This window comes from Notothenia rossii (assembly GCF_949606895.1).
Source record: "Notothenia rossii genome assembly, chromosome: 5".
In the NCBI taxonomy this organism is placed as follows: Eukaryota; Metazoa; Chordata; class Actinopteri; order Perciformes; family Nototheniidae; genus Notothenia; species Notothenia rossii.
The window spans coordinates 80,529,369-80,656,868 of NC_136903.1; the positions used below are offsets into that span (position 1 = coordinate 80,529,369).

At 40.4% G+C, this 127,500-nt stretch overlaps 6 protein-coding genes and 1 long non-coding RNA gene across 11 annotated transcripts; 2 read left to right on the forward strand and 5 right to left on the reverse strand.

The window, feature by feature from the left end:
• Positions 1 to 29,898: 29,898 nt before the first annotated feature.
• On the reverse strand, positions 29,899 to 31,469 carry LOC307041571. Its single transcript, XR_013808795.1, has 3 exons — positions 31,348 to 31,469; positions 30,821 to 30,907; positions 29,899 to 30,730 (listed from the first exon to the last, which is right to left on the reverse strand). It is a non-coding gene; the product is annotated as an uncharacterized lncRNA (long non-coding RNA).
• A 5,795-nt stretch (positions 31,470 to 37,264) lies between these two features.
• On the reverse strand, positions 37,265 to 48,786 carry LOC307040061 (rac GTPase-activating protein 1-like). 3 transcript variants are annotated; one of them, XM_079682594.1, is made up of 18 exons: positions 48,626 to 48,679; positions 48,335 to 48,398; positions 48,143 to 48,239; positions 47,432 to 47,634; positions 47,036 to 47,190; positions 46,045 to 46,114; positions 45,881 to 45,934; positions 45,611 to 45,688; positions 45,350 to 45,464; positions 45,110 to 45,261; positions 43,387 to 43,551; positions 43,208 to 43,303; positions 42,833 to 43,031; positions 42,588 to 42,693; positions 40,510 to 40,642; positions 40,059 to 40,170; positions 39,802 to 39,910; positions 37,265 to 38,792 (listed from the first exon to the last, which is right to left on the reverse strand). In XM_079682594.1, exons 3-18 carry the CDS (start codon positions 48,222 to 48,224, stop codon positions 38,717 to 38,719), a joined length of 1,905 nt encoding a protein of 634 aa, XP_079538720.1. In that variant the 5' UTR covers positions 48,225 to 48,239; positions 48,335 to 48,398; positions 48,626 to 48,679; the 3' UTR covers positions 37,265 to 38,716. The 3 variants fall into 3 exon arrangements, with proteins under 3 accessions (XP_079538720.1, XP_079538719.1, XP_079538718.1); XM_079682593.1 differs by lacking the exon at positions 48,335 to 48,398 and having other exon boundaries at positions 48,626 to 48,786; XM_079682592.1 differs by lacking the exon at positions 48,335 to 48,398 and having other exon boundaries at positions 48,143 to 48,242; positions 48,626 to 48,786.
• A 2,857-nt stretch (positions 48,787 to 51,643) lies between these two features.
• LOC307040343 (major intrinsically disordered Notch2-binding receptor 1-like) lies at positions 51,644 to 58,482 on the reverse strand. The gene is made up of 4 exons (XM_079683075.1): positions 57,715 to 58,482; positions 54,839 to 56,828; positions 54,097 to 54,312; positions 51,644 to 53,840 (listed from the first exon to the last, which is right to left on the reverse strand). Exons 2-4 carry the CDS (start codon positions 56,816 to 56,818, stop codon positions 53,646 to 53,648), a joined length of 2,391 nt encoding a protein of 796 aa, XP_079539201.1. The 5' UTR covers positions 56,819 to 56,828; positions 57,715 to 58,482; the 3' UTR covers positions 51,644 to 53,645.
• Positions 58,483 to 58,610: 128 nt separating this feature from the next.
• On the reverse strand, positions 58,611 to 66,111 carry evc (EvC ciliary complex subunit 1). Of its 2 annotated transcripts, none has more exons than XM_079683071.1 (20): positions 65,758 to 66,111; positions 65,405 to 65,518; positions 65,109 to 65,195; positions 64,561 to 64,787; positions 64,373 to 64,457; positions 64,111 to 64,209; positions 63,882 to 64,010; positions 63,634 to 63,795; positions 63,312 to 63,528; positions 62,257 to 62,405; positions 62,070 to 62,168; positions 61,775 to 61,987; positions 61,176 to 61,285; positions 60,808 to 61,009; positions 60,450 to 60,674; positions 60,197 to 60,332; positions 59,812 to 59,914; positions 59,584 to 59,710; positions 59,377 to 59,473; positions 58,611 to 59,304 (listed from the first exon to the last, which is right to left on the reverse strand). In XM_079683071.1, the coding sequence occupies exons 1-20, from the start codon at positions 65,800 to 65,802 to the stop codon at positions 59,159 to 59,161; spliced, it is 2,772 nt and encodes a 923-aa protein (XP_079539197.1). In that variant the 5' UTR covers positions 65,803 to 66,111; the 3' UTR covers positions 58,611 to 59,158. The 2 variants fall into 2 exon arrangements, with proteins under 2 accessions (XP_079539197.1, XP_079539196.1); XM_079683070.1 differs by having other exon boundaries at positions 65,623 to 66,111.
• Positions 66,112 to 66,373: 262 nt separating this feature from the next.
• LOC307040700 (limbin-like) lies at positions 66,374 to 83,158 on the forward strand. Of its 2 annotated transcripts, none has more exons than XM_079683817.1 (23): positions 66,374 to 66,902; positions 67,539 to 67,614; positions 68,062 to 68,243; positions 68,619 to 68,675; positions 69,846 to 70,023; positions 70,145 to 70,245; positions 70,393 to 70,458; positions 70,583 to 70,717; positions 71,011 to 71,150; positions 71,627 to 71,951; positions 73,179 to 73,418; positions 73,637 to 73,812; positions 74,147 to 74,306; positions 74,424 to 74,600; positions 74,714 to 75,027; positions 75,411 to 75,585; positions 77,176 to 77,319; positions 78,241 to 78,468; positions 78,610 to 78,833; positions 78,933 to 79,020; positions 79,173 to 79,348; positions 81,727 to 81,828; positions 82,065 to 83,158. In XM_079683817.1, the coding sequence occupies exons 1-23, from the start codon at positions 66,669 to 66,671 to the stop codon at positions 82,459 to 82,461; spliced, it is 4,095 nt and encodes a 1,364-aa protein (XP_079539943.1). In that variant the 5' UTR covers positions 66,374 to 66,668; the 3' UTR covers positions 82,462 to 83,158. The 2 variants fall into 2 exon arrangements, with proteins under 2 accessions (XP_079539943.1, XP_079539944.1); XM_079683818.1 differs by having other exon boundaries at positions 68,101 to 68,243.
• Positions 83,159 to 83,358: 200 nt separating this feature from the next.
• On the forward strand, positions 83,359 to 86,317 carry LOC307040701 (cytokine-like protein 1). Its single transcript, XM_079683819.1, has 4 exons — positions 83,359 to 83,629; positions 83,730 to 83,774; positions 84,519 to 84,665; positions 84,763 to 86,317. The coding sequence occupies exons 1-4, from the start codon at positions 83,483 to 83,485 to the stop codon at positions 84,862 to 84,864; spliced, it is 441 nt and encodes a 146-aa protein (XP_079539945.1). The 5' UTR covers positions 83,359 to 83,482; the 3' UTR covers positions 84,865 to 86,317.
• Positions 86,318 to 92,171: 5,854 nt separating this feature from the next.
• Positions 92,172 to 94,099, reverse strand: msx1a (muscle segment homeobox 1a). Its single transcript, XM_079685785.1, has 2 exons — positions 93,570 to 94,099; positions 92,172 to 93,401 (listed from the first exon to the last, which is right to left on the reverse strand). Exons 1-2 carry the CDS (start codon positions 93,994 to 93,996, stop codon positions 92,989 to 92,991), a joined length of 840 nt encoding a protein of 279 aa, XP_079541911.1. The 5' UTR covers positions 93,997 to 94,099; the 3' UTR covers positions 92,172 to 92,988.
• Between the last annotated feature and the right edge of the window lie 33,401 nt (positions 94,100 to 127,500).

Below are 127,500 nucleotides of genomic sequence, written 5' to 3' on the forward strand. Positions count from 1 at the left end.
ATGTCGTGTTACGTACCCATGTTGTGAACATTTCAAATGAGTCAATATTTACAAACAGCAGTTAAAGTTCTGCTTTGTTCGACCCATCCCTTCCCCCCGACCTTCACTACAGGGACTTTGTCGTATTTTATGCTACATCCCCTGACTTCCTGAGACGTCTTGGCTCACTTGGATTGTACACACAACATAGTGCTTTCTTTTTTGTAGGTATACAATCAGTGAATGAGAACAGGCTAACTTCACTTAACCAAATATACCAAAGTAGGTAAGACCTTTGCACAACTGTAACTCAAACTCCACATTACCATAATTGTTTTACTCCAAAACCCAGTTACTAAAGGACCGCTATATAACTTACTTACCAACCTAAATCTTAAATGACAGTACCTTCATTAGAGAACCACCTGGGGGATGTTATTGAGTTAAATTCGACTTAAGCATGCTGAGGGATACAGTATTTACCCTTGCAGACACAAACATATGAGCTCATACAGAGGTATTTAATTAGAAATGTGATGAGAATCTCTCGGTTTGTCCAGGAATTCTTAATACCAGCTTCTCTGGAATCAATGTGCTTAATAAATAGCAGCTTACAAAGCCTGACCTCAAGGTCTAAGCTGATGAGTGCATTTGTCTGAGTGAGGAAGCAGACAAAGGGAAAAGCTAATCTCACTATCATCATCAGCGCATGGAATCAGATAGAGGAAGCGACTGAGAGAGGCAGAGAGGGACAGAGGAAATGAAGAAAGAAGACCATGGGTATTTTGGTCATTATTTACTCCAACTCCAAATAATGAAAGAGAGATGAATGCTGCCATGGTAGAGTGACCATAGATAATGCATTTTCATTTCATGCCCAGTCATGTGGTCTGCAATATACTACAAAGACAGTGTTTGTCATTGTGAGGATAATGAAATCAACGCAGTAAATCCTAAGTAAATGTTCAAATGAAAATTGGCCATATCCCAGTTTCTCTTTAAAGGCTCTCCAAGGGAACATCATTGTTATTTGTTTGAAGATTGTCCAACAAATCTGATTCAGCCAAAAGCAGCAGTATCTCTGGGTGGATCATTTCCCTGAAGCATCATGATAGCATCATAAAGTTTTAACTTCACTAGCTCATAGTTTCAGATGATTTGCCTCTGTTCAGTTGTGTTCTTGTTACTGAACCTTACCCATAACAGACTTCAAATTAGTATATTGCAAACATGTCAGAGCTTTGTTTGATAACTCTGACAAATAAAAACTGTTGTGTGAAATGTTGACGCAGTGAACGCAGATGGGAGATGAAAAAGTCATTGCTTCCATGCAGAGAGAGACTCTGATGCCCTCATTTACAGTTTTCCGTCTATTTGCTAACAAGAAATGTTTTGTTTATCAGATAGCTCATATTGAGAGAACAGTAATATTCCTTGCTTTCTCTCAATCGGTTTTACTGCTCTGATATAAAATTGTGGAATTTAGAGTGTAAAGCGTTGGATATATGATATCGGTAGTTGGAGACCAAAACAAAGCTCAAATGTATGAGGATTTTGTGTCTGCTATAACCGTACAAAGTATACCATTAGAACAATGTGGTTTTTTCTTTTACTGTATTTTTGCATATTATTTTTTTTGTATTTGAATTTGAATATTATTAGTGTGTTAAAATATCCACCTTACGTGATCCACTTACAGGGTAGTGATACTGAAAATCTATTCAACAACAATGTCTAAAGCGTTGGATAATTCCCACAGGTGGAGGGTGGAGACCAAAACAAAGCTAAAATAAATGATGATTTGTGTCTGGAGGAAGCGTGAGTAGGAAACAATGTGCAAGTACACACTTAAAACAATGTGTTATGTTCTGATTATTTGCTCTTCAAACTCATAATATATGTAAATGTTACTGTATAATATATTTTGTAATTGAATTTAAGTAACTTTATTTTAAGTGGGCTAAAATACCCAACTTACGTGATCCATTTACAGGGTAGTGATACTGAAAATCTGTTTAACAGCAGCATTTGTATTGATGGACAGTAATGTAAACAGTTGTAAACAAGCAAAGGGACATTCAGAGCCAATGAGCCAACAAAGAGCGACAGCTTACTCGAGGTGAGGCGACAAGAATGCAGCATTTGCATTAAATCTTTCATTGAACAGACTACTGCTGTGAGCGGCAGGTGAAGTGCTCCATGCCTGCCAGATTCTCCACCTTATTATTTATGCCAGCATTAGAAAACTCTGACCTGGATCTCAAACTGAGAGATTTTATAATCCTCTCCAGATCACCCTCTCTACTCACATACATTTTAAGTTATTATGTATGTTCCCTATCCAATTGTTGAAGTAAATATGTATTTCCAACACCTGTCAGTTTACTTCCCCAGCCACCACTGCAGTTTCTGTTTTAATGCCAGCCCTTAGAAATGCCCTACATCTGCCCTCAGGTACTTCTGACACTCAGACCCCCCCTCGACCCCCCCTCCTCTGAGACCCATTCATCTGGGTGGGTAATCAAGTGTTTGCACAGGAATGACTTTTGTGATTGGGATGAATTTTGAAAGATAAATCAATTTTAAAAGTTTAATATTTAAGAGAAGAAAGAGCGCAAGGCGTCGTTGAATAATGCATTTGGTTATTTAGAGTTAGAGACCGAGGGAGAGTCTGGACTGGCTCCACGCCGGAGGATAGGAGAGCTCCAAAACAGTCCTCTAATGAAAAGGAGACATATTCCTCTGCCCTCGCTTTGAATTTCATAACTCTGAAATGTGCCTTGTTTCCTTGAGCGCATGCACTCTCACACACACACACACACACACACACACACACACACACACACACACACACACACACACACACACACACACACACACACACACACACGGACATTTCCATTGCACCTGACTTGTTCATTTATAAATAAGTAAACAACCTTATTTAAAGTTTGGTTTCTTTTGAGAAAGCAGTTTTTGGAATAAAATGTATACCACTATGTTCAACTATTGTTTAACTTAATAGTGTAATTTGGAGTCTATGTATTATGATTTGTTGAAAACATATAACTGCCTCTTATCCGTGATGTGAACTGATGAAATCCTCTATCCAATATGTTTCATAATATAATTGCTGCCAGGATTAAGTCCAGTATGGAAATGTTCTACTCGGTGAGCCAAGACACGCCAGAGTTTGTAACCTTTTTTAGGCAAAAAAAGGTTAGGGGAAGATCTTGGAGTTTCAACGCTAATAAAGAAAACATTTAGTGCATTTTGCTTCATGTCATTGTTGACTTTTTCAATATGTCCCTCACCCTAACCGAAACCTTCGCCATAAGAACATTTTCATCATGGTTTGGATGATAAGAGCTGCTTGAATTGCAAGATTGCATATTTAAAATGCATCATCACTGAATATTATTCAGACACATGTGGTATCAACATTTTACACCAGATAGTTTAATTAACGTTTCCTTATAGTGTTGATAAGAAACGTTATCTGGGCCTCTTTTGGGTGCTGTTTAAAATGGTTTCTGTCATATTTAAGCTGAAGTGTGTTCCTGTTAAGCAATCATTAAATGACAAATAAGTAAAGAGTAAGGCTAAGATATACTTTATTAATCCATGAGGGGAAATTCAAAAGGTTGCATCTAAACTTTCCCAATACTGCTTTAGATTATATCTGGATAATATACAAATTAATACACAAAAACGTGTATTCACACAGCGTCATTAAAAGAAAGTGAGGAGAAAAAAAACACAAAATGAAACAGAGAAGTATTACTGTAGCACGTTGCAAAGCTCTCCATCTCTCGAGCATATTGTCATGTGAGTAGAGCTCAGTTTTGTTTTACAGCATGTATCTCTCCTCTAATTTCTGTCCTTTACTTTATCTCCCACGTCTGATCCCGCTGTGCAATCAGATATGCAATTGTTACTGTTTCTTTAGACAAAAACATGTGTGAACGAAGGCGGCTGCTGAAGATGAGTCCCCTGAAAATTAAGCAATTGTGTTTTAATTGCTTTTCTTCTGCGGTAGCACCTATTTACTCCTCTCTCTTTAATTCATCCATCCCTCCCTATAACCACCAAGGAAGAATAGAGGCAAACAAATGAAAGCAGTGTACTTTGACCCTCTTTCCTCTGTCCTCTCCTCACTGCAACTAATGCAGTTTAATAGGTTTGATTCACCATGACATTATAGGCTCAGTCTGCATGTGTATGTGTCCATGGCACAATTTGTGTGGCAAAGATAAATCCACAGTGTTGTTAGCTCAGTTTCTGTGGGATCATTTATTTTAAACTCTGTGTCCTGTTGGTCTTTTTGAGCTGTCCAGTGGGCCTGGTTAAGCTAAAGCCTGTGGAAAATCAATACAAGCCTTTGGAAACCCTGCAGGGAAAATGTTGCAGTCTTGGGACAGAAAGGGAAAAATTGGAAAACAAGAATCATCTCTTAGGAAGTAGTGTGGGCAGACATAATGTATGTTACTCCGTGGTACTAAAATACAGCTGGTTATCTTTCAATAGGTTTCAAAAATAGATGTTGAAGTTGTAGGAATTTCTTATCTTCTTTTAATGCCGCACTTTTTGCTACTTTCATCAATCTTTGGAAGTAATTCGTGTTCAGAATAACTACTGAACAACAACACAGAGGCTGAAAGGGATTCGTTGTCATGCTCAAAGACATTTCAGCGGAGCAACTAATGGCAGTCGAAGGTTCTTAGTGCCTAGTCAGCCAGGTATTATAGACATAACAATTTCACACTGACTTCAATTAACGTGAATGAAATCCTTCTGATTAAACCGATTATTACACGGCAGTAGATGGGATAGGCTAATTTAAGTTATACTTAGATCATTTTTGTGTAATTGATATGTATCTATAAAGAGTGGTCCTTTGAAGAAGCATACAAACATTTTAGTTTTAACTTCACTGGTAATCAAAGCACAGTGCAAAGGTATTGTTTAATATCTCAGTCATTAAACTATATAATATGGTTTAGTTAAAGGTGGGGTGTGTAATTTTGGAGAAACCAGCTCGAGTGCGCTAGAATTTGAAACTACGCTGCCGAAAAACAGAGCCCCTCCTCCAACACACACGAACGTGCACATGACCAATGAGGGCACGAGATAAGTTTGTGCACAAATGGAAGGCAGACAGGCAGGTAGGCCATCCCGATTGATTTTTAGTATACTAACTTTCCATATATGTAGTGACTTTTAAACTCTTGCTCAGTGTAGAGCCCTGCTGCACTGTGTAGGTGTGCTTTTATTCCCTGTAGTTTACAACTGTCTCACCCAGACTCTTCTTGCAGCGTTAGATAGACATCACTTATATGTAAAATAATGGTTTGCATGCACTGTGAGAGACTGTCTGTCTGGTGTGTGTGTGTGTGTGTGTGTGTGTGTGTGTGTGTGTGTGTGTGTGTGTGTGTGTGTGTGTGTGTGTGTGTGTGTGTGTGTGTGTGTGTGTGTGTGTGTGTGTGTGTGTGTGTGTGTGTGTGTGTGTGTGTGTGTGTGTGTGTGTGTGTGCGTCAGTGTGTATTGCGGGTAGTACAGTGAAACCACACAGAGATTGCTCTTCTCTTAGCTCGACCGATCAGAAGCTCCCTTGTGGATGCTGCTAGATAAAGTGAAGAGGAGGATATATGGGAGTGGGAGTTAGACTGGCTGCCGATGGATTAGCAGCCATGTTTACATAGTGGCTGATTTTGTCTGCCCGGGAATGATTTATTAATACACAGGGAGATTATTATAGAGTGTTAGGTAGAAGTTATATAAAGAGAGAGAGAGAGGGAAACGAAGCTTAGGTGTGTAAGAGGCATAAGGAGAAAGCTCCGGTGATTACTAATCACAATGTCTGAGAGCCAGAGGACAGATGCGTACATTTCTTGATTCATGTGTAAGCCTGAGGAGTCTGCTCCTTGCTCTTCTGCAGCTGGAGACACAGGGGCCCCAGAGGAGGGGACTGGAAGAAGTCAACCCAGATCTGTCATAAATAGAGAATATTACCCAACAAGCAGGTGCAGAAGAGGGAGGACGGGGGAGGATAAAGGGAGCAAAGGAAGGTGCGCACAGGGCCTCATTCTGACTTCTGTCGACTGACTTCATTGTAAAAAGAGTGGGTGACGGGCTTCAAAAGCATGTCAGACAGAGAATCTAAGACATGTGGATGGTTAGATGGTTATTAGTAGGCTGCAAGGAAAGGAATGTGCAGTAAAAAACTTTTAAAACATGTTTAACAGATGAATGATCCAGAAGCATGTGTGGGACCATAACTCTAAACACTAAGACTCACATGGCATGACACAAACAGGGCCGTCCCTGGCCAATACAAGGCCCCACGCAAAGTTATATGATGAGGCGCTCGGTTGTTGGGTTAAATAATGAACTTGAACCTGAGTGAAAAGAGAGTATGTCATCTTTTGTATATCAACTTATTAGTCGGTGATACATTTCTGTTGTGTGTTCACAGCTTGTTTCTGTTGCCCCCAAGTGGCCATTCAAATCAGTGACTGCAGGTACATCACACTTTTCTTCATGTACCTGGGAGAATGTGCTAGAAATACTGCAAAGGTACATCATGTAAAAAGGAATCATGTGACATCTGTGCCACAGTAAAATTCAGTTGTGTCAGATTCATTGTTTGTAAATCTAATCTTTCCTCCCTAAAGCTAGAAAAATTCATGTATTCATGATGTCACATGAATGTATAATCAGGAATGTGTTTCTTAATTTGAAGAGACTTTGGTTAGGCTAAACACATTAATACAATCTGAATTTCCACCTAGATATAAACAATGATTCAAGTTGGGTTTTTTCCTATGGAGGTCTAGGAAAAAGATGTCATTGTCTACTCCCTTAAGTGTTTGAATGTTAGTTTTCCCGTTTATTTAGGGGAACCTCATCCCCTACACAACAACCATGGTGGTGTGGGACAGGCATGTATTAATAAGAGATGGTGGAAAGAAGATGAGCACACAGCGATCTTGTAATTATTTTGCCGGTGCTATTTATTTCTCTGAAGAATTATTTTTGTCACATGCTGATTGTACATCCTAGGGGACCACACGTGCATACACACAAAGGGCACCTGCATGTATTAGCATTATCCTCAATGATGTCTAATTTGTATATGTGCACTGCAAACAGTTTGCAATGTGCTGTTTATAACTCATTTCTGTCCATCCTCTGGTCTTGAAGGAGAAAGAAGAGGAGGGGAAAAGGGATTCTGGACAGATGGAGGGGAGTAATAAGGAAGAAGCATATACACTGGAGCCCTGTGCACTAACACCTGATATAGAATGTATTCCAGGCTCTACACACACACACACACAAACACACACACATATGAATCATTCTCAGTGGGGATCTCTTTATTATTAAAATGTCTAGTGGTGCCCTCTAGGCTCCATCACATCAGCTGGCAGCCTACACCCTCACATCCGGGATGCTATGACTAGTCCTCATTAGTTCTATAATATACCACACACACACACACACACACACACACACACACACACACACACACACACACACACACACACACACACACACACACACACACACACACACACACACACACACACACACACACACACACACACACACACACACACACACACACACACACACACACACACACACACACACACACACACCAACACACACCCTGGACAGTGTAAAAAAGCCTTTGCTCCGTTGGTGCCGTGTATCTCCTGCTGATTGATATGCTAAAACATACTGCTGCTAAAAGCTCACTGGCAGAACATTAATTACCTTCAAGAGACCAGCGTCCACTTTACACCTGGTATGGATCTGGCTGTTCTCTGGCATTAATGTACTCTAGCGGTTTCAAGTAATCTCTACATCCCGATGATGGCTCATTAATAAGATGTTCTTCTATGACATATCTTTCTGTTCCGGTTTTCTTCATGACAGAGATTTTATTGTGTTCCTTTATTTCCTAACCTGTATATGTAGTAGTAAAATAGAACATATTCAGCTGAGCATGTTTGCCAATGAATACTTAGCTCTAGTCACTGAAGTGTATGATACTGTACATCTAATTTGTCATTATCCTATTTTTTTCTTCAACAACTGCTAAGATTTCTTCATGATTCACCATTACCTTTAGGACATTTATGAATGAAATATTATTAACTCTTAGATTTGCAGCATTCCCTTCACTGAAATACAGTATGATTAAGAATTGAAGAGAACAGCTTTGGTTTAGGGTTTGAGACTTTATAAATCAGAAATTAATTTGTTGAATAGCAGTGAAGACACATTTACTTAATTTGTGTTGCTCTGGGATATAGCTTAGCTTAGCTCACAACCTGAAGAAAGATGGGAAACACCTAGCAAAACGCACAGACAAAAATCTGAGAAACATTCAAAGATCTACAATAATTTCTACTGCTGTATCTCAATTGTTAGCATCAGAAGAGACTATATTAAAGTATGGCATCAGATGCAGATCAGTTGGAATTGATTGCTTGATGTTTTTGATGCTATAATAAATCTTACTGACATGTTGGTGGCTTATAATATTCGGAAGAATATTAATCATTCCTTAAAACACAAATGCACGTCGTGTCATGTTCTCCCTAACTGCTCATTTTAAAAACACACACTTTACTCATATTTATCATCTTCAGCTGCACCTGGGGCGCTCTGTTGTTGCTGTGCATTTCAGCGGGCTCCAGTGCCAGCCTCCCTCTCACACCCCTTTTAGCAAATTAGACCGTTTAATTAGGAAAAGCTCATTTGTATCAAATCATTTACATGGTGCAGCCAGCCTTTGCCAGGATATTCTAATTGATTATTGTTGCCTGAGGTGCTGTTGGTGGTTGGATATGCCTGCGCGTGAGTGTGTATGCTTGTAAATGAGTAAATGACTTTGTGGTAATGATAAAAGGAAATAAACTTTATCCATGCGCTGATTGCCATAATCAAACAATGTAAAATCAGCCTACTTACAAAACCGTTTTTAATAGGTCTACTATTAAACTAGTATTTTCCTTGTGGCAAATATTGTAAGTATAATACTTCTAACCACTGCTTTTCCTGCTGTTCATTTTCCTTTTATTTTTACAAGTGATTGGACACCTCTCTGCTCTGAAGTGCCTCTCTGCCTATTTTTGTGGAGACATACTCACCTAAATCACCTTTGAAGGCACCGCCCACCAATAGGAAACATAGCTCCTTGAGTTCATTGTACCCTTTCATAAAGCTCCATTTTGAAATAAAGCCTTTCCATGGTCCCTCCAAAATGCTTCTGTTGAGCGGACCCCATTACGGAAAGGAGCAAACCTACTTCCCCGTTGCAGCTCACAAATGACCCTTTGATGACGCTGCCCTTTGACCCTTTTACAAAGCAGAGTGAACGAGGGAGAGCCAAGTGCGTGGGGGTTTGAAGGATACAGGATAAAGAACACACAAAAGAGACGACAAATTATGAGAATTCATCCAGTGGTGCAATGAACGGCCTTTCAGTGGCGAGTCCCTCTTTCTAGTCAGCAGCTGCTCAACAAAGAAGAGACATTAAATTATAACCAAATGGTTTCCATGGCACCCTGCATGCTTTCAAATGTCTTTTCGCTTTTATTGCATCTCTGATCTTTTTCAGGCAGCATCTTGATAATTACAGCCGGAGAGGAAGAGGAGTTCAAAGGTATCAGTAAAGGGGCAGAGCCAACTTGTTCCTATAAAAAAACAAATAACATAAATTGATGTGGTACACCATAACTTAACAATACCACAACATTTGCTAAGATGCTGAGTGATGGAGATATGCATTTATATATAAAACAGCTCTTGGAAGTCAAAGTTTCATGATTAGAAATCACATGAAAGTATTTACAGAGCTATATAAAGGTATATAATATAAGTTATTACCATAATATTAAGCTATTATCAAGAGCGAGTCAGGGTTACGACTCATTTAGCATACAGAATAGTGTCACCTCTAGCTCACTAATTATCTTTGTCACCACAAAGAGAATGATAAACATGGTTTGAACAGAGGAGGACCTCATGCTTATAATATGTAACTTCCTTTTATACCACATCATGTTTTTTCTTCTGAATATGTGTAAGCTTGACAAACAATATACAATATGATAATTAGTAACCTCCTTAAGAAGTTAGTATTTATTTTAACTGTTGGATGTGGCTGAGCTTATCACCTCTTAGCTATAGCTCCATATGTGACACTGACACAGGGGTGGTATTTATCATTTCGCCCCACTCAAGATAATTTAAAAATGTTACCAAATTATTAATATTTACCTATCTCAGATGGAAGACATTTAGCAACTTGAGAGACGAGAATGTAGTTGGCATCAACGTTTGTTTATCTGCAATCATATAAGGATATCTGTTCTTAGACACAAAAAGCCAAATTGTAAAACCGTTCCGACTATTTTTGCATCTTTATCCAAAATTCTACAGGCATCCAAAGCCCACTCAAACCAGAACACTTCCAATACCAAAATATTGCTCTGTTTTCTACAGATTCTGCATTCATATGCAGATATCTTAAGCCTAAATGTAATTTTAAAAAATGTGCATTTATTTGGCTTCATTGGATTCGGTCCACTCTTTTCTGCTAGCTTAAAGCTTCATTAGCCACAGCTTTGACAAAAAGACTAGGTTATGAAATATCTGAATATGCCTTTGATGGCTCTGTATAACTACTGTGGAAACACACTGTATGGGATTAGGACAACATTGGGTTCAGTTAATGTGTGTTTAGACCATGGAAGCTGATTGTATGCTGGGGGACAAGGAATAATTCCATATATCTCCCAGAAATTCGGAAAGATGACACCACAACCAATTTCATTCTGCCTCTGGACGTTCAGATTTACATGCTACAACAAACAAAACATATTTAGAAAAAGTAAGAATATTTCAGTCTGAAAATGGATGGTACAGTTTATTGCACTATCCTGTTAGTTGAGGCCTGAATGTCATTTAAAGTAGGGGGAAGAGTTATAGGGAGAAAGTCAACATTTTTTAGTCTCGTCGTTTTTGCACCCGACATCAAACTGAAAAATATGTCTTTGTGTGTGCACGTATGAGGAGGGGTGATACTGAGATCTCATAAAGAGATGACATGTCACATCACAAGGACTAACATGCTATGATCTACTAGGTTTAGGCCAAATTGACCCATCCATCAACAACAAGCAGCCAGGTGGTGCAGAGAGAGAAAGGGGGGAGGACAGGGAAGGAGAGAGAAAAAGAGACAGAGCCAAAAAACAAGACACAGAGATTGCCAAGTTCAAATCATGAATAAGAAAAATGTATGTGACTTTAGAAACATTTTATATAGTTTCAATTAATGTCGCCATTTTACAAACACGCCCTTGCATCCAGAGATCTAGAAATGAGCTCTTCTTTAGTTTTCTATTCTCAGAAACCCTGCTGTGAATCAAATTTAGCTCAACTATGACAAAACCAACGGGCTCCTCTTCTGTTTCGCTTTTGATCTGATTATCTGGACCAGAGACGGATGGAACAAAGCGCTTCTTCCCATCTCTGATGTATCCTTGTCTCGTGTTGTCCGAAAATGCCAGAGCCATGTGTCGACATATCCAGATATTCCCTTCTGTGATCCAAAGCAGATACATCTGTAGTCAGATCAGTGGGAGAGGGGGACTGTGGGTATACGGGGTTTGAGGTTCCTTTTTCTTTGGGTAATGAGTTGGCTGCAGATCAAGGGAATGTGGACAGAGCACAGTTGTTCAGGTTTTATGAAGACACAGAGCAGAAAAGGCTCGGTTCAAATAGTGAAACATCAGTAATGATGATGTGTGAAACATGTTGACTCATGATGTAAACACAACCTTTATTAGCCTCAATATCAAAGGCAATACAGGCTTCCTGATAAATAGGTTTCCACTAATTGAATTCTGTTGCAATGTGGTACATTTGAGAATGTTATCAAGAGACAAATTAGATCATTTAAAAACATTATTGTTCTATCTGCTGTGTTTATTTCGTACCCGCAAATGTAGTTATTTTTTCAACAATACATAATGATTTTATATAAAGATGCAAAATCAATCTGTTTTACAAGCGTTTTTACACCTTTATGTCTGGATAAATTACAAAATGTAAAATATAACTACGCTTTTATTATTTAGATTTACTTATGACATATTAGACTGCTACAGACAAATATGAATAAATGCAAATGAAAAAAAGCAACAATTATTGGAAACTGCTAATGTTGGGTTTGCTTGCTTTGGCTTCAGATAAAATCAGGTTACATTTCATGAAAACCAAGTGAAAGAGGAAATAATTTGTAAAAACATATACATATGTATTAATACCATATGTATTAATACCATATGTGCCGAAGCCAACATTTAATTGATCAATTCGACAAAAAACCTTCGAAATGTATAATACACAACAGATGGGATGAGCAAGTCTCGTGCACCCTGGCAACCCTGTTACTATGGACACGCCCCCAACACCATTGTTTAAGCCCTTTCAACACATCACTTTAAAAATAACAAGGCAGAGTTATCACTCCTATGCCTAAAAATAAACTCAAGGCTGTGATTCCAATTGCATGTAACAGTTACCAGCCTCTGTGTTAATACATACCTACCTAGCTAATGAGAGCAACTAAATCTGATTTACTATCTCATTATTATGATCAAGATGCCGAAATATATCTTTTGATCATTCTCTTTGGGCTTTTATATTGCAGGTTGTCATTTGTTTGGTCATTAAAAAAGCAATAACCAGTCAGGAGCAATGGTTTTCTGCAAACATAATAGCAATACATATCATTAATACCACTGTACAATAGTGGCAATCATAGAACAGGTCAGTAATTGAACTAATAAGCAGCCTCTCAAACCAACCTGCCTTCAGAGCACACAGTTATCAGCGGAAGGATTTCCAATAGAAGTTGCTCAAAGATCTTCCGGGTGACTATCCATACTGTGGCTGTCAGTGATGAGGTGAGATAAGAGGAGCTAACTGGCCAGATAATCAGGATTTCGTTTTTCCGCATTTCCTCTTCCACACTGCAGCAACCTACCTTTGGAGCTCAGCGGAGCAGACAACCTGCAGCTCAAAGGTTGGGAGAAGAGAGAAGAGAAAGTCAATACCTCTTAATGCCCTGGGAGCCCCCAGAGAAGTCTAGGAGAAAAAAAGCAACACAAATTAAAAGGGTAGATTATAAATCTCAAGAGGCTATGTGTACTGTGAGAAGTGGGAAGTGATCAACTAGTTAGCCTAATGTCATGTATGCTTTTCATATCCATCATAAACAATAGTTGCTTACATTACATCCTCCTCAACCTGCTTTCGGGGAACTGTCTGTTTTGCAGAAGCACTCTTGGACCATTTATTTTTTGTTCTTTTGTCTAGCCTCTATCTAAGCTATATGCCATGGTTCCTTAGGTGCAGAAAAGGCTGTTTTAAAGTAAGGATGGAAACAGAGGCATAGAGAAAAATCCATAAGCCTCTCTGTCTCTAATCCCATTCTCAGCTGAGGCATTATTTTCAAGAATAGCTGGCTTCAAGCGCCTCCTGAGCCTCAATGGTTTGGTACTCAAACATGCAACAGGTGTGCTTCCTCTCCCACTCCCTCCCTCGCTGCGTCTCTGTGCTCTGAGAGCGGTACAGGTGATACTCTCCTCATTGCCATTCAGCAGCCAGCCGTGTATGAAGGTCAATATTTTGAAGGAGGGCATGAGAGGAACAAGCCAATCAGAGGGGAGAGATGAGACGAAAGTGTGATTGACTGGCTTGTTGGGAGATCGGGTGGCCGGGGGGGTGAGGGCGCAAAAACGGAATATGCATACTCAATGAAATGAGATGAAAGGGCCCTGTTGCTACGGCAACCTACTGCCGTGGTGGAATACCGATAGGGGGTTTGGGTGAGGTTGGGTTAGGAGATCATTCACGTGTGTGTGTGTGTGTGTGTGTGTGTGTGTGTGTGTGTGTGTGTGTGTGTGTGTGTGTGTGTGTGTGTGTGTGTGTGTGTGTGTGTGTGTGTGTGTGTGTGTGTGTGTGTGTGTGTGTGTGTGTGTGTGTGTGTGTGTGTGTGTGTGTGTGTGTGTGTGTGTGTGTGTGTGTGTGTGTGTGCGTGGGTGGGTGGGTGGGTGGGTGTGTGTGTGTGGGACCTCTTCAAGTTTATTTGCAAACTCTTTGCTCCTGATGGTATACATCAAACATTTAGAACAATGATTTGTTTTAAAATCCTTATGTATCGCAGTTAAATATTTGGCATTCTTTGTTTTAAAAGCTACTTTCTTGTCAAATGATTTTAAATGAAGATGCTCATATGGTTCACAAGTCTTGTATCAGGCCGTCTCCAAAGACTGACCTGAGGGCTGTACAGATTGTCGTCTCACTGAGTCTGTTAAATAATTGTTCAGATTATAGGAATTGAGTTCTAATTTCCTTGATGCTCCAAGGGTCCTAGCCCCTTTAGCCAGCAAAGAAATACATATAGCAGTGATCAATGATGTATAATACACAGGGCCGTCTCTCCCTACAGGCCAATCATGCAGACTGCATGGGGCCTCATGTTGGCCAGGGATGGCCTTGATAATACAATTTATCATATAGAAAATCCCAAATGGTTTACGACTGATAAGGAAATTATACATTTCTTTGGCTTTATATCACATCCATTTCCAATGTCCTGGCACACTAACATCATATGTAGCCTACTGTATGAAAAGATAAGATCACCTGACACAGACATATATTATACTTATATGTGGTGGATAGATAACCTTGGTAGACTGCTTCCGTGTATGATGCAGAAAATATCATATCATATTGTGAAATCGTAAGCCTCATAACGGTCTTTGAAGGATCTTGGCTGCACATAATTTCATTTTGTTCAAATCGTTTTCAGTTTTGTTCCTTCAATCATGTTAAAAGCACTTATCAACTGATAACAGTAGCCTGGTCAGTAGTAAAGATAAATAACGGACAGAAAGAAGAGTGGAAGAGTATTGACTGCAACGAAACAGAAACAGTGATATTCAAAACATACACAAGTTATCTTTCCTGTAAGGCCATATGGAGAGAAGGCCTCCTCCACCTCCTCCTCCACGTCTCTTCCCCTCTTCCTCTCTGCCTCTCTCATTTATTTCAATTTGTCATGCTTTACTTTTCCCTTAAGAGAGCACGCTTGCTGGTGAGCGACCCCATATAGGCCGCGAAATTGTGTCTGCGCCTTGCCTGTAATGAAACATTTAGATGCAGGGGAGAGTGATGGTTGCGCATTAATACAAGTGGTGGTGTTGCCAATGCAAGCCTCGGCTCCAAGCAGCCGGCTCGGCTTGCCACTCCAATCAGCGCGGCGGTGAGAGATGTGTCGCCTGCTCGCCCCTCAAGTCAACACAGTTTTTCTTTTTTTTCTGAGGAGGGGTCAAGGGTTTGCCAGTGGTGCATGATGGTTTGGAGCGCTTAGTAACATCTGATGATGTGATAATGGCATTGTGAAATGAAGGTCCTGAACTAACATCAGTACAGGTCATAACATGGAGGATATTGCCTATACAGGAATGCTGTGCAAGATTGTAATGATGCTGACACCAACAGATAGAAACGATCGATTGGACTGAACCATTTTGTATACAACAAACACTTTTACACATTCATATAAAGGTGGAATACAAATTTGTGTCGTTTAAGAACCATTTCTTCATGGTAATGATATTCACTTCAGCTTAATGTTGAATTCCACATGTAATTCCAGAGTCTGTAATGTAATATTGTAAATGCGGTCATGTATATCCATATATATCCATCCTCAAAAATGTCCCTCCGAATTGCAGTTGAAAATATTTCCCTTGATAATATTTCCCTCTTAATTGGAGTTGAAAAATAAATAAAGTAATCATATTTGAGTAAAGTACACTAAAATGTGTTTTTAACTCACCTTACCTTTTGTATACCCCTATTGTTTCCGTCACTTATCATTATTATTAATGCAATCATGGCATAAGGAAATACAAAACACATTATAAAAAAAAGATGTGTAGCTATTCTATTTTTAAGCGCTGTGAAAAAATGTAATAATAAAAGTGTCACAAAGTGAATGCTGCTCACTGGAGGTTAATTAACCTCTGCCGTTCCCAGCTGTGTAGAGAAATAATACTCAAACCCCTCCATAGTCAACAGCACCACGTTGATGCTTACTATGCGATATTAGCTTTGTAGGTGCTATAAGCGTTAGCATTCATCTGAATGCATAAACCTGCTAAGGGGCTAACCCTTGCCTTGGGTTGCATGGTAAAAGAAAAGCAACAGCTTGCACCTACTTATGTATGAGTGCTGTACACATTTCGCCTTATGCAAATAGCATCTCTTATCTTGCTGTGTAGATCAATTGGAACAGCACCGCTTTTTCATCACATTTTATGAGAAATGTTTTACACAGTGTAGGCTAGCTTCAAGCAAGTAGAACCATTTCATATTCTAAGATGACCCTAAACTGTTATTCCACCTTGTTTTAACCATTAAAGCATCAAAGCATCAACAGCTACAATGCCATTCAAATTCATCAAATTTAAATGCAGATGTATTTGTCCACATTGTTATACAGTGCTGCCTTTTCATATAATGTCTGATTTGCGACATCGCCACCGTCCATTCAACATTTCTGGAACAGCAGAAGAATATCCAGTGAAGTTGACAGTTTCTTTCTTTCATTTTTTTATCCAGGGCTGGGGTTGGCTTCGGGCACACGGTCTTTCTTCATTACACGCATAGCTCCAATGAGACTTTGTACATTTTGAAAAGACAGATCTTTTATGTGCATGCATATGTGTGTCTCTCAGAATCTGGTTAAGGGTTTGACATTGTCGACAAGGAGAATACACTTGTGTTTTTGACAGATCAAAGGGTGGCATGTCTGGGTGAATTCTTACATTTCTTTGCTTTTGTAGCCAATAGGCAGGCTGAAACCGTGGTCTATTGAATGCTGATTTGCAAGAAAGTGCATTTTTGTATGTGTGACAGAGACAGAGGAAGAGACAGCCAAAGAAGGAGAATTCATCCACAGGATCCTCCAAAAAGCTAAGGTTTATATTCATTGTCCAGTTACATTTTTCCAACACCTTATACACAAAAACAACTATTATCAAAACAAGTAGACAATTCAGACATTCAACAGTGGATAAATCATTAGTGTCTGGTCTATTAGTTTTTCTCATAGGCGTCAAAAATACATGAATAATGGTGAGTTAACTATAGCCTAACAAATGAAGTCAAATCTATTAGTGGCATTTGCTCTCAAACAATACTTTAAGCTCAAATATAATCCTGTCAAGGCACAACAGTCAATAATTTAGCAGGTATTATCTTTACCTTGTTTTCCATCTTAATTTGGCATTTAAATATAAAAACATTGGTTTATTAGCACTGAGGTATAAGTAATCATAAAAAAAATTAAAAAAAGATCACAATGTTTTTTTACAGATCCTCCTGTACAGAACATAAGTATGAATGGCAATCCATCCAATATAGGTGAAGTCATTTCACACAAAAAAGTGCACTCAACAAAAAGTAAGGGGATCAGCAAATGCAGTTATTCATCCATTCCTTAGGGGATAATAAAGGTCTCAAAACCTCACGGCTATCCATTTGGTTATTGAGATATTGTACACCAAGGTGAGGGGCTGACTGACCGACTTTGCCCTAGAGCCACACTGCTAGGGATGTGCTAAAAAGCATGTACTGTATCTCTGAGAAAACATAGGCCAGACAATAACTCATGCTATGTATTAATGTTACACAGCATTATAGGCAGAACACACAATTTGTCACCCCTGGAGTTTGAGTCATGTGCCATATGAAAACAAGGCTATGCTCCAGTAAAAACATACTGAGTACGTGGACCACAAAATAGACTGTATTAATGAAGGGACGGCAAAACAATCTAATGAAGAGAAAAGGGAGAGACAGAGGTTAAACTGGCATTTGATTAAAGACCCAATAAATTAGTTTGTAAGATATTCATTCTTTCACATGATTAATGTCTCGACCGCCCGCCTATATGATCATCGCTTGTATCAGTGTCATGACCTCCAGCCATAGCATAACTTATGTGCTATAGGCTTATGCATTAGCCTTATAGGTTCCCAGAACCAATTAAAAAATGGCTCAAATATTCCCCAGTATTCCCATCCATTTGCACTGTGCAAGCAGCACGACAGACTTATGACATAACCGTCGTGGCTAATGTAATTAGTCTATAGTTATAAAAAGAAAGGCGGTAATGAATTGTTTAATTCTGGAGCGAGAATAATCCGTTTTCCTGCATAAAAGTTCCATTATCTCATTGTAATATATCCTCTCTGAGAGAAGTTGTTAGGAGCCTTGTAAGTGCAATATGATGGACAAATCCTGCATTAGCACATGAACGCGCAGTGTAGGGGCGGACTGGCCATTGGGAATACCGGGAGTTTCCCCGGTGGGCCGGAGGGCCAAAATAAATAAATAAAAGGATTTTTTTTTAAAAAGAAAAAATCTTTTTTATTTTGCCTAAATCCTACCGGCCCACATTTGTAAGTATTCCGGCCACTCCCTTTTTTTTGCTTACCTTAATCCCACCGGCCCACATTTGTAAGTGTTCCGGCCCAGCCCAGCCCAGCCTAGGGCCCCCTGGGCTGGGCTGGGCCGGGCCGTTTTGATAGGCTACCTTTGTTCTATCTATCAGTTTAAATTTCACACATCAGGCCCGTAGCAGCTGTCACTGCGCAGTGAACGATCAGGAGTGAGTGACTGAGAGACTGAGCTGGCAGTTGCTTACAGATGGATAAACAAGCTCCAAAGCGTAAAGGCGTTTTTTGTTTAGTTTGTGCATACAGTATAAGCTACAGTATTGTAGCGAGCCCTGGGTTCAGAGGGAGGGGCTTGCACAGGGGAGGGGAGGGGGGGATTGGCAGGGAAACAGGGTTCAGGGGGAGTGGCTGTACGGCTGTACCCGTAGGATAGAAAAGGGGGAAGTGACGTCTGACTCAGAGGTCACGCAGCTGTGGAGAAGAACGTGTTGCCCACATTCTGTTACTGATTTTAGGCTAGTTAGCTAGCAGGTTTATTGTTTGGGGTGCAGTCACTTTTGCCTCCACTTGCTGTTCAAATAAATGTTGAAAGAAAAAGTAAATCTGTTTAAAGTTCTGTTTTATATGGGTGTTGAAGAAGAATTGTACAGCGTCCGGGGAGCAATGGGAGTGAGGGGGAAGGGGGATGTCCGGTGCCTTTCTCAAGGGCACCACGGCAGGGCAGGAGGTGAACTGGGACCTCTCCAAGTAGAAGTCCACACTCCAAATGTAGGTCTGGTCGGGGACTTGAACCGGCGACGCTACGGCTCACAGTCCAAGCCCCTACTGACTGCCATAGATTTAGTCCCTAATTTTGCTCTCAAAGTGCACCAGATTGATGCATTTAACTTCAACATTTAAAAAAAAATCTTGCCGGGGGAGCTTGCCCCCGGACCCCCCGAGAGGAGGTGAGGTCCACCACCTGCCCACACCCCCTGTTAAATTGTCTCACCCACATTGAGGATGCTTCCTACGCCCATGTTTTATTCCATGTGTCAAGTCAGGCAAATTGGGTCAAAAATGTTATTGCATCAATGATCTGTTAACATTAAAATCACTAAATAAATGCTGTAACTATTTTGCTCTAGGCAACTCAAGGTCTCAGGTAATGTGATTACTATATGAATAATTGTCCAAAATAACATAAAATGCATAGGGTTTTTTCTTAAGTTACATACTTTCGTCGCCGGCCAGCCAATACATGCCGCGCATTAAGTGGGCCTGTCTGTCAATTAATCCCCGGGCCACTTTTTCCCCCCAGTCCGCCCCTGGCGCAGTGGTATTAACAGTCACACAAACAAGCATCCAAGCTAGGAGCATCGTAACCCCCTGTCCTGTTGCCCTGTCAGTCTGATCTCCCCCTCAGGCGATGAGCGGAGCCGAGGTGGTGGGACTCTGGGTGGGAGTGCCTCAGGTCTTTTACAGAATGGCCCATATAGTCCTCCTGCCCGCTGGAGGGTGAAATGAGCCCAGGTAGAGCATACTGAGCAGTGGCTGCTGTAGCGAGACCAGATAGAAGGCTCTTCCACCTTTAGCCCTCCTGCATGTTTTCCAGCTGATAAATTGCATATCTGGTCTGGGAGTGTGGAGCGGGGACGGTCTGTCGCATTTTTGAGTTGAGAGGCGCTCAGCTTGTGAGTGTGTAGGATGCTTTTGGTGGCTGTTGGGGGTGGCAGCTCAAATGTTACTGATTCACTCAAAGCTGATGTTTGCTTGGCTGTCCATGAGTAGCTCAAAATCAATCATCAATCAATAAAGTTATATACAGTACCTCACATTAAACACACTGTTTCCACTAAGGTAAGCTTTTTTTATGACCGGGTATCAGTCACAGATACTGGACTAATATTGTGCCGCGTCCACCGTGCAGCATTTAGTTGCGCTGGTAAATAGGCTCAAAGTATTAATAAATGTTCACTCCTGAAATTGAGACTACAGCACAACAAACTGTTATACTGTACCTAGTGTTGTTTAATAACCCAATGCATTGCCTCTCCCTATTGGCAAAAACCAACAACTTTCATCAGATTGATTTAGATGCAAATGGTGTACTCACACATGGTGGAAAATGACACTTGTTTCCTATTTTCTTATTTCCCCCCCTCCCCCCCACTGTGCACTGCTTTGCAAATTAAGTGGAGTGTTTGTGACAGCTTGATGCTGGCGGAAGCAACAGCAAGCAGAGTTTTGGATTGCAAATGTTCCCTGAGGGGGTCCGATCCGGTTTGATATACTTAATAAACTTCAAATCCGACAGCCTGGCAGAGGCAGCAAGCCGCTGCTTATTTCTTTCCCTTCCCACAGTGAGATATGGGGCCCTGTGGAAATGGGAATGGGGAAAGTTTAGACACTTTTCTAGAATGGATCAGCAAGGAAAGGTACGTGTGTGTTTGTGAACATTGTGTGTATGGCATCTTTTATCAAATAAGGAAGCATCTACAAAGGGGGACTAATATAAAAACCCTTATGAAAACGGATACGAAACTATGTGTTTTTCCTTAATGTCACACTGTAATGTTTACTATGTTCACCATTTTAGTTTGGGTTGTTAGCACGCAAAAATTGTATAATCATCCCAACACACCATTTGTCAGTTTACCATCCACCCACATTTGTGGTCTGTAATGAGATATCTTCAAAATGTAATGTACATAATATGTTCAACATCTGTGGTCCTGAGAGCATAAATAATGTTCTTGGTGACCTTCAGAGCTGACCACTTCACCTATACTACTTCACTTATGGATATGACATGATGTGGCATATAAATATCTGATAAAATATATATCAGTGAACAAATTATAAAACTCCCATTATCCAAGAAACTTTCTGGCTCCACACCTCCCCAGTTCTAAAAGCTATCAGCATGGCCCATTTGTAGAACAAGTTAAACATTTACCAGGAGGAAGGCGCCATAGCATAATCCTGCAACATCTCTCAGGAGTTCCTTTTAATCCTCCCCTAGTAAATTAAAGTGAGAAATTGAATTAGAAGCTTTTCTTGTCCCATAATACAGATTTAGAACAAAGTATCTGATAGAGAACAAATACGGTATCTTCTCTATTCTGACATATCCTCAGAAGTCTAATCTCTCACGAACATGCAGTGTTTGATGTCCAATTAACCAGAATGCACACAACTGAATATCCCATTTAAACCCCATTATCTAGACAAGGGAAATGCTCACAGCTACCTCAGAGGTTTCTGTCAAAATGTCCATGATCTGCAATTACAAAAATGCCAGATACGAGCAGACTAAAAGAAGAGATAAGGGAGAATGGTAAGGAGAGAACATAACGCTAGCAGTTATAGATTATCATATACAGGCCGAATGAACAACCAACTGTTTCTGTTCCAAAATGTAGCCATCTTGAATATAAGTCAAATATCAACTAAACCCATTTCATAACACATACAGTATTTTTGATGACTTTAGGCACAGCCAATAATTGGATGTACTTAAAATCACTATTGTATATGTACACTGAACAAAAATATAAATGCAACACTTTTGTTTTTGCTCCCATTTTTCATGAGATGAACTCAAAGATCTAAAAAAAATTCTATATACACAAAATAATAATTTCTCTCAAATATTGTTCACAAATCTGAAAAAATCTGTGATAGTGAGCACTTCTCCTTTGCCGAGATAATCCATCCCACCTCACAGGTGTGGCATATCAAGATGCTGATTAGACAGCATGATTATTGCACAGGTGTGCCTTAGGCTGGCCACGATAAAAGGCCAGTCTGAAAAGTGCAGCTTTGCTTTATTGGGGGGGTCTGGGGGGGTCCGAAAACCCTAGGGTTAAACCCTAACATGTCACCCATTGAGCATGTTTGGGATGCTCTGGATCGGCGTATACGACAGCGTGTTCCAGTTCCTGCCAATATCCAGCAACTTCGCACAGCCATTGAAGAGGAGTGGACCAACATTCCACAGGCCACAATCAACTACCTGATCAACTCTATGTGAAGGAGATGGGTGACATGTTAGGGTTAGGGTTTAACCCTAGGGTTTTCGGACCCCCCCAGACCCCCCCAATAAAGCAAAACTGCACGTTTCAGAGTGCCCTTTTATTGTGGCCAGCCTAAGGCACACCTGTGCAATAATCATGCTGTCTAATCAGCATCTTGATATGCCACACCTGTGAGGTGGGATGGATTATCTCGGCAAAGGAGAAGTGCTCACTATCACAGATTTTTTCAGATTTGTGAACAATATTTGAGAGAAATGGTTATTTTGTGTAAATAGAAAATGTTTTAGATCTTTGAGTTCATCTCATGAAAAAGGGGAGCAAAAACAAAAGTGTTGCATTTATATTTTTGTTCAGTGTATGTTACAAAGAAGATTTACAGCTGAGACGTACCCAGTAATATGCTTTCAACTTGTGCTGATCGGCATCAAACCCTCCAGTTTCAGTCAACCATTACATGGGTTATTTTTTTGTGTATTTCCACTTGTTCAGTCAATCTTTGCTGTCATTTGTCCAAAAACGCCTAAAAATTTCCCCCAAAAAACCCAGATGTTCCAGTTTCAAACAAGCCAGTGACCTTTCTGCTCAATGCTGCAGAGCCACTGCAGTGAAAATGTGTCTGAAGTCCAGGTGACGTGAGCCTGGTAATTGTGAACCTCTCTCCCCCTTCTCTCTGCTGCCGGATGTGAGGGGAACCAGCGAGCGTGTGCTGAGGTTGTGAGAAGCCCTACCATTCCCTCTAATAAGCCCCTGTGGGACCTGCACGAACACTGCTGCAAGTACACGCAAGCAGTCTGCAAAGTGAGAGCGCTAGCTACTTTAAGGGGGGTGGTGGGCGCTTAACAAGGCAAGTGTGAACATTCACGTTTATGGAATATGACCTAATATCGCACTCCGCTCTCTGACAGCCTGGTTATTGCTAGACACAGCGGGATTACTATAAAAATGTCAGGGTGAATTATGGTTTGTCGCTCAGTACAGCACAAAACGCTTCCTTGGCCTGTTGAGATTTTGTGACGATGTGTGTGATGTTAAGGTATCGGTAAAGATGCTGGTGTTGTACACAACTTCAGCTGCTGGAAATTATACGGGTACTTTATTCAATTACCAGGGAGCTTGACAGAGCTGCCCACAAATGACCATCAATGTCTGACTCTGCCTTGTTTACCCTGGTCTGAAAATGGTACATAATACATTTGAGAGTAACTTATTCATTAAAAGATTGCTTAGCTCAAATGAGTTTTCCTTGAAGTAGGCTATTATTAATGTGTAATCAATGCTTAGCCTATGTAGAGGAAACAAAAAGGTGATGGGATCATGCTCATCCCACCAACATAGTATACATTGATTACCGACCAAGAAAAACTGTAAAATAAATCTACCTAAAACATAGAAATGTTTTACCGTGTTATTTATCAAACTGTATTAGTTTAATAAAAGAACAGATTCATTTGTATGTTAGATAATAAAGTAACAGTAATTTGCATGTTGTGTAAAATTAAAAAGAGAGCACATGAGGAAATGTGGGCAGAATCAATGCTTGTGTTCTTTATAATGGCCGACAGAGTGCCCTTTAAATGATGAGCGATGGCAACTATTTTATTAATCTATTTTATGGTATCTTATAAAACAGCTTGGACTGCAATTGAGTGCTTTTGACTGTGATTCCCAAAACATAACATAGATTGTAGTGTCACTATTTAGTAGTAACTGCTTTTAGTAGTGAACAGAGCAGAAACAGAAGACAGTTATATAATGTTATTAGGTATAATATGAATTAGATAAAAGTCAGCTAGCTATAGTAACTTATTATATATATATTAAAAGTTTTAAAATTATACCTATACTGTCTGTGATGTGTGATTGCACCATCGGGAATGCTTGGAATTTCGCTGTACTCTGTGTAGTGACCATAAAAATAATCTAATCTAAAGTAACTGTTATGTACGACAAAAAGTATACTTCTCTGGTCTGAGGGGAGAAGAAAGCAAAGACATTATTTAGAGATTTACTGAGGTGCAATTTCGTTTTTCAGATTTATGTTGTGCAAGTGCCTTCCAACTTGATTTCTTCAACATGAGATTTCAAATTCACCCTGTCTGTTGACACACAAACCACTACAGCAGCTTGTTGTGGTCTCAAACCAAAGCACTCGATGAAGGCGAGCAGAATGTCAGCGGGTGCTGAAGATGGTGGTATGGGGGCCATCAGTGTAATACATTTTCTAGGAACTTTGGCCCCAGAGCTGCAGAGCCTCTTCCTTTCATTTTCTATCAGGTCCAAGGATCTCCCCCCTTGCAGCTTGTGGTTCTGCTGCGGGGGTCTCCAGCCTTATCTGTAGCCGAGTCTTATCTCTAGCTTGTCCCTGCAACCTGACTGTGGGAAGATTAGCTCTGAACCTCTTGTCAGCCCCTGATTTTTCCTTCAGTGAAGACAGAAAGGAGCCTAACATAAGCCAAGATTAAGCTGTTGCTGTGGGTTTGCTAACCACGTTTTTCTTGCAGTCCTTTAGAGCCGTGGTGGCCAGGGGTAAAGGTCAAACCTGTTTAGTTTAAGCCTTCACTTTTACAAGTAATTACACAGGAAAGACTGGAAATAAATTTAACTTGGGAGCAAATGTAATTCCTTATAGACCCCCCTATGGATTTCACTTGGAATTCCTTTCTCTTCAGCTGAAGCTTGGACCATCCCTAATGTATTTTTCATAAAGATTCCTAATGTCAGACTCTAATGAAAGTACAATACAGGGGAATGTGTTATGTTTAAAGCTTGAGGGTTACCACCAGTCGTACAGTAGATCTGGGTCAGTTGCTGTCTCTAGCTTTTACAAGGAGAGGGCTAAAAGCAGAAAGTGGGAGGCCCTGATGATTGGACCTTCTGGGAGAGATCACAAGCTCAGCCAATTAGCTGCAGACAGTCTGGCGTGAACTTTGACCCTGTCTTTTATATTTGTATTCAACAGGGATCTGAATTTGTTCATTAGGTATATTCTCTATTGTCTGGAGTTTACTATTACACAAGCATCAGAGGAAGAGCTTGTCTACAATTGGTCCAATTAATATATTGAATTTATCTTCAGCATTTTGACATGTATAAGAGAGAGAGAGAGAAGATGTGAAATAGGATGATATGAATATGAATTATCTTAGAAAGATATAAGTCCTGAAACTCTCTGACCTTTTGTAAACTTGTTGCCCTATGTGCGCCAACAATATTTGGGATTTTGTCATGTTGTGGTTTGTACAATTTTAAGCCTATAAAGGATATGTGATTTTCTATTAGGGAATAGTTTGCTAAGTCTTCACCAAAACTTTCACTTCAAAGGTTAACGGCCAGCCCTCATTTAAGATTAAACCCTGACAGAATTCAGCTGCTGCTGTTCATCAGCTCCCTTTTAATGGTAGTCTTTTTTTTGGAGGGATATTGTTGTGCATGTGTGTCAATTAAAAATCCTGAAAACCCAAAGCTGTCTGCCTCTTCTTTCACCAAGAAAAGAAAAATCAAAGTGCTACCCATCATAAACAACTGCTGGTGTTTAGTAAGTAAACATACTGAGGAGAAATCCAGTGCATTAAGCCTCCGCTTTCATTTTTAATTATCTCCATCCACCAAAATGTAGTTTCAGAATCTCTCAGTTGATTGGGTTGTGTTGTCTCTATGAAAAAAAGCATGTAGCACAAAAAGAGCACATTATGTAACGTGTAAGACTTCCTTTTTCTCTTGTATTTCCCTCTAAGACATAGTGCAATATGTTTTTGAAGGTTTAGCAAAATCCTGATCAATATGTATATGCTCTGAGTTGTGGCATTATGTTATCATACAAAGACAAATGACATGGAAGTGTTATCATCAGATATTCTTTCCGTTAGCTGGTCTATAATGATAAGAGCTGTCTCCTCTCCACAGCTAATCTTTATCACATATAGCTCCACTGTTTTTGAGTTTGCATTTTACATCTCAGATATGCAGCTTACGTGTTTGCGCAGCACATGTGTGGCTCTGCGTTTGCGTGTGAATGTACCGAGCGCATAAGGATGAACCTGTCATCACTATTTAAATTAGGTCTCTCATGCATCATTTCGAAATGCTTGACCATCTGCGGGCGTTCTCTCCACCCTCAGAGGGACTTGGATGGCATGGCAGTGGCTAACAGTGAGCCCTCTGTGTTTGCACAGGAACACAGTGTGAAATCTGTCATGGCCTCTGTTTATACTTCTGTGCTGCTTCGTGTCTCACCCTGCTGACGCGCGTGGGTCGCAGTCTGGAGAGGGCCTGATCCTCTGGCATGGAGGAGGTTTATTTTAAAGTGTGTAATGGTGTGCAAGCTTAGCCAGGTACCTCTCGGGAAATAAATGTTAACCGTGAGGAACTTCCTGGTTAAATAAAGGCTAAAAATCCACATTTTATTTACACAAACATGAAAATACAGAGGTTGGCTAACATAAGCTTCTTCTATAGTTCCTGAATCCCAACATAGATAATTTCCGAGCTAATTTAGTCATAGATTAAATGGAAAAAAAGTAATTCATCATTTAATATTAACTAGAAATTAGGAATGTTTTGAAAATGTATTTTTCACTATGCATTTGTATTTAGATGTACATTTGGTATACTGTTATTATTTTTCATGAGGCTTATTATCATGTTTTAATTTCAAGTATTGAAATCTGAACAGCTTATCCTGGTATTATATGTATTTTTCCCTATATTTTGCGTTACTGTTATTACTCTACAGTCCTCTGCAAATAGTTTTAGTATTGCATGTTCAAACTTTTACATCCTTCAATGGAAAGCTTGAAAATGTTTGTGTATCAAAGTCAAGCTAAGAAAAATACAAATAATTAAGAAGTAAATCAAACTTTTATCCCGTGTTCCCATTTAAGGTCACCAAACATTGAAGGCAGCTCTACACAAGTGGTTAAATCTGAGAGACAAGAGACAACTTTGGGATGATTGACACGCAACAGCTGGGGAGGAGGATAACACAAACCTGGAATACAGAGTGACATGCACACAGGTGTCAGTCACAACAGCTAATTAATACAAAGCCCTCAGTGTTAATGAGAAACGATGGGCTGCACCTCTCATTTCTGTCAGTTTACCTTTGACAAACTTATCAGCGAGAAAGACTCAGTGATCTCAAGGAAGTTTGTAGAAAGGAGAATTAATAGATTCAGAAAATACCTGTATACACATCCATCTTATACACATGAAGATTGACGTTGGAATAGTGTATAACGACATTTCGTGGCTACAAACCTCAAATTTGCAACATGAATTTAAATGTATATGCATGTTTAAAGCTTGGACAACGCAACCAAAGAACATACTGAAAGCTCCCAGGGGAATCATTGTATTGACTCGAAAGCTATTCTGCAATGCAGGAGGCCTTCGATATAAGAGAATAGCAAAACAAAAAGTTGTATTTTAAATGTTAGCACTGCCTTTCTGAATGTATGTATGGAGGGGGTCTTTTCAGGAAATGCTTGATCTATAGAAAAAGCTACACATATGATTAGTAGCGTGCAGGGTTGGGAAGGCTTTTTGAAATGTAAGAAGCTACAGATCACTAGTTACCCAGTTAAAATGTATGTGACAATTCTATTTTTCCCAAACAATTATTTTACTAGAGACTTAGACTTAGACATACTTTATTGTCATTTCAACAAGGCAAGGCAAGGCAAGTTTATTTATATAGCACTTTTCTGTACGCGACAATTCAAAGTGCTTACGGTTAAACAAGACACAGAGTGTACTATTAAAACGAAATTTCGTTGTACTGGCTTACAGGAACAGGACAATAAATACTATTGAAACCAAAATAAGATTTAAAAATATGAACTGAAACTAGGAAGTGTAAACCTGTATACTCAACACTCATTACAGTCAAACTGGATTTAAGAGTTGAACAACAGAGAGATCACATTCTACAGTTTAGCTTTTTTACCAAAAATAATATATTGGGATTTATCCACTTAATAATAGTAGATAATAATAATAATTAAGTATTTTTTTACTTTGTAATGACATTTCATGTGACTAGTTTATCCCCAATGCTGGTTGTGTAACAGACACTGTTCTACCGGGCCAGACGGGCGGTTAACCAGAATTGAGAAGACGTTGAGAGAGTCCAGTCCCCCACAAGGATATATCTTAAGCATTGTTTTGTCATTTTCGCTTCTCTCCTCTGTAGAAAAATATGTGACAGCAGCCAGGAACTATGGATGACTTTACACATAGAGCAGGGATTGAAGCATAAGCATTAAGCATTCACGTTAAGATGTGTTCGTTTCCACCTACGTATATGTTTAATATTAACAATCCTTTTAGCTTTGATTTGGTCTCCACCAACTTGTGAGGAACATTTCTGACTTTTTAGTTGCTACTATTCTGGTCAAAGGATTGAGGTATCAATACATATCAATATTGAGTGAAAAGGACCTCTTTAACATTCACAGTTATCCATCGTAAATTTAAAAACATTTACTGTAGCAGTTTCAAAGCCGGGGTCTTAAACCAGGAATTCACAACTCATGTACTGTAGGGCTACGGAGGGATAGCAGGCTCATGAAGTGGCATGTAACTTAACTTAACTTGAATTTCAATAACAACTTTTGAGTATAAAACATATTTTTATTCACATAGTAGTTTAGATTTACATTGAGGAGTTGTGACTGCTAGTTATCGCGTTCTTGGTTAGATTAAATGTTTCAAAATACAGCTGTTTCAATACCGTATATATATGATTCAAAGACACAATAATATAGTTGACTACTTAATGCATATAACATATAACTGTTATTCAAAATATAATAAGACTTTAGCCTAAAAAAGTGCTCTTGCAAATAATAACTTCAGTAGTGCATTAGGTTGTAAGTCACAGCTTGCTGGTTGTTTTAGTGCTTTTCTTTATAAAAGATTTTAAAAAAGATGAGCTATCAAAGCCTACTTGTTTAATCTAAGCAAATTATTTAAACAGCATTTGTATAGTAATGACTCAGTCTCAAGCATTTTGATCCATATAAGAGGTTTCCACTGAGGTCTATATTAAGACTTCTGCACTGGACCTCAAGTGTAACAACATCAATAACCATTGAAGGTTCCTGACTGGGTTGCAAAGGGGTGGAACATTTCCAGTACATTTCCGGAAAGTTTCCATGGGAAGTTAAGCTGGGGAATTTTGGAAATATTTGATGCAAAATTAAACAAAAAACATGACATTTCAACATATTTTCTTTATTTTTTTTTTATAAGTAGAAGTTTTACAAGTTTTAATTATTTTATTGAACAATTACTTTTTTCATTGAAGAACGAAAACAGGAATGTTGACTCAACCCCCCCAACCCCACTCATTAAAAAATAAACAAAAATGCACCCCCCATCCAAAGATCCCCACAAAGTCCCATTCAAAATGTTAAATGAAAAGAGCCCTTCTCCCTCCAAAAAGTCCCATTAAACATGCAAATCTTCCTTCAAGCAATCCTCTGCATTTTTGCTAAACCCTTTCAGTCAATGGGCTCTTCCTGGGCCTCATCAATATCACACTCTGAGTCTTCCTCTTCAGTGTCACTGTCCAGCCTTGTTGAGGATGGCTCTGTGTCAGGCTCAGAGAGCCTTAGGTTTGCCCGAATGCCAACCAGTTTTTCCACTCTCACATTTTTGAGCCTGTTGCGAACCTTTGTGTGGTCTCAATAGCCATGCAGTTAGCAGTGTGCTATGGCATGGATATTCAAGTGTACTTGAATGGCATCTGTTTGTTTTAGTCAAGATTATGCTAAAATATACTTTCCCCAACTATATTTAAGTTCCCTATGAAGGGCCAACCTTCAATTTTTAAAATTCCCAGTTTATTCCCATAAATTCCCGTTTATTCCCGTTAATTCCCGTTAATTCCCTCGGAAAGTTTCCATCTTTGAAAATACCCGGAAATTTGCAACCCTACTCCAAACCCAAGGTCATCATAGTCAGCTGTAGTTGTGTTTGTAGTCATTCCAGAACCCTCGTCGCTGAATGTGTTTCTCTCTCTGGCCTGTTTCTTCTTGAGAAGTTCTCCGAGCAGTTTCTTGTAGCAGGAATATAACTTGTTCTTTGAATGCAGTTGAGTTTGGTCAATCTGGCACACGTCTGCTATCATGGAGCTGTTGAAGGGAATCTGATCTGTGTCTTCTTTTGAATACACTGAAAGAGGAAAACAGAAATTGCATGATTGCTAAATCTTGTGTTGTGACATAAATTGCATTTGACTCAATGTAGTTGTCCATAACTTACAGGCGAGGCCCAGGGAGAGGTTGAGAGTGGCTTGTAGGATACACAGCACGGCTAAAGTTAGGATACCAATTCTGAGAAGTCTCCTTTCTGTTGGCGTCGAACCAACACACACACACACCCACACCCACACCCACACCCACCCACCCACACACACACACACACACACACACACACACACACACACACACACACACACACACACACACACACACACACACACACACACACACACACACACACACTTTAGTCACTCTGTAATTCGAGAGCATTACATTTTTATACAACTCTCTTTAAATATTGATCACCAAATATTGACCACCACCATCATGATTTAAGCGACACATCTGATTATTGTTTGCTGAGGTTTCGCCATTTTTATATAAAGTTCATCAAAACGGTAGGGTAGTTAGTGATCTTTTTTTTTAGAGAAAACACAATAAACAATCATTAGGCCCTATTAAACAATGCTGATTCGAAATGAATCTCTTATCCAATGATAAATGATTCTTAATTGACTGTGCTCCTACCTGCCGGCTCATAGGCACTGCTGTCTTTTTCAGTCCCCTGAAGATCATGCTGTATGGTATTGCATTCAGAAAGCTCCAACTCCTGCGCCATGGTCAACCACTGAGTGAAGCTTTGGGACTTCAAATCACCGCTCCTCTGACAGTGCCAAGGGATTATATACCGTCCGATATGTGATTACTCAGTAATGTGGTTTTCTCCCTTATTTAGAAAAAAGGAAGTTAGAAGTTTTTTTTAGAAAATATAGCCAAGAGTTAGGTCTCATAATGAGTCACCAGCTTAAAATAAGAGACGAATTACTGTACCCACATTTAATCACTCATCTTTCACTGTGTACCGAAACTAATTAGAGGTTTGGTTTACGGCATTTTTATAGAAATCATTCAAAGCCAGTGTGCACTTCCAAATTGTAAAAAACTGAAAAGGGAACCAATTTATAAAAGGTCTTAATCTAGGTCAGTGAAATCTTATAATTTAAAAAAGCCTATTGAAAGTTGATGCTGTATGTTTGTATTAGTTGTATTGACAGTAGAGTGCATTCTGTCTTTGTATTCATTTGATCATATTGCCACTGACACTGAGGAGAAGAAGCGCTCTGTGAACCAGCAGACCTGACATGCTTGCTCCATTGCTTGCTTAAAATATGGATTAATGGTGATTGCATTCATTAACTTGAACGTGTAAAAATAGAGCCCAGCTTTGACTTTATATTCCTAAAGTGTTGATTGCTAATATAAAAACAACAGGTGTTAGATTCGAATGTATAATTGGTGGGTTATATTTAGTGTGGCGTACTTTATGAGAACGCACTTGTTTCACACTAACGTTATGACAATAAATAATGGAGTGTTTTTATTTTTGTTTAAGCCTTTAAATTAATAGCCGCAGCTGGCTGAGGAACATTTAGTGACAGGTATCAAGTTACGCATGGAGGGTGTGATAGAAGGAGAATGCATAAGTTTGTAAAACGGCTGTCGACCTTACAGTTGAGATGAAATCACGATTGTGTGAATTAAATGTGCGATAAGGCTCCAACATATGCTGGTCCCTGTTCAGCTTTCATTTATGTATGAACTCTGATCTACCCAATTTAATGTTTTCCCTTGAGGTGAAATCCAAGCGAAGAAGATGTTAATACCTGTCGCCTGAGAAGACAGCGTAATCACCTTTTATATCAAATTAAAGCTTCAAAGGGGCAAATGATATAAATACTATATATATACTTTATAGCACTCTCAAATCCTAGCAACCACCGGGTACATGATAGAGTTGTGGAGATGGGTGATATTAATGGGTGTGTTCGGCTGGAGATGAGCTGCTTCATGACACCAAAGTGGATTATAGGGAGCAACAGTGCATTCTAGTGGCGTCGAGAAAATCCCACAGGAAAAATGTGGTTAATTTTCTCAGATTTATATATTTTTATGGGACTTTTATGACAAGTTTGAATGTTGAAACATTTTGTTTTAACTGATTAAATACTGCAAACGATCTAGGTGTGTAGCATGACCTGAGGCCTTTTTATTTAGATGTAAGGTGTTTAGATAATGCTTGTTTAAGGGTGCCTATTGCCTTTTTGCTGTGGGAACCATTATGAGATCAGCCCCAGATTATTAACACCAGTTCTAATGATGCTTCACCAATGCTGCTAAGGTTCAACATGAGCCAAATTGACAAAACCAATGGGTCGTTCCGGTGGTACGCTACAAGTGAAGTTCATGAAAAGAGACGACAGAAGAGATGAGATGTGGGGCTGTGTGGTTTACGTATATCCTATATGGTATGTATACAGTGTTTAATAGCTGAGTCCATCCATGCAGAAAAAAACAATCCCAAACTCTGAGGCAGAGGGCCGCACAAGCACACACACACACACACGCACACACACACACACACACACACACACACACACACACACACACACACACACACACACACACACACACACACACACACACACACACACACACACACACACACACACACACACACACACACACACACACACACAAAACACTTGCACACATGGTTGCTGCCCACACTCAGCCATTCATGCCCAGAGCCCCTCTCACACTATTCCATATCATGCACCCGTGCACACACATTCACAATCAATTACATGCATTCAGATGCACTCGTGCAGGAGGGCACACACACAAACACCCAGCTGCATGCATACAGGTATTTCATGTGTGAGCGTGTGTGTATCGGCATGTGAGTGTTCGGCTTTTGAAAACTATACATAAATCATCGAAGCAATGGCAGCAGTCAATGGTGTGTGTGTGTGTGTGTGTGTGTGTGTGTGTGTGTGTGTGTGTGTGTGTGTGTGTGTGTGTGTGTGTGTGTGTGTGTGTGTGTGTGTGTGTGTGTGTGTGTGTGTGTGTGTGTGTGTGTGTGTGTGTGTGTGTGTGTGTGTGTGTGTGTGTGTGTGTGTGTGTGTGTGTGCGTTTGCACGTGTGGATGGGTCCACTAGTGCCTCCAATGATGCCAAACAGGCCATGGTGCCACTATTCTGGCAGTGACACCATGATGATCTCTATTCTTCAGTAAATATTTTTTGCAAAGCTAGGCCAAAATAACTATTAAATGGATTTCCACAAAATGTGTACAAGCAATTGTGCGCCAAACAGGACGAAGTTTACCGTCTGGGTGTTACATTAAGATTCACGAAGACCACCATTAGCTTTTTTTGCATTACATCAACCAACAGTGTTCTGCGTACAGAGGCTTCAGACATGTGTGGCGGTTTTTTTCTTGTACAGGATGACCAAATAAGCCCATTATCCTTGTGAGGAAATGCTCCAGATGTGGCGTGTTGTTTCTCATTAGTGACATGCAGCTCACTCTTTTCCCTATTAAAAGAAATACTCTATCTTGGCCTTGTGTAGGACAGCTGGAGATGAGTACTCAGTTAAGTGGAAGAATAGAAATCAAAGCACTTGCCATCTTTTAGTGACGATTTGTCTAATTCTGGTATGTCCAAGGGAGGGGGGGGTTGGGTGGGTGAGAGATGAGCAGGGAGTTGGGGAATTAGGAGATGGTGTGTTTGTGGTGGGGGATGAGAAGAGAGACAGAGATAAAGTATGTGTTTGGACCAGCTGCACAGCAAATCTGTTTATTCTGCACAATTTGGCATCAAACACAACAGACTGCTGAGTGCCTGCTACTGCTTGTGGTGCCCCATTAAAAGGGAATTTATGGCTGCCTTTAGAGCAAGCCCGGATTACACATTTTCCTTCCTCCTCCCTCTTTCTTTCTCTTTCATTTGCTCTTCTTCTTTTTGCCGGCTGTGGTGATGGTAGTGGTGTGTGTTTTTTTACTTCTATTTCTAGCGGCAGCTGTCAGACAAGTCGTCAAAACAGCTCGTTACAGACCCAAACGGGCACGTATGGTTGGCATGCCCACCTTTACCTGTCAGCCATCTCTGCCATCTCCACTGTCACTCCACTGAGTGGTGCTCAGACATCAGATTGAAAAGAGCCTGCCCTGGTGGCATCCCATGGACTCAGTATACACAATAGTATACATGTAATATTGTATAACCCCCTCGGAGGCATTTTGTTGAGAGCTGTGTCATCGGAACAGGAAGACATGTCATCTATGTTGTGTGGGTATTTAGAGGACAGTTTAATGACACATCTTTGTCTCATTTCTTCCAAGATGACTGAAATAATCAAGTCCCTGCTTACGCTTTATAACATCATGAAGCTAACAGCTTTTACCCATTTAGTTTGCATTAATTTGTAGCCAGACTTTGAACTCGTGCTGTAAAGAGAGCGTGAACTCGGGCCCACATCTCTCTCCATAAATCTCCTCGGCCAATGATAAATTCATATTTAATGACCATGGCCATCGTCTGGGAACGAGGAGCATTCTTTCATTATTGCCTCTTTCCCCTGCTGCTTGGTCGAGATAATTGATTTCTCTGTGGTAACAAGGTATCGACCATGCATGGTAGCCGGCTAAGACGGCAGTTCGATTCAAAGGAGGGGTGGAAAGGGGAGAAATAATATAGAGGGGAAGAAGAGATGAGAGCAGGAGCATTGAAAGCCAACTAGCCGTGCAATTATTTGCAGTTAAAAAAAAAACTCCCTGGCTTTAGGTGGGTGTAGATTGGACAATGACTCTTGTCTTGTTTTAAGGGCTATTATAGGCCTAGCGCAAAACGCACAGGATATTTCAGTGTTGTATGTTTTAGTCACCAAATGGAAAGCATATTGATCACACAATCTGACAAATAATTCACTGAAAACAGTGTCAGAAACAAATCTGGAGGAGCACTTTTCAAGCACATGCTTAGCCTGCTAAAGAAGCAGTATATTGGTCCTCATGTTCATACATTTGAACTATTACACTTTGCTATATTCATTTTATGTACTGCCTCTTCTCGCTGCACATTTGGATGTGATTTCAAAAGCAAATCTGCATGATCTCTAACCTGATAATAGTGAAAAGGTTTAACAACGGCACAGTAGGAACATAGACATGACCCCAGCAAGTAACAGAATATGTAAAACACTGTGTTTCATGGAGCAAAATACATATACAGGAAAAGTTATATGCAAGACATGAGAGAAACATTGGTCTACCGGTTAACATGGCTTTTTTTCCCCTAACAAACGTATTGATTAGACGGGTGGATTTGGACTGGCAGTTATTGAGTTGACATCTTTGAGGTGCCGACATTATTGACCTGGAGCAGGCGGAGCTGCAGACGCCCACTACATGCTACACAGCGAGGGCTTGACACATACTGTATTTTCAATCAGTCAATAACTACGCTAAACCTTATGAATTGAATAATGTACAGATTGTATTTGGCTTGCAGAGATGGCAATACTTCTGTTTCTGGTTCTTTTTGGCGTCACTCTATAAATAGAGGAATTAAATAGTGCTGCTGCTGTTGTTGTGTGTTTACCAGCTTACATTTTAATTTATTTAAGAGCTCTTAATAGGACTAGTTACTCATTTGGCCCTCGTTGGTCCCACAGCAGAGTGGAGCTCTATCACTGCACACAGGGGCATGCTGGGATATGGAGCTGCAGAGACACACTGTACACAGCCAGCTGTTTGATGTCTACAACCGCCGAGCGTATGCTGCACCGTACAGCATAAATAAACACACAATCCCCCGATGAGAGGACAGATCGACACACAGGAGACCTTATTTCAGGCTAATGAACTATTAATGCTGATTTGAAATTCAAAAACAAATTCCGAGGGTCTTCTCTGCAGGCGTTCATAGCTCTTTGTGTGTGTGAGAGAGAGAGATAACAAACTCATTTGGATGAACTCTGCACACCATATTTTCATTTCTCCCCCAAACAGCTGGGCTCAGATCTCAAAGGGACTTGTGTGTTGTTGAAGCACTGTATTGAATGAGGCCATACAAAATGTATGTCAATGGGTTCAGCCTGGTTTAGCACTCTCAACAGTAAGTGTTAATGGAATAACTATAAGATGTATAAATGATCCCTGCTTTAATTCATAATAATGTTGGCCCTCATCGCCTGCCCACTCAGCCCAATAGATTATGGAAATGGCTGTAATGACTATTGGAACAATGAGCCAAATTGAATTATCATTCAGCGCCACATCGGCTTTGGAATTACTGAAGCTGCTCTTTTGTTTCTTCAGATGATTTTAAATTTTAAAAAAACATTACATTTCCACCAGGAAAATGAGTGTTAACATATAGGTTTAAGGCTGCACGCATTAGGCATTAACAGCATAGGCCTACTCACTTGTGTTAACCTGATATTGTGTAATGAGGGTCCACAACACAAATCCATATTCACGTGTTTTTTCATTTAATTGCAAAACAAAGCCTACATGTATGCCTCACATGCTCTAGGCGGGCCTCATTCAAGCAGAGTTCATTGGTGCACATGTATGAAGAACACACGCCAAGACAAAAGGACCAGTTGTTTGATGTTTTATTTTGAGCTCAGATGTGAACTTTTGTGTGATCTTATTTGAGCTAAGACATGTTTAACATTCATTGCACAAAATCTTTGGTGACAGTTACTGAATTAGTTCAACTATCTATTACTAAAAATGACATTAGAGACACCGTATAATGGCATCAAAGTGTACAAGAGTGTATAAAACATGCAGTATTACTGGAGTACAACCACAAACATTGCAAACTTCTTCCTTTTTAGGCAAATCATGATTATATTTGGTTTTAATGACTGAATACTGTGAATCTGGTTTCATCAACATAAATAGTTCTCTTCTAAATAACTCATACTTAATTAAGGATGTCATCATCACGCTGAAATCTGGAGCTTGTAAGAAGCGTGACCGTGAGAGCAGCACGCTAGGAACAAGTCAGAGGAAGTGTCACTTCCTGTAAGAAAACTACAGTGATTAAAATACTGATAGCGCATGCAAATTAGTTTTTAGATTAAAACATTTAAGAAGCACCAGATTTTAGTTTGTGATGACCACACAGATGTAATCTCAGACCTCTGTTTGTGAGAGAGAAAAATGTTGACTCAACTGAATAATTTACAGTTTTCCAATTATCTGCTGTTGTAATGAGTGTCAGTAACTCTTAACTTTTTTTTGCATAATATACAGTAGATCATTGGTTAGGGCTTGCCTATCAAAAGTGGTGCAACAGCAGCCTCTTGTGGCGTGTGTTTCCAGGTAGAAAACACATTTACTCGGATTGTTACACAGACTGTGCAAAATGCAACAATACTCCCATTCTGTATCAGTGTTAACATTGCAGTAGTGTTAACATTGCAGTAAAGTATATATATTGCCATGTTTGTTATACTTCATAGGACACAATCACATAAATATAAAACAAAATGTTAAAATCAAGAAAACAAAAAAAGGATATCAGTTCCAGGACAATGACAACCAATGCCAATACACAAAGAGACACTGGCCAATAATAAAATGTCTTTCCTCTTAATCCAATGCCACTGTTTTCTTCACGTTTGCTCGAGCCCCCGCCCCCCCCGTCACTGCGGTTACAACCACAGGTTCAAAGATGGCCGCACACAAGTGAATGCATAGCTTTGGAAATCAAACCAAAGAGTAAAACACAAAGCACAATCTGTGAATTGTTGATAACGGTCGCTTGGTCAAAGCCTTCAAACCTCGTACAATCATATAGATCTCCCACAGTTTTGGTATAAAAAATAAATCATTAGTAATCAAAGATATAAAAACATAGCTGTGCAGGAATCTTTTCAAAGAAGAAATCTGGTTATAAAGTCTGTTATAAAAGAGTTACATGCTAAAAATTACACAGTAGTTTTCCCACATGATTATGTGAACATTGGCTATATTCAGTTATTGCAGTAGGCATCCCAGAAGTACAATATGGGTGGTGTTTTTTTTTCTCCTTTAGCATTACTTCAGCTGTGGAGAGGCGAAGAAGTTGCCCTGGCGATGACTGGCAACTGACGCTTTGCTTTTGCTCCCAAATCTGAAAGATGAGGGGGACGTGGGTTAAGATGTCAAGCTTAGTGAAAGTCATTTTAACAATCGCAATGTGAAGACAAATGTTTTGAGGTTCAGTCTAAAACTGGAGCTTAATCTGACTGTAAATCATTTAACCAGATCTTTAAAACCTCTGTGTCAAACTGTTAACACAATGCCTTGGATTATTAAATGTATACGACATTTTGTCCCGTACATGCATTCATTAATTTAAAGCAGAATGCTAAATGACTATTAATAATTTAGTTTGGAATATTGTGAACATTATCTCGATTTTTTTTTTATATAAAGTTAATACCAATATTACAAGATCATTTTATTTATAATTCAAGCCAATCAATTGATGGCCCTGCACTTTTAGTACACAGGTGTTTTCACTTATGCCAAATTAGACCTCCAGGACATTTTGACTTGTCATAGTAGGGAAAGCACTGGTGCTACTAATAACATTAACGATAGCTCAGTTCAATAAAATGTCCAAGAGAAGCAGCAAAGGTAATACCAGGACCCTGAAACTGAAGCTGCCAAATTGAATTCCACTATCAGTCAGATTTTGTTATGTTCTTTTGTACAGGTCAAGGTGAAATGTGTAAAATATAAATTTCATGTGGAAGGAATTAAAATGTGTTTCACAAGCCCCTTTGAAATATAAAAACTGTAAATTACCTGTAACAGAGAGGGGAGAAATGTAATAAGTAATGGTGTGATTCCAAATGTTCTATTCATTTCAGCAAAAAATGTACATTCATAGTCATATTAGTGCCAATCATAGTTTTTACCATCCTCACATCAGAAAGTTAGTTATCCAAGGTCGACAAATGAATGACCAACTTGGACTTTCTCACTTAAAATAAAAAGGCAGCTAGATGATAATTAACAAAGTAATTGGTTACAGGCTTGCTTCGATTAGGCTAGGTGAAATTTGAAAAAGCTAGCCCTACTTTGTCTCTGATATCCATTAACAGACCCGAGTGAGAGAGAAGGAGTGAGCTTACATGGTGGTGCTGGAGAGGGTCTGCTTCATGCGCTGGGACAGCGAGCTGGAGGAGGGGGTTTTGGCCATCATCTGGTGCTCTGGAGTGGTCAATGGTCCCAATATGCTCACTGCAGAAACATTGAAGATCATTTGTCATCCAAAGATGATGAGTACAACTGCTCAAATAAAGTGTTCTACTCTTTAATGTGTAACATAAAACGTTTAAATTAAATAGAACACAATTTCTTATTTCTATCCACTTTTTCAATGATTTACCTTGGTGGTGGTCTGGAGTTTCAGTTTGGTGAGAGCTGCCGATGTCAGTATAATCAGGATAAGCAAACTGGCCCCAGTAGTCAGCTGGAATAGAGAACAGGCGCTCCATAACCTAGAAAGACAAAGTAAATCCAGTAAGTGTAGTCACAAACATTCTTAATCACATAAAATAACATTTCTACATAATAACACTGATCTTGAAGTAAACACAAACATCCATATATTTCACCATTGTGCTGCTGTATAAACAGTGGACTGTGGATGTCTCATTATTATTATTATTATTATTATTATTATTATTACATGTGCCCAGGGACACAACGACATGCTGACTGCAGTGGGGTTTGAACCTGTGCTCCCCTGATCCGAACACCAACGCACTATCCACTTAGCCACATGCCCCCCATGTAATGTAGTCAGAGCAGTTATTCTTTACTCTCGTTCACTTTACCCTTGGTTGTCTGCTTGTGTCATGCAGGATGGTCATTGGTTCTGGTTCGGGAACAGCATGGCCCACAAGAGTCGGGGCGAACACTCTGGCCAGGTTGTTCATATCCATCTTAGTATCCACACACTGGGAGACCCTTGGGGGAAAAAAAGGGTGAAGGGAAATGTCAGTCCTAACTGAAATGAAAGATGACCTGTACTGCAGAGATGTAGGAGGTTACAGAGCTAGGACTTTGCAAGAGACAATAAGAACATTCTATGGAACCATAATCTTTGACGAAAAAACGACATTGTTAATCATCAAGATATGCTTTAGACTCTTGGAATCACTGAGATTATTTTACCTTACATTTAGTTAAAGAACATATATTTTGTATTGCCCCACAATGTTGTTTTGTGAACATCCTTTTTAGTAAAAAACTAAATAAAGAAATCATATGATCCCCTGAATAAATAATAAAACAGGGCCCATTTTTCACCACAACAAGCTGGACAACATTTTGAAGCCACTTGTGAAAAAAGAACAAGATTATCCCTTTAATGGCAACTCACTATGATCAACATACTGTGGTCATTTTTAATCCTGAGACACTATAAGGTGCCGTTTACACGAGAACGCAAACGGTTGTATCCGACACTTTCCTCTTTTGTATAGCCCGTTCGTTCAGACGAGGCCGTAACGGAAACGCGGAAACGGACGCCGCAAACGATAACGGGTCCCAAGGTGGATAGTAGGGCTGTACCCGAATATCCGTTCGTTGGAGTACTATTCGGGTTTCAATTTCGTTATTCGGATATTCGTTTTTTCCCGTTTTTTTCCCAAATTGAATTTATTGAAATCTCCAATATCAACGTAAGAGCTTGTGCCTCTTCGGGGGGTGCTAACACTTAACCATACACGTTATCATTTACTTTCTCCATCATTATATGTAGATATTACTTTTCTCCGTTAATCTCCGTTACGTTGTTTCCAATGCAACACACCTTCCTGTCAACTGCACTAACTCTCCTTCAAAAATAAAAGCATGTCCATAAATAGGAAGCCAAGCCAAATTACACTAACCTGTTAAGCCCCGAGCCTGTTTTTCAGGTCTCAGGCTCGAAAATGACATTCCCAGAACAAATGACCATATCTTCCCTTCTAAAAGGGTTACATTTATAATCGTAAATTCAGATTGAACACATCAAAGAAATGTAAATTATTGTGTCCGTCCAAAAAAATTAATAATTACTTAGTGAAAACCACCCTTGAATGATGGGATGGTAGACTAAAAGCTTTAGGAATCCAAACTACAACATATAATAAGTACCCTGTATCAAGATTGATGCAAAACAAGTGAAATTTGACCTTTTTAGAGAGATTTAGCAAAAGAAACCCTTCTGGGGTCATTTGGGTGGATTTTCCATATCTCTGGCCCCCCTTGGTCGATTTTGATGATTGGCATCTCTTTCTAACCGTCAGAGACAATGGAGTCGAGGGGAACTCCCACATACTCCTTCTTGGTAATGTGTGAATATCCGGAGCCCGAAAAATGGTATTCGGGACAGCCCTAGTGGATAGATCTGCAAACGGAACGCTCTGGGGGGCCAAACGGCTCCGTGTGTACGCCCTATACGATAATCTCCTGCTAACGATGAAGCCATAGCCCCACCTCTCCTGCTCACTGCTGTAGCATGGTCAGTAGCTACTGTCAGTAGATACTGCTACTGACAATGCTGCAAAATCTATAGCTCGACCATGCTACAGATGTTAGCACAAAATCTACAGCTCCTCTACCACAACCATCAGCAACAAGAGGACATGGAGAACTACATGAAATACATGTTGCTAAATCCACCGCAGGGCATAAACAGAAGGGCAACCATGGCAACCATGCTCGGGGGTCTTCTTCGCTGCTTTTGGTGTATTTTGTGGCGAAAGTTCAGCGCCACTTACAGGCCCGTCATATGTACTACAGCGTCTCCAGCGCTCCCGAGCGGTCTCGTGTGAACGGAATACTTTTTTGATATCGTATTCGGTTCGTTTTCATTTCGTATGCGTCCCATCTCAGTTAAGTATTTCTAAAATGTAGAGAAAATTACTTCTGCAGATGGATCATCAGGCAGGCCAGAGTGTCTCGGTTGGGCTGTGGCAGCTCACTGATGGCCTGGAACAGCATGGCGAGACTGTTGCCATCATCCTGGATTTCTTCAAAATCAATAACACCAGTCATTTAGTATCAATATTGAAACATTTACTTAAAAAGGCATACAATTATGTAGAAATTCAGACCAATCAAGAGCACTGGGATACAGCAGTCTTCTTTCTACAAGCCTCTGAAACTCACCGGCTGCTTCCATGAAGACTTTGTTGAGGTGGAAGGTGAGCAGTGGCTCTGGGAGGTTTCTAAGGAAGTCTTTGAGGACACCTGTGATGACATTAATGTCTTCCACTTTGTGAAGCGGAGGCAGAGTCTTTCCTCTAATCAGCTTCTCCTTCAGCTCTTTCACATGGCGCTCTTGGCCGGAGATTCTGTAGAGGCCAACCTGGGGCAAAGGAAGAGATAAAAGAAACAAGCTCTCATTATCCGGCTTTCTGTGATACCGTACTGCTGAATGAGATTACTAATTAAGAGAGGAATTGTAATCGCGCGAGGGGAAAAGGATCAGAGCATAACACAGAGGTGACAAGTAAACAAGGACTGTAATATTGTCCGTCTCACCTCGTGTAGGCCTCTGTGTTCTATCTCCTTAATGCAGTAGATAACCAACGCTGGGATCTTCGGGGAGCAGGCTGGAGCAAAGTCAGCCAGGGTGCTCTGCACACAGAGTACATACGATGTATCTAAATATAATGCATTAGAAAATAGGAAAAAAATAGTGTAACATGCGTTTAATGTACCTCTGTGTTCTTGATCTGAGTGCTGACCGCTGTGGGGCTACAGGGCAGGGGGCAACTGTCACGACACTCTGGGTGGGCCACAAGCCGACAATCCTGGCAGCGCAGGTACATCTTCCCAAACTTTGTTTTTCTCCCACATGGTACGCACACCTCAGACTTGATCACCTTAGTGAGGGAAAAGTGACAAAGATGAGTATATACGTCAAGTAGTGATACTTAAACAAGGTAAAGAAGCTTGTACCGTTCATTTGTGTTAATTTCGTTGACTAAAACTATGACGAAATATGTTCGTCAACAACCTTTTTTTCAATGACTAAGTCGAGACGATGACGAGACGGCACCGACGTCAGTAAACAATAACTGTAACGATATCAACATGCAATATCGCTGACGAGACGAAAATGCAGCCTACTGAAAAATGACGAGACGAAAATGTAGTTTACTAAATAAAACTTTGCCAAAATCTCTCTTGACTTTCGTTGACGAAAAAGGAAGAGTGTTACGACCCCCTCCACTCCACTAGAGGTCTTTGTCTTTGTGTTCTGCTGGCTGGCTCTTGTTTGTGTTTCAGGTGATCAACCTGATGAGCCACAACTGGGCCGTCTACATAAAAGGCAAACACCAACCCATACTCTCACTCTTCTATTGGACACGGCCGCGTCTTTGTTTCTGCACATTTTCACACACACCCATACACACAATCATTACTGACAACTGACTTCCACGTTTAGGTTTCTTTGAAGACCTTTAGTTTTTGTGGTATTGTAAATAAATATGCTTTTTGTTACACTTTACTTGTCTGGTCTCCCATCTTTGTTGCAGCCTATGAGTCGGGCCGTAACAAAATATTATCAAAGATAACGTTACATCTCTGATAGTCAGTTTTTTTCCCCCAGCAGTTCCATTTCCGGTGCTGCGGCTTGGCACCAGTTGTGTGTCTGAATTACACCGGGCCAGCGGAACACTGACCTGTCAGGAAGACTCGGATCTAACTAACCTTATTTAACAGAAAGCAAAACGGCAACAACAGGGCTTGGGAGCAGTGGTCGCGTTAAACGAATATCGCCCCCCCGTCCCCGTCAGCCCGAGTGAGTGACGAGTAGTGTACAGACCCGTCGGGTAATAATGGATTTGGACTGTACATTTACGATCCCACCACTGCTTGGCAGAAAGAAACGAGGCGATATTTGGGCCCATTTTTGCTACAATGAGGTGGAGAAAAAAAGAAAATGCATTGCTTTATCAGAAGGAAAGCAGTGTGGCCATAACACAGGTAAAGCACCACAAACCTGACCACATGCTCTCTGCAGTCTGCAAAGCTGCACTCTTCATCATTCGACCTGTGTTTTCATCAAATTAACCAAACCAATAATTTGCTAAAACTTATTTAATAACAACATTATATCTTATCCTTTTTTCATCAAATAAGGATAAGATATAATCTTGTTATTAAATAAGTTTAACACAAATGACAAATTATTGTTTTTGGCTACACTAGTTTGACTGAAATGTTCAATATAATCTGATGACTAAAAGTTTTCATTAACAAAAAGTAGACTAAAATGCTCAGACTTTTAGTCGACTAAAACTAGACCAAATAAAAACAGGATGAAGGTGACTGAAACTAACAAGGACATTTGACACAGGACTAAGACTAAATTGAAAAATAGCTGAGAAAATTAACACTATTGTTAATAAAGACACAAAAAGTATACAGGCTTACGGTTTTTCCGATGAACTGGTGCTTCTTTCCTCCTCTGTTGTTAGTTCTGGGGGTTCGGAGCTTGGCGGTGTAATCTGAGACTGCTGTGCTGGGAGCCTCACTGGCCGTCTCTGATTGGTCAGTAGTGGTTGTGTCTCCCCATGCTGGAGCAACTGTAGGCGACATCTCATGTTAGTAAAGTCTCCAAAAGGTGTTGTAAAGGTCCCATAAAGTCAATACAAACATCTTAAATATTCTTACCGCTCTTTCTGCTGCGTGTCCAGTACGGCACGGTTTCAATAGTAGAGACCGCTTCTACAGCACCGCCATTTACCGGCACAGTGATGGTGGTTTTGGCAATTATAGACTCATTCATCTGAATTATAAAAAAATAAACAAACAAATCAAATATGTTTAATGCTCTGTCAAACCAAACTGGTGGAAATTAGAAGAGTTTGTTTAGAATAAAAGCTATTTGTGTTAGTGTTGTATGGTGCATTCAGCTGCAGGGGTCAGCAGTACCCTTTCTGATGTGCGTCCAGAGGAGCGAGGTTTCTTCAGTGCCTGTGGAGAAACCTCTAAGAGTTTTCTGGAGGAACGCTGTGGATTAAAATGTAGATAAACATTTAAAAACACCTTTTTATGTATTGGCTGATGAAAATAAGAATTATACAGCAAGACAATGCTGTGCTGATGTGTAGAAACATGTTTTAAAAGGTTTTGTCAAGATGACTTCATCGTTAATGCATGCAGGAGGCAGTTATTCAAAATGGGAGTAAGGAAATGACTCACTCGTTTCTGGCGCTTTCTCAGTCTCACAGTCTTCATCACAGAGGAATCCCAGTCCTAGAGGCAAAGAGGACAGATAGAACATGCTAGTTAAATAACTTAATCAACAATGTTGTCTTACTAACTGATCCTTAAAGTCAACAATCCAAGAAAGTGGGTGAATGTACCAGAGAGTCGTCTGTTTGGTCGTAGCTGATGTCTGACAGCAAAGAAGCTGATTCATCGATGGTAGTTAATCTGTAAAATAGATTTAAGTCAGAAATTATTCTTAAGAGATTTTATTGATGAACAAAAAAAAGTCCAGGAGTACAGTACACTTCATTTAAGTAAAAGTTCAAGAAAGGATGAGGCACTGAGGTTAGATGAACATCATTAATATTGTCTATGAGTACTGTCTGAGGATAATAATAATAATAATAATAATAATAAGGGATGCTCCGATCGCCAATTTCGGGGCCGATCGCCAGAATCAGTATCGGTTGATACCGATCGCCGATCCGATCGAGTGGGTGTGGGCTATGGGGATCTTCCATTTAAAGTGATGTTTAAAACTCAGCTAATGGGGCTCATTCACTGACGCTTCCACAAACAACAACCAACATAATTATTACATTCAAATATATTACATTATTCAAGTTTACATTAACTTAGGATAATAACACGGGAGAAATCTCTCTCTCTTCACACGCGTTGCATACCGCTATTTTATTGTCATTTCGGACACCTTCAAATACTGCCAGACTGGTGAAGTCATTTTGACGAGCTTGTTTTGCCGCGCAAAGAGAAAAGTGTCATGTATTTTCCGTCATGTGATCGGCTCTCCCGATCGGCATTTATAGAGAGCACCGATCGATCGGCAGAGAGTGAATATCGGCCAATATCGATTGGCTGCCGATTGATCGGAGCATCCCTAATAATAATATTAATACATTTTATTTATAAAAAGGCACCTTTCAAGGTCACCGTACAAGGTACACAAAACAAAAAAGACAATATAATCAATCAATAAAAACAGAGGACGTGTGATGTGATCAGGGTGGATATGCCAGTGCGAAGAGATATGTTTTGAGACGTGATTTGAAAATGGAGAGAGTCGGTACAGTGCACTGTTAATGCTGCTCCTCTGGCTGTTTTAGAACCAGAGGAGGAGGGACTGACCTTCGACTGGAGTTGAGGTTGGCTTTAGCAGCCTGTGCTGCCTGGGAGTGGGAACTGAGGAAGGCCAGGGCGGAGCGCTGCTCCTCACTCAGGTGGACACTGTTACCGTTGTTTTCTGATATCAGCAGCTCTCGGATCAGCTGTAGCTGACGTTCCTGTTACACCCACAAACAAACAGGAAATTAAAAAGAAACCAATTAATGTAGAGAAAAAGGTTCATTATTCCAACAAACAACCATTAGTTAAAATATGCATGCAGTGACCAGCAAGGTGAGCTTTACATAGCTGGTCACCGATGGCATTATCTGAAGAAAAGATTAAAGATTTTCCCTTTTCTAATTCTCCTATAAACAATTACATAGTTATATGAATTATAAGTATTGTGGTTGCACAAACCAGCTTCTCGTAGATTGCCTCAGCTTTCTGCCGCCGGCGGATCTCCACATCCACTTGGTTGCGGGCATGCTTCAGTTTGACCTCCAGGGCTCCCCTTTCCGTCTCTGTTTTAGCCAGCACCTCCTTAGTGGAAACCAGCTCGTCACCTGACCGCTGCCACTTCTTCCGGCACTCCTCAAAGTTTGATGCCATCTGGAGGAACTCTGAATAACACAACAGAAAAGGACATTGTGGTATTGCTGTCATGCACAATATACTTTTTTCCTCTGTTGCTGTTATGTGTTCAAGCTCTCTAAAAAACAATTTGGTTTGCAGTGGAAAATATGCAAATGACCTCGAAGCAGAGCACCAAAAGACAAAAGACAGTGGATTCTGCTGTAAAGTGACATTTATTTGTTGTTATTTCAAATGGAAATGAGTGGCATTATATGGACTATTGAAATGGAAATGATGACAACACCCCAATAGCCATTTCAACCCCCTTTTGTGTCAGGCACCATCAGTATCCACAGCTCTCTGTAGTAGAGGGTCTAGCCGCTTTTATTTACTAAAGCAGAAGCTCTTCGTACAGTACTGCAACTGCACCAAATACTAGCCTTCTAAAGTTTGCACCATGCTATAGCGGACCAGCCTTACTAGGCTCCATTGTGTTTCAATGACAGCATTCTTCAGAGGTGGCAAATACCAAAACAAAGTGTGGAAATAACTTACGTGGTTCAATGCCCTCATGCATGCTCTCCACCTGGGCTCTGAGGCTCTGGAACTGGTTGTTCAGGTTCACCACAGACTCCATCGTGTCTCTCTGCTGCTACTTAGGGAGTAGAAAGAAACAGGCATATGATAACTCCAGTTAATGCTAACCTATTTATGTTGTTGCTGTGTCAACCATTTAACGTTACTCACATTTCAGTAGTTTAAGATTCAAAAATGAGAAGTGAAACACTCCTACATTAGCTCTAGCCCTGTGCTAAAGAAAAACACATTGTTGTTGTTAGCTACTTATGTCGAAGCGTTCGCTGCCTATAACATAACCGGCACTGTATTCAAAACAACTATGCACTTCGCTCGATAAACGTTAACATTACTGCTGATGAACAGTAAGTAAGCTATAGGGCTGCTAACATTAACATAACAAGAGTGTGTTGACTTAGCTAACTATCGTCACGTTGGTCAAAACACAAAAAAGACACTTACCTGTGCGATTGTGTTTCTATGAGAGTATGGCTGACATATAATGTAAAAACGTCCGATGTTAAATGGTTTATTCCCTCTCCAGCCGCAGAGCCACACCTGTCTGATAAAGTTTGAACATTCTTTCAAGAGTTCAAAAATCAGCGCCGGTTTTCTTCTTCGTGGCCTGAGTTGGAGGAGGTTGGTGAGCTTTATCGCCCACAATGGTTTTAGAGGTGGTACTGCAGGGCGTAATGGCCATAAATGCAGCAGCGTCCTCTGGTTCCCAAACTCAAAGGATCCCCTGTGGGACTGAGGAATGTAGGATAGGGGTATAGGTAGCATTATTCACTAGATGTTAGCCTTATAAAATGGTGGGTTTTATGCATGGGGGACGATGGGGACATGTCCCCACCACTTTTTGAAATGGCCAATTTTGTAAAAAAAAAATCGTGCACAAAGAAATGTCCCTTGGAGTAGGGGGCCCTTTAGGCTGGCCAGGACAAAAAATCTCTCAAAACATGAAAACTCACTTATACATTTTTTTTAAACATAAAAAGTTCTGTGCCTTTGTTTATGTTTCTTTCATAAAGCATCATATCTTTGTACCCATTTAAAAATATAAAATAAAATATATTTTTCAACTTTCATATAGAAATGTTGTTTTAAAAGTCATGTATTTAATTCTTATGTTTTTTATAAAAAGATTTTTATCAAGTTAGTCTTGTATTTATTTATTCCTGTATTTATTTATTATTTCTGGTTTTTTTCACATTTATTTATTTTTGTTTTGTTTTTTCCTGTATTTATGCGTTTTTACTCCTGTCATGTTCTGTCCTCCATACATGCATGCTCGTTGTGTGCATAATGGTACAAATTCAATCCAAATCGCATCATAACAAGACCTTTAATTGGGCATTGTTTCAAAGACACATTGTTGGTCTAGACTCGGTTTATGCATTGGTTTTTCATGCAGGTGCTTGAGGTTCAACACCCTGGAGTGGGACATATTATTTTGTCTTCTATATGCTGATGTTAAATCTGGAGAAATCGTCCCCACCACTTTTTCTAACTGAGTGACGCCCATGGTTTTATGTGTTATTTTCATAATGCATTAGTTATATGCAGTGGTGTAAAGTAACCAAGTAGATCTACTCAAGTATTGCATTTAGATACAATTTTGAGGGACTTAATACTTCAATGATTTTACTTCTACCCCACTTCAATTAAGAGGTAAATCGTGTACTTTTACTACATGTATTTAATACTTTAGTTACTTTGCCGAATTGGATAAATGATGTCAAATATAATCAACAATTTAATAAGACTTAAGTTACACCCAGAGTCAAATGTAACATCTACCCTGCAGTGTACAAAGTAATTTAAGTTGGCTGCACCTTTACCAGCTTTGATTAATTAATAATTACATTCAAAAATATGATATATTATATTCTGAAATGGGCCAATATGCACGAGTACTTTTTCTTTTCGTACGTTTGGTAAGTAGGCTACATTTTGATGCTAATAATGTTGTACTTTTACTTGAGAAACATTTTGATTGCAGGACATGTACATTACACCCTGGGAGTTCTACTTTTACTCAAGTACAAGATCTGATTACTTCTTCCACCTCTGGTTAAAGGACATTATATAGGCCTATATTATTATGACAGACGACCTCAGGAGTCTTATCTTCCATTCACCCAAAGTTGTCTGTACAAGCATAAACGAATAATACAACATTTTGGTCAATTAGTAGTGTGAGTGTATTTAATATGTATAATTTATTAAACATTGATTTTGTCATTTGTTTTTCCAATTGTAATATCTCTTTTAACTGTCCAATTCATTATTAATTATTGAATGGATGGCAGCTTCCAGACTTCTAACATCCTCTTAGAGTAAGGAATAATGGGGTTCATACATTATGCAAAATGTTGCCTATAATGACCCAATCAATATTTCGAATCTACCATACAGAAAAACAACAATACTTTTAAATATCTGGATCAAACTCTGTATCAAATATGCTCTGGAGTTTGATAAGTCCTTTCTTTCAAATATCAGCTTCCAACTGTGCCTGGTAGCCCCATTGGTAATGTAAATAACCATAAATGACTGACCATAAATAGCCTTTTCTTTTGCACAAAAAATAAGCAAGTCAATTTTGCTAAAGGTTTGTGAGTCCAGTATCTGCTGTGTCCTGCTTCCAGTGCTTTGTATCACAAATATTCAATTTTCTATAGTGAAATTATGTGTGAAATCGTAAAATCCTTTGAAACAGCCAGTGTATTCTGGTTTGTGAGCTTGGCACACAGGATGTGCACAACATAATCATTAATCAGCCATGCATGGCATATCTGGGTGCAGCAGAAGCTCTACTGTGCAACATTAAATCAGGGTAACACACACCAACACACTAAATCAATTGCAAACCATTTACATGTATGTCTCCATAACACATCAGACTTTATAAACAACTCAACACTTTAACTGATTTGTGCGTACTTGTGTGTTTTTATGATGCATTGGCAGCCTGATTTAGCTTCACACTTGTCCCCAGCACATTGTGTGTTCTGAATGCTGCAGGTCCATTAGAGGTAGTTCGAGATAATAAGACCTGTCAGTCAATATGCGCTCTCCGTCTTACTCCATTATTCATCTCTATGTGTACATTTCCTCTAGTCACAGATAATTTAACTGCAAGGATTCTCCTTTTACATCAATCATCGTCTGTCCATTCTTAAACTGAGTTGACTTTTAAAGTTATTTGCATTCATCTGTATTTCAGCATCAACCATATACCAACCAGGATCTAAAAAAGGGAAGTAATTTGTCTTTGTATTTTCCCCCCAAAGTAAATTCCTCGTATGTGTAAACGTACTTGGTAATAAAACCGATTCTGATTTTGAATTCATATTGCAAGTCAGAGCAGTTGCTTTCATTGTTACATGTTTTACTTAATGTTTTTAAAGAACGTGTGTTTAGAACACAGAGCAAACATTCTATTTATCAGATCATACAACATATTGTAAAAGGCATGTCACCACTTTATTGAGTTTATTCAGACAGCATATAACTTGCACTGCAATACCTGTACATATATTCTTTCATTTACAAGCTGCTCTTAAGACAGAGTGTTTACCTGAATGATGAGTTCATAGCTGTCCTTCTAAAAGGTGTGTGGCGAATAAAACAACAAAATCAAATTTTACAAGGAGTGAAAAAAGTGTCAGGAGGCTCTAATGCACCAAAGTTTCAGAGGAAGCACCTGCGGAATGTGCTGACTGCAGGGTTAGGCCTCCTCAGTGGCACCATTGGAAAGGTAATGGATCCACAAACAGCCTCATGGGGGACACTTGGCAGATATACATCTATCTACTTAGGAGGATGCGTTGAAGCAGAACACACCCTCTTTACATCCTGTGTATGTGCGCACGAAGCAACATTAACTTTAAGCGTCTGTATACAGAAAAACAAACATTTGGATTTATGGCATTTTCCCCAACAATATGCATAGTTTCTGTCCACTTTGGTGCATAAATGGAAAAATAGCTTATCTATTGTTAAACAGAAACATAATCATCCATATCTGACCATGTAGAGGGAGTAGACACAAAACAATATAAACACCTAGAAAACGAAATGCAAATACATTAGCCCTGCAGTTAAAAAGTATTAAGACAGGGTCAGGGTTTGAATTTCACTATTTCGTTATTGACAAGGGTAGTAATATATAACACATATTGTAAAGTCAGTCTCTTAAATTGACCGCATTGTAATGCACATTGTATTAAAGGCTTATCTTCAAATTCAATCAATGCCATAAAACCTTACAAGCCTCACAAAGGTAGTTGTTATCAAGGACATATTGAATTTCATTAAATGTTTCCAGTGTGCATGTTTTGTTGTCAGCCCCCGACAGACTTCACAGTCTGGCACCAAAAGTCAATTTATATGTAATGTCTCTGAGTTAACAGGATGTTTTTACAAAATGGATTGTCACACCACTGGCAGGACTCAACATCTGTGAAAGGACACCGGATAAATCTGATGGTCCTAAGTGAGTCTGCAGGTATGTGGGGAGGCTTTGGCCAAGTGAGCATAGTGATAAGGTAATGTGCATAGATGCACTCCAAGCAACCCATCAATTGGATTACAAGTGTAATATCCCACTCAGAGTGTTTACTGGAAGAGGCTCCCTCTTTCCTTTTCTGCTTCAACAACAACAATACTTTTGTCTTCCATGTTTTGAAACCTGACACTTGATAAACACTCCAGCCCGAAAACATTCAAGAGTGGATAAAATAGCTTATATGTTATAGTTTGAAAAATGGCAGCGAACTCTATAAAAATAATATTTCTATTGATTTAAGCTTTTTAAAGCAGTATATTGTGTTGCTTCGTGAAAAGAAGCATCTAAACTGAAAAAAGTAAAACAGTTGTTTCAACAGAATCTGTTACTATTTATGAACTTTAGATGTAAAACTTACATTTTTATCTTAAGCTGAATTAAAAGAAACCTGAAAGTGGTGGTATTGTGATTTTTCAGAAAAGGGGTGGAAAAAGGTTGGAGAAAAAAGGAGAACAAAGATTGCATTGGCACAGTATCACTAGTCTTACCATTCCATCTCAGAGATATCATGACATTATTTTAAACATTCATCCTTAATTACTTTTTATTTGGAGCTACCTGAAACTATTGATAAAGAACAATTGTGGAATAAATGTCAGTATATGAGAGAAAAAACATGGCATGGGCGATTACTTACAATTAGTTGTAACTGCACGAGGGAGTGTGATTTCTAAATAAGCTTCACTTCAAATCCTCCAGTGGAAGTCATAAATAATGTTCCAGCATGCAGCGAGGTGTAAAAGGTGACTGAATGTTAACTGATCTCTGATCCAGATCTATGGTCCAAGTGTCACAGTCTCCCCTTTCTCTCTCTCAATGAAAAGGGCGTTCACTTTTCTTGGGTACAGCACATAGCTGCTGAAAATAAATAACTAAAATGACAACGGAATTAGATTTCTGACAAAATCTTCAAGACCTCATGGTGCAAATGGGAACGACGATGATGAGAATGATAGTCACTGCAGTGAGAATAAGTGCAAGCAGCTTGCAGACCTTTACCCGGCGGAGGTCAGCCTCTTTACGCCTGAGAAGAGCATCGTAGCCAGGAGAGTAAATGTCGTCCATCCAGAACTCCATGTTGTTGGGGTTCAGGGATTCCTGGGTCTGGGGAATATTATGACGTTTAAAGATTTTTTGAGCAGATATCTATTTCGATGAAATCCGGATTCTTTGAATGATTAAAATGTGATGTGAATTGTAATTTGCTCCCAATTTTCCCTGAGCCTGCATGATGCATGTGTGCAAATCAAATATATTTAATTGAGTCATTTTAAACATTGACTTTTTATAAAGTAAAGATACACATTGAAATTCTATTTGTTTGAACAAATGTAGTGTTTTTACAGTTAACAAATCTGACCTGTAAGTCCAAAGGGGATATCCGAGCCTCTCTGTCGTCTACAGTCCATACGGGCCTCACCCTTCCCTCAGACAGTCTGGGCTCCAGGACCTTCCCAGATGCAAGTCCTCCTGTTAGACTGCTGTCTTTGTTGCGGAACAGGGACGAATTAAACACTTGTTCCATCAGGTTGGGTTTTTTGGAGAGTAGGTGAGCTGTGCTGCCTGATTCATCTGGCTAAAAGAGAAACGGACCAAACAGAAACAAATATACAGACTGTTTACACTACATCAATTTAAACCTTTAAAGAATATGACATGTTTCTTAAAGCCCTGACAAAACAGCTCTATATCTATTATTCAATGTGTGTTATAGTGTATATTTGTGTTCAATGTGTTAGATTCTCCATTTTTATTTATATACATATTTAATGAGCATTGTTGGAGCAAGCGAGATCTACACTTTTCATTCCCAACTAAATGTAATTGTTGACAAAAATAACTTGTGTTCACTCACTGTAAATGTTTCAACCAACACACCACAAAGTGGCCTGATGTCAGCCTACCACACAATCACATGGGTTTACCCAGCAGACCACAGGGCCAGCTAATGGCCTAACACATTAAATGGTTGCATAGCATGGTAAGTATTGTACTATTTTTGCTTTAAAAAATGTAACACTGATTAAGGACTGATATGCATGTGCTGAAACACTGATCATTGAAAAGAAAATATAATTAAATATATGCAGTAAAATGACTACCTGCCCATGTGTAGCTTTGCCATCTTTACTTTTTGAAAACGACACTGTCCAGTCTCTTGCAGAGTTGGAGACTATTTGCTGTTTAGAATCAGAAACCCCCTTTTCTTCAATCTGGGTTTTGGAGGTGCGACGAGACGATGCATCGTTCTTCCCTTCTTTCCCCCCTTTTGAATCAGCCGGAACATTGCTGTTTTCTATTTGCTCCTCATCAGCGTTCCACCGGCTCCATTCAAGACTGCTCGTGCTGACCCCGGGGAACAGATGCTCAGAGACTGACAGAGGCTGAGGATCCGATGACTCAGAAGGGGTCATAGGGTGGCTCATAAAGGAGGAGACACCACTGAGAGGCTCCAGCCATCGCCCGGTGCCTTGTCCATCAGTGATAGGCTGCTGGATCTTTTCATCCAGCCGCTGCAGTGCAGACAATACCTGCGAAATCTCAGCCTTTACATCATTCAGTGTCCCAAGTTGTCTTTCTATCTGGCTCATACGGAGCAGCAGCTTACAGACACTGGCCTTGAGCCCATCATCGCTGCTTTCAAGGGAGTGAAAAAGCCTTGATAGTTGCCCTAGGCGACCGCGTCTGGCCTCATGGGTGTCCTGGTTAAGGGCACCTGGTCCATCACTGGGGTGCAGGACTCCCGTGGAACCGCACATGCTTATATCATCTAAGAAGCGAAAGATGGCGCTGATGTCATCCTCACCGAACTCTGGGTCATCTAATGAGGTCATGAAGGAGAAACGATCAGCGTGGACCAAGCTCCGGAGGCGCCGGGTGTCCGGCGGGTCCGTCTGTGTTCCCTGAGCCTTAACTCCATCGCTTCCACCTGGCAATCCACTATCCCCACTCTCTCCTCCTGAGGACCCCCCTAAATTACTCATAACAGGGGTTGAACGTCTTGGAAGTTGTCCCCCTCCCATTCCAATGCTCCCCAGGCCTATCCGATCCTCTAGACTGTGGCTCTTGTTGCTCCAGTAGGGCTTTTGGGTCCTGGGAGGTTGTAGGTGCCGAGGAGACCACTCTGGGATTGGCCGGGGTCCAAAGTAAGTTGAGTCCTGTAGGTCATCGAGGCTCTCATGTTTAACGCGCGGCTCTGTTGATTGGTGGACTGTTGCTGGTGATGGGTAAGGATTCGGGATTTTTTCGAAGCTCAGATTGTCAAAGCCTTTCTGTCCTGTGTTGGGACTGGGAGACTCGCTGCTAACAGTCACCTGCGGTATTAGAGTCGGCCGGTTATGGAAGTCTTTCCTAAAGATGCTTCTCTTCTGGTCGACAGACGATCCCTGTTCATCTTCAAACACTTCTATGGGCACAGAATCTCCGCTAGACACGCTTTCTGTCTCCAAAGGTAGGTAGATATTATCCATGATCTCGTTGTAGATTTCACCACTGGGGTACAGAAGTGTGGTGTGAGGCAAGCTGAAAGACACAGCCCTCGTCCTGATTGGAGGGGAGGACAGAAGTGAGATGGGATCAGGGGGAAGACTTCCTCGCTTGTGGGCAGAGTAATTAGATCTTGGAAGCAGCAAGTGCTCATCGATCGGCCTTCCACCGGAGTCAGAGTGGGCACGTGTTCTTCCTCGACCAGAAAGGTTCAGCTGTTGGATTCCAAGAAGGTTGGGGCCGGGGGACTGATCGGCGGGGAGGGTCATTTGGGCTCTCATTGGTTGGCTGTCATCAGGAGCCCCTGCGGTCATTTGAATAAGATTGAATATTGTTACAATATCTGCAGCGACGCCTATGGGGGATAGCCCCTGGCCTCTGGTGGAAACCCGGTCTCTAAATAGAGTTGCCGGGAAACAGGGGTCCTGGCTGGCAGCAGCAAACAGTAAACTCCGGAGCTCAACGAGGTTCTCCAGGTCAAAACGGGTGCTGACCATGCGACAAAGGTCCTGGAAGGTCAGCCATTGACGCATATTGGCTAGTTCCTCCAGGATACCCAGAAGGACCCCAGAGTATTCCTGCTGCAGGTTAGCCATGGCTGCTCACCTAAGAGAAAAAAGAGGCAATTAGTGAGCCAAAGCAAGCCGATTTGTGTAGCAACCCTTCAGAACAAAGGTGTTTTAAAATTATCTGCGTAAAAAATAAAAAGCCATTAAGACAAGAGAGAAAAGAGAGATTTATTAAAAGTATAATATAAGATAATGATGTAATTTGTATAGGATTATATTATATAAGAACAATAGGCCTAATGAAGCAATATAAACAAAACAATATTGTTATACAGTATTGGTTTATTATTAAACTATATATTTGGCTCTACATCATTAACAATGCTATACATGTTTATGATATGAATGCATTAATAGTATTAATAATACACCAGATTTCTATAAAAATATGATCTTGATTTATAGTTTCACTATTACGTTACATTGGTAGCATATATTTCTTGATATGAAAGTACCATAATATGTATAGTGGTAGTGGATAATTAATCAAAGTAGACTTTTCAGCTAGAAGGGAGAAAGCCCTTTAAGAGGGAATTTAGAAAGCGACCTTATTTTTGTGTCCTAAAATAACTGCTCATCTGACCAGAGGACTGTCACACTGCGCACATCTTTACCTCACTGGACATTTTTAGTCTTCTCATTTCTACTAACGGCCTAAGGGAACACTCGTCTTTTAATGAACAAATGCGGCATATGGGAATTTAAACGTGCATTCAGTAACTTTATTTCAGACAGATTTAAAACGGTCTAAAGATGAAGGCAGGAAAAGACGTTTTGTTGGAAAGGGCCCGCAAATATTTACCTTTTGTGCATCCGCTGGGACACCAATGAAATGTCAGTGTTGCAAATGCAATACGGACTGCTAACATTTTACCAAAGGTGTAGCTTTAAGCAGAGGTGAGCATAGTAGTATTTCCACTCACCTGGCTCTATATGTAGAGAATCAAGGTCACTCCTGCGTCCATGAGAAATGACAAATAAAATCCCGTTTTACGCAAATAGCAAGGCCATATTCCAAAACGATCCGGTGCGGCTCATACTCTCACACCCCTTTCATGGGCTTCTCAGTTTGTAGCAGCAACTAGCCCACAGCTCAGACAGGAGAGGAGAAAATTAGAAATCAGGTCATCTTCCCACAAGTCTTTGCAGTCCCTTAAGGGACATTAAAACACATCCAAACGGGTTCCCCTCAACACAGATCACTGATGACACTGGCAAAAGTTAACAGGGTAGCCACATTTCTGATTGATACCTAGAAAGGAAAGCACCCTGTTGGCAGGACACTCCGGTGTATGAGTGGCCCAGGTCCAGGAGCATATTTTCACAGGGTGCCATAACAATAATTGGTTGTGTGTGCAAGTAGAGCCTAGCAATAAAGGCCAGATTAAAAATTAATGTTTCCTAATTGACACTCCAATCTGACAGCAAGCCATAAGGTCCAAGGTAAATTGTCTGCTAGATTGCTGCCTACACACAGAACTGTCTGCCAGACCTCAGCACCCTCCCCCAGACTTTTCACCATTACTCTGCATTATCATCCATAAAGGCTTGTACTTAAAACTCCATTAGAGCAAGAGAAGGGCAAGGCTTTCATCGGTGAGTAGTAGCACTCCACTACAATCAGAATGGACATCTCTAAATTATCTGACAACTCACAGAAGAGCACATCCATCATCCCATGTACTCAGGAATCACTGGGAATCAATGAAGTGAATGAGCCGTGTTATGTGGATTTAGGTTTAAGACAATACAGTATGACTGCAGGCCTGTAGCATGGGAGTTCTGTACAGTTGGAGGAATAAGTAAACAAGATTAATAATGCATTCAAAAGAAAATCTACTTTTATATTTTAGTGCATTATTTGATGGTACAAACAAGAATATAAACTGAGTACAAATATAGTACATGTATAGTTTTTGACATGTGTGCACATCAACAATGGACACGATTTCAGCAACATACTTTAAGCACCCTTCTAGAAACATTTCAAATTAGACTGAACATTCAATAAGGTACAAATACCTCTTGCTTAAAAGGTACTGTTGACCCCGAACATACACATTTCCCCTTTAACCTGTAGAGCTATTTATCTAAAAGGTGTTGGTATTAGTTACCTAGTAATGTCACTTCCCTTGTGGTGCTCAAAGCCCCAAAAATATTTCTAGACTCATGACCCAGTTACTCAAGATAAACCACAGACTTTGTTGACCTTTATAAAAAAGGGCCTATTTTTTCCTAACATACTACAAATGCCAGTCATCGTGCAGAAGAAGGTAGCAACAGAACAGTAGTGGCATTATTACCAGCTAAGAGACACAAAAACATTACAAGACATTTACTATATGAATATGTAAAAATATTAAGGTTTCAGCTGAGATGAGATTCTCGTTCTCTTTTCTTCTTTGTTTTTTTTTTCACAGGAGCTACAACTGTTGGGGTCAGAGAAGGATTCAAGGCTGGATCTAAGGCTGGGTTCAGGGCCAGCAGGTCCAGTATAGCAGCACCCTGGTAACCTGTTGAGATATGACACCATGAAGGACAGGGATATACAGAATATGGACTATCTGAGCTAAAACGGGACTTACCAGTGTTGTCCTCTTCCCCGCTGGGTTCTGGGTCGGGGCTGCGGAGAGAGACTCGAGCCAAGGCTGCTAGCTCACTTATAAAGCTCTCTTCTGCATCCTAATGGATACAAAAACAAAGTGCTTACAAACAATGATTGCAAGATCGTTAATCAAGTCATAAACCTAATGTCCGACAGGGAAGTACAGAAGAAAAGGAACCATCTTAACCATGATCTGCATTTTGATTTTTTCCATGTTCTGGTCCTGGGCTACTTTCTTCCGCCTCAGTTCCTCATATATCATTTCCTGGTCCAGATCACACTGTTCCAGCACCTTCCTTTTGTGGAGTTCAACCCTGACACACAAGAAAACAAACAATTGTATTTGTATCTGATGTATTTAAGAGTAACACAATTGTGGAGGGAAGAAGATCAGTGTTGTGTGCGGTTGTTGCACCTCTGTTGAAACTCAGCAGAGGTGGGTTTCTTGCCCCAGTTCACTAGCTCTCTCAGCAAGGATCTGCTGAGCTGACTGCTGCTCTCTTGTTGCTCTTTCACCTCTGAAGAAACAGAATCAACACACAGTCAAATTTGTAACTTTTTGATCTACTCAAATGTGTATCCTTTGCTGTCTACTTAAATTACGTTGAGTAGGTTATATATAACAAGTCGAAAAGCAATCCAAATATTCTATCTTGTATTGCAAATATTTTCCCTGTGAGTGAAGCATCTACTACATGCATTTATTAAAAGATAAGGATTAAGGTTGCAGCTGTAACAAGATCAAACACTTTTTTAACACAAGTAAACATGTGTATGTGAGTTGTGATTGTTAATCTCACCTGGGTTGATGTTTGTCTGATCCTGCTGTAATTTGTTTATGATGTCTTGTAGGTGGGAATAGTAGCTCTGGACCAGTGCAGTGAGAGAGTCTTTGGTCACATACACGCTCTCCGAGGCAGTCTCTGTCAGGTGGCGCTAAGAGTGAAAAACATGTTCATAAACACAGGTAAGAAAACAATATCTGACTTGGAAAAACATATCTCCAGAAAAAAGTAAATAAAGTTTGATACTCATTTATTTCCCCAACCCTACCTTCAAGCCATCGTCCTGCTTCGGAGAGGCCTGCGTCTCAGAGGGCGAGTTCTCCATCATCTGTTGGATGGCGTGGCTGAGGGCGTTGCCTAGCACCAGCTGTGCATGGCTCTGTAGAAGCTCTGTCCCTGTTTCCAGTTCAGACAGGAACTCCTGCTGGAAGCTGTGGCCCACCAGCTGACGCTCTGGACCCAGATGCCTCTCTGCTAGGCTGGCACTGCTATTCTGTGATTGGTAGATGCAACAAACGTGTTCAATCTGCTGTTAATCTATTACTTTAGATAAATAAATGGACACATGCTTTATTTTGGAACGGTTATGAGGTGCCTTAAAGAATGTGTTCATCTTTTTCTCCCACCTTGAGGTCTGAATTGACACAGGACTGGCTTTTACTGGGATCTTCCATCAGCACAGCTCTGAAATCAGTCTGAGACAGTGCCTTCAGTTTGGACAGCCTCATCTCCTTCAGCATGTGCAGACAGAAGTGCCTGACTACAAAGTACCTCTGCACCGCAACCAACAGGTGCTCATGTTTCTTCTCTATCAACCTCCCCACGTAGCTGGGAAGAATATGGCATTGTATTATTTCAGAGTATGTCATAAAAATTGATTTCGATATTGTATAAGTGGATATGTCTGGGTTGTAATCTGATTTTAGTACATCAGGAACTCTTTTATGATCTTCATACTCTAAAACTACTTTGGACAGAGGTTTTCCAATCTCACCTGTTGAGTGTGTAGCTCTGTCTGGCCACCATGGCTCTGAGGATGGTCATCTGTTGCTCACTCAGATGTTTGAGGCAGGCCTGCACCAAAGCCATCTCCTCACTCCACGCCTACAGAGGAGTAGTTGCTTTGTTAGAAACAATGGAAAGCCCCTAGAAGGATTATACTTGCAATGATGTCAAGATATATGTGCACACCACCTATGGACAAACTGTGCTGCTGTCAGTAAAGCAGTAAAGGAAAGTCGATATTAGAATGGCTAATTACAAGCAAAAAGGGAGTGCCCTACATATCATACTTTTGGGAGCCATCTCAAACAATGGCTTAAGGCGAATGAAAACTGTGATCACTTATAACTTGACATGTAGTACAATGTAATCTGTCTTCTCTACTTGTGTAATGTTGATTTGTATATTCTGAAATTTAATGTTTCTGTTTTTGTTATCTGCCTAGGGACTACGAATGCAGGTAAGCTTTTTTTTTTATAACTCTAAAACAGAATCCCTATCAGATACAATAATGAATTGTACCTAGATCTAAGAGACAGAGTTTAAAAATGAACCTGCTTATAATCATTGATGGAGAAGCTGTCTGTGCACCTGTCCATCTCTCTCCAGCTGAGCCCTCATGTCCTCCAGCTGCAGCTTGGTAGTGGTCTCGGCCTGCTGCAGCTGCTCAGCCAGCTCCTGCTCCAGGTCCAACCACAGCCTCTGGCAGCGCTCAGCTGACACGTTTGACTGGGTAGCAACGGTGGTGAGAAAAATATCTTTGACTAGCTCTCCGATCTTTTTTGACCAAGAGGTACGGAGTTTCTAAAAAAACACAAAAACAAACATTAGAATAAAGCAAGTAAACAAAAGAATGCACACAAAAAGAAACTGCAGTATGTTTTACCTTCCAATAGTCACAGAGCGATTCAGCCACCCTGTTTTCCTGCTGCTGCTCCAAGTCAGAAATCTGCTGCCTGTGTTTCATCAGCAGCTCCAGGTACACCTGAAGGAAGGTTCAGGATCAGATTTAGATATCAGTGGGATCTAAAAGCAGATCTACATAGTGAGGTGTCAGAAGGAAATGTTGTGACCTTGGTGAGCTGCTGGATGTCTCCGTGAGGCTGATCCAGTTCCAGGGCGCGGCTCTTCTCCTTGATCTGGCTCCTCAAAAGCTTCTTCCTCTTTGACTCCATTCTGCTGCACTTCTCATTCACCAGCTCCTTTGTCTTCCTCGCGCACTCTTAACATAATACCATTTTTAATTTGAACCGAACTTCTCAAAAACAATTATAGTTGATAAAGCCAGTTAAAAGACTTTGGAATAAAATGTTCATAAAAACTGATTGTTCTTACAATATGAAAGATGTTGTTAGTGACAACATACTCAATATGAACTATTACCAAAACTTGTTTATATTGTTAAATTATTTGTGATTTGTATGCCTTCCAGGACCTATTTTGTGATTTTGTATACAGTGGAAAATAAACTCTATTTTCCTATGAAGGTTGTTAAATGCTTATGTTTAAAATAATACATAAGGTTTTCCTAATGATTAAAATATGTACATATTAACAAATATATTTCCACTTACCATTTTTACTTTGAGGGTCAAACTGCCGTTAGTAGTAATAAAAAACATCAAACATAAAAACTGAAGAGTAAAATCATCCAGAACATAAAGTATCTCGCCTAACTAATGTAAGCATTATATGCATTTTATTACACAATAAAATCCAAAACAACACAATGTCATAAGTGATATGTTGGAAGATAAAACCTGAGTCTGGGCTGCAAAGATATCCATGATATTGTATGCAGTCCTGGAAGAACCTGGCCTTATTTAGGAGCTAAAGAGGATTCCCAGAAAAGGGTCTATTTTGAGAGTCATTTAATTTAAAAAGTAGGCTAGACATTGTGCACTGATACCTGCCAGAACTAGTTGAGTATGTTGTAAGAAAATGTCACATATCAGTATTTGAACAAGTGCATCACTAACAAAATGTCTTTTTTTCAGTTTTGCATCACATTGATTTACCAACAATATGCTATCTATGAAATGCCTCCTGTCTATTGTCTTTTGACCTGATAGTACCTTGCAGTGAATTTGTTTCGATGACACTGAAACAATGTTTACTTGCATCTTACCCTCAGTGCACTGTTGAAGGCCTTCGGTCAGAGTGTCCTGAACCTCTGAAAGGATCTTTTCCATGTGGCTAAAGCTCAACATGTCGTCGCTCGTCAGCTGCTCCAGTGTTGTTGCTATCAAGCCCTGCCTCAGAGACACTTCCCTCTTCAACAAGGCAGGTTGGGATTGAATAAGCCCCGCCAGCTCCTCCCACCACATCAACTTCTGCTGGATCCTCTAAGAGAAGTGGAAAGCAACTTTCCCATTAGTACATTATGTTCCTGATATGAGGATGAGAAGCAGAATGAATGCTGTGCAAATCAATAGCTCGTATTGCATTACATTGAGATCCGCTTCTTGTGTGTTCACCAGGTGGTTCTCTACTAACAGAAGAGTCTTGATGAGAGAGAGAACCACTTCCTGTGCTTCATCTGGAGAGAAAATGCTGGTCTTCTTCAGCAGATGCTGGCCCAAGTCCTCCACCTGTCTGCTGAAACCTCTGGACTGTAAAGAGACACGGGCATTAGTTTTCCTATCAGAACAGTCATTGTAAATAAAGGTGGTTTAGCAGACTATCTCTTTGCTTTTACCACTTGCAGGCCACGTTCAAGAAGATCTTTTTGGGCTCTCTCTATTTCCTCCAAAGTACAGGGAGCATCGGTATCTTTCTCACTGTCATTGTGGCCTTTTGGCAACTGTTTCTTTAGCTCATTCAGTTCCTGAAATGACAGATAACAATATTTGTCATGGTGTATCTACAAGAGAAAGTATTTTAGTGTGTGTGTATGGATGTGTACGATACATTTGATTTGACTGTACCTTTTCTTGCATTTGAAGAATATTCTTGGAGAATTCAGCATCATTTTTGTCTTTTGGAAAGCGACTGCTGAACATTACTTTCAGCATTTGAAGAAACATCTATTTGCAGGATAAAAGAAACAAGGGAAATGTAACGCCCTTTTAACTTTTGCCTATTTAAAGAAATATGCATATATCATTAGTATAACTATACTGAATCAAGTTAAAAATACAACTACTATCTTTTTAACTATTTTATTAAGCCAAGATGAAAAAAACTCACAAGACATTTTTCTTCCTGAAGCTGGGAGCACTGTTGTTGTATATCCTGCAGGGCCAAACAGTAAAGGCTGATCCTGCCTTCAAAACTGGAGAGATAACAAATAGATATCCTCACATACAGCCAACTTTGGTTTGTGCAAACTAAGATTTACGGTTGAGGTTCAACATTTTAAGACTCCTGGTTCCTACCCTGGTTGTGTCAGTGTCTGAGGGTAGTGAGAGACCCTGATGAAGCTCTGGTTCTGCAGACTCTTGGGGACGAGCGAGGAGGAGATAAACTGACTGCTGTTGTCGTCGTTGTACTGCTCTTGGCTCAGAGAGTCTCCGTCAGTGGAGGAGGATGAGTCGTCGTTAGGCATTGCTGGCAACTTGGAGTGCTCATGCAATGATGGATTAGACGCTCCATCTGCTAAAGGCTGACAGATCCAGTGAAAGCTTGCAGGTAAGTGTTTAAGTTCAATACACAAACTAAATTGCAACACAATTGTTTCTACCTTACTTAACATTGGATTACTTTACAGTGTACAACCTACTCTTATTCTACCATTTATTTTGAACAGCACACATTTTGCTTTCTTGATTTAATATAATTTAGTATACTAAAGTCACAATACAACTTATACAGTTATTTGTGCATACAAAATAAAAATAAAATGATTGACCAATCACATGAGCCTTCAGTTCATTACTTTGTGTAAGGAGCAGAAAGTGTATGTCATCATTTATGATAGACTTACTCTGTATTTTTGATTGATGGGATAAACCACCTTTGCTCTTGATGCAAATGCAGCCACATCGCTCCTCACGGGTGGCTGTTTCTTTTCCTGGACAAAAAATAAACAGACTTATACTGTTAGTGGGAAGTTCATTGTTATGCATCACAAGTTGGTAACCCTGAAATAAGCATTAACAGAGTCCTGTGCCACACATCACCTAACATATGGCAGTCATGTTACATCAATTTAGCAGTTTATATTTCATGTAACTAGGAGTGTACAGCTATGCAAAGTAACAGTTGAACAGGGAAAAGTACTTTTTCCTTTGTGGTGCCACTTGGAGCCTCCTTCCTGCTGTTGCTGATACAGTCACCTTGGTTGTTTTCTAATTCTCCATCATCAGGTTCAAGCAGCCGCCTTGCATTGTGACCCTAATGGGATGATACACGACAATATGTTACGTTCAAGGGCGTAATATAATGTATAGATGATACCTGGTAAAGAAAAAGACTGGGTGTGTAGTGCATTTGATTACTTGTCTCGTCAACAGCAAGGGCTTCAGGCAGAAGACATATAAAAGAGCAGCAGCTAATATTCCCGAAAGCCCTCCACACACTGTCGCCACAGTTAACAGTCCAGTGTAGATGTGCAGCGACTCTGCGAAACTGACCAACCCATTATTGCTGCATCCCGCTATCACGTTCTGCTCTGTCATCTCTCATCAAACAGGGAAAACTAATGTAATGTTTGTTAGCATTTTGTCAACTTCACCCAGCTAACGTTATCAACTCATCTCGAAGAAAGTAGCATCTTGCTGTTCACGCCGAAGCTTCTTGCTCAAATAAGTTTTACACATTTTTTTTCTTTTAAAGGATTTCGATTTTGAAACAAATACAACCTACACTTTGGTACAAATTCTTCCAGTATAACTTATTTCCCCTAAAGACAAACTTAAATGTTGGCCAATGGTACAATGGTAACACGGAGATTTTAAGAGAAGGACAGAGCTGGCAGGAGGACAGGAGAGCTAGCTCACATTTGTCCGGAAAAAGATAAATTAGCCTTCAACATAAAAGCATAATAATGGCTTTTGGTAGAAAAAGCCCTTACGCAAATACAGGTTGATACTATTAATACTCACGGCGTTTAGGTGTGGTTTCTTGGCAGATTTATTTCTATATTTTAGTTGTTGAAAGTTTCAGTCTCCTCACGGGCTAGCCTACATTGTTTTATTTTGGAAAGCCTTAAGCGGAAACACATCTGTGTACGTTGTTATTAACGGGGCATTAGAAGTTGTCCGTTTTTTCCCAAATTTAGGAAATGTTTTCCGAAGTTGTGCAGCAACGGCGAATATGGACCTATTGTTGTGTAACTATTTAACAACTTTCATAGCATCTCCTGAAGTATTCGCACACAAGTGAGATGTTAATGATAGTTAGATTAGCTGCTACAACTGATGTTTCTCAAGAAAAAACGGTGGAAATGTTTGCATCGCGGATTTTATCAGGGGCAACATCCAGACACCCACCCAGCTAACTAGCTAGCGGCTCTCCTTGGGGAGAGTGGCACACCGACTTACGAATGCTTCAGGAACACTTTACCGTGAAGAGGATCACGATATGGTCATTTGTTCTGAATATCCAAGTTGTGTGTTTGTGTCCACCTTCTCTCTTCTCCCCTTGGTGTCACGATGTGATCCGGCGTGAGAATGTTTTGGGTTACAGTGCCAGACATCAGCTTGTAGGGTACAATACATCTCAGGAGGGATCATGGATCACAACACAACTACCCCCTCCTTTCTCTGACAAATGGGAGGTAAGTGGCTTTATTGTGACACTATCATATTGAAATATATATATTTATCATCTGATTTTCATTCGGATTGTACTTCTTTAATCCACTGTAGATGTTGTTTCTACAGAAATACTCTGTTACAAGTAAATGTCTTGTATTAAAAATGTTACTCAAGTAAAAGTACAAAAGTAGTGTCATCAAAATATAAGTACTCATTATGCAAATTGGCCCATTTCAGATGAATATATTATATGTTGTTTACTATAATTGCTCCAGGTGTAACTAAAGTCTTATTTAAGTGTTGCTTATATTTCTCATTATTAATCCAAATCTGCAAAGTAACTAAATGTATTAAAAATATGTAGTAAAAGAACACTATTTACCACTGAATTCTAGTGGGGTAGAAGCACAAAGTAGCAGACAATTGAAATATTTCTGTACTTAGTTAATTACTTTACACCACTGTATTATCGTGTCCCTTAACCTCAATTTAGCAATCAATATGTTGATGCAGTTGCCATTATGTAATCAGCCCTATAACAGATGTTGCTTTGAGGGGTACACTTGTCCATGCATGTCATTACGCTGTCATTCATATGTTAATGAACATGTTGAAATTAAATCAACATAACTGAATGTCCCCTTATCCATTGTCAGAGCCTCTCCTGTATCCATGTGATGCAACATGACCCCGGAGGGAAATCAGCAGAGCAGACATTGCTTAAGATGGATGGTTTGTTCCTTTCTCTCAATTCTATTCATCTAAAATACGGTCAAAAACAAAATGTGTATAAGTGTAAACGTCATTAGTCGGTACATCTGGCCTGTATTTTTCTAATGCTGTTCACATAGATGTTTTTTTTTTTATTGTTGCCTCTGTGTTTAGAGTCCTGTCTGTCTGTAACTTTGTATGGTATTGTTACCACTGATCAGGTCTCTCTTGAGAATTTGACCCTGTGTCTCATTGAGATTTTACCTGTATAACTAAAGGCTAAATAAAAAATAGAGTTAGGTCCATAATAGCTACTTTTAGGTTGAAAATGTAGTTATCTATTAGATAAAAAAAAACTTTGTTTACTATGTATGAATTTACTGTATCTACGTAGCTGCTTTTACTCATTTATTTTAAATGTTAGCCTTTGTAACTGGATGTTCAAACCCCCAATATTTAACCTGACAGATGCAATAGAAATCAATGGACGCTTGGTGTCTTCTGCAGAGGGGCCGCTCTCTTCTTCAGCGTCCTCTGGTCTATGGGGACGGCCTCTTTACACGCCACTCTCCTACCTGTCAAAGATCTTGCCCCTCAGGAACCGCAGAAGCACACTCACCAGATATAACTCGGGCCTCACTCTGCCTCAGGTGTGTTTCTATAAGGTGCTTGCATCCCTTCAGTCATTGTACACAGTCATTGAATTGCATTTTCACTTATTTAGTATGCAGGGCACCTTTTCATGTATTTCAGTTTGATGTCAAACCTGTAATGTGTATTGTTTTGTCATTGAACAAGTGAGTTGTCCATCAGTCATTTCTTCCCTTTGTTTTTGCTTTTTTTCATATTGGGTTCTGACTGTTTAAAAATAAGAATTTATGAAATTCATACACATACCAGACAAACTGACATCATTGCTTAATATTACATCATTCACATATTTTGTAACTTTACTTTACATGACACGAAGAAAAATTATTATGTTGGGAGAAACTAATCATACCTTGTGTTGAATGTTTCCGCAGATTCAGAGTGTGGCACCTCCATCCTCATATGAGGTCAAGTTTCACAAGTGTGCACAGGTACGTCACACAATTGTTTAATCCAGCCCTTTATACTATCAGCATTTAAATCCCAAATATCCTACTGGACCAATTTTAAACTGCACATAAACATAGAAGAATAGACAAGTTTACGCGCCAAAACACGGGTAGCGCCATAACCCTACACAAATGCACTTCATTTCCGCCGGAAGTCTTTTGCACAGCGTCTGTCGGTGTAAACCGATGTAAACAGTCAGACGGGCACTGGTGTAAACACAGCGATTTCGATGCTAACAGTGATGCTAGCTTGGGAACACGATTCTACTTCTTTGACTGGAGATGGCGTTACTCTCCCCCACCCGAATTCAGTGCAAAACTGGGAGGATAACATGACGACGTGGCCCAGCATAAAACCAAAATAAACTGCCTTATTTAGGTCATGCCCACAGGAGCCAACAGTTGTCTGTTGTTTACATAATGCACAATTTACATGATCTCTTTATGCTGTGCAATATATCATATGTGCCTGTACTGTTTGAGTGAAAATAAAGTTTGATGTAATTTAATTTCATTATTGCACTGTTATTGCATTATTGCATTTCATATGTTCCTTAGAGTGCTACAATTTCTTTTAACACAGTTCATCATTCATATTAAGCTCATACTGTACATAAATAACACTGAATGAATTAATTGTTTAGAGGAAACTAAAGAAATGGCTTCAACAAGAAAGATCACATGTTTAATCCTAACAGGTATTACAAATTAAAATATAAAAGCAGCCCACACAATTACATCACTATGAAAATATTCATATATAATATTAAAAAATACAATGCATGCAGTATTTGTTGTGTTTATCTGTATTTAATGAACAACATGGCTGGGTGCTGGGTGCTGGTTTGTGGTCGTAGCACTCTCTATCTAACCACTCGTTCAGGTGCTTTCTCGAGTGATTGCAACCAACTACCGCACACGTAGTTCCCGAACCACTTTTCTTCATGTTGTAATTGTTATATCCTCTTTGTCTCTGCGATATCAGTGCTTTGTCGGCACAACGGAGCTAGCTAGCAAAACAAACCCAGTCCGCCAAAACGGAAGTGCATTGCATCGAAGGGAGGAGTTCAGGATGTAGAGCGGAAACGGCTCAATAACTTGTGTATAGAAGACTGTTCAGTCACTCTCCCTGCTTGATCATGTGTCCCCCAGGTGAAGCTGGACGCTGACCCTCCTCAGCTGACTTTCTTCCTGCTGGTTGACAACAAGGATGGCACCGACCTGTCTCAGGTGACTATTCGGGACTCCATCTCTGGAATAGTGCCCCTAAAATCTGAAGGCAGGGTGGTGGAAAGAGGCTACCAGGAGTTTTCCATTGATTCACTGTCTGGTATGTCTTGGAGTCAATTTCTTTTGAAAGATGATTGTATTGATTTGACCTTTTTAAAAATGTAAAATATTTGAATGTTCTGCTTCCACAATACATAACATAAGATTGATTTGAACTTTAGCTGGATCCAAAGTTGTTGTCAACTATACCGCTCACATAAGGAGTCATAAGACTGAAGTCCTGGACCTTCCAGCTTTTCTCACCTTCTCTAACGTCTCACAGGTATTTTTTATCTTCTACTTGTTTCTGCTCTTTCCAACACAAAAAGCAATCCCCCAACTGTTTTAATTTCACCATGTCAGCAACTGCCTATCACTCCTGTACATGTTCTCTCTTCTAAACCAGAGTAATGTTTTCTTCAATCTACAGAATGATGTCAGTATGTTTGGTCCAATAAGAGCTAATGTAACGTTGAGAGTGAATTCCACCGACAGGGTAAGCTCCTTAACTGGAAACACGCTTGACTGCAGCTTCAAGCATTGCATGTTTTGTTCCTGCTTTCTGATTTGTGTTTACTAAATGGATTTGATGAAAATTCTGTTTTTGCTTCCAATTTCAGATTTATCTTAACCATGGGGTCCATTTTGCTGGATTTGTTGTTGGGTTCTTTGTCACGCTGGTGCTGCTGTCGCTAGGGTTTCTAGTCATGAACCTGATCGGCCTCAGATCCAGGCTGAACCTTCTCCGGCAAAGGGTATCACAAATGTTATTTCTAATCCTAATAACTGCTAATTAAACCTAAGTACCTTTTTAATTACGTATGCTATATTGTTGTGTTTGTACATTTCAAAAAGGTGTTGTGATGTTTCTATTAAAAGGATTTATTTAGTTGACAATTTTGTTTCGTTGACCAACTTTTTCAACATAATGTCTAATTATAGTTAACTGTTTTTTCAAATTAACGTCAGTATATGTTGCTCATTTTTTAAAGTTCTATGAATTACGTCAGTCATTTGTTAATATATTGCATATATCATCTTACTTTAGAGAAACAGGCGTGATTCTGTCCCAGAGTATGCACACTGCAACATGAGTGAGACCATAAAAGATGAGGCCGCATTTGAAGACAAGATGGTGGACACGATGGTGCTGGAAGATCCCCAGAACATGTACCAGGCTTTGGAGAAGTGAGTAAACTAACAAGGAGGGAATTTACCATCTTTTCATCGTGCTTGAGACCCTATAGTATAATGGATCTAAAAAGAACAACATTATCGGCAAGTGAAAGAAATGGGACAATCACTGCTTGAAAACAGGATATTATGTATTAAACGGATGTTGGGAGTGTTCTACTTTATGTTATTCATTAAGTAAAACATGTAAGTTGCATTAATGCAGTTATTTTACTTGCCTTTTACAATGAGTTGTGATGGTGTTGCTTAGAAGAAACTATACTTGTGCTTTATAAGGCTTTGCAATAAGCTACTTTTTCACCTAAATCAGTAATCGTAATAACATTTAATTCTCTCACATATTATGATGTTTTCTAATACAACATTTTTAATGTCTTTCTTACCTATCAGCTCCACTGATACAATGAGCCTTTAATGATGCATCCAACTTAAATCCCATCAAGTTTTCTCTGCATTTGATCCCGTTTTAGCCTTGAAATGTCCACGCTGCTGCATGCCACCAAAAACCTGGAGGCCACCCGGATTCAGATCTATAAGGATGTGATGTCTTCCCTGCTGGGCGACCTGCGCTCCCGGGGCCATGCCAGCACCCAGGCCCAGCAGAGGCTCCTGAGTGTGCTCCACGGACAGATGCTGGGTATGGAGGGCCGGCTGAAGGAGGAGCGAGGGGCCCGCCTGGCAGCTCTGAATGGCCGGTGTAACCTGGAGAGTCGGGAAGAAATGGAAGCAGAGCATCGCAGAGAGGCTGCTGAGAAGAACCAGGCCGAGCTGCTGTGTCAACATGCAGACCAACAGGTGAGCCAAAAGTGGTTTGGTAGTAGGGATGCCAGCGATTATTCGAATATTCGTTACAGTCTCCATAATCGAAAAAAAAAATTAAATTCGATTTTATTTATATATATTTTTTTTAATTATTATTTATGTTTTTTTTTTTTTCCTGGCTTAGTTTCAAACAAAATATAGACAAATGCTAATAATAGTAATAGTATTAATAATTGTAAATGGCCATTGGTCACAACACCAGTTTGTTTTACTGTAAACTTGGAGGAAGCCAGCAGCGGACTACGCCCCCCTGTCCCCCCCCCCCCCGTCACATGTGCGATTGATTTATTGGAGTGAGAACACAACTAAAGATGAACAAAGGAAAGAAGAGTTCCTCGTGGAACTACTTCAAACTGCCAAGTGCAAATGAGGTCAAATGCAAGATATTTTTTTCTCGCGGGGGGGGGGGGGGGGGGGCGTGTGCAGCGGGCGTCGAATAATCGATTATTATTCGCCAGGGCTGTCCGATTTTCGATTTTGATCATGGTCAGTTTCTCGCATCCCTATTTGGTAAGGAATCCTGTGTATAACTTTCATCACTGTTACTTAAAGAGGGCTTTCTGAACCGGGCAAAGCTAGTGTTATGTCTGCCGGATTTGGCACCCCTTCTGTCATTTTGGCCTGGACGGTCATAATCTCTCCAGAATCACACTGGTGTTAGTTGATCCCCTCTAGTTTAAGCAAACAAAAGCATTTAACTCTGGATTCATGGTGTATGAAATGGCCGTCTGTGTAGTTTATTGATGGCATTCCGTTGGATTTGACGTCATCTGAACAGGACATCGCACGCTCACTGCTTGATAGTGCGCGGAGGTCCGTTTACACCGGTTGTTAAACATCGTTATGGGGGAATGCAAGTTTGCGTCCAAATGGTTGGAAGATAAGGAGGAAGGACAATCAATACTGTATATAGTCAATGTGTCGCCATATTAACCGGTTAAAACTCGAAGTGGCGATGAGGTCTTAAAACGTATGGAAAGGGTCTTAAAAAAGGTCTTAAAAGTACTACATTTGACTTCAGGATTCCCGCATATACCCTGTGGTGTTGTGGCTGCCAGATTTGGCACCCCCTCTGTAACTTTGGCCAGGACGGTCTTAATCTCACTAAAATCACACTCTAGTTTACTCGAACAAAAGCAATTTACTCTGAGCCCATCAGGTGAAATATTAACTGTAAACCTCTTTCTGTCATGTAACTAGGAGCTCCTGCACTGCAGTGTCCTCCTGGAGAAGCTGCACAAGCTGAGTCAGAGTCAGCTCCAGCGCATCCTGTTGGTCCGTCATGAGGAAGCCTCGGGGAGGCTCCAGAGGCAGATCATCGAGTGGCGCCGGGTGGAGCTGCACAAGATTTTCTCAGAGGAACTGGAGGAGGCCACCAGGATGGGGGAGCTGGAGAAGAGCACGGCCAAGAGTCTTCAGCACGATTACTTCGCCTGTCAAGTAAGCAACCAAAATGTTTTTGAAAAATATTAGAATTGACATAATTATGTTGGTTTAGTTTGAGCTTTAGACATTCAAAATGGATTCCTGTAAACATGGCAAACAAACCATGATGAAGAACTTTTGCCATTTTAGATTTTCCTTATTCTTTGCTTCCTTTCAGCCGTATAATTAAAACACATAATCAGACATATCCTTACTTCTTTTTTCTTTCTCAGGATCAGCTTGAGGAGATGCTGGATGTGGTCCTTGCCAACCACCGCTTTGTGCTCGCTGAACGCAACGCACAGAGGAGGTTCTTGGTGCACAGCCTTCACAGCCTCAACAGCCTGATTTCTGACAGCTTCTCCAGCACCTCCAGCAACCTGGACCGCTGGTTCACTCACATCAGGAGGTCGGTGCCCATATTGGTTAGAAGTGATGATCATTTCACAAAGCTAAATTATAAACCTGGCCAAGTTAGCTTTTATTCCAGGTTAATGTACATTTTGAGAATTGTATCTGAAGTGCATATATTTGTGTTTCAAAGTATATAATAGAAGAAAAAAAATTGGGTGAACACACTTGCAAGACAACATTTGATGAGTACGCTTGACTGAAGGTTGTTTTATTGACTTATTGCTTTTATTTATAGTACTGATAATAGACTGGAAATGGGGATATGCAGCAGGTAGGATTCACCCTGGGGTTGTGTTTTTGAACCCGGCATGCTTTCCTCTCTCCACCAGAGGGAGCCTCATGTCTGCCGAGCAGTTCGATCAGCTGCAGGAGAAAACACAGAAAGAGCTGCTGATGGTGAGGCAGAGACTGGATGAGTCTCTGAGCCAAGAGACGGGGGCCATGCGCTGTGGACTGATCAAGAAGAGGCGGGAGCTCATCTCTGACATGGTGAGGAGAACATGCGTTTGTTGGATTTTTAAGCAAACACCCTATTGGAATGTGTATTGATAGCTCAAAACCTGTTCATTGCATACTTTCTTTAATCCTGCTCCCTGCTCTCTGCAGCTCCGGGTCCACAAACAGAGACAGAAGGACCTGTCGGGGCTGTCCAAGGGTCTGGAGGGACGGATAGATGTAGCTCAGCACCTGCACTGTTGGAGGAACTTACTAACAGCTCACAGTTTGGAGCTAGCTGAGCTCATCAACAACCTGGATGAAGAGGCTGCTGCAGACATCCGCAAGGTGCCAATCTAACATTTCACATTCACCACCTTATCACTGAAAGATATAAAAGAAAGACATATGAACATGCCACTTAGTTTGATTTACTCTCTGTCTTGATCCTCGTTCTCTAGGTGACCATGCGTGTGATTCAGGGTGCCATAACAGAACTCAAAGCCATCCAGCCCTGGGCAGCCCAGGCCCTGCTGACGCTCCTGCCTCCAGGGGCCCAGCGCTCCCTGCTGCAGCTGGACCCGGAGCCGGCGGGACCAGGGACTGCTCAGGGCCCAGGGGCGAGCGCTCTCCCCCAGGGCCAGGAGAGGCTGCACCAGGAAGGAAAGGCAGCGCTGCGCACCCTCAGCTGCAGCAGGGAGGCTCTGAGAGGAGCCATGGAGAGAGAGCTGCAGGAGCAGAGAGAGCTCCGGGCGCGCTGCAGAGCTTTCTTCAGGTCAGTGATGGCATGACATTGCTCAATACAATAGTTATTTGGGTGTTTTCCTATTGGCTGTGGACTTCTGGGAGTAGTTTATATAGAATGGAGACATAAATGAGCACTTTCTGGATAATATGACAGTCTTTAGACAATTTGAGGAATCAGATTATGGTTGTCTCTACAGCGAAAGGTTTAATATATTTGGATTGGATTCAAATTCAAAGGCTTTATTCCTATTTCCACAGTAGCTACAGTATGGTTTTGGCAATGCAAATCTTAAGTCCCAGGCTATAGCATTTTAAAAAAGCAATAGTTAAACCATATTGGAATGATGTTATCCTCCTCTCAACACAACCACGTTGTCTCATGGTCCTTCTTCTTATTTCCTTCTCTCCCAGTTGTTTGTGTTCGTCCCAGCTGACTCTGTCTGAAGATGACCGGCTCAGGATGAAACTAGAGTTTCAGAAGTGTCTGTCCGTGATGGACCGCTGCCTGGTGCTGCCCCACGCCGTCTCCAGAACCAAACTTCACAACGCTCTAGCAGCTTGGAGGAAGGAGGGCGAGCAACAAATGGTGAACACATACAATCACACATATCTGAATGAAGCTGTTGTGTTCCCAAAACCTGTGTGTGGTTTAGAATGTTTCTGACTTTGGCCAGTGCTATTGGTAATAGCCACTAAAATGTAACATTTGCTACACTTCTTTTGGTGTATAGTATTTCCATCAACAAGGGCTCGTTGTGTCCAATATATTTGATTGACATTTCTTGTGGAACACTGCTAATGCTATTGAAGTGAAAAATCTTAAGTATGAGTCTTGGTCCAAATTGTAAAGTAAATTCCCCTTTATAGTTTGGTGCTGACATTTTAAAATGATAAACGTATTAGTATAAAGCCATTGTTAGACAAAAGGAACAAAAGAGACATTGATCTAAACCACAAATCCCTTTAACAGAGTATTTCTATTTTAGTTTTACACACAAATTGTGACAAGAACAAGCAAAAAATCCCCATTTTCACGATACACAGATTATATGTTTGCACTATAGAGAACCGCAGTGACGCGTCCTAAAACCCGGAAGTAAACTCCTTCCGGTTCCTTCGTCAAAAACGCAATGCAATTTCTCAATAGGATTTTGGAAAGTAGCTCGAAGTAAGGTCTGTGGTTGACACGGATCACGTTTTGTTCAGCCGGATAATATCCACATGTCTACCCTACTTTTATAATTTTCTAATCATAAATCTAGTCGCCAGAAGCAAAATGCTAACGTTATGCTATAAACGAAGTACAGCAACTTCAGCGTCACGCCAACTTAAGAATCCATATTCAAACATACAGATTCTAAATGGTCCAAGTTGAAGCTTTGTTTGAACAGTTTGCAGGAGGCAGGTACTTGCTTTCAAGCAGAACAGGGCAAACAAACTTAGCGGGAGTGTTTTACGTGTTCGGTGTAATGATGTAAACCGGCCTCGACAACTTCTGTAGAGTTATTCAGCCACATGTTAACAATCTTCGTTTTTTCAGACCCGTAAGCTCTTCAAAAATCACCAGTGGGGTCACTGCTGATGTATTTAATGTCATAGAACAAAACGTGATATGTCCCTTCAATTTGTGTCAAACACAGACCTTATTTGGAGCTATTTTCCAAAATCCTATGGAGAAATCCCATTGCTTTTTGTCGAAGGAACCGGACGTGGTAAAAATGCTAACTTACTTCCGGGTTTTAGGACGCGTCACTGCGGTTCTCTATAATTAAGCATTATAGCTCAATTCTAAAGATTAAAATGTGATTCTCTTATAATGTGTCCTTCTCCTGGGAAAGCATCTCTATGCCCACCTCTTTTACTCTGTGCTAACTTATGGTCTTTGTTTTACATTTCATCATGAAACGATTCTAAAGCCCAGATGTAGTCAACTACAGCAGCTGCAGGATATAACGGTGCATTTAATGTTTTCAAATAAGTATGGAATGGAGAATGGCGACCGCCAGTGAAAACCACGCTGCCATCAGCCTCAGTTGTGTGGCCGCTGGATGGGTGCATTATAATTTAGAAATAATACGGGCTCCGCAGGGTGGTTCGATTTCTAATTGCATCATATCTGCATGTTTGGAGTCATTTTCGGTTCCAAAACAACTTATGGACATTGTGGTTTCTGCAGACAAATATGCAATCCAAGGGGAAAACCAACGATGCCAGACCAAAAACAGACACCTCTGACCTGCTGCTTTTCCAGAGAAGGCTGGAGGACAGGATCCAACTGTGTGAGAAGGAGAAGGAGACGGAGAGAGGCCTCATGGATGGGGTAAGGCTGTGAAATTAACTTTTACTATAAGTTATTGTTAAGTCTAGTAAGTTACTGAAAGAAGTGTAATACAGCTAGGGGGGGGGGGGGCAGTTTATTGGTGCCATTATTGGTCAAGAAAATGTATAATAACATTTCAGCATATTAAAGTTAAAGAGGTACCCCAGGGTGGGTAGTTCCTGTAAAAAGGAAAAAATTCTGCCAAGAGAAATACAACATTCATCCTGCAGGTCTCCTCTCTCAACTTTCTGTCGTTCTTAAGCTCCGCCTACCTGACTGGCATCGGCAGTTCGCTTTCTTTATACAATAACCTGTACTAGTCATTTATTTTAAACATCATCCATATCAAGATTGTGATCACGATGCTTTGATATTGAGGCGATTCTATGAGAATAATAACATGCTGTGATAAGAGGCTCTAACTAGCTACAATATTGGTTGCAAATCTTTGGTCACGGTTAGCAGGACGCTAAATTATTAGAAAAATATTCTTGTCAGATTTATTCTTTTGACAAGTATAAAGCCATCTTTCTTTTTGGGTTGCTTTGTAGTGACAGCTGTAGAAATAGAAACTTCTGATTTAGTATATTCAGCAGTTTAATCAGGCTTTTACCATCCGAAGGGACTTGCAAACACACCTCCATTTGTAGAACAGATGATAAAAAATGCCTTCAAAATGTGTCTCTGATTAGTCTCCGAGAACAGGTTCATCAGTCACATTTTCTAGTATTTCTGCCTAATGTCACCTAAAATAAACGACTTGGCTTTAAGCAATAATAAACCCTAAGATAATTGGTAGCAGCAAATATGTTCCTTCAAGTTAATGACAGTCTGTGTTGATCCTATATGCCTATCCTGCACACAAGGTGGGTGGTAAGTTTATAACAGATGACTGAAATACATTCATTCTCATTTTGCCAGGTGACGGAGGAGATGCGTAAAGAGAGAGAGGATGACCTGCGCTCTCAGGGCGACAGCTTGGCGATGCAGATGGCTACCATCCACTACCAGAAGGCTGAGCGGAGGACCAAGGTCCTGGAAACCTCCAGAGCAATGCTCACTCTGCACAGCCTGCTGATACAGCAGCTCCGAGACAGGAAGAGCCTGGAGAGACAAGACATGGCCCAGAGTATAAACAACCACTGCATGGCAAGTCAACCTCTGCGCTGAAGCATTGCATCTTGGGTGGGACGCTCATGGAGATGTAAAAGGGTTCAAATGAATGTTTCATCTGAGACTGTAACGTTCTCATTATAGATCTTAATTAGTGTCATTTGACCCTTGCTACAGGGCCTGGAGGAAGCAGAACAGCAGCTTCAAAAGGAAGTAAAGGTGCTGGACGGCCTGCAAATGTCTTCCTCCAGAGTCCCAACGCAGAGAGAAGACCCTGATGAGGGAGAGGGGGAAAGTGAGGAGGAGAGGATGTTTCGAGTGCAGCGGGATTGCAGGATGACGTTCATCCTCCAGGGGGCGCTGTACAAAAGCGATCAGGTCCTCGCGCTGTTGGCTGAGAGGTGAGCTGTCATGTCTGAGTTATCTCAAGAGAAATAAGGAATTTCGTGGGTTGACACAGGCGGTTAATTCTCAGTGTTGAAACTCTCTGGTGATTTCAGATTGCAGGAAATGACTGGCAACAACCAAGCCATGGAAGATTTAAAAGAGCAAATGGAGCTCAGGAGACTTTATGCAAACTGTGATCAGGTCTGAATTTATTTTTGCCAATGTTATATGCAACAACAAAATCAACAGCATGGAAAAACCCAGGGATACACTAACTTCTGTGTGCAGGTCAAAGGAAGGAGAGGGGAAAGGGTATTTAATGTGGCTCTGTGCCATGCTCCTCTTCCTCTCAGGATCTGGAGTTTGCGTCGGGGCTGGTTCGGCAGAGTCAGGTGTCTGCGGAGGTTCTCCTGGAGGCCCTGCGCCTCCTCCTGCCCACCCTGCCTGAGAGCGAACTCCTCTCCATCACCGACGCCCTCTGCCCCAAACAGCACCCGGGCTCATCTTCTGCAGAGCAGGAGCACTCGGGGTAAGGAACAGGTCAAGGATCTGTCTACTGGCAAACATTCTGCTCATTTATATTGTGCAGGGTCAGCTAGGGTTAATGTGCTTGACTTGATGAGATGTGAATGACAGTTGATAGTTATTAAGCCTTAGGGGAGAAGTTGTGTTGATCGTGTGCATGAAATGTGTCTGTCCACCGCAAATCTTGGATATTACTGGGGCCTAAAATATTGTATGGGCTTATTTATAACTTTGATCCACCATTTTTTTTAAACAATATTTTATTAGCTGTTTTATATTGTCGTTGTCTGACTTCTCACTACCTTTAACCAGCCAAAGTGATCAACAAACTGCTTCCAAAGCAAAAGGCATTTCCATACAGGCTAAAAACAAACCCAATCTAGTCTTTTGAAGGGATGCGTTTTGGCCTTTGATTGCTCAAAATCTGACATCCATTCAAAAGTGTGGTCTCATTTTGAACCGAAGCATCGGCCCATTAATTTCTTTCCCAGTATGTTATGATACTAAAGTTAGCCAGGATGAGCTCAGGGATCCCTCCTCTGTTGCTCTCCCTGAGGTTTCTCCCATTTTTCCCTTTAAACTGTGGGTTTTCTCTGGAAGTTTTTCCTTGTACGATGTGAGGGTCTAAGGACAGAGGGTGTCGTATTGTCATACTGATATTCTGTACAAACTGTGAAGTCCACTGAGACAAATGTAACATTTGTGATATTGGGCTATATAAATAAACGTTGATTGATTGATGTGAGAAGGAGAAATCCCTTCTTTGGTTATCTTGGGGGCCATCATGACTGCAAGGGAGCTGGGTGGGACGATTGAGTGAGATTCAACTCTGTTTGGGAGGAGTGAGGGAGATCTAAGATAGAATAAAGATTACCCAGCATCAGACAAAAGTCTTTCTGGCTCTACTCGGCTTGCAAACAGAGTTTAGTCACAAACTAATGTGTGTAAAGCTTGCACTACTCCATGATGTGTTTTCTCCTCCCCTCTCCTTTTTACAGGGAAAAAAGAATAGAATACATTGAATCAAATAGTTCCAACAATAGTGAATACCCCTTTTCCTTAAGTAAACAACCATAGTCTCAGAGATTCCAATTCTGTGGTTTAGAAAAACATGGGAGTGAAGTCAGTTATGAAATAAAAGCAGCGTTCAAACACAGCTGGTCGAAACCAGCCCATCTCTAAGCATTGTTTGAAATGTGAAAACTGATCAGCAAGGGTCACTTTCTCTGATCCAACATTGTTGAGATAAATGATTAAACTCATCTTTCAATATAACTGTCTTCCTGAATCACTAATGTCGGCCTCCGCTGCGTTTGGATTACTTTTCTGATGAGAAATGTGTCATGCATGAGGGTCGGAGTGGTCTGGCCAAAGGACAAGGGGATGAACAATAGGTCTTTTGTATCTGCTTTTTGTTGGCAGCATAGAGTTGAATGGTTCTTTACAACTGTTTTAAATCCTGCTAATGGGAAACAGGGAAACCGCTATGTGTCTGTTTCTGCAGAAACACGACCTTCTCCCTTTTTTATTTCCTTTGACTCAACATCTATCCCCAATAAGCTCCCCCATTCAAATGGCTGGCATATCTCTCTTGCTATTTCCGTACTTGTTCAACTTTACCAAGCACATTTTTTACATAAAAGTAATAACTCCCAAATGACCCATCACAATCATTTAAAATGTGTCAGTGCTTTCAGATGTGTGTCTGCAGCATCTAGTCAAACACCATAACCATATCATCATTGGATTGTCCTCTATTAGCTCGATTGATGACTACAAATGTACTTATCAATGTTGCTAGGGTGGCGTGTGGCATAGTGGACTAGTGCGTTGGTGTTGGGATCAGGGTTCAAACCCCACTGCAGTCAGCATGTCGTTGTGTCCCTGAGACACTTCACCCCAAATTGCTCCTGTGGGGATTGTCCACAGGATTGAGTATATAAGTTGCTTTGGATAAAAGCGTCTAACAAGTAACATGTAATGTATTGCTTTAATGAGCATTGTAATCAGGTGATAGATGCTGTACTTTTACGGCCAGTACTAGAATTTCACAGACATGCTAATGCATTATGATTCTCTGTTTACCTTTTTGGATTCAATCTGCAATATTAAATCCTCTAATGAAGAATGGCCTTGTGACACTCTACAGTTGGAATGATCTGTGCTTATTAAATAATTTGACAGGCTTCACATGATGTACCCTACTATGAAAGAGATAAATATGTTATCTTTTAATTTAATGGAAAAGATCACAGAGCTCTGCCTCCAAGCCAATAAGAAGTTATTACACCGTATCAGAATTTCTTATCAAAGCCGAACATTGTCTGCAGAGATCGTATCGCAGTTACGGGTTTTATAATATATTGATGACTTCTTGACCAGGTGTGCCGGGGGGGTGAACAGAGTTCTTCCTGTCAAACTGAGGGAAGAAGTGGTGCATACAAATATGCCAACTATGCCAAGCTGCACTGTGGAAAGAGAGAGGTGAGTTCACCTCATGTCTATGTTTTGCAACGAGCTGTTATATAAAGACTTTATTTAACAACATCATTAGGACTCATTTTTTATTTCAGTGATCAGCCACATCATAAAATATCCTTTATTGATGTATCATGTGCCTTCGCTCAGTTACATGGCTGTGCTGCAGTGACCACATACATGAGGTAAGCACTTCAACACTCCCACTCACAACAGCTCCTTTGTCCTCCAAATGTTCACAGACTCCTGGAAAAGAGGCAACGTTTGATGGAAAAACTGCTCCCCAGATCTCCTCTCCTGGCTCCAAGAGATGTTGCACCACTGCTGGTTGGAGAGGAAGGAAAGGAGGACACTCGTACTAAAGCACAACGTCCAATTGATAAATCAACCGTGACTGAAAACACAGTTAGTAAGCCGCTAAATGACACTGCAAAAGAAACATTACAAAGCACAGCAGAGGAATACATGATGCCAGCGTCTGCCAGCTCAGTGCTGGGCGTCCACGCTACAGGAGAGAGGCTGTTTGTGTTCAGGGACCCGCCTGAACCATGTGACATTGTAGGGGCTCCTAAAAGAAAAAAGAAAAGGAACTTTCTTAATCTGAAGAAAGGCTCTGTGGCTCCGACACACCTACCTTGAGTCTGAAAAACATTGTCGTCCACAAGATTTTCTATGATGATGGTACTATATCATGGTATATAATGCTGACATCTCAAATAAATCAATAGTTGTGCTGTTTAGCTAAACTTTCTCTGTGCCTTTTTAGAAATGTTCATTGCATGGTGGTTGTGGTTGAACAGTTTATTATTACCTCAGCCAAAGAATTTGTGTTTTTAGTTTTTTACTGGCAGCAGGATGATGATAAATCTACTGCCCAAATGTTAACGAAACTTGATGGCCGCTTGTAGCATATGCTGAGGAAAAACCTATAACATTTTGGAAGGGATTTGCCAATAGGTGTATTTCTGCTTTGCCAAAGTACCCTTCTGGATTTTACATTATGTTTGTATACAGGTTACAATTGTCTCTTGAATGTACATCTTTTAAATTGTCCACAAAAGTTTGGACTCTTTTTACTGAAAAGGTTACAGTATACAAATGTGTTTTCATTAATGTGTACTGTATTCACATTAAAAAGTGTTTTTATTGATGTTCAAAACTCCAGATATCTGACACTTTTTCTTGTTTGAAGTGAGAATTGTATGCCTTGATTCAAGATGTACAGAATAATTAAATGTATCCAAATTCCAAGTTATTTCATGTGCATCAGCGTCAATGTATTTTTTTTTTTAAATAAACACGTGTATCTTCCTCTTAATGACCTTTACAACACAAATCAAGGCTGGAGGTTCATCCTTTATTTTGACATGTTGTTGACCCTAAGTGATTATTATAAGCTGTCATTAATATCGAGATTCTAGTGAATTTGTGGCTGTTTATCAGCAGGAGAGACTCAACCCTCCGTGGTATTTGGAGCTTGCATGAACACAGCAGACCCCCAAATGTTTTCCTCACTCCCGCTGCGCGTCATCGTCCATCGCTTTTTTTCCCTCCACCACTCCATCCTTAAAACTGCTGCAGGTCCTCCTCTTGACTATTTGAAAGCCGGTTCCCTGTGACACAGTTTACAGCAGCAGCAGCAGCAGTGTTATCATCCGACATGAGGCTGGGACTCGCCACCCTCGTGTGTTTCTTCAGCTCGGTTTGGCTCTCGGAGTGCGCGCCGCCGACCTGCTACTCCCGAGCGCTCGGCCTTGGCAAAGAAGTCATGACCCTGCTGGATAAGATTCACACGTTCCATCGCACGGTAGGAGATTTGACACATTCTGCAGATGAGGCTTTGCAGACTGGTAGGACGTCACGTGTTATGTATATCATCAATAATGATCCTGTTTGTTGGGTTGCAGAAAATGTGTGCTGAGATTCTACCCACGATCTTCATTGATGTGCACGTAAGTTATAAACAATGTTGTGATGTGGTGTCGGAACCTATGGTTGGGACACATGGAGGGTTAAAGGGGTTCGTATGAAACCGAGTTGTTTGCTTGAAATTTGTTTTGTATTAAAACATTTAATACATAGTCAACAGGGTGGGTGACACAATCCCGGTGAGATAAGAGCTGTAGCTGCCACAGTGTGCAAGGTGCTAATTGCATTCAAGGTAGATCTGCAACGTTCGGTTAGTCGACTAATATATTAGTCAATATAAAAGAAAACTAATCATTAACCTTTCTGATAATCGATTAATCACCCAAGTCATTTGTTATTAAAAAATGGCCAAAAAATGTTTTTCTCAAGCACTCAAATATAGATATTACATTTTCTTTCTTAGTTTCATATCATGTAGCCTATAAAGTGAATATACAGTGTGTGGGTATTGGACAGACATAATGTTTAAAACCATCTCAGTTCACTTTTACTGGGACAATTTTGAATAATATTTCATTATTATTATTGTAAAAATAATCGTTAGTTGGAGCCCTGACAAGATGCTATCTGATATGGATCCTTGGCCCTTTGTTTGCATGTTTAGGTTTATAAAACCCTTTGAGTACTTGAGATTACAAAAAAGTGTACGGTCTGTTGTGCAAAACCTAAAGCTCTGATAAGGGTAATGTAAAAATGATTCACTAGAAGATGTGTCTGTAGCCGAAGAGAGCACTGTTTGTTAATAAACTGCTGGTTTATCTTTCTAGAACTCATGCATCACAACCAAGCTTCGTGATTTTCTCTACGTGGTGCTGAACCATCCAAACCCATACTGCAGAGATCTTCCCAGGATGGCTCTGCTGAAACGTAAAATCGAGAGCTTGTACAACATCATCACCAGAATCTGTTGGCGGGTGAGAGCATCTGAAGCGCCCTGCAGTATTTTTGACCTTAACATTCTTTGTTCCCAGGCCTGAGTGTCTAGATCTCATGTTTTCATTTTGTTGGCAGGACTTGGTGTTTTTCACAGATGACTGTGAGGGTATTGACACTGGACACAGTCGCCCTTACTATGCAGAGGACCGGCTGCTGCTACTGCAGGAGGAGAGTTGAGCAGTATGTTACATTCCTAAAAACACCTCAGCAATATAATAACACATGTACAATACACACTGCAGCCCACATGCATCATTAACAATACATTCCGTGCTGTTTCACGCCGTACCTAGTTGGCTCGTAGCTGCAGACCCATGTTAGTGGACATGTGTGGCTGCATTCCAGCAAGGAGTGCAGGACTTTCCACAGGAAATTTGCTGAACGCCAACCATGCCGATGAAAACCTTAAAATAATAAACCAATAAGAGATGCTTTTGAGCCAGGGCTTTACAGCTGCTTACTTACCGAGGCTGATCAAAGGTTCAAGTGTCATTAAGAAAAAAATGCTGTGTTGCCATAACCCTTGGTCTCACCAACCTGTCTTAGAGGAGCATTGTACAGCATTTTGTAAACATTGGCTGATTTGAACATGGTGGTTGAGAATGGGACATAGAAATAGATGTCATAAGCATGGCTCTGGCACACTAAGAAGCACATATAGAAACTTTTTTATACCAAAGAAGTAACTACAGTGCTGCTGTTTGTACTTAAACTGAAGAAAATGTACTTGGATTTAAGCAGAATGGGTATCATGGAAATATTAGAAACATGTCTGTTTTTATTTACACAGTATATATGTGTTTCTCATTTTGTAATAAAACGTCTCTTTAATCTAACAGCCTTTGCTTGTTATATTCTTTGAAGTTATTCCCACAATGTTTGCCGACGGATTCCTGGAACAAAATATATGAAGTCTGTGAATCCACAGGATCTCATTTTTCTAGTTGTTTTTTTACACAGGAGAGTCATTTTGTATTTTGACTGATGCTCTGATTTTCACTGCATTTGATTAACTGATGCAATTTATGAAGTCTTGTCACCACTGGACGCAAAGATAGTTGCATTTCCAGGAATCTTAGTCCGGGTCAAACACAAGTAACTAGCTGTTGTGTTTTTAAAATGTGATTGATGAACTATAAGTGAAGCTGTGTGGTTTTCACACAAACCACAGTTCCCACTCACACACATAACAGAGTAGTTGCCATTATTTTGACAACAGTGTTATGACATGCTGAGTTTGGGAATTCTTGTTTCTGATATAATGTATGGACTCTGATGCCCTCTGATGGTCAGACTGTGTAATTTGCATGCAGAAAATCATTTGCTCGATCTTTTAAAGCTTTTTAGACCTTAATTATGTAACAAAAGTAGCTCTTACCCATCACAGACTGAGAACTTTGACCTCATATTTACGGTGTTTTTTTTGTAACCCCTCATGTCAGCGCAGTGGTTTATCATTTTGGAGTACTGCATTTTCTGTTATATGAAGTCTATCCTGAACAATAAACCAGATTTTCTTTTAGTCAAAACCTTATTGCTAAGAAATGCTATGAGTTGTTGGCTGAATAGGCTTCCCTGATATCTCCAGTGTCTTTACGTCGACAGTTTATTAAAATACTTTAAATCATAACTTGACTGCCTGTCAGCATTTGATTTATTGAAAGAAAAAAATCAAATGCAGAATATATGTGTTTGTGTGTGTGATTTGTCTTTAAAATTGCCTTTCTGATGGCAGACATTAGTTCTTTATTTGATAGATTGTCTACGTGAATAAAATGCATGTTTGCAATTTGCTGAGACATCATCCAATAAGCAGCCAAAGGTTCTGGTGCTGCTTTGCTATTCATCGCTTTCCTGTTTCTTTGTTTCTTTGTTGTTTGCTGCTTTGCTGTTTGTTGCATGGCTGTTCGTCGCTTTGCTATTCTTTGCTTTAATGTCCGTTGCTTTGCTGTCCTTGGTCTTGCTTTCCTTGGTTTTGGCTGTCAACATATTCTGCATTTCAGAAATGCAGCAATATACTGTTAATTTGCCCATTCCCCAAATTGCCCATACACTGAAGCTGTTGTGCCATTTCTTTTTCATGTGTTAGGCCTGCAGCCTGCTACATATGCAAGATTACATAGTGTTACATTGTGCAGGATGCAAGACTACTGAAAACCTGCTGGGCACAGTTGAAATGCTCTGTCATCTTTAGGGTTGTTAACATAAAACCAGGATCTGCAGTGTTCCTGGATGAGGCTAGTCAGGCACTTCAGGAATAAGAGGCCATCCATGTAAAGGTCATCCATTTAGATACTGAATGTTTATCCTCACACGGTGTATGACAGTGCCTTGAGCTGTCACAAGGTGGTGCTATTTGTTTTAGTTTCATGTTGCCACATCAGACAAGAATATATTTATACTATTTTATGCTGCTGATAAATCAGTACAATAAACTGTAGGTGACCCTGACAGACTGAAGATGTTTCTCTCTTTGTGTTTGATTCTGTAATTAATATCAATTCAGAGATTTTAATTTCCAGATTTTATAGGTGAGACGCAGCACAAAAACATGTCAAAAAGAATGAAATCTGAAGCCATTTTGTTGAAAAGGTTAAAAGTATAGCCTGCTGTGATGAGAACTAATTAACAGTATTTTTATTAGGAGAACCAAATGTAATAAAAAAAAAATATATATATATACGTTTTATTAAATAGACAAGGACATGAATTACAGACCCTCAAAGTTGTAATAATGTTGCGGGATTTGAAGCAGCAAACCTGTATTTCTAATTGCAAAATATTGTATTGTTCTAATATCACACTAATGGCAGAAAACTGGATCAAAACTGGTACTAAAAAAACTCACAGCTCCATCAGTCCTGTCCAGAAGATTATTTAAATCTGACAACACATACTAACTATAGTTTATAATCATCTAACAGCCAGCAGTTTAATTTGAACCCATGTTTCAAGAACATATCCTGAGCCAAGAAAGAAGTTGTTGCAGTTCTAAACTATCAGGTCTGAACCGCTCAATGTTAATGAACTAACCCCAACAAAAACAGGAATGTTAGTGAGCTCAGCAGCATGTGGCTTGTTAAGAAATCAGCCCACAGTGGGCTTATAAAGCTTAATTACGGTGCTTATTGATCATCATTAGAGGGCTGGAGAATCCACTTTATTTTGTTCATTAAGGCGAAACGAGAACAGAACATTAAGAGCGCAGGCGGTCAGGTAATTTAACAAAGCATAATGTTCTGGGACACAGCACCAAAAATGCTGCACAATAAAAACAACAACAAGTTAGCCGAAGGGTGACAGCAATCATTCTCTGCTTTGGTGAAATAAATTACCTTGTAAAGGACAGATCAGAACCCCATTTACATTAAAGCATTGGTTATGCAATTTTGTTTATGTGGCTTTCCAGGCAATTTTCCATCGTTTAGCACTTTTATTGCATCTTAAGAGAAATGTTGCCTCATTAGTCCACATAAGAAAATGTTTTTCCCACTTTAATTTCCAATAGATTTTTGGCACGCATTTGTAATTACGCTGCTGAGCAAATTTGGTTGAGGTCCTAAACTCTCACATATTAGAACAAAGCCTCCCCTCCTGAGAGCCAGGCCTACTAAATAAACGCTCAACTGTTCCACTGGTTTGCACACTGAGGTGTTTAATGAAGGGTCAGTGGAGGAATTCTGATAGCAAAGGTCTAAGAAGTTCACCAAACGTCAGTTATGATCAATGGGACCTTATTGATATATCAGAAGTCAATATTGTCAGTGGCCAAATTCTCAAATGAATCCAAATCAACCATGACACCCCTGCCCCCTAGAGGATATTGCAGGACTTACAAGCACACAATGAAGAGGTTTATGATGAGTCATTTTAAAATGTAAGCTCTACTTGTAGGTTGCTTTTACACAGTGACTCATGCTGATCAACACATCAGGTAAGTAGTGATAAATGGTATAAGCAGTGTTTATAACTCAATATATTGTTAAAACGTTCATCCCCTTGATATGCGGCCAAACAAAAAAGTTCAACCAAATCATATTTCCTATATTATTAATTTGACTTTGTCAATGACAGTCTGAACTTGCATTCCTTTTGTTTTTCTATATATTACCTTTCTATAATATTTCTGTAAGAACATCTGGTTTCTGCAGGAGGTTGACATTATGTCCTTTTGATACAGGCCGCCACAGGAGACTGGTGATGATATCTCTGCGGGTTAGTGAACATTGATTTATAACATTCTTGCTGCATGAGTCCGTCGCATAATGTGATGCAGAGCAAACATGTGGCTGTGCGTTCAGGTTGGTTGTCCATTATATTAGTTGTAGTAGGCCTACTTGTATTTTGAATGGAAATATTAACCATTCCTCCTCCTACTCTATTATGAATCAGAGTCTGACGAATAATTAATGGCGAAATGTAACTTTGATGTGCCCTTTAAAACGAGAACAGATTAAATCTCATCATGAGACTGAAGGGGAAATCACAGCATCTTAACAAGTTCGTTTCGGCGGCTGCTCATAAAAATTAGCCTACGTTTTTTTTGTTGCTGCAAATGATCATTGCGAATAATAATTTTCTTATTTTAAAACAATTATTATTGTTTTGGTTTGTTCACTCACTGTTCGGATTTTCCTAAATTAAACATGATGCGTAAATCCAATGTTTGCTGAGGGATATTAATGTTATTAATTTAGGTTTAGCTGGATTAAATTAATATTTAGTTGAGTAGATTAAAGGGCTGTATTTTTTTTTTAATGTATATTTTCCAGCTTTAAACTTGTTTTTCGAAACGGAAAAAAAGATTGTTTTTATTTAGGGCTACTCCAACTCCGAACAGAAGGTGGTGGTGTGGTATCTGGAAACAAGAAAAAATAACTTGTGTATTCAAAGGATTTTGTCTTGAAAATTATGTGAATTCATCTTTCCTCCGCATTTGATATTATAATAATGCACTTGTTTGGTAAATATTCGATTCATTACCCTATAAAACTGACAATATTGTGTCTAATATTTTGTATTAAATTACAAAATGCTACCGATAATAACCAATGCAGAACAAATAACGTTACATTTCTATTTGTCTTCATTCAATTAACTGATTTCAAATCATTATGGTAAAACTATATTATTTTTAGTATAAAACGTAATTAATGATCAAGTAGCATAAAGGTTAAATCCTGTACTTGTTTATGTTAACATTTAAATATATATTTGTGCAAATTGTTTTTTTTAGGGAAACAGATTTCAACAGAAAAAAATCACATTATGGGTCTTCACAATTTACGTTTTGCTAAACAATACAAGTTTTTTTAAACAATGTTTGTTTAAAAATATTCAGAGATTTAAAAAAAAAAATGGCTATATTTTCTTGAATAACCTATAGGCTAATCATTTGTCTCGTAAAGTCTAATTTCGTGTCCTCTTTAGGCCTACATCTTATGGAGAAAAACAGGATAATAAAGGTTAAATGTCGATTAAACATCCCCTAAATCCTCTGCCTTAATAACCATGTATCCGAGCTGCAGAGCAAACTTCTAATAGCCCATTTTCCCTTTTATTTGGGATCAAGGGCTTTTAACTACAGAGTCAAACAGCGTCGTGTGATCTTTTGGATGATATAAACAAGTGAGTTTTGTTTTCTGTTGAAGTCCTGGCGAGATTGAGGGTGGCAGACAAAAGAAAGAAAGAGTTGAAAGAATAGACAGATCCCCTTTGGCTCTTTTGTGTCAAGTTTCTCTTCTTTTCAGATAGTGCGTCCATCCATGTGATTTAAACGCATTGTTAGGGATTATGTATTAATTCATGCTTCCTAGACATAGAGGAGCGGAGATTGTGAGAGGAAAATGCACTCTCAATTTAATTTAATACCGTGTTATATTAAAAAAAAGAAAGAAAAGAAGGAAAAAAAGATTAAATTACACTATCAGAGCAGTTGTGGAAAAGGTACCCAGACCCTTAAGTAAAAGTAGAAATATTAAATTGAATTCAAAATGTTACTTATGTAACTATGAGCTAAGTATGTTATATGTAATCTATCAAAAGAAAAAGTCATTACAGAGAACATTTATTTTCACTGAACTATGTTATTGTGATTTTTTTTATATCACTGTAAAAGCATTGTAATCTTATAGTTTGTCATCCAATTTAAGATACCTATAAAACGATGTGGATTATAATAAATTACTGCATCATATCTTAATGCACATCGTGTGTTTATTGTTATTGAAAAGGAACCAACCGAGTGTTAGATCATTGTAGTGTAGTAAAAAAAAAATCATAAAATGGAAATACTCGAGTACTTTTTTGACACACTATGTTCTTCTAAATACAATCCTTGAGTAAATGTCTAACTCCCAGACCTGACTGCAGGACAGCAGCGTGTCAGCGCAGAGGAAATCACAGCAGAGTCAGGAGTGTTGCCCGTCCCAGTCCCCCGTTGACATTTTAGGAATGATAAAAGTTCCGCCTTGCCTGGAGCTACAGCCTCGCTGGAGCCGGCCTCCGTCTGCGGCAGATTGCCTTTGCTCATTACAGCAATTATTTTACTCCAATTTAACCCCTGCCTGAATGGCACAGAACTCGAGAGAAAGCATTTAAAAACTGCCGTGGTGGAGTGCATGCCTGTAATTGTCTCCCTATCCCTGTTTTGTCATTTAAGTCTTCCTGATGGCAGAAAATGACTCATCTGAAGGAGGAAATCTTTTCTTTATGTGCCCCAGATAATATGCTTGTACACATGGTTGTAACACCCTATATTCTCCATAATGGGGTGTCACCTAGCTCAGTTTACACCCTAAACACTCCATAATAACACCCTTGTAGATTGTTTACATGCGATTTAGCCCAGAGAAGAAGTGATCTTCAATATTTATCGGTGTGTTTTGAAGTCAGCACAACTGGTTGTCAGCCCCCCCTCCTCAACATCTTCACCCCCTAAACTCTGCTGGCGCCAACCAAATCTAGGTTAGTTGTTTCAAAGCAATAGGCAGCAGCTGTAGCAAGACATTCCTTTAAATAACATTTGACAAGTTTAAATGCACACTGCACATCAGCACTGCATGGCTGAAATACCTGCTGCAGAAAGGTTTGAATTTAAGAGATTATGTTGTCAATATTGTTATGGCATGGGTCACATAAATCCTAAAAAATCCATAAAAGTCTCCATGACATTTCAAATAGGATAATATTTCAAATGTGCTGTTTGATATTCCTATTTTTTAACATGATTTGAACCGGCCTGGTAAATATAATTCCATTTGTGTATATTTTCCCATGAATTTGTTTGTCTCAAGAGGCTATGTCCAATATTTTACAAGACTCAGGCCCAGACTTGATCCTAAAATAGATATAGAATCATAAAAAAAATATATAAACTAAACTACAACTAAAACTACTAAAATTGTAAAAAATATATATATATTATAAGCAGTTTGCAAAAATATAAAGCCACCATGCGAGTGTCAGTCAAAACGAACAAATGCTTAATGAAAAAGAATAAACAATTTATTGTTAAGTTATGTCACAAATATATTCATAATATAAATGAGGATATTCTTCAAATATATACAATATTTTACAGTACACATATCCCTTCCGAAGGGAATCATTCCAACAACAGACAGTGTTGTTATAAAAACAAATGCTGGGGTTCTCCAAAGAGCATTACGCATTGATACGAAAGTGTTTGTTTTTTTGCAGTGTGACAGCAGACCACTGAGGAAATCCTAAAATAAGTTTGTTGGGGCAAAATGTCATGCTGAGCGGAGTCCCACTTACTCATAGAAGCTGGTTTAATAGCCCTTCTACCTGACGGTATGATGGGGCTATCTTTCACACATTGTAGCACAGAGACTGTCCATACTTCACTGTCCACACTTCACCTACTGCAATGTTGTCCACTTCTGCAACGCAAACATTTCCACCTTAAAGTCATTTGTTCTCACTCTCAGATTACTTTCTGAAATAAGATATCTATTGATTGGCATTATAATTAAGTAAACTGACAAAAAACAGATTTAAGACTCAAAATTAAGTGACTAATAAAGTTGGATTATTTTTGCAGTGTGTGAACTTACTGGCGAGGTCAAGAGAAGGGATAAACGTCAAGCTCCTCAGAAGGGGGTCAGTTTGGAGGTCTTGGCCCCCTGACAGGACTTGACACTGAGCTCACCGCCAGGATGCCTCTTTATTTAGTAAAAAGTCACCTGTCCTCGGGCCCCTCTTCTTGCTCGGAGCCCTCAGAAAGTAGTCTAAACCCCCTTTTGTCCCACTGCACTTTCCCCTTGTCCTTCATCCATTTCAAGCGAGGTGGTACATACTGTATCCGACGTGCGCGGCGTACAGTCCCATGGGGGAAACCGGCAGCGAGTGCCTGTGGAACGGGTGCGAGCCATAGGACGCGGGGTGCGCACCGAGAGGAAAGGAAATCCCGAAAGCTGGAGGCAGCATAGGTTTAGCTGCCATTTTCAATTTTTCAAGTTCTGCCTCCTGCAGCCGCTTGGCTTTGGCCCTCCTGTTCTGAAACCAGATTTTCACCTGTGTTTCCGTCAGGTTAAGGGAGCTGGAGAACTCTGCGCGCTCGGCGATGGAAAGGTACTGCTTCTGCCGAAACTTCCTCTCCAGAGCCAGCAGCTGGGACGTGGTGAAGGGGGTCCGGGGCTTTCTGTTCGTCTTGTGTTTACGCAGGGGACACGCAGGAGGACTCAGCCTTCCTGTGAATAGACATAACACAATTAAAATCATGAACATTTAGCACCATGGATTGTAATACGCAATGGCAAATATATTATATTTTATAAAAGTTCAAACACAAGCACAACCCTAAACATATTGAATATTGATAGCCTACTAACTATATCATGCACTGACAACAAACTTACGTGGAGGCGTCGGAGAAAAACGGGGACTCTGTAGCCATGAATTTCTCTCGTTACTGTCCGGGCTCTCGGGTTTTATCAACACGTCGTCAGACATGTTCATGATGTCACCCACCGAAAACGGGGAGCTCATGGGTAAAGCAGGAGTATCCAGACTACCGAACGAGCCCATCCTAATGCCCTTCCCCAGCACATGTGACGTCCCGGGAACGGACAGGGCATCCGGTGATACCACCTCTCTGCTGGGTTTCCTATCGGCCATCAACGCCTCGACGCTGAATGGCAAAATAGCTACTTTGGGCTTCACGGGCTCCTCCACGGGACTCAGGCTGGTCTGCATCTCGACCCGGCTGACGAGCACTGAGCGGGGGGGAAGCTCTTCGGTTTTCAAAGCAGCGGTTAAAGCTGACATGGCGATCGATGGGGCCATACAGGTCCGAATGGCACTAGTTGACTCTCGTGGGTACAGTGCAAAGAGTTAAGCAAAGTTACTGCGCTGCGCCCTAAGGTGACGGTATCCTCATGTTTATGTGACCAAATTGGAGTGCAGGGATATAATAAGGCAGGCGTGGAGAGAGAAGCGGCCAATCAGGGGCGAGAAGGGCTGGACCTGGACTTCAAAAAAAAAGAAAGAATCACAGTGGGGAAGTTAACAATAGTCACAGAAAAAAAAACTTCAGATGAACATAAACACAACCCACTCTTAATGGGCCGTGGTTTCATTAAGACTAAATCCCACAAAAATGATGCATACCCTATAATTATCCTCCCATTAAGTTATTGACATTTTATAAAAGCAGTAGGCATTTATATTCTTATTTCTGCTCTTTTATAACTTTTCTTTCCTAAACATTTTGACATGCTTTATTCACATGATGACTGCTTTTGGCCATGTGCTAAATCTGGCTGGAGTGAGTCTTGAATGTTGCACAACAGTTTACTGCTGCCTCTTTATGTGATGAACCTCTTGCAGCGCGCTGTTTATTGATGGCTGCGGGGCTCTAATCAGATTGAAACACACAGGCCTTCGCAGTCATTTAGGCGTAATTATCGGGCTTGGGGGAGGGATCAGTACGATTTCCCCCCTTTGACTACATCCATTAAAGTCAAAAATGATGTGGAGTCGCGGGGGCAAGGGGGAGGAGGCACCGTGGAGCCAGGGAGAGATCTAACCCAGGACTGTCATTGATTTACCTGGGTATGCTATTTACCTCCCCATTACGCACAGTGCTTAAAAATAGGGGATTTTTGTTGTTATTGTATTCATTGCAGAAAATAATAGGCTAATCTGGATATATGGGCAAGGTGAAATACATTTTGAATTCATACCAAAAACATATTCTCATTTAAATAATTTGAAATGCCTATATATTTTTCACCTTTTTTGCTGTGAAGTCAGTTCTCATGAAAGCGTCTGCGTCGCTAATTGCCAAGCATAAACAATCTGTCACGATTTGTCAGTCTCCCTAATGGGCAGACAAGTTATGTTGTTTTTAGGCGCCAGCAGCGCTCGGATCAAAGCGCCCGGCTTTAGGGAGACTATTGAAGGAGTTGAACCCGCACCGAGAGCGCAGCACCGCCTCCTCCGCTGCCCGCCCTAGCCCAGGGACACTGAGCCATTCAGCCTGAAAAATTAGCTTTTTCCCAGCCGATCGCACGCCATTTCCATCTATTCAAATGAGCACTATGGTCGGTGTAAAAGTAAGACTCTTCTGAAGAAAAGGTCAGCATCCCTTCAACGAAAAGGGTTCCTCGATGTGTTTCCCAACATCTGCACTGGACCACAGATCCCTGTCTGAGGAGGTGTTTTTTGCTTTTTGTGCAGGAGTATGTGAGGCGTTAAATACAGTGGGTGGTTGTGAGACCTCAAACCAATCGTCCTCATAATCTGTCTGTCACTGTGCCATAACGTTACCAAAGGGAATGAATAAACCCTTTGCAGGACCACAGGGGTACGTGGACCCCAAACCACTGCCTCATAAAGTTTAATCTTACTGTGCTGTTGCCTATAGCATAGAAATCATTAATGTTTTTCCTGGTTTGAACATTGCAATTAACATTTCAAAGTGACACTGTTATTTTACCTGGCACATACTTACCTGCTTTGCATCCATGAGCAATAAAGATGACAAGATAAGGTAAATAATTCGCTATTTTGAGAGGTTTTTTTATTATGGTAATTTGAGAGGAAGTGGAATCAAATACAATTATTTTGTTACTCTTGTAAATATAAAATGTGACATGTATTAGGATAATAAATCAATACAAGTTATCTCTTTGAAAATGCGTCTTCTTGAACAACAGGCATAGAGTGATTTCCAGTTTCCACGTTCATATTTAAATTGCAGCCTCAGGTGTTTCCTAATAGTCGTTTTGCATTTGACAACAGATAACCTTCTTTGTAGGAAAAAAAAACTTAACACGAGTCTTAATTTATCATTTCCTCAGCAGCACATCCTGTGTGTGTGCAGGTAGGGCCTCCACGTGCAGCTGCGGTGTGTTTGGAAACACTTAAAGCCTCTAACCTGGAACGAGTGGCATTGCTCCGAAAAGCTTTGAAGTCACCGGAGTCTCCGGGGCCGCCGCGTCCGTCTGAAGTCCCCTCAGCTCGGGGCTGGAACACTTAACCCGTCCTCCAACACCAACTCGTTAAACGTGTGTGCGTAAACACAAATAGGCACACATGAGACGCATTAACGTGTGCAGTTTGTTAACGTGCAGCAACAACGCGTAGCCTGCTAATTGTTCCTGCTGATGTGTACTCGTTCAGAAACCCATAAATCATATTGATTCCGAAACACTGCAGATATGTTATAGGGCTAATATTCCCACTGTGTTTCCCTGACTTCTGATTTGATATTATAATGAAGTTGATGAAAAAATACTTCATGCAATAATGAAATAACATTTGTTTTATTTATGATGTCTGCTTCACTTCTAACTTTTCTTTACTTGATGATTTATTAACTTGCCCAGAAGTTGATTTTTGATGAGCCTCTATTTAACCTGTTTGTTATTTTGTCTCCACTTTATTTGCCTTGTGAACAGAGGGACAGTGGTGCTGGAAAACAACGTTGCTGGCAATTAGCATCCCAAACAGTGGCCTTTAAGAAGACTGATGTGCCATGAAGAAGGCGATTACCATACCGTTTTATTTAAATCCCAAGGCAACAAATGAGGGCCGAGCTGAGGTACAAAACAACTGTTAGGCTCATCGGGCCTTTATTTCACTTTATAAACTACTTTGATTCCCAGTCAGGAGGCTGGGACTCTCGCACAAAGGCCCATTGTTGCCTCCTCTCAAAGTTGTCTTAACCCTTTTCATGCAAGGTCTGTCAATTTAGACTGTAAAGACATAAAAGGGAGGGTCGATGTCAAAAGGCATTTTCAGGCGAAAAATATTTGCACTTGGTGAGACTTTCGTGGGGGGACAATGCACTCACGTGAGTATGAATCCTAAACCCTGGTCATATTTTAAATGTGGTAAAATGTGTTGCAGCTTACAATTTTAGAAGTGAATTTGTTTGTCACATTATAGAAAGAAAAAAAAAGTTGAACATTTCAGTGGTTTTAGGAAAATGTTAACTTTATGATGCACCTCGGGGAGATGATAGGAAACAGCCTGCAGTCTATCTCGAGGTCTGCATAATTATACATAATGTATCTTATTTCAAAGCAATTAGCGCAATCAGGCGAATCGGAGCACTTTGCTGCCAGTAAGTAACAATGCCTCTCGGTCATTTAAGCTTCAACATGCCATTCACACTCTGGCTCACAGGTCCGCCTGCAGACCAGCTTCAGTCCATTTGGCAGGTGTATGTGTCCCAAGTCCAAAAGTCACCCCCGAACCAGTTTATGTTCATTTAATCCGAACACACAAAAAGAAACCTTGTAATAGGCCTACCTACTATATTATAAGTGTCTGTTTGAATATTAAATACTGCATTTTATATTTTAAGAAATACCATTTGCATTTGTAAATAAACCTTTCATTGAAAATGTAAGATGATACAATCAAATCATCCACAGGTAGGCCTATATGTCACCGATTATGGCATTTAGAAATAATTATCATAGTTTTAATAATCAGAAAATCTATGAAATTTAATAAAAACACATCATAGTGATTTTCTATAATAGCATGTTTTACTAACTCAAATATTGCCATAAACAGTTATTATAAGTCAGTCAAAATATAAGAATATGAACTATGAATTAAGTATTATGTAAATTACATAAAGTTGTAGCCATGCATATTTAGTAAAACGTTCCAGCATTCCATTTTATTTATTTGTTTTATACAGACTCAACAGTATTTTAAGTTAAAGCAGCTCGTCCCCCTGCAGCCTCGGTGAACAGCATGGAAACAGCAGCAGCTCGGAGAAGAAACAGACTCCACGTGAAGACTGGCTGGCTGGGTCCCGGACCGGTGATAAATGCATTTAAAGCTTCAACGATTAAACGACTTCATACGGCTTTTGGAAGAGAAGAAAAGCAGGGAATAGTTTTCGAATTATTAACTCTGTAAGTCAATCAGATCCACCGCTTATAGTGAACTTTATTCGCCATTCATCTCCCTCACCTCTCCCCGGCTGACAGGCTGGATGAATGTGTCCCACGGTGATGATAAAAAAACCTCGTGCGGTTGAGAAAAAAAGAAAACGTTGTCGCCAGCCTAGCGGGGGGGGCATAGTGTTAGTCTTTCAAAAGAAGGACTTACATCGATTCAAAGTCACTCGGAAATGACGCCTAACGATTTAAGGTTGTTTGAAATAACACATATGAAACTTTATTCCCTCTGTTAATATTCAAATGACTGTAAATCAGATAAGAAGAGTGTGTTTTGGTTGAAATCCAAGTGTTTCGGCACATCAGTGGACTGTTGAACAATTCCGAAACTCGGTTCTGATTGGTTCTTAACCGCAGGATGACTTAAACACACACCTGTGACTGCATCAATGCGCTAATTTTAAAACCGCTTATAGGAACTATAATGCTTGTCGACAAATTATAATCAACGTTATTATGTAGTTTAATAATTATAGACTTATGACATTAATAAATGTGCTATAATTAGGCTATTTATTATTTTCAGTAATGTCTTATACTAATGATTGTTAAATTGTTCTAAAATCACTGGGTTACTTTCCTGACTTTGTGCTTTATAATTTTAAATCTTCATCTAAATGACAATATATTGAAAAAATCTCATAAAACCTGCTTTATCTATTTAATAGACTTGGCAGCATAACTGTGATGTGCATTTCTTAATAGATTAGTTGCATTTTTTATTACGTTACTTTGTTAGTTTGATAACCACATTTATAAATTAGTTAAGTGATCCATCCACCTCATATTGACTATCCAAATCATTGCTATTCAACACTTATGTTATTATTTTAGCAGCTACATTATCATTATATTATTATAAGTGTGTGTTAAAAAAAATATATTTAGCATTAAAATAAAATAAGATACTCAAGACGAGGAGGTCTAAATAAGCTTATTTAACAAAAATACTTAAATCACATTATTGGAGTGTTTTTTTGTTGCCTTTAAATGAAACACACACACACACCTTCAGTCAGATAGCATCACTACCCCTCTCACCCTGACCTCTGCATGACTTTAAAATCAAAATAATTTCATCGTGTGAGCGGCGGTATCAGTGCTCCTGCCTGCCGTTCACTCCTCTGTAAAACTTAGATAAAACTGCGCCTTTTACATTTACAACATTCCAGCGTTCAATCACAGACATCTCAATTACCCGAGGTATTGGTGTGAAATTGAATTATCGCCCCTTTATTTCTTCCATGCCATTAAACAGGAAGCATACTCAAATCGTTTGCAAATCACTGGCCTGGGTAATATGATATAGGCCATCTAAATGGACTGATTAACAAATGACAAATCATGGGATTTATTTTGATAAGTCAATTATTTTGGCTTTTCAAAAGCCAAGTGCGCTTGTTGATTAGAAACGAAATAGAGTCTTTAATGAAATGCTTAATAAGCGCATAACAAGCAATAGTTTGGGCAACAAATCATTCCCATAATTGAGTATGTGGGAATTCAAAGGGAAGTTTAATGAGGAAGTAAATGATGTGGAGCGTCAAAACGCTGTCACCCATATTTCCCAGCGCTCAAAACAAATTGCAGGAATAATGAAAACATGCTCAGTCTTATTTTAGAGCAGAAATACTGCTGCAACACTATTAAGTCTGTTGCTAGAAACAAGTATTGTCACATGCAGTTTATTAATATTATTAATGTTGTTGTTGTTGTATTTTCCTTTAAAAGCTTGCTGTTAAATATATTCTACAAATCGTTAGATTTAGCATTTTTTCAAACTATTTTCTTCATTTTGAATATATTGAATTCCTAAATGTGATAATTGTAATGCTGCAATAGAAAATATAGATAACAGAACCTGCATTGATTAAAACCAGGTATCCCTTTTAAGCATTATATCATTATACATTTTTTTATTTTATATCCAATAATTACACGTTTTATGATTAAATACATAATATGTTCCCTGAGGTAAACACTATATTTTACATTCTCCAATAGATACATTTACTATTTTGATCAAGATAGGCAAGAATAAATAACTGGCAATAATTGTGTTAAAATTAACTGTGTGGGAACTGACATCAGATTAAAAAAGGTTTTGAAATGCAATCATACGGATTTATACAGTGGTGGTTCGGCCATTTTAAAAATATCACTGCAAAATCTCTGTCTTGCCCTTCCAGTGACACCATGTACATAAACCATCCTTCACAAAAACCTTAAGCCCATCATTTCGGGCTGTTCCCTCCCGCTTTAGATCTGGCCAAAGAAAAGCAAAGCAAAACAACAAAGGGGGGGTCAGAATCAGGGGGTTTGTCTGGGAAGTTGCTCAGTGGACGGCGGCCGCGGCGTGCCCTGTCCTTCAGATCACAGCATAGCAGACTTGGCTCCATCCTAATCTCACAAGTCTCAACAGTCTGCAACTCAAGTTTACCCAGAGGGGGTTGAGCCTCTCGTATAGCCCCCCATCACCATCCCATGTAGCCCGCCCCTGTCCTCCGCCTGCCTCCACCAAGAGGAACACTCTGTCAGTGACCCTTTGCTGACTCCAGCTGCATAATCCTTTAAATGTGGGCAAAGCCTGAAATGATGAGGAGTTGGGCTTTTTTTATTCAGGTGATGTCCCTTTCTCTCTCTTCTTGTTTCCCTGTGGCCAGCAGGATCAGCCTAAAGACAACAGGAGATCCTCATGGTGTAATGGGCCGGCCGGACAACCCAACATGGAGCAGACTGCTGCAGGAATGCAGGAGGATTTGTGCCACATCCAGCCATGCAGGTCACCACTGTAGGGTATACATCCTCTCTGTTTGTTGTGAGATTTATTCAAAAGGGCCGGAGGTTTAACAAAGCAGAAGTTTTATTTACCTTTTGTCAGTGTCACAAAGTCATTGACACATTTTGGTGTTATATCAAAGTAAGGGATCTACTTTGGGTAAATTGAATTAAAGGAATATTCAAATGGTTTATTCAATCTCATCTATAAGTTCAAGTTCAGCCCAATTAAACTATACCACACTGAATGTTGAATAAGAGTAATTTACAGCATGGCCCTGTTCCGTAACAGTAAAAAAACACACCTGAGCTAACTGTCCTTGTGTTAAATCGACTAAATACATCAGTTTTTGATCAGGCGAAAGCTGCATTGTGTAGCCTGCAGCATGCAGCATGGCCTGGCATTATGCTGTTTTTATTCAGAGGTCAGGGTAAAAAAGGGTTTTCAAAAAGAGGCGTTTATTTCTTAAGGTCATTTTATGATTATCACATTTGTCACTGACGTCATAGCATGTCACTTTATAACCATTTGCCAAATGTAAGGGTGTTGTCACATACACAGAGATTGCCCTATACAGTCTCCTCAAACAGTGAGCTCACTCGGGCAACAGCACTTGTACCCACCTCCTCCCACAACCCCACCTCTTTCCTATGGGAGACATATTTAATTTAATTAAGGCCTGTCAGCGCTATTGATTTTGGCACTTTCAATTATGGCCCAGCCGTTTATGGGCTCCAAGGGCTGTGGATCTACTGAGCTGTGATGAGGGGGGCCCTATCAGCGCGGGACCACATGGACGAGGAGCCTCTCTGTCTTCCTTATGGCCCTGCGCTGTCTACAGGAGACAGTGACGTATGGCCGCTGCCTCTGTCCTACTCCCCTCCTGCTACCCATAATTAATCCCTCATTAGACAGGTCTTTATTGTTTAATTTGTGCCGTTCGTAATCAAATTGGGCAGATTAATTGCTACAGAATTTAGAAACGGGGGTGAAAAATAACCCTTTTAATTGCCTTCAGGTTTTATGTTGCCCTGTGCTCTTTAGTGAGCCATCACCAGACACATTGAAATATCTCATGCACTCAAGAAATCAGTTTTTGAGTGATGAACCGTTATTGGGGTTTGCTCTTTTTAGAGAGCACGGCTGCTTAGCAGAAGCTCAATAAAATGTTTCTCGGAGATATATTTTCCCTTGCAGTCCTAATTGCAAAAGTCAACCTTACAAATTCTTGCGTTTATTTATGGTCATGCCCTTTTGCTTGTGTTCTGTTTGTGATGTTGGCTGGTCATTGTTGTGTGTGTGTGCATGTGTGTGTTTGTAGAAAGTGAAGTTAAATGTTTCAAGGAGCTGGGATTGAGGGATAAAGTATTGAATAAAATATTTATTAACAGATTTATATAATATGAAAACCAATTTGAATATGAACACTTTCTCTTTTGGTTTAGGGAGAGTGTGGTGTTATTCACAGTGTCTTCAGAGCACACTGGATAAAAGTGATTTGGATGAATAGTCTTAGGTGTGATAATAAAACAGTAACAAGCTATTTGTTTGACACATTTTTACAGCATATATTTAAGTGGTGACTAAAACACCAGTAGCTGCTAACACTTAATAAAAGTAATACTTTTGTACGCTTTGCACTGGCACCTTGTAAATGCAGTTCTAAGCCAGATTTAAGTGAAAACAGAAATGAATATTACAGTCACTTTGAATGGGTTACAGTTCACAGAGGTGACTGAAAAAGTAGAGGTAACCCTTTGTTCTGTCTGTGATGAACATATCAACTGTTTCACTGCAAAGGAACATCTGACAATTTAAAGCTGCACTGAATCTGAAAAACAATTTCAAGTCAATAAGTAATTGGATTTCTTTTAATATAAAAAAGTGATGATTTGAGGCAAAAATGTACAATATATATATATATTGTACATTTTTGCCTCAAATCATCACTCACTCATCAAAAGTGATGATTTCAGGCAAAAATGTACAATATATATATATATTGTACATTACATTTTTGCCTCAAATCATCACTTTTTTTATACTATAGTATAACTCTTTTAAATAAGGTAAAAGTAAGAGTTATTTTTAATTGCGTCAAGCGTTCATGATCTTAAATTAATAATTGAAACTACTACTGCTCATTGTAAGCTTTGACAGCAAAGCTGTTTGTAGAAATCTGTTGGATTTTGGAAATGTTAAGAATCGCTTAAACCTTTTAGTGCAGCAAAAAAATTCAATTTTAAACCATACATACAAGATACCTGTAAACCCAATTTTGCAAACTGTTCTATGTGTTTTTGACTGGCTGGGCGTGTATGTGTATGCAACGCGTCATGTTTCAATGACATCATTTAATGAGAGCATTGATGTCAAAAGTCAGGTAATTGCGTCGGCTGTCGTGTTACCATACACCTTGGCAATTATAGCGTCACTTAACGATTATGGTTCATTATCTCTCTGAGAGGCCGGCAGTCCAAACAATGGAGTCGCACAAACCTATATGCTAATTGCTAGCAGACACATCTAGATGTGTGGAACCAGCTGAGGAGGTATATATTTAGCTTCTGTTGAGTGTATGGGAATTATGAGTGTGAGTTACGCAAATATGATTACTACATTTCACTTGATGGACAGATGAGCATAGTGGGAAGAACAAGTGTGCTATTTAGTGTTGGATAGCTGTAGCGTAGGAGGACGGGATTGGATGGCATAGTGGAAAATACCAAGAGCCACTTGAATGGTGGAATTAAGGGTAATTCAGAAAGCCTATCGACTCCAATGCGGACCGCTTTTTGAGATAAAAAGTTGAAGAGAACTTGGCTTTACCTTGAATTATTAAACCCAGACGGGAACAAGTGATCTACTCACAATGGAATCTCTTTGGTGTGATATTATTTATGAAACTTCTGTACTCCTTCCATATACGTAGACGAAATTTCCCCGTGAAGAGCTAGCACTGTCCACCATTTTGTGCCCTCACTAACCCCTTTGCCCTCTCTGCTCCACGTGAGACCTTATAAGGCAGTGTGGATTCCTCAGGCTTGCATGCTTCATATTATCTTCACATCCCCCTTATTCAATATCTCTGATGATTATCTTTGTTGAAGTTTAGGGCCATGACCAGGAGCCTCGGCCCTTTTATGCACAACTGGATCTCGGTGTATGTTTTCTGTGTCACAGTGTAACAATTGTGTAATTAGTTTGGTTTCCAACAGATGGTGGTTCACTGTTACTGCAAACCATTACAAACTCTGAAGTGATTGTTTGGAGACATGCAGATTTAGTTACAATTTATTTCAGGCATGCTTTCAGAATTATGATTACTCCCACCAGGTGATGACAATCAAACTTGGCATCAAGGACTTTCTTTTATATAACCATACTTCATTTAGTCTAACGTCATGCCATTCAGCTCACGTGGCCTGAAATTGTTTTTAGTTAGTCGTTTGGCGAGTACCAAGTGGCAAAGACCCAGAACATTTCAGGCATGATTTCATTTGAGCTTGTCTTGCTAATCCAGTTCAATCAACGGCATTTTCCTCAATGAGTCACAATGAACAGTGATAATTTTGCCAACTTCATATTTATGAACCTGCAAAACTCTTTGCTGGTTTATTTGTTGTAAAACCTGGTTACTGGTTTTGGTGTAACACTACAGCTCCCAGGATTCTCAGAGCAGAAACACTAAGAGCTGCAACAGAAGAGCAACTGGTGCATTTGTTTCTATTGCAACTAAACAAACTAACATTGTGTTAAAAGTCATTCAATAATCTGCCTTTATTCCTCATGCCACGATCAATCTTGGTCTGATTCCAGGTTGCGCAGAGCTGCAGTAGTTTTAGATGTAAGAACAGGAGATAATTAGTGTAGAATTTACTTTGCAAAGAAGTTAGGAATATTTAAGTTGTTTTAATGTTTGTAGATGTATTGTTGAGAGAGATGGCTGTCAGTTAACATTAATGAAAAACCCAGTCCATTTCCTTTTTGATTGCTTCTCAATGTAGCTACAACATGGTTCTCCAGTTGAATATTTTTATAGTGAACCTACCATACTGCAGCTTGCATTTAAATACACTTTAAAAAGCTCAGATACGGATGAAGGAGAGAGATCCGTGAACAGAGAGGCTGATATCAGTAGGATAAAAGTCAAACAAATTGCAGGATTAAATAAAATCAATTAAAACTTATATGGAAAAATCACAAATTGTTCCAAGAATCTTAAGGACTATAACTTCAATCTCCAATTCCATAACACACACACATACACACAATTGTGTAATGTATATGTGGAGACTCATTATACAGAGATAATTATAGTAGCGTCAGGCCGCAGTGCGAGGCGCGCTCCTCGCTGTGTGGTGGAGCCACAGAGGCTGCACAAACATCTCCTCAGAGGCCCCGCTCCTTGTTTAATGAAACATCGCAGGGGCCCGGCGAATGCACACAGAGAGGCACAGCACAATCTGACGGGCAGTGTCACCGGGGCCACGCCAATTATGTTTTCAGCAAAAAGCCCCTCAACCCCTCTACCCCTTTCATCTGTGCCCCATGTCCCACACCTCCTCCCCCCATCCCAGACATAGAATAACAGGACAGAGATATGATTACTAATCTGCCCCCCAAAAGCCAAACACTCAATATTTTGGGATTTGTTTGTTCAGTCATCAAGAAGTGTTTCAAACTGAAGTGTGGGTCTGCAGGGATGATGGTGTAATGAGAGTTTGCTGCTTCAGATGTTTGTTTTTGCTCTGATTGGGTTGGGTGAGGCTTGATGCGTCTCAGAGTGCTCGATGCTCTCATTTTGGGTGTAGCAATCTATTTTTAATAGCAGCAATTTGTTGCGTTTTCCAGGATTGGTGTCATGGGCTGTAAACTAGTTCTTGACAAGGGTACATTTATACAGTAATCATGTTTTCAGATTTAGTGGCTTGGTAATGTGCTGCATGTCATTTCTAATGTTTCGTAGAATTCTCTGCGGGAGCTTCTAAACATCCTTCTTCCACCTTGTGAGTCTCCGCTCACAACCACTGACGATAACTTCTCGCTCTCCCTGCTTCTGATTTTCTCCATTCAGGTGCTTCAGCTGCTCCTTCCACATGGATAAGGATGTGATTAAGTACTCCTCTTATGGATCCTTTCGCCGGCAAAGGTATCACATCCACCTGACAAGAAAGGAGTGGTATTTCATTTGTCAAACCCTGCAATTGTATGGAAGCAAGACAGCACATGTGTAACTGAACAGAGAGGAGCAAGAGACAGGGGAATAGAAGAGAAAGCAGGTACAGAGAGGCTGTTGGAGGTGATTTAGCTTCTGGCTTTAATGTAAATATGATCAGAAGAATGGGAAGCAGCTGTTATTGTCTGACAGAATAAGATCCTTCTCTCTGTCAGTTAGACCTCCACATTCATGAAATCATGAGCCCTGTATTTATGGGATACTTGCAGTTGAACAAAAAGGGCCTGGAAAGCTTAATTATGTATTTTATTCTTTAGTTATATTGATGTATAACCAACCATACTATCACATATTTAAAAGAAAATTAAAACTTTATTTTAATTCAAAACATTGCAACAATTTATTTAAATATTTTCATATTTTAGGAGCAAGTGGGCCTTCCCTTTCAGTCTTTATTCTCTCATGCAATGCCGTTTAACCAACAATGATGATTAAACCTACATTTATACAAAAGGGGCCTGTAAATGAGCAGCAAAAGGCCCTCAGAGAGAGACGTGGTCCTCACTTGGAAACAGGATTAGCGAGCCCATGACACTAAGTGACACGATTACGGGCGGTGTCAGTTTTTCTTTACAGTTTCAAGAGCTCCCACTTCTCCCTTCTGGGCGAGCAACCTCAGCGAGATCAACCTCAGCCTCTCGCGAACCCTTCAGGCGTGGCTTTTCCTCGGGCTATTCGAGGCTGACACAAGGGCCTCTTCCACTCGGCCACCCCCTGCAGCGCACAGCTCATTGGGCATAAGAAACACAATTAAATTCAGCTAAAGCACGACCGCTTACTGCTCGGCTGTAGCTTAATAGGCTTAAGAGGGGAAAAATAAATCTAATTGCGTGTTATTGGTCTGAAGTTAATCCCCCGTGGCTTGACACTGAGTTTTGGCGGGTGTGTGAACCGTGCTCCGTGGATCTGGAGTAGCTCAAGTTTGACTCGATGTGAAGAGTTTTGGCGGTAACAAAGCCGAGGGGCTGCACTTGACTCTTGACAGGAGCTGAAAACCACTAAAAAGCTTCTTAAGTGGCCCGTAAGTCTTATCAAGTGCACACTCTTGTATGGAGAGAGTGGCCTGTGTAGGTCCGCACACCAGTGAAATGCTGATGTCAGGACCACAGTGCAGTGTGATATAATGTTTCACTTTCTTCATTTGGGGTGAGGGGATTATGAAAGCTTGACAAGGTTCCAGTGACTGTAGGCGTGGGAGGTAGGAGGCGGCGTCATGAATTAATTGTTTCATTACACAGTTTTAAGACATATTATATTGGATTAATATGCAATTACTCTGTCCGCCAGTGATACCTGATCTGATTTCTAAAGGCTACGCTAAACGAACCAAAGCGATACAAAACACTTAACTTGCTGTTTGGTTTCTGAAATGGTTTCCAGTCCTGAAGCAAATCCTGTGAACAGATTGCATTTTCCTCCAGTCCCGCCATAATTGGACCCTCACTGTTGCCCTTTTGTACATATTATTAAGTTGTTAAAACTATCAACTCAGAGGTTTCGCTTTTAACCGCACAGCCACACGCATTGTTAATCCTTTCTCTGTTATTTCAACTCAACAAGTTTCGGCCTCTTTCAAGGTTTTTCTCTAAGTGTACAATACCTTTCAGCTGTGCGTATGGTCATGGATGTGCAAAGATGGCTAAATAGCTCAGGGTGTAAATAGGACCCAGACGATTGAGCTCCAAAGTGGATGGAAACCGTTTCCTAACTTATTTACTTTGGAAAAATCGGGAAAACCACGTATTTACTTCCAAGCCTGTCTTCTTTTGAAGAAATAAGTCTGCCTTTAATTTAATAAGCACTTCAACAACTCACTTCTCACAATGACTACTAATAGGTCTCCCTTGGACAGTGGCCCTGCGGCATGTGAGATTTGCAGCATTGTGACGTCCTCTTTGCTGCTAGCATACGACACAGAGACAAGTCATTTAAACCTCAGACGATGCTGGATTTGGCTCTTGGCACGAAAAAAATGTTTCCACCCCGCTGCTTAGACACCAAAGGAGCCTTCCGAAACTCCAACCAGGCCTAAGGGTATCTAACCAATGGTGGGAAGGAAAGACCAAATGGTGGTTTGTGGTCACGCAAAATCCTGTTGTGTGAGTAAAGACATTACATTATCTTATTAGGGTCTGTAAAAGCACTCCTATGTTTCTCTAAATTGTTAATGTGAGAAAAGTGAACACCGCAGCAAACAAAACCTATGTTTTAATCTAGCATAGAAGCCATTTATGCCACATGGACTGACGTGGAGAAATGGAAAATAAGTGATAGTGAAAAAACACCCATTGCTTATTCAATACTGAACAACAAACTCTGTTTACATATTGATAGTAGAGAATCATCAACTTCACATTGACTTCTCTCATTGCTATTTGCAGCGACTTAGTTTCAGATTGTGTTTACCTGGTAACACAAGCCAAATGTACGTATACTATGACGTGACTTCGATTCCTGTTTAATTTGTAACTCGCCCTAAACAAAAACAATTCAGCAACAGATGAATTACAATTCTATAAAAAATCCTTTACAATTAGTGCAAAGTGGCACATCCAGGTACATTTTTCAAACGTTATTCATATGATTATACCACATTGCAATTTCACATTGACTTTCATTCATATAGCACATGATCATTTAAAATGGTTTGGTGATATGAAATCCAGATTTCTGCAGAAGCACAGGCAGCTTGTGTAACGTTTAACAACCAGAAAATGGGCAATACATCTGAAGATGAATCCAACTCTTCTAACAGACATCACAGATGGAGCAGTTAGTGCTTATCTTGTTGAATGGGAGTTGGCAGTCGATAATTAGCACACTCAGTCATGTTGTTTTAAAGGAAAGAATCTCCTTGGAAGTATTGTCGAGTCTTTGATCACAGCCCGATCACCTGTCCACTTATCTGCACTGTTTTACACATGAGGCCTCTGTTTAGTGTTCAGATAGTGTCTTTGTTTGCCGAGTGGCTTCTTCCTTTGTGTGGCCAAGCATGGAGCAGATGAGCCTTGAAGAGAGAGAGAGAGAGTGGCTGGACTTCTGTAGTGAATGCGCCCAACACTCAGTGAAACCTGAACAGTGCATCGGGATTTTCCCTAACACTGATAAAACCCAGATTTAGTGCCGCTCATAAAACACAAGGCAAATTGTGCGCTTCTAGCTATCTACTTCAGGGCCCTGTAATAGGCTCCACTAAATTTCCATTTGAAATACCACTGCCAAGTGAGGCGGATTTTTCTCTCTGTGGGTGGGTGGGAGTTTTGATCTTTATTATTCTACCTAAAAGTGAAAACAACCCTGACTTTTATAAATTAGTTATAAGATTTTTCGTCACAGATTTATGGAATACACTTATAAAACATTATTGTCTTGTAATCTTTACATTTTAGTTAGGCGATAAGACAAATGTTTTGAATACTTCCATATTATCTGTGTTTCAAGTAATGGTACATATAAAGGCTTAAAGAGGAAAGGTATACACATTCAAGACCAAAATCTGCAAGCTAAGGGGTAATATAAGTGTTATCATTGGATTAGCTGGTTCATGAGCCTCCTTTCCGCTCCCATGGGTCTGGAAGAAAAGTCCTTTCACACGCAATTGAACCCAAAGTTCATATCCTAACGCATCGCACCAATTATCTCAATATCCGGTTATATGGAGCTTTTAAACTTGAGGAGTATGGCTTACAGAGTCCAAACTATTAATTCATTTCTTTCTTATTACCCACCTCAGATGTCCATTGCTACAGTTTACATTAGATAAATAAAGTGATGAAATGCTTATTTTCCAATCATCGCTCTCTCAGGGTTTGATTATGGTTAGTTATTCATAATACATACTATAAAATACAGGCAAAATAGATTCTCTATTTAAAAAAAGAATATTGACCTACAGTTATATTACATTTTTACCTGACAACATCATAGTTCTCATTGACATCTGATTCAGCATACACTAACACCATCATTTCTTAACCACAGTGCTACAGTAGCTCAGCAGTGATGGTGTGGAAACAAATGTGGCAACAGATTCAGCTCGGGGCTCAATTTATGGCTCACTGAAAGTACGGAGAGAAAAGACAGCTGCACTTCCTGCAATTCCATGTAAAGCCTCAAACTAAGTTAATTATCATAATTACAACTTTCATCAATTCACCGCCACACAACTTGGATTTCCTTGCTTTTCCCCTCTCCTGTTTCACAAGAAAAAGAAGGAAACAAGAATATTATTACGAGTAGTCAAGCGAGTAACTGCAGCCACGTTTTTTGAACAATAATGGGTACAGTGCTTTGTCTTGACCCTTGAAAATGGCCTGCTGTAAAAAGTAAAGTGAATGAGGAAAATGTCAGCAGGGAGTTTAACATGCACTCGTACATGTGAATATATTAGTTTATATATTAGTCTTTTATGTGAGGAACGACAGAGCTGAGAGGAAAGAGAGTGGAGCTGAGTGAGAGAGAGCAGGAACCTCCTCTGGTATCTAAATGATTACAATGAGTCCCTTTCAAGCCGTAGCGCCCATTGCTGTGACTTGATATGATTTTTATCAGATGCTGAAATGCTACATTACCAAGTGGGCAGTAAATTATGTCTAAACCAATTACAGTGGGACCCTGTGCGGCCCAACGGCCACGGAGGGCTAAGTGGGAGGGGAAGAAGGAGGATGGAGGAGGGGGGAGGCAGGAATGGGAGAAGGATATGATAGGGTGGGTTTTAGGGGGTGAGGGGGAATGGCTGGAGTTTGTCTTGATTAGTGGAGTCTGGGGACGCATGAGAGTCTGGCGATAAGGCCACTTGCAGGGAGTGTGTGTGTGTGTGTGTGTGTGTGTGTACGTGTGTGTGTACGTGTGTGTGTGTACGTGCGTGTGTGTGTGTGTGTGTGTGTGTGTGTGTGTGTGTGTGTGTGTGTGTGTGTGTGTGTGTGTGTGTGTGTGTGTGTGTGTGTGTGTGTGTGTGTGTGTGTGTGTGTGTGTGTGTGTGTGTGTGTGTGTGTGTGTGTGTGTGTGTGTGTGTGTGTGTGTAAGAATTGCAGACGAAATGCACATAAACAAAGGTTAGCATGCGCGTCTATGTTTCCTTGTATGTGTGTGGATAAGCGTAGATTTATGTGTGCATTTGAGGAAGGTGTGTGTCTTTCAAAGGTCAGAGAAATCAAAGCAGAGACTCATGGGAGAATGTGTTTCAAAGCTGCCCCCAATAAAGCAATAAATTAGCCTTGGTTACATAAACCGTAACTGCTGAATTGGTTTCATATATCTGGCCAGCAAATCAGTTTATATTCCTTTTTTTATCGTCAATAAAACATCTGAAGTATATCAACAGAAATGGCTGCGTTACCACAGTCCTGGGACGCTTAAAAACAGACTTATTGTTCTACAGAGTTATTGTTACAGTCAGTAGCGCAAGACAGAAGTTAATAATGTGTTTCCTAAGACTGCCATGGGAAATTATTTCAAAGCAATGATTTTAACTTCTTTAGAAAATTGTAAATTGTGTGCAATTGCTATATCATAGTTTATATTTCCACACTATGGATAGAAGTTGAATTTCAGTTTGACTTAGTAATGCCTCTCATCTTTGAGTTGAAAAGTGTGTGTGTGTGTGTGTGTGTGTGTGTGTGTGTGTGTGTGTGTGTGTGTGTGTGTGTGTGTGTGTGTGTGTGTGTGTGTGTGTGACACTCTTATCCTGTCCATCTGGCCTAATTTGTTTATTCCGATGCTTTTCATAAACACCGTTAGAGGGCAAATAGGTGATCATAAACTGGAATGGCTCTCCCTCCCATTAGCTCAGACAATTAAGATTAAGTGAGGAGATTCAGCGGAACATCTTTATTGGCCTGCACCGCTTTGAAGACTAATGGAATAAGTTTCCCTTGTCTCTTTTGTGCAGCTTATTCTGCAGAGCTGTGCAATGTGGCTCACTGATTTATTCATTGGGTTCTGTCGACTTGCAGAGAACAATCAAAATCTATTTTAGTGCAAAAAGACAAATGGCGACCATAAAAGCAAGATCAAGTGCTGAAGTTATAATGAGCAATATATAATAATCAGAAACCTGGAAATCCACTCCAGCGGCATCAATGCTAAGGTACTTGACGCCAATGTGATACATTTCAACCTTCATGATCTTATCCTTCTTTATACATTTTGTATTTGTGCACGTCTTTTATTACATTTATCGTAGAGGCCTGTCATGGTTGATTACATGTTCTACATATGATGAAGTCCAGTTTCCAGTTGAACCTTTAACTGCAGAGTAAATTGATATGAACAAAAAATAAGTTACTTTGTTGTCTAAAACCACCTGAGCTTTAAAGAGAAGAAAAAACCTTTCCAACCACATCCAACATTTGCCATTTTTTTCTATTTTTGTGTTCATTTTCATTGTTAAAAAGCGGGGATTTAAAACTGAAATGAAAATCCCCTTTCTTTCTAATGTTTACTCTGCCTTTTCCCATATCCGCTCCCGCTCCCTCTACAGCCTCCCACCCCTATTCACCATATTCCCGGATGTGAGCGGCTTGGAGCCAGCGATAGACTGCAGATGAAAGGGGAGAAAGAAGGGGGAAGATGGTAATGAAGCGGAGGGAAGAGACAAGAGGTCCCTGCGGGGACTCTGACGCCTCCAGGGACTTGTTTCGCTGGCCCCCACATCCACAGCCCCCTGCGGACAAGATGTGTCGGAGGATGTTCTGGGCCAGCCATGGGAAGAGATCATGTTTGAGCAGATATCAACTTTCTGCCAAATTACCTTTTGATATCGGCTAGTGTAAATAAACTTGAACAAAGGACTAGAAACTAGTCTAGATAGTTGATCTCGTCTGAATCGAAGTTAAATCTGGATGTCTCCAATGTGAACGTGCGTTCTTTGCAACGGGACAAAAAGCAGATAGAAGGTTCATTAATTAGATGAACAATGTCTAGAATAGTTCAATACATACTCAAACTTCTTATGTCTTTTAAACAGTGTTAGCCTGACAGCTCTGTGAGTGGCAGGCGGCACCATGCTACGTCATCCTGTGTGTAGCTCTGCTTTTCCTCAACAATTTACCACTTTAAAAGGCCCAATGGCCAATCTGCAGACAATCGTCCCCTGTAACACTATCTGGGCCCTGCTGATAAAATGCAGATGTGGCTCCTCTCAAGGTGAATTTGTGACCCATTAAGTGGAGCCCCTCCTCTTTCCTCACCACTCCATCCCTCCTCTTGGCACAGACTCCAGACCGCCTTTTCACATGCATTCCCCAAAAGCAGGTATGTGGATAGTATCAGGCTAACGAGTCACAATGGTGAATTTGTTCAACAAGGAGCACCGCATTACTTAAATCCAAGCGTGGCTCTCCCTCTCTTTGAGATCTGTGGACTAGATTGGCACGGTCTCCCTAGCGTCTCGTTTAGTGACGGACAAAAGGTGAATTCAAGCGCTCCCTTTGAGGTTCACGAGACCTGACTCTCGTCTATTGATGTCAAGTCTCCCCTCAGTCTCCCAAAATGTCTCCATTGGTTGGCCAAGGCTGCTGTGTTTCAGGCAAGCCTTGTAAACGTTTGGTTGTACTTCAGTTATAGGAACAATGAAAATAACAAATTGAACCACAGTGACACATCCATGTGTACAAAGCTTCCTTGAGTTCATCTGAAGGTGTGTTAGCATTTTAGTAATTATATGCATGTCATACCTCTTGATTCTTACAAACTTCTTCTTTGTGCTCAATGGCATTTCGTTGTCATGGATGATATAATATTGTAATTGCAGGGTAATTTAGAGCCAACAATAAAACTAGTTTTGCAAGATCATACAATGAACCCTATGTTGTTGGAACCACCTTCCTTACTGGAAATGTGGTTCAGTGCCTACCATTTACATAACTGATCCTTAATATTGTTGTTGAAAGGACAGAGGACAGGTAAACATGTTACATAATGTGTTAGGCTTGTATTCATGGTAGCCATGCCAACTCCTTTTCGATTTAAATCTAGACAATTTGTGGCAACGCTATTGTTTCTGATGCTAACATGGTGCTACAGTATAGCTACTACCTGGGTTTGCAACTGATGAAGCAGGGGTATCATGGCTGCAAATGAGCAAAGTCTTGTATGTCAATCTCTCTCGCTATAAAAAAGAAATTCAGTTCAATTTAAGAAAAGTCATAGCACACGGTACAGTGTATAAGCGCTGGGAACCAGTGGAGGTACAGCTCTAACACTAGAGATGCTATGTGTTTCTCTTTATTTTCACATATAGTAAATTGTATTTCCAGACTTCAATATAATTCCAGTGAATTTTGTTTTGACCACCCTGACCGCTTCTGATCTGAAAACAGCCAAATGACAGTGTCTCAAACTGTTTATACTGACCTCATTGTTCAATTTGTTAAGATCCCCCCTCATCTGTGGCTTGGCCCAGTAGTGCCTCTGGCTATGCTTTTACATACTCTGTGATCTAGCACATTGCACCACTTCACTGTGAATAGAGAGAGTTAAAGTCGAACCCCGGGCTAACAGAGGAGAGCATTATGGATGAGCAGCCTGTGAAAAAGGCCCATTGAAAAAAAGGCTTTTGACAGTTTAATTGGTTGAATTAGTCACGATATTTAAATCGCCTCTGTTGACCAGCCAATGACTGAAGTGTGCACTACTGTAGGCTGGGCCAACCACAGAAGTCTGTCCAGATTGCAAACGAGACACATTAGGCTTTCCCTTCCTGCCAGCAAACCCCAGTCCGGTGGCGCAACACTTTTTGCCAGTGCTGCTCCTTGAAGAAGTTTCATTGCTTCTCTTTGGCTAATGGAAAACATTGAAAAACCCTTTATAATATCTGTCAGCTCCCCCAGTCTCCAACATAAACAGGTGTTCCACCCAAGGCAGTGTATTTACTTATGTCAATGCAGTGCTTACATATACAGACACTCAACACACTTTTAACATTCTCTTCAATGCTACAGTTGGGCAGCAATTGGCTTCAGTGCTGTGGCCGGCTACACTGTTTCAAAAGGACAAATTAAAGCCATATAATTTGCCTGCTGAAAGACTCGCTCTGTAACACAGGTGTCAGGGCCAAGAGCGGCTAGGCGTTAACTCCCTCCAGCCTCTAGACACACACACACACACACACACACACACACACACACACACACACACACACACACACACACACACACACACACACACACAGACACACACACGGACACAAACTGTGCATACTCACACTAACACGTATGTAGGAAAAAATATCCCAAGCAGTCACTTAAGTCCCCATAGCATGGTTAACGTGGTTGTAAAACATGCTGGTCCGCACATGGCTCCAGCTTGTAATAACTGGTGATGACAGCAATATGAGTTTGTGCGTGTGTGTAGAATAGATGATGTGTGTGATTGTGAAAAATGTATATACACGTGTCGGGGCGAAGAGTAAGATGAAGACTTGGATTGTATGGGATTAGTCGATTTGTAGATGTTCTAAAGAAAATAGTTTGACTATGAATGGAATATTTTGTAAGCTTAGAGGAGCTTATTTGAGAGTAATATGATTATGCAATTTGAATTCACATCTTTTAACTTTCAAAAACAGGTTTTGGGAGGTTGTAGAAACAAGCTATAAACAGTTAGAAAAGATACAGTCATTATATGGTGTACTTTTTCTGCCCACCTGATGAATGTTGGTCCTATAATCACTCTCCTATTTTTATTCTTTTTATTTTGTTTCCTGAGGGATATATTTGGCTCTTTAGCTGGTAAATGCTCCAGCATGTTAACCGGCTAGTTGCTAAGTCTGTCTTGACTTTGATGCTTGGCAAGTAGTGAAGAATTTAGCAGAACCTTTTATGAAAGCTGCCTGAACCAGAGCAGTCAAGTACATAAACAAGAAAATTCACAACAACAATTGGTGGTTTTAGGGGGACTGAAGTGCTATAACTTTTTCTTGGCCAGCATCAATTGGGCGCAGTTTTCAATATCCCGGTTGGTTACACATACCTCATTCACACCAACGCAACTCAGGTTCCGTGCTAGAGCTTTTCAGGTTCAGAACCGGTTCTTCAGTTTAGCTCCGGCTCTTTTCACACCGCCCAGAGTCCGACTGGTGCTGCGTCATTTTATCATCGTTTGCGTCATGACGTAACCGTTTGCGTGCCTGCTTCATAAACCCAAACCGCGGAAACCCCTCACAGCTCACACCAACAACAACAACAATGGCCGATTGTGCTCCAGCTTCCTCTGTACCTCTTCGGAAGACCAGATTTCCCAGTAGGTAGCTGGTCTCTTCAGTGGACCACTGCTGCTTGTTAAGTTTCTCCATCGTTGTGTACAAACTGGATAAAACGCTGGCTTTTTGTTGTTGTTCAGGAGTTGATCCCGCCCCTGCCCCTGCCCCCGTGAAATTTTGAAGCACAAATGTCAAATTCTGAACAAAATTCATATTTGAGATGCATTGTGGGACATATAGTTTATGGGCAACGTGCTTCTGTAAATCGACATGTAACCGTATAATAAACGTATTATATTCTTTCAGAGTTCTTGTGGGGCCACATTAAATGAAGTTGCGGGCCTGATTTGGCCCCCGGACCTTGAGTTTGACACCCCCGATTTAGATGATCTGATAAATATGTACTTAATTTTTTTTAGGAAAATTAATTCAACCTTTCATCAATATTGTGTGATGAAAACATATATCTTCATCATGTGACCTGCAATTCTACATGTGGCCACTACACCAAAATCACCTCAAGGCCCAAAGTTGTTCCTGGGGACTTGCTTCAACTCCTACTAAATGCATCAACATTGACCTTCTCATCTCACTCTGGGAGAAAAAAGTCAAATGAACATATTCTCCAAAACGTTAAAGAATTCCTTTAAAAAATCTGTGGGGAAAAGTGGATCCAGCCGTGAGGGAAGAGGTGAGTAGGAGGAGAGGACGGGGAGGAAAAGCGATGGAGCACTGAAATGCCTCAAGTAATAATCCTTATGAGACACAAAGGCGTGCACTCCCTGGTGTTCGTATGTGTGATAGTGTGGCTTGGCCTTCAGCCACTTCCAACAGTTAAAGAAAGCACTCGAGAAGAGAACAGAGGCTGTCCCTTCCACTTACCTCCCCCCAACCTCTCTCTCTGACTCTCTCTCTATAAATGCTTGGCAGTTTTACGCATGGCTGGGAGCAATTTCCCACAATGTGTAAATTAGTCAATCTCCCAAGTCAGTAAAGTGGCCTTTGATGGGGAGGACATTAATGAAGTGTACCATTAGGCCTCACATTTGTATTCTTAGGGGCTCTCCAAGCTTTTGATGTCGCGGGGCCCCATGGCTGATTATCCACATGCCAGCGCTGCATGCCTCTGTTACTTAGACGAGAGGGAGGGAGGGGAAGAGAGAGAAAGCAAAGATGCTGGACGTTAAATGTTCCCTCTCTTCTTTTGCTGGACTGTCCACACTGTCCTACTGGCCGTTTGAAATTGGCAAGAGAAAGAAAAAGACATGGGAAGGCGAGGAGAGAGGGTGAGCCGTTCAAAAAGTGCCGTCTAGGAGCTGGACTTCTCTCTGACACTTCAAAGCGCTGTCTGGAGTAAATTGCTGTGGACCGCTTCATTCAGAGTAGAAGGGCTTTCCCTTCGTGGATGACAGTTGCATGGTGACAAAGTTCAATTGGCACTGGTAGGAGTGGAGAGGGGGGGTGGGGGGCAGATCAAAGCGGGACCATTGTAATGGTTTTGTTCCGTGGAAAATCGCTTTTTGTCCCCGGCCTTTTCAAGCCAACTCCTGGCTCCAGTCAGAGTAAATGGGATTTCTAACTCCCTTGTGTGGGTGGAAGGGCGAGGGGAGGTGGAAGAGCAGAGGGAGGGGAGATTCTTAGCCTCAGGGTAAGGAACTCAAGACCCCCCCCACCCTCTCCCCTCCTGCTCCTCCTTTAACCCCCCCTAACCCTCTCTCCACCCGCTGACAATGCAAGGCCAACTTTGTTGATGTTATTGGGCCTTTCATCTAAACTCGGCATCGTAATCTTCACAGGGAAAGTTTAACAGAGTAATTGTACAATTACGTTTATTGTAATTACCAGAATGGGACTAGGCAATGACTTATGGCCTTACATTTTTCTCAATCATGTCTTTTTTCTCTCACACAAACACATTTTCTCCGTCTGTCTTCATGTCTTTCTTTTTTCCTTTTTCTTTCCCTCTCATCGACGACTTACACATTATCTCATTTTGTTGTGCTGACATTCGGGAGATAAAACAATACTTGAAGAGGTTTATCTCTAATTATGAACAAATAAACATTCAACATATATCTCTAAGCTCTCATCTCCTCTTCCTCCCATGCTCTCTTTTCTCTCATCTGCACTTTCGTAAAAAGGGAGCTATGAAGTCTCGGACGTCAGCTTGCTTTGAGTCAATACAAAGGACAACTTCAAAACTATAACAGTAATTAGGAGTTACACAAATATGGAATTTGTAATCCTAGTGACCAAACCTATTTGCTTTCCTTGGTCTGTTTTATCAACCACTTCCAACAACTCTAATCTACACTAAAATATCTTTAGAGCTATGGGATGGATTTCAAGCCATTTAATCACATTCCCTTAGCATTAACTGTACTTTGTGTTTTTTTGCTTTTTAACAAAACGTAGCATATTCACATGCTAAACTAAGATGGTATCATTGTACCGTGGTAACAATATACCTATCACGAAAGATGTTGGCATGCAAATGTCAGCGTTACACTCAAAACTCTGCTGTGCCTTTGTGTATCTGAATTGCTGTAGCATTTTGACCTTGGCCTTGTTCAGACTGCCAGCCCAAATCATTTTTTGGCAAATCGGATCCAAACCACATTTTGAAGTGGTTTGAATTGCACTTCCAATCACATTCCTATAGATGCGTTTCAGTCCGGATGCTCTGGCTGCTCAAATCAAGTTTCCCGCAACATGAGGCCCAAAACGTCAAATTCAGAGTGAATAAAGTGCTGTGGAGAATCCATGGGACCAGCAGCACTGCCAAATTCCCGGAAGTGCAACATACATTTCACAGCGCGATTGTTTGGGGGGTGAAATGATGGACCATTTCTCTTGCTTCCTCATTGGAAAGCTGTGTCACCAGCATGGCAACTCATTCAAAAAGGTTTGTGTTGTATGGTCACAAAAATCCAACCTAATCACCTGCCAATAACAATGCGGACAGCCTGCCTTAAAAATCTGGTTAGAGAACAAATTAGATTTCCGTGAAGTAGGAATGCATCCTTAGCTTTGTTTCAAGTGAATAGCTGTTCCACATGAATAGGACATGCTCAACATTGATAGTATCATAATTTAGGACATATATTACTTAATTGCGACCTCCTCATCCCTCTAATTGGCTTGACTATTTCTACATACTAAAGCTTGCTAACCTCATTTAAACAATTAGCAGTTTTTGCTTTAATTCTTTACATTCAATTACAGTACATAAGTGACAGTATGTTTTTGACTGACTCTAACCAGAGTACCAAAACGTGTGTGTGTCTGTGTGTGTGTGCTCGCCCGTTTGTATTCCTCCACACACAAGGTATGAGGATATTTTAGGAGCCAAGTGCGTCAGACAGCGCTTGAGCTCGGTCTGTGTGATTGACTGTATGAGCTGCTGGCCAAATGTCTCCGTTTTTTCCCTTGAGCTGGGGGAGAAAAGTGTTATTTCTTCAAAAGCCCCATTTGAGAAACCCTGCAAGCCTGTAATTGCTAGGGAAAAGGCCGGACAACCTGCCAAGCCAAACACTTGAGGGGGAATTTGAAATATTGTAAACAGTAGAGTAACCCACTCACTGTCGGGACCAAGACCAGAGAGGAGAGAGGGTAGACGTGCGGGTGTTGGAGGGATGGAGGGTGGCTGCAGATGAAACATAGAGTGTGAAAGAGAAATGTGTGCAGATGTATACTCATCCATGATGACAACAGCTCACTGCCTTCTTTGAAGTTCCACCAGGAGAGGTACCTCTATTCAATCTAAAAGAGAGTTCTTCTTCTGCAAACTCAAAATGCAGATGTTTGAGGATCACACCTTCAGCCACAACTTCAAAACCTCTTCATCTGTATATTGGACTTGTCAATTCAGCGACACCTCGTCCCCTGCGCACTTTTTGAACAGTGATTGTAGTTTATGATCGTCACTAACCTCTTTTATGTGTTGACACAATATTTTTCTTGTGCTGTCAAATAAAAGCTTGGATTATTATTCTAGCGCGACCCCATTTTCCTGTCTTAATGACCCGAGCTATGCTCTCCCGGGGTACGAACCATTAAAACCCAGTTTGAGTTCAATGCAACTCTGCAGTTCTGTGGGCTTATTCTCCCCTCCTCCCTGCTTTCCCCCACCTTCCCCTTTTTAAAAACCCAAAATCCCCCGACACCAATTAGAAGGCAAAAACGGAAATCTTCGACCAAACATGACATTTACAGGCTAGAACTCAAGACTTTTAACAGCTCCCCCCACCCGCGCTCTCAGACACATATTATGCAGGAACTCACGTGCAACACACACACATTGGGTTTGGTTGTAACTGCTATCAAAATGCAGAATTGCTGCATTTTATGAGTTATATCCTTATGTTCAGCATTATTGTTTGAAGTTTTAAAAGAGTCAGTGATTTACAAGAAAAGGTTTCAGGGTTTTGAACCTTCTCAAATGCAAAGTATAGGAAGTCTTATTTCATTTCTCTACCTGTCAACAAATGAATTCTCCTTTTGCTCATTGCATCTGGTGTCAGACTGCCACCCTCAGCGTCGATCCGTGTCAGTCTCCACAAAATTACATCTACATGTGTCTGTATGCCAGACTGGACCACAGCATTAAATAAGATGGAAACACATCATTAACTCAGACCCCCCTCTTTCCTCCCTCCGTTCTCCTCCCCAACCGAGGACTACAGAGCATACACAAAAACAGTTGGGTAATTACTGATAATTAAATCAATTACAGACAGTCTCTGCCTTACAGCTCTGGATGGCGGCAGCCGTGTCAGGGCACTCCAAATATTTGAACAGCACAATCCAAATATTCTCTGAGAGCTGTTTTTCGCTTCGGAGAAAACCATCCACCGGCTTGCTCTGACAGCAGAGAGTCAGCGTGGCCATGTGGGCAGTGCCAGCAGGCAGCAGGCCCCCATGGGCCTCAGCATTAATGATGAGGTGATTAGTCAGCTTTCCTTCCTGCGGAAGAGCCTCTGCAATTTCATCCCAATCATAGTTTGCTTTGAAATGTTTTTGGACGACTGTAAAAAACAACATTTGCAGGGCCAATTAAATTGTTTTTACAATTGTTTTCAGGAATAGATTACTACCTCCTTCCCTTGTGGTCATGGTTGACGGGAAAGAGATAACATGGACCATTTACTGCCTCCTTTTGGGGTGGGCTCGGGATGGGAGTGGGCGACGATGCAGGCCTGGGCAACAGGATGCTTCTTCTTTTCAATGGTTGTGAGGGTCTCAATGTAATTTTTTTTAAATGAAAGAAAATCACAAGCTGTCTGAGTTGTACCAGGAAAGACTATGCCACATGTCTCAATTGTTGCCTTTAATTGCTATTTACAATACAAAGTGATTCATGGGTGTACAAAGACTTGATTTATGTTTCTACATGAGCTGCAACAAGTCAAATCGTTTTCTGTGGACTGCGGTGCCAGCGTAAGCAAAACTTTACTCTCCCACCAGTTTTTGTGTGGCATTATTAGCCGCGTGTGATGTCGAGCAGTGGAGTAGGAAGCGAGGGTGGGGTGGGGGGGGGGGGGGGTTTATCAGATGCAGATTTGGTGGGTAAAGGCAGCCACAGTGGGGAGTGGCCACCAATGTCTCTGTGTGGTTTTGATAAAGATGGAGATTTATGCTCCTCCAGCGTTTATGGGTCTGGGCCATTGTGGCGATGCCTACTCAGACCTGCCGCCACCTCTGTCTCGACAAGCTGGGGGGAGGCGGATATAGTTAACGGCTTCTCATACCCCACCTCTTCCTCTCTATCACCCCCATCATGCCAATTGAGGGCCAAACCGTGATAGACTCTGTGGCTCGGTGACTCGTCACATGCATACAATGACCTCGCTGATAAAGCCTTTTAGCATGAAGAGGTAAATATGTGACAGCTGCAGGATTTCCCCAGGGGTTCTCTGGCAGGCCGCTGTCTGTTTTGAAGGTTATCAGATCAAACACAGACGTTAATATCAGGGTTAATCAGGAAGGCCTCATTCACATTCATAGGTCAGTGAGTGTTGAAAGGGAAAACCTCAGATCCTGCACACCTCTTATTTTGTAGATAAAGGAAATTAAAAAGGGGGGAAACTCATATATTTGAAGATGCAACTCCATCTGTATTCTAAAACATTAAGAATGTTAGATCAAATTCATTTAAATGTCTTCATAAGAGTTAACATAGGGATTGTCCTTATTGTAATAAAAATACAACATGTCAGTGGTTAAATCTGCAGGATTTCTGCTTGGCGGAAGCTCCTTCCACGTAGACTGACATTTGTTGCAGATAGTCCACAGAGGCTTCAGTCGGAAGAGCGAGGGCGCAGAGGGCAGGAGGGGGAAGCTGTGTGCCGCTGCGCTTGTCCCCCCTGGCTTATTGAATTACCTAAATGAGCAGAGGAGACCAGGCTGGGGCTCTTAGTCGTTTGAAGTTTACAAATCATCCTGACTGCTCTGGGGCTTGGGGGGGGACATCGCGAGGGAGGGAGCGGGTCGGGGTGTCTTTTGATGCTTTAAATAAAAACATCAGGGAAACAAACAAACAAGAGAGAGAGAAAGGGGATGAAGATGAAGACGGGGGAAAGTGGTGAGAAAACACCATGTTAGCCATGGCATGGGGATCGTTGAGAAACCACTTCCTGTGTATGATGGGAAAATTGCACAAGTTCACTTTTGTTGTCTGTACAGACTGAAGACTCTGTGTGCACACAGGGGGCAATAAAAGGAACAGTTATATGTTATTGGAAATAAGTTTTTGAGAACTCCTTTTCTTGCACGTTGACAGGTTTGTGACCGTTCTAATGTGTGTATATGTTGAAGCTATCCAGAAACGGCCATACCTTAGAATTTAGACTGGGGCATTCAGCCTGGCTCTGTTCAGAGATAACAAAAAATGTCTGTCCTTTTCTGTTCTTGATTTCCTTCCTGTGTGGATATCGTCAGAAAACTCACTTTGAAAACAGAAAACCAAACCACAAGTTAACTTTTTTTTTTATTCTGTTATTTAGTTCACAATCAATTTGAGAATTTGTTAAATGTTTTCCTATCACTAATTTAGGGTCTTGAAATAAAAAAAGATATTTCAAGTGGCTTTTGCCCCCCCCCTAACAAAGCAGACCTCTATGATTCCAATCAATAATTGATTGCGCCATATGAAAAGCTTGCATGCTGGTAGTACAATCAGGCTCCTTTTTCAAGCTATTAGGTGGAACTAATTAATTATGGCATGGAAATGCATTAAAATGTCTCTCTACCAGTGAAGACAACATCCATTTGCAGAATGGAAAAGCCTGAAATGTAATTAGTTACATAATCATGGCAAAATAAGGTTGACGTGATTCAAACCATATTGTTCACTTTGCATGTCCCCACTTCCCATTTCCATCCCTCAAAGCACCCGTAACACAGTATTTTGTTTTCAAAAGATATTTACCGTTTCTCTGTGGCAGTCCCATTTGCAGTTGATTTTTCAGATTCATGTGACAGGTCTCATTTATGTAAAACACATGCACCCATGCTGAGGACCAAAGAAATGACAATGGGGAAAGAGTATTTTTTGGTATACAGATTACCAGGAACTCAATCAACAACTGTCTGGGGACGGTAGGAATCTATTTCAACTTCTTGACCCGTTGGCCCTGTGTCTCTGTAACCACGCGACTCCTTTAATTGGACGACACAATGTCTGGGAGTTTTGAGGCTGGACAGAACTCACGGCAAATTACCGCTCACTTCCTGTTCAATCTGAGCGGGCACTCCAGCCGTCAAGGGAGCTGTTGGACTTTGAAAAGTGTTTGCTTAGCTTGGCATCTCCAGTAACCGTGACCCAGTTGTAATGAAGAATAATTTAGCATACTTAAAAGTTCATTTTGGTGCATGCCTTATTTACAACGGCAACATCACGGTAGTGCATGGAGCAGATCCAGTAGTTATGCACGGGTAAATTGCAATGGCAAAAAAATTATCTTTTTAACAGCAAATAAATGTCAAATGTTTCTCTCTATTCTTTACATTTATCTTCTAAGTACTGAAGTGCAGTGAAGATGAAAATGTCATTTTTATAATTGTTAAGGACGCTTCAGATCAACATAGTTGGAAAATGAAATGTTAGGTTTAGTTTAATCTAATTTGCAGCCTCTATCCCTGGCTTTAAAATAAAGAATAAAACAGATTCGGGTTAACAAACTATGTCTGTGCTATGTCCAGATGTGCATGTCGTGAGTATGACTGTTCATGTATTGATGTATTGGTGGAAAAGTGCGTATGGAGGTTTCAAAATGAAATGATTCTCCATTAAGGTATGGTAGGTCTTTTAAGTGAAATTATACACAAGTGCATCATTTAAAGTAGAGGTTACAGGTAATGGACATGTATACAATACGTAGACGTTGCTCAGTCTTTACTTTTGTCCTTGTGTCCTCGTGTCACCATGTTGGCTCCATCAGGCTCCGTGTCTCCGTGCTGCTGCCGGGTGAAAGCAGCGTCCAGTGGAGGAGGATTGGTAGTGACATCTGGCAGTTTGATAAAGTGGATTTGGTTTCTTAGGGGCAATTCCAGGCTACTCTCCCCGGGCGCCAGGCCTACTCTGGTTAGTATATGACTTACATGTGTAGGCTGCTGAGAGGGAGAACTAGTGTGTGTGTGTGTGTGTGTGTGTGTGTGTGTGTGTGTGTGTGTGTGTGTGTGTGTGTGTGTGTGTGTGTGTGTGTGTGTGTGTGTGTGTGTGTGTGTGTGTGTGTGTGTGTGTGTGTTAGAGAGAGTGTCAGTATGTACAGAATACAGCATACAGTATCTAAGCAGGTAGTGTTTGTGTGTATGTGTTTGTGTGTGCGGTTTGTTGTATTGAGCAGAGGGGAAGCGGTTAGTTCAAATGGAAAACAGCAGTCCCTCCACCATGTACATTAATGCAAGCCTTTCATCACTCAAACCCCTAAAGCATGGCCTCTCTCCTTCTAATTTACTTTAAACACACACATTAGTCTCATCAATAAACGCTAATGGCTCTTTTATGAAACAGAGGACTATTCCCATTTTATTATTTTTTTTAAATGAAGGCCCTATTTCTCTGCTGAGCCTCCCAGTCCGATCTAATCCATCGCTGATATGCTTGATCCGTTTTTCCGTAACATCTTCCACCACCGCTGCAAAGTGAAGACAACAAACAACATGCAGACATGTTCAAATACAGAGGCCAGAGCTCGCTGACATGGATCCCTTAAAACAAACCGTCAAATATTTACATTTTTCCCTTTAAAATGCAAAACAGTTCTTTTTTTTTTAACTTAAGTTTTTAAGGACTTATTCAATCGTTTTTCCATTGTAAAAATCTTGAATTTCATACATAAACAAAAGCTGAAGTTATTTTTTATCTGTTAACATTTAGTGGCTCTTTAGCTTTTTGTGACTGCTTGTCTAAATCAATAAAAGTCCCGAGAAGAACTAAATAGATAACTTTTGAAAAGGATATAAATGGAGCATTCAACAAAACAAGATTTACAGAGAGGAATTTGTACAGCAGAGAAAAAATAAATTGTGGCACCAAAATGAAAGCTTGTAGAGCAACTGATTTATATTGCAAAACTTCCCCAGGAATGTCTTTTATTTGCCATATTTCCTTTTGTATGTGGCTTCAAAACTGAATCATTATCGCCGCATTTGTCCTGGGAAGCTGATTTATGAACATGTTGTGGGTTCCGAGGTTTGCTAGGATCGGACCACATGAAAGCCGAGGTGGAGGTCAATAGCACAGGCCCACTGTGGCTATGAAAACATCATGGGTGTTTTCTCGCCAGGGCTCACACGAACATGCTGGGCTGAAGGACAGACAGCGCATTCTGCAGTGCCACCATCAGAAGGAGAGTTTGCCCAAAATTGTCAATCGGATTTTTCATCACCAGGCAATTTAAAGTAGAGATACAATCCATGTTGTGACTTGGTGTCTTTCACACGGTGTACATGCATAAGAGGCTAATCTTTTAAATATCTTATCTTGTCTTTTGTATCTTTACCTTGTTTAACTGTTAATCAAATAATGAGTGGTTTGAATGCATTAAAGTAAAAACACAAAAGTTGGGAGAAAGACATTTCCCCCAAAATACTATTGCACTGGTGTTGTTTTTTTATGAGAATGCTTGAAATCTCCAATTCATAATTTACAAAATAACTAATAACATAAGCTGTAAATGTTGGCACTGGTGAAACAACTCAAATCCTTTATTTAGGTCAAAGTAGCAGATGTATTATTATCTGGAAGTGGGTTATTTTAAGAAGCTTCCATACTCTTGTGAGAGAAAAATAACTACAGCTGTCAGATAAATGTAGTGCGGTAAAAAGTACTCATTTTGATGAAAAGTACTGGAGTATAAAGTCACATTAAGTGAAAATATTCAGTACAAGTTTGAAAACACTGTGCATAAATTAAGTTGTCAATTAACTCTTAAAGAAGCTGATGCAAGTGTGTGTGTGTGTGTGTGTGTGTGTGTGTGTGTGTGTGTGTGTGTGTGTGTGTGTGTGTGTGTGTGTGTGTGTGTGTGTGTGTGTGTGTGTGTGTGTGTGTGTGTGTGTGTGTGTGTGTGTGTGTGTGTGTGTGTGTGTGTGTGTGTGTGTGTGTGTGTGTGTGTGTGTGTGTGTGTGTGTGTGTGTGTGTGTGTGTGTGTGTGTGTGTGTGTGTGTGTGTGTGTTTTAGAAGATGCTCATTGTGAGGCTGTAACATACATCTGAATGATCTTGATTCAGTGTAGTCTCTGAAAAAAGTTTTTAAAAATATCAATAATTGGGCAAAATTGTGTTCACGATCAACATCTTTCAGAAATGCAATCTGTCTAAGTATCAAGTAGACAAACAGTGCTTACTACATTATCAGTGTGAATTTTCTCTGTTTTATTTGCTCTGTGTTTGCAATGCTATGAATCATCCCATGCATAATGACAAAAACATATTGCATTTAAAATCTGATTTAAAATGTGCATAAAGTTTGAAATTAAAGATAACATTTACAAAATATGGCAGACGAGATGTAATAATTACATGACATGATCATAGACAAAATTCCCCATATTATGAATTTCACCTTATTCGTTAAAATATATATCAGCTTTACTCACTCCTGCCTCTCTCTGTCTCTGCTTGTCAGGAGGGAAAGGATCTCCAG

What these genes read in the sequence shown, in the direction of transcription:
- LOC307040061 (XM_079682593.1), bottom strand. Translation starts at nt 48,224, where the DNA reads ATGGAGTCTGTGGTGAACCTGAACAACCAGTTCCAGAGCCTCAGAGCC. An exon ending in CTGGACGCACATCAGAAAGG is followed by an intron (nt 45,465 to 45,610) that starts GTACTGCTGACC and finishes TTTATAATTCAG; the next exon opens with ATGAATGAGTCTATAATTGC. An exon ending in ACCCTCTCCAGCACCACCAT is followed by an intron (nt 38,793 to 39,801) that starts GTAAGCTCACTC and finishes CTCATCTTTCAG; the next exon opens with ATTTGGGAGCAAAAGCAAAG.
- LOC307040343 (XM_079683075.1), bottom strand. Translation starts at nt 56,818, where the DNA reads ATGGCTAACCTGCAGCAGGAATACTCTGGGGTCCTTCTGGGTATCCTG. An exon ending in GCAAAGCTACACATGGGCAG is followed by an intron (nt 54,313 to 54,838) that starts GTAGTCATTTTA and finishes TTTCTCTTTTAG; the next exon opens with CCAGATGAATCAGGCAGCAC. An exon ending in TATCCCCTTTGGACTTACAG is followed by an intron (nt 53,841 to 54,096) that starts GTCAGATTTGTT and finishes AATATTCCCCAG; the next exon opens with ACCCAGGAATCCCTGAACCC.
- evc (XM_079683070.1), bottom strand. Translation starts at nt 65,802, where the DNA reads ATGACAGAGCAGAACGTGATAGCGGGATGCAGCAATAATGGGTTGGTC. An exon ending in TTCTTCAAATGCAAGAAAAG is followed by an intron (nt 64,011 to 64,110) that starts GTACAGTCAAAT and finishes CTGTCATTTCAG; the next exon opens with GAACTGAATGAGCTAAAGAA. An exon ending in CACAAGAAGCGGATCTCAAT is followed by an intron (nt 63,529 to 63,633) that starts GTAATGCAATAC and finishes CACTTCTCTTAG; the next exon opens with AGGATCCAGCAGAAGTTGAT.
- LOC307040700 (XM_079683817.1), top strand. Translation starts at nt 66,669, where the DNA reads ATGCTTCAGGAACACTTTACCGTGAAGAGGATCACGATATGGTCATTT. An exon ending in TTCCATTGATTCACTGTCTG is followed by an intron (nt 70,024 to 70,144) that starts GTATGTCTTGGA and finishes TTTGAACTTTAG; the next exon opens with CTGGATCCAAAGTTGTTGTC. An exon ending in GGGAGCTCATCTCTGACATG is followed by an intron (nt 74,307 to 74,423) that starts GTGAGGAGAACA and finishes TGCTCTCTGCAG; the next exon opens with CTCCGGGTCCACAAACAGAG.
- LOC307040701 (XM_079683819.1), top strand. Translation starts at nt 83,483, where the DNA reads ATGAGGCTGGGACTCGCCACCCTCGTGTGTTTCTTCAGCTCGGTTTGG. An exon ending in TTCACACGTTCCATCGCACG is followed by an intron (nt 83,630 to 83,729) that starts GTAGGAGATTTG and finishes GTTGGGTTGCAG; the next exon opens with AAAATGTGTGCTGAGATTCT. An exon ending in TCACCAGAATCTGTTGGCGG is followed by an intron (nt 84,666 to 84,762) that starts GTGAGAGCATCT and finishes TTTTGTTGGCAG; the next exon opens with GACTTGGTGTTTTTCACAGA.
- msx1a (XM_079685785.1), bottom strand. Translation starts at nt 93,996, where the DNA reads ATGGCCCCATCGATCGCCATGTCAGCTTTAACCGCTGCTTTGAAAACC. An exon ending in TTTTTCTCCGACGCCTCCAC is followed by an intron (nt 93,402 to 93,569) that starts GTAAGTTTGTTG and finishes GTCTATTCACAG; the next exon opens with GAAGGCTGAGTCCTCCTGCG.